At 46.0% G+C, this 144179-nt stretch overlaps 6 protein-coding genes and 2 long non-coding RNA genes across 13 annotated transcripts; 4 read left to right on the top strand and 4 right to left on the bottom strand.

Moving 5' to 3' along the window:
• Positions 1–31215: 31215 nt before the first annotated feature.
• Positions 31216–41109, top strand: LOC127906510 (basic proline-rich protein-like; the record flags this gene model as incomplete). The annotated part of the gene is made up of 4 exons (XM_052458732.1): positions 31216–31247; positions 33000–34534; positions 39425–39738; positions 40999–41109. Coding segments are annotated over 4 exons (1992 nt in total), but the record flags the coding sequence as incomplete, so codon positions are not given.
• Positions 41110–51620: 10511 nt separating this feature from the next.
• On the top strand, positions 51621–72156 carry LOC118375855 (LIM/homeobox protein Lhx5-like). The gene is made up of 5 exons (XM_035762483.2): positions 51621–52296; positions 54779–55002; positions 57019–57296; positions 66093–66258; positions 70582–72156. The coding sequence occupies exons 1-5, from the start codon at positions 52124–52126 to the stop codon at positions 70923–70925; spliced, it is 1185 nt and encodes a 394-aa protein (XP_035618376.1). The 5' UTR covers positions 51621–52123; the 3' UTR covers positions 70926–72156.
• A 5175-nt stretch (positions 72157–77331) lies between these two features.
• On the bottom strand, positions 77332–82231 carry mzt2b (mitotic spindle organizing protein 2B). Of its 2 annotated transcripts, XM_035762480.2 has the most exons (5): positions 82077–82231; positions 81499–81711; positions 81236–81402; positions 80004–80150; positions 77332–78621 (listed from the first exon to the last, which is right to left on the bottom strand). In XM_035762480.2, exons 2-5 carry the CDS (start codon positions 81690–81692, stop codon positions 78464–78466), a joined length of 666 nt encoding a protein of 221 aa, XP_035618373.1. In that variant the 5' UTR covers positions 81693–81711; positions 82077–82231; the 3' UTR covers positions 77332–78463. The 2 variants fall into 2 exon arrangements, with proteins under 2 accessions (XP_035618373.1, XP_035618374.1); XM_035762481.2 differs by lacking the exon at positions 80004–80150.
• Positions 82232–82407: 176 nt separating this feature from the next.
• Positions 82408–89987, top strand: LOC118375853 (E3 ubiquitin-protein ligase TRIM23). Of its 3 annotated transcripts, none has more exons than XM_052458316.1 (11): positions 82408–82632; positions 83611–83773; positions 84148–84269; positions 84754–85032; positions 85511–85693; positions 85984–86199; positions 86410–86544; positions 86623–86776; positions 86855–86965; positions 87616–87740; positions 88137–89987. In XM_052458316.1, the coding sequence occupies exons 1-11, from the start codon at positions 82537–82539 to the stop codon at positions 88314–88316; spliced, it is 1764 nt and encodes a 587-aa protein (XP_052314276.1). In that variant the 5' UTR covers positions 82408–82536; the 3' UTR covers positions 88317–89987. The 3 variants fall into 3 exon arrangements, with proteins under 3 accessions (XP_052314276.1, XP_035618371.1, XP_035618372.1); XM_035762478.2 differs by having other exon boundaries at positions 82411–82632; positions 86647–86776; XM_035762479.2 differs by lacking the exon at positions 83611–83773 and having other exon boundaries at positions 82512–82632.
• A 439-nt stretch (positions 89988–90426) lies between these two features.
• On the bottom strand, positions 90427–94788 carry LOC118375849 (peptidylprolyl isomerase domain and WD repeat-containing protein 1). Its single transcript, XM_035762471.2, has 11 exons — positions 94604–94788; positions 94294–94396; positions 93797–93900; positions 93554–93674; positions 92926–93373; positions 92582–92772; positions 92086–92275; positions 91452–91633; positions 91217–91298; positions 90930–91112; positions 90427–90772 (listed from the first exon to the last, which is right to left on the bottom strand). Exons 1-11 carry the CDS (start codon positions 94734–94736, stop codon positions 90629–90631), a joined length of 1881 nt encoding a protein of 626 aa, XP_035618364.1. The 5' UTR covers positions 94737–94788; the 3' UTR covers positions 90427–90628.
• A 185-nt stretch (positions 94789–94973) lies between these two features.
• On the bottom strand, positions 94974–98422 carry LOC118375850 (protein SREK1IP1-like). Of its 2 annotated transcripts, none has more exons than XM_035762472.1 (5): positions 98380–98422; positions 97738–97782; positions 96236–96394; positions 95605–95677; positions 94974–95500 (listed from the first exon to the last, which is right to left on the bottom strand). In XM_035762472.1, exons 1-5 carry the CDS (start codon positions 98405–98407, stop codon positions 95335–95337), a joined length of 471 nt encoding a protein of 156 aa, XP_035618365.1. In that variant the 5' UTR covers positions 98408–98422; the 3' UTR covers positions 94974–95334. The 2 variants fall into 2 exon arrangements, with proteins under 2 accessions (XP_035618365.1, XP_035618366.1); XM_035762473.2 differs by lacking the exon at positions 98380–98422 and adding an exon at positions 98185–98372.
• Positions 98423–98457: 35 nt separating this feature from the next.
• On the top strand, positions 98458–101444 carry LOC118375852 (uncharacterized). 2 transcript variants are annotated; one of them, XR_004823909.2, is made up of 7 exons: positions 98458–98950; positions 99482–99565; positions 99715–99797; positions 99943–100034; positions 100137–100411; positions 100537–100616; positions 100927–101444. It is a non-coding gene; the product is annotated as an uncharacterized LOC118375852 (long non-coding RNA). The 2 variants fall into 2 exon arrangements; XR_004823908.2 differs by having other exon boundaries at positions 98460–98950; positions 99482–99797.
• A 27166-nt stretch (positions 101445–128610) lies between these two features.
• Positions 128611–134459, bottom strand: LOC127906370 (uncharacterized). The gene is made up of 4 exons (XR_008061064.1): positions 134248–134459; positions 133258–133481; positions 130106–131087; positions 128611–128733 (listed from the first exon to the last, which is right to left on the bottom strand). It is a non-coding gene; the product is annotated as an uncharacterized LOC127906370 (long non-coding RNA).
• Between the last annotated feature and the right edge of the window lie 9720 nt (positions 134460–144179).

Below are 144179 nucleotides of genomic sequence, written 5' to 3'. Positions count from 1 at the left end.
GCTGGCAGTAGCTGCGTTGTTGACACTACACTAATGAAGTCGTTCCGTTGAGTGTAATAATTCTACAGTGCTGCTATTCGGGGGCTAGCTGGCTAGCTAGCAGTGTTGTTTACGTTACGTTGAGTTAAAAGAACGACAATAGCTGGCTAGCTAACCTAGGGAATCGGTCTAGACTACACAATTATCTTTGAAACAAAGACGGCTATGCAGCTAGCCACGATCAAACAAATCAAACCGCTGCACTGCAATGAAACGAAAATGTGAAACCACCTGACCGGGTTGTTGAATTCAAAACAGCAGACGTTGGCTAGCTGTTAGCAGTTAGCTGTTGGCTAGCTAGCAGAGTCTCCTACGTTAAGGACGACAAATAGCTGGCTAGCGAACCTCAGTGAATTAAGATAATCACTCCAAGGCTACACACACTAAACTACACAATTATCTTGGAAACAAAGACAGCTATGTAGCTAGTTAACACTGAACTAATCAAGTCGTACAGTTGAGTGAATAGCACTACAGTGATGCTAATCTGTGTGCGTTAGCTAGCTCCTGGGCGAATAGCAGTGAAGGCTACGTTAGGGCGACGAAATACGATAATTATGCAATTATCTCTGATACAAGGACGGCTATGTAGCTAGCTAAGAAGAATTGCTAAGATTAGACAAATCAACCGTTGTACTATAATGAAATGTAATGAAAAAGTTATAAAAAGTTATACAACCTGCAGAGCGAAGTGCGAATGCGACCGCTCGCTCCAACCGGAACCGGAACTAGTGGAACCGGAACCGGAACTAAAGGCCAGATTTGTGCAATATACGACTGATTGTTGTCCTATGGACAGAGTCTCCCACCTCAGCTGTAGTTCTCTGCAGTTCATCCAGAGTGATCATGGGCCTCTTGGCTGCATCTCTGATCAGTCTTCTCCTTGTATGAGCTGAAAGTTTAGAGGGACGGCCAGGTCTTGGTAGATTTGCAGTGGTCTGATACTCCTTCCATTTCAATATTATCGCTTGCACGGTGCTCCTTGGGATGTTTAAAGCTTGGGAAATCTTTTTGTATCCAAATCCGGCTTTAAACTTCTTCACAACAGTATCTCGGATCTGCTTGGTGTGTTCCTTGTTCTTCATGATGCTCTCTGCGCTTTTAACGGACCTCTGAGACTATCACAGTGCAGGTGCATTTATACGGAGACGTGATTACACACAGGTAGATTGTATTTATCATCATTAGTCATTTAGGTCAACATTGGATCATTCAGAGATCCTCACTGAACTTCTGGAGAGAGTTTGCTGCACTGAAAGTAAAGGGGCTGAATAATTTTGCACGCCCAATTTTTCAGTTTTTGATTTGTTAAAAAAGTTTTAAATATCCAATAAATGTCGTTCCCCTTCATGATTGTGTCCCACTTGATGTTGATTCTTCACAAAAAAATACAGTTTTATATCTTTATGTTTGAAGCCTGAAATGTGGCAAAAGGTCGCAAAGTTCAAGGGGACCGAATACTTTCGCAAGGCACTGTAGAGATGTAGAGGGAAGGAAAGAGAGAGAGAGAGAAAGACAGAGGGAGTGTGAGAGAAAGAGGTAGAGGGAGTGTGAGAGAGAGAGAGACATATGGAGTGTGAGAGAGATAGGTAGAGGGAGTGTTCCGGAGTTCTAAATTGAGCAGCTGCTGAAAAATGAGCTCCTGTATATATTGAGATTTAAATGGTTTTTTAGAGTGAAGTACATCGAAAAATCAAGAGAAAACTGCAAGACTCAATAGAAGACAAAACAAGGAACAAACCAAAAAAGACAGGCTTTTGAAAAATTAACTATTTTTCATAAAATTGTACAGTTATCTTAGCTAGCTGAATTGCTAGCAGAATTGTTTACTTGTTGCTAAGCAGTTGCTAGGGACTCTCCTGGAAGAAGCTAGCTAGCTTACAAAGAATAACAACAAAAAAGATCTAGTTAACAGAAGAAAGGAAGACAAAATAAGGACAAAAGAAGGACAGAAGAAAAAGGAAAAGAAAGAGGACAACAAAGTGAAACAGTCAGCACTTCTATTGCAACTTCGTATTTCGTCGTCCTAACGTAGTCTACACTGCTATCTGCCCAGCAGCTTGCCAGCTAGCAAACGTCCACCGTCTACCGAATAGCAGCACTGTAGAAACTATTACACTCAACTGAACGACTTGATTAGTGTAGTGTTAGCTAGCTACATAGTTGTCTTTGCTGTCTTCGTATCCAAGATAATTGTGTAGTTTAGAGCGTGTAGTCTTAGAGTGATTATCTTAATTTACCGAGGTTAGCTAGCCAGCTATTTGTCGTCCTTAACGTAGGAGACACTGCTAGCTAGCCAACAGCTAGCCAACGTCTACTGAATAGAACTTCCGCACTCAACAACCCGGTCGCATTCCGCTTCGCTCCACAGGTAGTATCACATTTTCATTTCATTTCATTACAGCACAACGGTTTGATTTGTTTGATCGTAGCTAGCTACATAGCTAGCTACATAGCCGTCTGTGTATCAAAGATAATTGTGTAGTCTAGAGCGATTTTCTAGGTTAGCTAGCCAGCTATTGTCGTTCTTTTAACGCAACGTAACGTAATCAACACTGCTAGCTAGCCAGCTAGCCCCGAATAGCAGCACTGTAGAAACTATTACACTCAACGGAACGACTTGATTAGTGTAGTGTCAACAACGCAGCCACTGCCAGCTAGCCTACAAAGTCAACAACGCAGCCACTGCCAGCTAGCCTACTTCAGCAGTACTGTATCATTTTAATCATTTTAGTCAATAAGATTCTTGCTACGTAAGCTTAACTTTCTGAACATTTGAGACGTGTAGTCCACTTGTCATTCCAATCTCCTTGCATTAGCGTAGCCTCTTCTGTAGCCTGTCAACTATGTGTCTGTCTATCCCTGTTCTCTCCTCTCTGCACAGACCATACAAACGCTCCACACCGCGTGGCCGCGGCCACCCTAATCTGGTGGTCCCAGCGCGCACGACCCATGTGGAGTTCCAGGTCTCCGGTAGCCTCTGGAACTGCCGATCTGCGGCCAACAAGGCAGAGTTCATCTCAGCCTATGCCTCCCTCCAGTCCCTCGACTTCTTAGCACTGACGGAAACATGGATCACCACAGATAACACTGCTACTCCTACTGCTCTATCTTCGTCCGTCCACGTGTTCTCGCACACCCCGAGAGCTTCTGGTCAGCGGGGTGGTGGCACCGGGATCCTCATCTCTCCCAAGTGGTCATTCTCTCTTTCTCCCCTTACCCATCTGTCTATCGCCTCCTTTGAATTTCATGCTGTCACAGTTACCAGCCCTTTCAAGCTTAACATTCTTATCATTTATCGCCCTCCAGGTCCCCTCGGAGAGTTCATCAATGAGCTTGATGTCTTGATAAGCTCCTTTCCTGAGGAAGGCTCACCTCTCACAGTTCTGGGTGACTTTAACCTCCCCACGTCTACCTTTGACTCATTCCTCTCTGCCTCCTTCTTTCCACTCCTCTCCTCTTTTGACCTCACCCTCTCACCTTCCCCCCCTACTCACAAGGCAGGCAATACGCTCGACCTCATCTTTACTAGATGCTGTTCTTCCACTAACCTCATTGCAACTCCCCTCCAAGTCTCCGACCACTACCTTGTATCCTTTTCCCTCTCGCTCTCATCCAACACTTCCCACACTGCCCCTACTCGGATGGTATCGCGCCGTCCCAACCTTCGCTCTCTCTCCCCCGCTACTCTCTCCTCTTCCATCCTATCATCTCTTCCCTCTGCTCAAACCTTCTCCAACCTATCTCCTGATTCTGCCTCCTCAACCCTCCTCTCCTCCCTTTCTGCATCCTTTGACTCTCTATGTCCCCTATCTTCCAGGCCGGCTCGGTCCTCCCCTCCCGCTCCGTGGCTCGACGACTCATTGCGAGCTCACAGAACAGGGCTCCGGGCAGCCGAGCGGAAATGGAGGAAAACTCGCCTCCCTGCAGACCTGGCATCCTTTCACTCCCTCCTCTCTACATTTTCCTCCTCTGTCTCTGCTGCTAAAGCCACTTTCTACCACTCTAAATTCCAAGCATCTGCCTCTAACCCTAGGAAGCTCTTTGCCACCTTCTCCTCCCTCCTGAATCCTCCTCCCTCCTGAATCCTCCTCCCCCTCCTCCCTCTCTGCAGATGACTTCGTCAACCATTTTGAAAAGAAGGTCGACGACATCCGATCCTCGTTTGCTAAGTCAAACGACACCGCTGGTTCTGCTCACACTGCCCTACCCTGTGCTCTGACCTCTTTCTCCCCTCTCTCTCCAGATGAAATCTTGCGTCTTGTGACGGCCGGCCGCCCAACAACCTGCCCGCTCGACCCTATCCCCTCCTCTCTTCTCCACACCATTTCCGGAGACCTTCTCCCTTACCTCACCTCGCTCATCAACTCATCCCTGACCGCTGGCTATGTCCCTTCCGTCTTCAAGAGAGCGAGAGTTGCACCCCTTCTGAAAAAACCTACACTCGATCCCTCCGATGTCAACAACTACAGACCAGTATCCCTTCTTTCTTTTCTCTCCAAAACTCTTGAACGTGCCGTCCTTGGCCAGCTCTCCCGCTATCTCTCTCAGAATGACCTTCTTGATCCAAATCAGTCAGGTTTCAAGACTAGTCATTCAACTGAGACTGCTCTTCTCTGTATCACGGAGGCGCTCCGCACTGCTAAAGCTAACTCTCTCTCCTCTGCTCTCATCCTTCTAGACCTATCGGCTGCCTTCGATACTGTGAACCATCAGATCCTCCTCTCCACCCTCTCCGAGTTGGGCATCTCCGGCGCGGCCCAAGCTTGGATTGCGTCCTACCTGACAGGTCGCTCCTACCAGGTGGCGTGGCGAGAATCTGTCTCCTCACCACGCGCTCTCACCACTGGTGTCCCCCAGGGCTCTGTTCTAGGCCCTCTCCTATTCTCGCTATACACCAAGTCACTTGGCTCTGTCATAACCTCACATGGTCTCTCCTATCATTGCTATGCAGACGACACACAATTAATCTTCTCCTTTCCCCCTTCTGATGACCAGGTGGCGAATCGCATCTCTGCATGTCTGGCAGACATATCAGTGTGGATGACGGATCACCACCTCAAGCTGAACCTCGGCAAGACGGAGCTGCTCTTCCTCCCGGGGAAGGACTGCCCGTTCCATGATCTCGCCATCACGGTTGACAACTCCATTGTGTCCTCCTCCCAGAGCGCTAAGAACCTTGGCGTGATCCTGGACAACACCCTGTCGTTCTCAACTAACATCAAGGCGGTGGCCCGTTCCTGTAGGTTCATGCTCTACAACATCCGCAGAGTACGACCCTGCCTCACACAGGAAGCGGCGCAGGTCCTAATCCAGGCACTTGTCATCTCCCGTCTGGATTACTGCAACTCGCTGTTGGCTGGGCTCCCTGCCTGTGCCATTAAACTCCTACAACTCATCCAGAACGCCGCAGCCCGTCTGGTGTTCAACCTTCCCAAGTTCTCTCACGTCACCCCGCTCCTCCTCTCTCTACACTGGCTTCCAGTTGAAGCTCGCATCCGCTACAAGACCATGGTGCTTGCCTACGGAGCTGTGAGGGGAACGGCACCTCAGTACCTCCAGGCTCTGATCAGGCCCTACACCCAAACAAGGGCACTGCGTTCATCCACCTCTGGCCTGCTCGCCTCCCTACCACTGAGGAAGTACAGTTCCCGCTCAGCTCAGTCAAAACTGTTCCCTGCTCTGGCTCCCCAATGGTGGAACACACTCCCTCACGACGCCAGGACAGCGGAGTCAATCACCACCTTCCGGAGACACCTGAAACCCCACCTCTTTAAGGAATACCTAGGATAGGATAAAGTAATCCTTCCCCCCCCCCCCTTAAAAGATTTAGATGCACTATTGTAAAGTGGCTGTTCCACTGGATGTCATAAGGTGAATGCACCAATTTGTAAGTCGCTCTGGATAAGAGAGTCTGCTAAATGACTTAAATGTAAATGTAATGTGTGAGAGAGAGAGGTAGAGGGAGTGTGAGAGAGAGAGGTAGAGGGAAGGAAAGAGAGAGAGGTAGAGGGAGTGTGAGAGAGAGAGAGGTAGAGGGAGTGTGAGAGAGAGAGAGGTAGAGGGAGTGTGAGAGAGAGAGGTGGAGGGAGTGTGAGAGAGAGAGGTAGAGGGAGTGTGAGAGAGAGATAGGTAGAGGGAGTGTGAGAGAGAGAGAGGTAGAGGGGTGGTATTGGGAGAATGGAATCACTTGATTAATCTTCCTCTCTTTCTTCTGCTCAAAGTCTAATCAAAGCGGTGGTGGCGGCTCAGGACTGCAGCTCCACGGGGCCAAATCCTCTTGTTGCTCCGGCGGGAGCATGAAAAGCCAGGAGGGGAGTCTCCTTTTGTCCTCATACAGAACAAGCCTAACGCGCTTTTACAGGGACTAGGAATGGGAGGGCTGTTTTGGTGAGCTGAGAAACAGCCAACAAGAGGTGCGAATGAGATGCCCATTCATCTTCTGAGCTTTACACTAATTCCCCCACCGTCGCCTTTTCTTTCCCTCTCGTCTGCTCCGCCACAAAACAACAAACAGGGATAGAGGAGTGAAAACAGGGGGATCCGGGGGGCTTAGGACCACGTTGTAATCCCTCGCCACTTCTGACCTCTTCATTGAAGGGCTGTGGTGTGCATCTATAGGACCAGTGACCCTCCCACACACACATTTACACGCACACACACACACACACATAATCAGAGACACACACACACACACACACTCCAAGTCCCCTTTAGAAAGCTTATCCCTGGAATTGGTTCTTTGGAGCCGCTCGCGGGTGAAGGGAGGGAGGTGTGCTGAAAAGAGGCAGTCTGTGAGGAGTCTATAAGTAGGGCTCGCTCTGATCCTGTTTCTTTTCTCCCACCATCTTTAGAGGCCATCTCGTTAACACGATCTTCCCTTGCTTTTTTCATCACCCCCTATCCAACTCCAAGACTCCAGACCCCATCTCGCACCAAACTTCAAAGACCCTGGTCCGCCAAAGGAGAAAGTCACCTCTTTCTTTCACTCTCTCCTCTCCAGCTCACTCCTCTTGCCATGGCTTTCTTTCTTTCTCTCCTCTCGTCCTCCTCTCCTCTAAGCAGCTGTGGAGAAATCATTATCTCACTTTCTGGTGCTGCTTTGCATCTACAAAAAAGGGAGGGATGGAGGGAAGAGAAGGAGGGAGGGATGGAGGGAGGGGAGGGAAGGAGGGAGGACAGAGCCCTCTGCCACACACTGCGCTCCTGTTCCCCATCAGATCCAGAGGCCAGGCTCCAAGCTGAACAAAGCATAAAACATCATCTGATACACATGTTAAGCATCTAGAATGTTAAGCATCTAGAATGTTATGCTTCTAGAATGTTATGCATATACAATGTTAAGCATCTACAATGTTATGCTTCTAGAATGTTATGCATATACAATGTTATGCATCTAGAATGTTATGCATATACAATGTTATGCTTTTAGAATGTTAAGCATCTAGAATGTTATGCTTCTAGAATGTTATGCATCAAGAATGTTATGCATCTACAATATTATGCATCTAGAATGTTATGCATCTGGAATGTTATGCATCTACAATGTTATACATCTAGAATGTTATGCATCTACAATGTTATGCATCTAGAATGTTATGCATCTGGAATGTTATACATCTACAATATTATGCATCTAGAATGTTATGCATCTGGAATGTTATGCATCTACAATGTTATACATCTAGAATGTTATGCATCTACAATGTTATGCATCTCGAATGTTATGCATCTAGAATGTTATGCATCTGGAATGTTATACATCTACAATATTATGCATCTATAAAGTTATGCATTTGGAATGTTATGCATATACAATGTTATGCATCTGGAATGTTATGCATCTTGATTATGAAACATCTGGAATGTTATGCATCTAGAATGTTATGTATCTGGATTGTTATGTATCTGGAATGTTATGCATCTGGAATGTAATGCATCTAGAATGTTATTTATCTAGAATTTTATGTATCTGGATTTTTATGCATCTAGAATGTTATGGATCTGGAATGTTATGTATCTGGAATGCTATGCATATACAATGTTAAGCATCTAGAATGTTATGCATCTGGAATGTTATACATCTACAATATTATGCATCTATAAAGTTATGCATCTGGAATGTTATGCATATACAATGTTATGCATCTGGAATGTTATGCTTCTAGAATATTATGCATAAACAATGTTATGCATCTGGTATGTTATGCATCTACAATGTTATCCATCTGGAATGTTATGCATCTAGATTATGAAACATCTGGAATGTTATGCATCTAGATTGTTAAACATCTGGAATGTTATGCATCTAGAATGTTATGCGTCTGGGATGTTATGCATATACAATGTTATGCATCTGGAGTGTTATGCATCTGGAATGTTATGCATCTAGATTGTTATGCGTCTGGGATGTTATGCATATACAATGTTATGCATCTGGAGTGTTATGCATCTAGATTGTTATGCGTCTGGGATGTTATGCATATACAATGTTATGCATCTGGAATGTTATGCATCTAGATTGTTATGCGTCTGGGATGTTATGCATATACAATGTTATGCATCTGGAGTGTTATGCATCTAGATTGTTATGCGTCTGGGATGTTATGCATATACAATGTTATGCATCTGGAATGTTATGCATCTAGATTGTTATGCGTCTGGGATGTTATGTGTATACAATGTTATGCATCTGGAGTGTTATGTATCTGGAATGTTATGCATCTGGAGTGTTATGCATCTAGAATGTTATGCATCTGGAATGTTATGCATCTGGAATGTTATGCATCTGGAATGTTATACATCTAGAATGTTATGCATCTGGTATGTTATGCATCTAGAATGTTATGCATATACAATGTTATGCATCTAGAATGGTATGCATATTTAACATTATGCATATATAATGTTATGCATCTGGAATGTTATGCTTCTAGAATGTTATGCATATACAATGTTATGCATCTAGAATGGTATGCATATGCAACATTATGCATATATAATGTTATGCATCTGGAATGTTCTGCATCTAGAATGTTATGCATCTGGAGTGTTATGTATCTAGAATGTTATGCTTCTAGAATGTTATGCATCTGGAATGTTATGCATCTTGAATGTTATGCATCTGTTATATTATGTATCTGGAATGTTATTTATCTTCAATGTTATGCATATACAATGTTATATATCTGGAATGCGATGCATCTACAATGTTATGCATTTAGAATTTTATGCATGTGGAATGTTATGCATGTAGAATGTTATTCATCTGTTACATTATGTATCTGGAATGTTATTTATCTTCAATGTTATGCATATACAATGTTATATATCTGGAATGCTATGCATCTACAATGTTATGCATTTCAAATTTTATTAATCTGGAATGTTGTGCATGTAGAATGTTATGCATCTACAATGTTATGTATCTAGAATGTTATGCATCTGGAATGTTGTGCATCTAAAATGTTATGCATATACAATGTTTGGCATCTAGAATGTTATGCTTCTAGAATATTATCTATCTACAATGTTATGCATTTCGAATTTTATTAATCTGGAATGTTGTGCTTGTAGAATGTTATTCATATGGATTTTTATGCATCTAGAATGTTATGCATCTGGAATGTTATGCATCTGGAATGTTATGCATCTGGAATGTTATGCATCTGGTATGTTATGCATCTACAATGTGATCCATCTGGAATGTTATGCATCTAGATTATGAAACATCTGGAATGTTATGCATCTAGATTGTTATGCGTCTGGGATGTTATGCACATACAATGTCATGCATCTGGAGTGTTATGCATCTGGAGTGTTATGCATCTGGAGTGTTATGTATCTGGAGTGTTATGCATCTGGAGTGTTATGCATCTGGAATGTTATGCATCTGGAATGTTATGCATCTGGAATGTTATACATCTGGAATGTTATGCATCTGGAATGTTATGCATCTGGAATGTTATGCATCTGGAATGTTATACATCTGGAATGTTATGCATCTAGAATGTTATGCATCTGGAATGTTATACATCTGGAATGTTATGCATCTAGAATGTTAGGCTTCTAGAATGTTATACATATGTAATGTTATGCATCTAGAATGTTATGCGTCTGAGATGTTATGCATATCCAATGTTATGCATCTGGAGTGTTATGTATCTAGAATGTTATGCTTCTAGAATGTTAGGCTTCTAGAATGTTATACATATGTAATGTTATGCATCCAGATTGTTATGCATCTACAATGTTATGTATCTAGAATGTTATGCATCTGGAATGTTGTGCATCCAGATTGTTATGCATCTACAATGTTATGTATCTAGAATGTTATGCATCTGGAATGTTGTGCATCTAAAATGTTATGCATATACAATGTTAGGCATCTAGAATGGTATGCATATGCAACATTATGCATATATAATGTTATGCATCTGGAATGTTCTGCATCTAGAATGTTATGCGTCTGAGATGTTATGCATATCCAATGTTATGCATCTGGAGTGTTATGTATCTAGAATGTTATGCTTCTAGAATGTTAGGCTTCTAGAATGTTATATATATGTAATGTTATGCATCCAGATTGTTATGCATCTACAATGTTATGTATCTAGAATGTTATGCATCTGGAATGTTGTGCATCCAGATTGTTATGCATCTACAATGTTATGTATCTAGAATGTTATGCATCTGGAATGTTGTGCATCTAAAATGTTATGCATATACAATGTTAGGCATCTAGAATCACCTACCTTCTTTTCTACTTCCGGGTTGGAGCGAGCGGTCGCATTCGCACTTCGGTCCGCAGGTAGTATTACTTTTCATTACATTTCATTATAGTACAACGGTTTGATTTGTCTAATCTTAGCAATTTCTTCTTAGCTAGCTACATAGCCGTCTTTGTATCAAAGATAATTGCGTAATTATCGTATTTCGTCGTCCTAACGTAGTCTACTGCCCAGCAGCTAGCCACATAGCTAACGTCCACCGTATAGCAGCACCGTAGAAACTATTACACTCAACTGAACGACTTGATTAGTGTAGTGTTAGCTAGCTACATAGTTGTCTTTGCTGTCTTCGTATCCAAGATAATTGTGTAGTTTAGAGTGTGTAGTGTGTAGCTAGCCAGCTATTTGTCGTCCTTAACGTAGGAGACACTGCTAGCTAGCTAACAGCTAACAGCTAGCCAACGTCTACCGAATTAACTTCCCACTCAACAACCCAGTCGCATTCCGCTTCGCTCCACAGGTTTCATTTCATTTCATTACAGCACAACGGTTTGATTTGCTTGATCGTAGCTAGCTACATAGCTAGCTACATAGCCGTCCTTGTATCAAAGATAATTGTGTAGTCTAGAGCGATTTTCTAGGTTAGCTAGCCAGCTATTGTCATTATTTTAACGCAACGTAACGTAATCAACACTGCTAGCTAGCCAGCTAGCCCCCGAATAGCTGCACTGTAGAAACTATTACACTCAACGGAACGACTTGATTAGTGTAGTGTCAACAACGCAGCCACTGCCAGCTAGCCTACTTCAGCAGTACTGTATCATTTTAATCATTTTAGTCAATAAGATTCTTGCTACGTAAGCTTAAATTTCTGAACATTCGAGACGTGTAGTCCACTTGTCATTCCAATCTCCTTGCATTAGCGTAGCCTCTTCTGTAGCCTGTCAACTATGTGTCTGTCTATCCCTGTTCTCTCCTCTCTGCACAGACCATACAAACGCTCCACACCGCGTGGCCGCGGCCACCCTAATCTGGTGGTCCCAGCGCGCACGACCCACGTGGAGTTCCAGGTCTCCGGTAGCCTCTGGAACTGCCGATCTGCGGCCAACAAGGCAGAGTTCATCTCAGCCTATGCCTCCCTCCAGTCCTCGACTTCTTGGCACTGACGGAAACATGGATCACCACAGATAACACTGCTACTCCTACTGCTCTCTCTTCGTCCGCCCACGTGTTCTCGCACACCCCGAGAGCTTCTGGTCAGCGGGGTGGTGGCACCGGGATCCTCATCTCTCCCAAGTGGTCATTCTCTCTTTCTCCCCTTACCCATCTGTCTATCGCCTCCTTTGAATTCCATGCTGTCACAGTTACCAGCCCTTTCAAGCTTAACATCCTTATCATTTATCGCCCTCCAGGTTCCTCGGAGAGTTCATCAATGAGCTTGATGCCTTGATAAGCTCCTTTCCTGAGGACGGCTCACCTCTCACAGTTCTGGGCGACTTTAACCTCCCCACGTCTACCTTTGACTCATTCCTCTCTGCCTCCTTCTTTCCACTCCTCTCCTCTTTTGACCTCACCCTCTCACCTTCCCCCTACTCACAAGGCAGGCAATACGCTCGACCTCATCTTTACTAGATGCTGTTCTTCCACTAACCTCATTGCAACTCCCCTCCAAGTCTCCGACCACTACCTTGTATCCTTTTCCCTCTCGCTCTCATCCAACACTTCCCACACTGCCCCTACTCGGATGGTATCGCGCCGTCCCAACCTTCGCTCTCTCTCCCCCGCTACTCTCTCCTCTTCCATCCTATCATCTCTTCCCTCTGCTCAAACCTTCTCCAACCTATCTCCTGATTCTGCCTCCTCAACCCTCCTCTCCTCCCTTTCTGCATCCTTTGACTCTCTATGTCCCCTATCTTCCAGGCCGGCTCGGTCCTCCCCTCCCGCTCCGTGGCTCGACGACTCATTGCGAGCTCACAGAACAGGGCTCCGGGCAGCCGAGCGGAAATGGAGGAAAACTCGCCTCCCTGCAGACCTGGCATCCTTTCACTCCCTCCTCTCTACATTTTCCTCCTCTGTCTCTGCTGCTAAAGCCATTTTCTACCACTCTAAATTCCAAGCATCTGCCTCTAACCCAAGGAAGCTCTTTGCCACCTTCTCCTCCCTCCTGAATCCTCCTCCCTCCTGAATCCTCCCCCCCCCCCTCCTCCCTCTCTGCAGATGACTTCGTCAACCACTTTGAAAAGAAGGTCGACGACATCCGATCCTCATTTGCTAAGTCAAACGGCACCGCTGGTTCTGCTCACACTGCCCTACCCTGTGCTCTGACCTCTTTCTCCTCTCTCTCTCCAGATGAAATCTCGCGTCTTGTGACGGCCGGCCGCCCAACAACCTGCCCGCTTGACCCTATCCCCTCCTCTCTTCTCCAGACCATTTCCGGAGACCTTCTCCCTTACCTCACCTCGCTCATCAACTCATCCCTGACCGCTGGCTACGTCCCTTCCGTCTTCAAGAGAGCGAGAGTTGCACCCCTTCTGAAAAAACCTACACTCGATCCCTCCGATGTCAACAACTACAGACCAGTATCCCTTCTTTCTTTTCTCTCCAAAACTCTTGAACGTGCCGTCCTTGGCCAGCTCTACCGCTATCTCTCTCAGAATGACCTTCTTGATCCAAATCAGTCAGGTTTCAAGACTAGTCATTCAACTGAGACTGCTCTTCTCTGCATCACGGAGGCGCTCCGCACTGCTAAAGCTAACTCTCTCTCCTCTGCTCTCATCCTTCTAGACCTATCGGCTGCCTTCGATACTGTGAACCATCAGATCCTCCTCTCCACCCTCTCCGAGTTGGGCATCTCCGGCGCGGCCCACGCTTGGATTGCGTCCTACCTGACAGGTCGCTCCTACCAGGTGGCGTGGCGAGAATCTGTCTCCTCACCACGCGCTCTCACCACTGGTGTCCCCCAGGGCTCTGTTCTAGGCCCTCTCCTATTCTCGCTATACACCAAGTCACTTGGCTCTGTCATAACCTCACATGGTCTCTCCTATCATTGCTATGCAGACGACACACAATTAATCTTCTCCTTTCCCCTTCTGATGAACAGGTGGCGAATCGCATCTCTGCATGTCTGGCAGACATATCAGTGTGGATGACGGATCACCACCTCAAGCTGAACCTCGGCAAGACGGAGCTGCTCTTCCTCCCGGGGAAGGACTGCCCGTTCCATGATCTCGCCATCACGGTTGACAACTCCATTGTGTCCTCCTCCCAGAGCGCTAAGAACCTTGGCGTGATCCTGGACAACACCCTGTCGTTCTCAACTAACATCAAGGCGGTGGCCCGTTCCTGTAGGTTCATGCTCTACAACATCCGCAGAGTACGACCCTGCCTCACACAGGAAGCGGCGCAGGTCCTAATCCAGGCACTTGTCATCTCCCGTCTGGATTACTGCAACTCGCTGTTGGCTGGGCTCCCTGCCTGTGCCATTAAACCCCTACAACTCATTCAGAACGCTGCAGCCCGTCTGGTGTTCAACCTTCCCAAGTTCTCTCACGTCACCCCGCTCCTCCGCTCTCTCCACTGGCTTCCAGTTGAAGCTCGCATCCGCTACAAGACCATGGTGCTTGCCTACGGAGCTGTGAGGGGAACGGCACCTCAGTACCTCCAGGCTCTGATCAGGCCCTACACCCAAACAAGGGCACTGCGTTCATCCACCTCTGGCCTGCTCGCCTCCCTACCACTGAGGAAGTACAGTTCCCGCTCAGCCCAGTCAAAACTGTTCGCTGCTCTGGCCCCCCAATGGTGGAACAAACTCCCTCACGACGCCAGGACAGCGGAGTCAATCACCACCTTCCGGAGACACCTGAAACCCCACCTCTTTAAGGAATACCTAGGATAGGATAAGTAATCCTTCTCCATCCTATCCTCTTCATCCTTACACACGCACACACACACACACACACACACACACACACACACACACACACACACACACACACACACACACACACACACACACACACACACACACACACAATATCTTAATTTTTCATTCATTAGGCAACTGATGGTTCACAATGCAGCCCATGCACGTTCACTTCTCTGTTCAATTCTAAATTCTATTTCAATATTCTATGACGGTACGTAATATATAGTCGTGAGGCGGCGACAGACAGGCTGAGACAGACAGGCTGAGACAGACAGGCGGCGACAGACAGGCGGCGACAGACAGGCTGAGACAGACAGGCGGCGACAGACAGGCGGCGACAGACAGGCGGCGACAGACAGGCTGAGACAGACAGGCTGAGACAGACAGGCGGCGACAGACAGGCTGAGACAGACAGGCTGAGACAGACAGGCTGCGACAGACAGGCGGCGACAGACAGGCGGCGACAGACAGGCTGAGACAGACAGGCGGCGACAGACAGGCGGCGACAGACAGGCTGAGACAGACAGGCGGCGACAGACAGGCTGAGACAGACAGGCGGCGACAGACAGGCGGCGACAGACAGGCGGCGACAGACAGGCTGAGACAGACAGGCTGAGACAGACAGGCGGCGACAGACAGGCGGCGACAGACAGGCTGAGACAGACAGGCTGAGACAGACAGGCTGAGACAGACAGGCGGCGACAGACAGGCTGAGACAGACAGGCGGCGACAGACAGGCTGAGACAGACAGGCTGAGACAGACAGGCGGCGACAGACAGGCTGAGACAGACAGGCTGAGACAGACAGGCTGAGAAAGACAGGCGGCGACAGGCAGGCTGAGACAGACAGGCTGAGACAGACAGGCTGAGACAGACAGGCGGAGACAGACAGGCTGAGACAGACAGGCTGAGACAGACAGGCGGCGACAGACAGGCGGCGACAGACAGGCTGAGACAGACAGGCTGAGACAGACAGGTGGAGACAGACAGGCTGAGACAGACAGGCGGCGACAGACAGGCTGAGACAGACAGGCTGAGACAGACAGGCTGAGAAAGACAGGCGGCGACAGGCAGGCTGAGACAGACAGGCTGAGACAGACAGGCTGAGACAGACAGGCGGAGACAGACAGGCTGAGACAGACAGGCTGAGACAGACAGGCGGCGACAGACAGGCGGCGACAGACAGGCTGAGACAGACAGGCTGAGACAGACAGGCGGAGACAGACAGGCGGAGACAGACAGGCTGAGACAGACAGGCTGAGACAGACAGGCGGCGACAGACAGGCTGAGACAGACAGGCTGAGACATACAGGCTGAGACAGACAGGCTGAGACAGACAGGCGGCGACAGACAGGCTGAGACAGACAGGCTGAGACAGACAGGCTGAGACAGAGCGTGTCTAAAGATGCCATGTGTAATCCTGTAATATGTAGAGAGAGCAGTGAGGAGAACTCACCCCCCTTTCCCGCTCTGCTCCCTCGCCCTCCAGGACCCACAGCCTCTGATGCACAGATAACACCTCCCTGTTATCTCTAAAGAGCAGAGCCGTTTAACACACTCACCCATCACCAACGCACACACACAGAAATACAGAGACACACACATACAGAAACACACACACACACAGAGACGCACACACGCACACACACATCAATGCAGACACTCATCCCAACACACATACACACACACACACACACACACACACACACACACACACACACACAAAATCCACACACACACAGACACGTGGAATGGTAGACACACATGAAAATGTGCCCAACATATACAACACGGCCAAGATTGTGTGTTTAGTCTGGTTCTCCTGTGTGCAGAGGATTAAGACATTTGTCATTATTAGGTCTGGTGGGACTTTTGACTGGTTTTGATTTCATCTTTGATTCAATTCTTGCTTGTATCATGATTTTATCTGGCTTATATGGAATTCTTTATCCCTGTTGATTGTTTGATAATAGCCGTGTTTCTGGTTTTGTGTCCATTGTTAGAAGTCCTATATGTAGATACTGGCTAGTGTTGGTTGTGTCCTGTTCTATATATACTCTTAGAAAAAAGGGTTCCAAAAGGGTTCTTCTGCTGTCCCCATAGGATAACCCTTTTTGGTTCCAGGAAGAACCATTTTTGTTTCTAGGTTGAACCCTCTTTGGAAACAGGGACAACGGAAGATCCCTTTTAGGTTCTATATAACAGCTTATTTTCTCAGAGTGAAGCTGTAATGCTAATCATTCTGCTTGTGTGTTGATTCATTGGCCCTGAATACAGTCCACTAGCTGTACTGTTGATGTTGTTGTGTAGGATGATTATTAGCACCAGATTCTGGCCTGTTGTACTGTAGATCTTGGCCATTGTGTTGATTCTGGTATTGTGTTGATTGTGGCGGCAGCGCTAGCTGCTAGCTGTTATTCTGGCACTGTGTTGAGTGTAGGGGCAGCGCTAGCTGCTCGCTGTTGATTCTGGTATTGTGTTGACTGTGGTGGCAGCACTAGCTGTTGATTCTGGTATTGTGTTGACTGTGGCGTCAGCACAAGCTGTTGATTCTGTGGTTGTTTTAATTCTTCCTCAGCCCTGTATTTGTACTGTTGATTCTGGTACAGTGTGTAGTGTTGACTCTGGTGAATGGCTAGCTAACGCTAGTTGTTGATTCTGCTGTGTACATCTGCTGTCAGGTCTCCCAGCAGCCTTCTGCTAAATGGGTAGTGTCTGGATGGCAAAGGAGGGTTGTTTGTCTGCTTCCAAACATATTGATCTCCTGCAGAAGGGAAAACATTAGCTATGGTGTCTGCCACGGCGAGAAGGGAGGACGGATCCAAGGTGGGTAAATAGCTTTGTCAGATCTGGCGAGGCAAACCTCCAGAGAGAGAGAGAGAGAGAGTGAGAGACAGTGACAGTGACAGTGACAGTGAGTGAGTGAGTGAGTGAGTGAGTGAGTGAGTGAGTGAGTGAGTGAGTGAGTGAGTGAGTGAGAGAGACACCTTCACTATGGTGAATCACCAAAACAATACAGAAATACACTACGGAAAAAGAAGGAACAGCACGTCAGAAATCAGCTCAATGTAATTGAAGAATCCATAGACTCTAACCACTTCTGGGAAAATTGGAAAACACTAAACAAACAACAACACGAAGAATTATGTATCCAAAATGGAGATGTATGGGTAAACCACTTCTCCAATCTTTTTGGCTCTATAACAAAGAATACAGAGCAAAAACATATACATGATCAAATACAGATCTTAGAATCAACTATTAAAGACTACCAGAACCCACTGGATTCTCCAATTACATTGAATGAGTTACAGGACAAAATAAAAACCCTCCAACCCAAAAAGGCCTGTGGTGTTGATGGTATCCTCAATGTAATGATCAAACATACAGACAACAAATTCCAATTGGCTATACTAAAACTCTTTAACATCATCCTAAGCTCTGGCATCTTCCCCAAAATTTGGAACCAAGGACTGATCACCCCAATCCACAAAAGTGGAGACAAATTTGACCCCAATAACTATGCGTCAACAGTAACCTTGGGAAAATCCTCTGCATTATCATTAACAGCAGACTCGTACATTTCCTCAATGAAAACAATGTACTGAGCAAATGTCAAATGGGCTTTTTACCAAATTACCGTACAACAGACCAAGTATTCACCCTGCCCACCCTAATTGACCACCAAACAAACCAAAACAAAGGCAAAGTCTTCTCATGCTTTGTTGATTTCAAAAAACCTTTGACTCAATTTGGCATGAGGGTCTGCTATACAACCTGATGGAAAGTGGTGTTGGGGGTAAAACATACAACATTATAAAATCCATGTAAACAACAAGTGTGCGGTTAAAATTGGCAAAAAACACACACATTTCTTCACACGGGGTCGTGGGGTTAGACAGGGATGCAGCTTAAGCCCCACCCTCTTCAACATATATATCAACGAATTGGCGCCAACCAAGACTTCACAAAATGGGACAAACACCAAATTGAGACTCTGCACGCAGAATTCTGCAAAAATATCCTCCGTGTACAACGTAGGACACCAAATAATGCATGCAGAGCAGAATTAGGCCGATACCCACTAATTATTAAAATCCAGAAAAGAGCCTTTAAATTCTATAACCACCTAAAAGGAAGCAATTCCCAAACCTTCCATAACAAAGCCATCACCTACAGAGAGATGAACCTGGAGAAGAGTCCCCTAAGCAAGCTGGTCCTGGGGATCTGTTCACAAACACAAACACACCCTACAGAGCCCCAGGACAGCAGCACAATTAGACCCAACCAAATCATGAGAAAACAAAAATATAATTACTTGACACATTGGAAAGAATTAACAAAAAACAGAGCAAACTAGAATGCTATTTGGCCCTACACAGAGAGTACACAGCGGCAGAATACCTGACCACTGTGACTGACCCAAAATTAAGGAAAGCTTTGACTATGTACAGACTCAGTGAGCATAGCCTTGCTATTGAGAAAGGCCGCCGTAGGCAGACATGGCTCTCCAGAGAAGACAGGCTATGTGCTCACTGCCCACAAAATGAGGTGGAAACTGAGCTGCACTTCCTAACCTCCTGCCCAATGTATGACCATATTAGAGAGATATATTTCCCTCAGATTACACAGATCCACAAAGAATTCGAAAACAAATCCAATTTTGAAAAACTCCCATATCTACTGGGTGAAATTCCACAGTGTGCCATCACAGCAGCAAGATTTGTGACCTGTTGCCACGAGAAAAGGGCAACCAGTGAAGAACAAACACCATTGTAAATAAAACCCATGCTTTGTTTATTTTATCTTGTGTCCTTTACCATTTGTACATTGTTAAAACACTGTATATATATATATATATAATATGACATTTGTAATGTCTTTATTGTTTTGAAACTTCTGTATGTGTGATGTTTACTGTTAATTTTGACATTATATATTCACTTTATATATTATCTACGTTTCCCATGCCAATAATGCCCTTGAATTTAATTGAATTGACAGAGAGAGAGAGAGAGAGAGAGAGAGAGAGAGAGAGAGAGAGGGAGAGAGAGAGAGAGAGAGAGAGAGGGAGAGAGAGAGAGAGAGAGAGAGAGAGAGAGAGAGAGAGAGAGAGAGAGAGAGAGAGAGAGAGAGAGAGAGAGAGAGAGAGAGAGAGAGAGAATTGATCTCCTGCAGGGCTGACAGGAGAGACACAACCACAGGACTTCTCAGCAGCCTCCTCACTCACTATACTCTGATGTGCTGTGTGTGCGTGTACGCCCACACCAGAAGCCTGTCCCCACTCCACTCGCCTGTGATGTGAACTCAAAGTAACAGAATTTGGACTGCTGTGGGATATGTGTTGGGGGATGTGTGTTGTGGGAAGTTTGTGGGGAAGTTGGTAAAAAAAATGTGTGTTTTTTTTTTTTTAACAGAAGGCCAAATTGCTTCAGTCCTTTCAGTTGGCCAATCACCCATAGCGTTCTTGATTGAAGATGGCCTTGGTTTGTTTTTTCGCATTGTTGATGCTACCGTCTTATGACCGAAAAGAGATTCTGGATATCAGAACAACGATTACACACCTCGAACTGACCAAAACTTTTTTTTCTTTAGTCTAACGCAAAGAATATAATGCTGCTCCCGGGCAAGGCCCAAATCCCTGTCATTCACAGATCAGGGCGCCATGTGAAAATTTGTCGGCGAGTGGGTAACCCACCTCTACCATCCATTCTATTGGCCAAAGTGCAATCACTGGAGAATAAACTGGATGAGCTCCGTTCTCATGATAAGTTGTAGACCACATTATCTACCAAAATAGTTCTCATCTATATTCTTCGTAGCTGTCTATTTACCACCACAAACCAATGCTGGCACTTAGGCCGCACTCAATGAGCTGTACAAGGCCATAAGCAAACAAGAAAATACTCATCCACAAGCGGTGCTCCTAGTGGACAGGGATTTTTATGCAGGCAAACTTAAATTTTACCTGATTTCTATCAGCATGTCACATGTGCAACCAGAGAATAAAAACTATCTACAACCTTAACTCCACCCAGAGATGTGTACAAAGCTCTCCTCCGCCCTCCATTTGGCAAATCTAACCATAACTCTATCCTCCTGATTCATGCTTACTGGAAAAGACTAAAGCAGGAAGTACCAGTGACTCGCTCAATACGGAAGTGGTCAGATGACGCGGATGCTACACTACAGGACTGTTTTGCTATGTATGGTCGTAGTTGAAAACAGCAGGTCTGAGACAAGGTAGCACGTCCGGTGAACAGGTCAGGTTTCCATAGCCGTAGGCTACACTATGGTCACAAGACGCAGGCCTCCTTACTGTCCCTAGAATTTCTAAGTAAACAGCCGGAGGCAGGGCTTTCCCCTATAGAGCTCCATCATAGGTCCTATGATTGCGTGTAGTCTGGCCTAGGAGTGTGAAGGTGAACGCAAAGGCACTAGAGCAACAAACCGCGCTTGCTGTCTCTGCCTGGCCGGTTCCCTTCTCTCCACTGGAATTCTCTGCCTCAAACCCTATTACAGGGGCTGAGTCACTGGCTTACTGATGCTTTTCCATGCCGTCCCTAGGAGGGGTGTGTCACTTGAGTGGGTTGAGTCACTGACGTGATCTTCCTGTCCGGGTTGGCGCCCCCCTTGGGTTTGCCATGTGGGAGATCTTCGTGGGCTAAACTCGGCCTTGTCTCAGGATAGTATGTTGGTGGTCAAGATATCCCTCTAGGGTGTGGGGGCTGTGCTTTGGCAAAGTGGGTGGGGTTATATCCTGCATGTTTGGCCCTGTCCGGGGTATCCTCGGACGGGGCCACAGTGTCTCTCTCTAATTCTCTCTCGCTATCTTTTTTTCTCTCTCGGAGGAAGACCTGAGCACTAGGACCATGCCTCAGGACTACCTGGCCTGATGACTCCCCAGTCCTCCTGGTCGTGCTGCTGCTCCAGTTTCAACTGTTCTGCCTGTGGCTATGGAATCCTGACCTGTTCACCGGATAAGCTACCTTGTCCCAGACCTCCTGTTTTCAACTCTCTAGAGACAACAGTAGTAGAGAGAGCAGTAGAGAAACTCTGAATGATCGGCTATGAAAAGCCAACTGACATTTACTCCTGAGATGCTGACCTGTTGCTCCCTTTACAACCACTGTGATTATTATTATTTGACCCTGCTGGTCATCTATGAACATTTGAACATCTTGGCCATGTTCTGTTATAATCTCCACCCGGCACAGCCAGAAGAGGATTGGCCACCCCTCATAGCCTGGTTCCTCTCTAGGTTTCTTCCTAGGTTTTGGCCTTTCTAGGGAGTTCTTCCTAAGCACCACTCTTCTACACCTGCATTGCTTGCTGTTTGGGGTTTTAGGCTGGGTTTCTGTACATCGCTTTGTGACATCAGCTGATGTAAGAAGGGCTTTATAAATACATTTTATTGATTGATTGATTTTGCTAGCACAGACTGGAATATGTTCCGGGATTGATCCAATGGCAATGAGGAGTATACCACCTCAGGCACCGGCTTCATCAATAAGTGCATCGACAACGTCATCCCCACAGTGATCGTACGTACATCTCCCAACCAGAAACCATTGATTACAGGCAACACCCGCACTGAGCTAAAGGCTAGAGCTGCCGCTTTCAAGGAGTGGGACACTAATCTGGACGCTTATAAGACATCCCTCTATGTCCTTAGATGAACCATCAAACAGGCAAAGCCTCAATACAGGACTAAGATGAAATCCTACTACACCGGCTCTGACGCTACACCGGCTCTGCCGCAGGGCTTGCAAACTATAAAGGACAACAAAGGGAAACGCAGCCGCGAGCTGCCCAGTGACACAAGCCTACCAGATGGGCTAAATGCCTTTTATGCTCACTTTGAGGCAAGCAACACTGAAGCATGCATGAGAGCATCAGCTGTTCCGGACGACTGTGTGATCACGCTCTCCGGAGCAAGACCTTTAAACAGGCCGCAGGGACAGATGAATTACCAAGATGTGTTCTCAAGCATGCGTGGACCAACTAGCAAGTGTATTCACTGACATTTTCAAACTCTTCCTGACCGAGTCTGTAATACCTACATTTTTCAAGCAGACCACCTTAGTCCCTGTGCCCAAGAACGAGAAGGTAACCTGCTAAAATGACTACTGACCCGTAGCACTCATGTCGGTAGCCATGAAGTGCTTTGAAAGGCTAGTCATGGCTCACATTAACACCATGATCACAGAAACTCTTAACCCAATCCATTCGCATACTGCTCCAACAGATAAACAGATGACACAATCTCAATCGCACTCCACACTGCCCTTTCCCACCTGGACAAAAGGAACACCTATGTGAGAACGCTGTTCATAGACTACAGCTCAGGATTCAACACCATAGTGCCCACAAAGCTCATCACCAAGCTAAGGACCCTGGGACTAAACACCTCCCTCTGCAACTGGATCGTGGACTTTCTGACGTGCCGCCCCCAGGTGGTAAGGGTAGGCAACAACACATCTGTCATGCTGATCCTCAACACGGGGCCCCTCAGGAGTGTGTGCTTAGTCCCCTCCTGTACTCCCTGTTCACCAACGACTGTGTGGCCAAACACGACTCCAACACCATCATTAAATTTGCTGACAACACAATGGTGATAGTCCTGATCACCGATAACGATGAGACAGCCTATAGAGAGGTGGTCAGAGACCTGGCAATGTGGTGCCAGGACAAAACCTCTTCCTCAATGTGAGCAAGACAAGAAGATTATCGTGGACTACAGGAAAAGGAGGGCCAAACACGTCCCTATTCACATAGATGGGGCTGTGGTGGAGCGGGTCGAGTGTTGCAAGTTCCTCGGTGTCCATGTCAGCAACAAACTAACATGGTCCAAAGCCTTTCCGCCTCAGGAGACTGAAAAGATTTGGCATGGGTCCCCAGATTCTCAGAATGTTCTGCATTTGCACCATCGAGACAATCTTGACCGGTTGCATCACTGCATGGTATGGCAACTGCTTGTAAGGTGCTATAGAAGGTAGTGCGTACGGCCCAGTACATCACTTGGGCTGAGCTTCCTGCCATCAACGACCTACAGTGAAGCAAAAAAGTATTTGGTCAGCCACCAATTGTGCAAGTTCTCCCAGTTAAAAAGATGAGAGTGGCCTGTAATTTATCATAGGTACACTTCAACTATGACAGACAAAATGAGAAAAAAATCCAGAAAATCACATTGTAGGATTTTTAATTAATTTATTTGCAAATTATGGTGGAAAATAAGTATTTGGTCAATAACAAAAGTTTATCTCAATACTTTGTTATATACCCTTTGTTGGCAATGACAGAGGTCAAACATTTTCTGTAAGTTTTCACAAGGTTTTCACACACTGTTGCTGGTATTTTGGCCCATTCCTCCATGCAGATCTCCTCTAGAGCAGTGATGTTTTGGGGCTGTTGTTGGGCAACACGGACTTTCAACTCCCTCCAAAGATTTTCTATGGAGTTGAGATCTGGAGACTGGCTAGGCCACTCCAGGACCTTGAAATGCTTCTTACGAAGCCACTCCATCGTTGCCCGGGCGGTGTGTTTGGGATCATTGTCATGCTGAAAGACCCAGCCACGTTTCATCTTCAATGCCCTTGCTGATGGAAGGAGGTTTTCACTCAAAATCTCCCACGATACATGGCCCCATTCCTTCTTTCCTTTACACGGATCAGTCGTCCTGGTCCCTTTGCAGAAAAACAGCCCCAAAGCATGATGTTTCCACCCCCATGCTTCACAGTAAGTATGGTGTTCTTTGGATGCAACTCAGCATTCTTTGTCCTCCAAACACGATGAGTTGAATCTTTACCAAAAAGTTATATTTTGGTTTCATCTGACCATATGACATTCTCCCAATCTTCTTCTGGATCATCCAAATGGTCTCTAGCAAACTTCAGACGGGCCTGGACATGTACTGGCTTAAGCAGGGGGACACGTCTGGCACTGCAGGGTTTGAGTCCCAGGCAGCGTAGTGTGTTACTGATGGTAGGCTTTGTTACTTTGGTCCCAGCTCTGTGCAGGTCATTCACTAGGTCCCCCGTGTGGTTCTGGGATTTTTGCTCACCGTTCTTGTGATCATTTTGACCCCACGCGGTGAGATCTTGCATGGAGCCCCAGATCGAGGGAGATTATCAGTGGTGTTGTATGTCTTCCATTTCCTAATAATTGCTCCCACAGTAGATTTCTTCAAACCAAGCTGCTAAACTATTGCAGATTCAGTCTTCCCAGCCTGGTGCAGGTCTACAATTTTGTTTCTGGTGTCCTTTGACAGCTCTTTGGTCTTGGCCATAGTGGAGTTTGGAGTGTGACTGTTTGAGGTTGTGGACAGGTGTCTTTTATACTGATAACAAGTTCAAACAGTTGCCATTAATACAGGTAACGAGTGGAGGACAGAGGAGCCTCTTAAAGAAGAAGTTACAGGTCTGTGAGTGCCAGAAATCTTGTTTGTTTGTAGGTGACCAAATACTTATTTTCCACCATAATTTGCAAATAAATTCATAAAAAATCCTATACAATGTGATTTTCTGGGTTTTTTCCTTCTCATTTTGTCTGTCATAGTTGAAGTGTACCTATGATGAAAATTACAGGCCTCTCTCATCTTTTTAAGTGGGAGAACTTGCACAATTGGTGGCTGACTAAATACTTTTTTTGCCCCACTGTATATACTAGGCGGTGTCAGAGGAAGGCCCAAAAAATTGACAAAGACTCCAGTCACCCAAGTCATAGACTGTTCACTCTTCTACTGCACAGTAAGCGGTACCGGAGCGTCGAGTCTCGGTCCAAAAGGCTCCATAAGAGCTTCTACCCCCGAGCCATAAGACTGCTGAACAATAAAATCAAATGGCCACCTGGACTATTTGCATTGACAACCCCCTCCTCTCTTTGTTTTTTCCACTGCTGCTACTCACAGTTTATTATCTATGCATAGTCACTTTACCCCTACCTACTTGTAAAATTACCTCGACTGACCTGTATCCCCACACATTGACTCGGTACCGGTACCCCCTGTATATAGCCTCATTAATTTTATTGTTCTTTTTTGTGTAATTTTTGCAAATTTGATTTATTTTACTTTAGTTTATTTAGTAAATATTTTCTTAAAACGGCATTGTTGGTTAAGGACTTGTAAGTAAGCATTTCACAGTAAGGTCTACATCTGTTGTATTCGGCGCATGTGACATACAATTTGACATGATTTGAAAATGATCCATTATCCACATTTACATTTTGATGGAGAGGGAGAGAGAGGTAGAGAGTAAGTGAGAGAGACAGAAAAAGAGAGAGCGATATTAGAAGTCACTGCACCCCCCCACACACACACACACAAACAAACACTCCACACAATCACAAACACCCTCACACCACCAGGATATGAATATTGAACAGTAGCCTCTGTCTGCGCAGTGAGCCTGCCAGTCATTGTCAAATAGGACTTAATCTTTTCAATTTCTGGGTGCAAATATTCACACTGGCCGTTGTTTGTCCCTCAGATTAATGAACCTCTCTCCCATAATCCTTGGCTGCTAATTCAAGTGGCCACCAGAACGGTTAGCCAGGGGAGCAGGGGAAGCTGGGGCACATACACAGCCCAGATTATTCACACTGGTTTGGGATTCGGCACCCCACTACTCACACACACATATAGACACACACCCTGCCTCCCGACCCACTCCTTTACCAAGTCTCTCTCTCTCTGGAAGTGTGAGGCTGCTCTGATACTCTGAGGATGGGGTTCCCGAGGTGCATCAGAAACTATTGTGATTAGATTTTGTAATATGATTTTGTGAACACCGGTTAGAAGGTTTTTCAGCTCCGTCGGTGGAGACTACTGTAGGAGGATAATGATCTGGATGAATGTTACAGACAGACCTGATGAAATCATGTCAATCGTGAGAAAGAGACAATCGACCTCTCTCTTTATTTCTCCATCTCCTATCTGTCGCTTTCATTCCCTCTCCCACACCCCCACCCGCAATCACTCACCCACACACACACACAAACCCTCTCACATAAAAACAATATACACTGCTCAAAAAAATAAAGGGAACACTTAAACAACACAATGTAACTCCAAGTCAATCACACTTCTGTGAAATCAAACTGTCCACTTAGGAACCAACACTGGAAGCAACACTGATTGACAATAACTTTCACATGCAGTTTTGCAAATGGAATAGACAACAGGTGAAAATTATAGGCAATTAGCAAGACACCCCCAATAAAGGAGTGGTTCTGCAGGTGGTGACCACAGACCACTTCTCAGTTCCTATGCTTCCTGGCTGATGTTTTGATCACTTTTGAATGCTGGCGGTGCTTTCACTCTAGTGGTAGCATGAGACAGAGTCTACAACCCACAGAAGTGGCTCAGGTAGTGCAGCTCATCCGGATGGAACATCAATGCGAGCTGTGGCAAGAATGTTTGCTGTGTCTGTCAGCGTAGTGTCCAGAGCATGGAGGCGCTACCAGGAGACTGGGAATTTATTTCCTTAACAAGGTAATGTGGGGGAAAAAGCGCTGGATGGAACCAAAGCAACGAAAGTTTTTAAAAAAGAGTCCTCTCTCCCACCTTACCTGCCTACCCATTACTTAACGAACCTTAACGCCACCAGGCACGCTAACCAAACTACAGGGGGTGGTCCACCCAGGTCTTACCTAGTGTGCATAGACAGAGTACATACTAGGGGTATATGTTTGCCCGCGGGCCTCTTGCCTAAACTCTCCCTGGTTGCCTTCCTCTTCCCCCCTGGGAACAAATGAAACAGAATAATTACTAACGTAAAGTGAACCATTTCAATAATCAAAAACACTGAGTCCTATTGGCACACACATACCTCAGAAGTAGCGGCTACAAACTACTTTCAACAAAACCGTCTCTGAGCAACAACCAACACATGACATCCAAGCAGCTCTCTCTACTCAAAGGAACACTGGATTTTCAAGCTGCAGAAGGAGTTGGTAATTGCAGACAGCTATATCTCCTGACGAGAGGGTGGGGTCAAAGCGCCAATCTGCAATGGGGCTGACCAATCAGCTGCTTTGGACTTCAGGAAGCCATTTCCTGAAATACACACATTCAAACACATACAAAGCCATAACACAGAAACTGGGGAAAGTAACACCCACTCCAAAACCTGCAAACCTTCAGTTTGCAATAACAAAAACCAACACGCATCCCCAGATACTACAGTGTCTCCTGACCCCTCCTGTCTCAGCCTCCAGTATTTATGCTGCAGTAGTTTATGTGTCGGGGGCTAGGGTCAGTTTGTTTATCTGGAGTACTTCTCCTGTCCTATTCGGTGTCCTGTGTGAATCTAAGTGTGCGTTCTCTAATTCTCTCCTTCTCTCTTTCTTTCTCTCTCTCGGAGGACCTGAGCCCTAGGACCATGCCCCAGGACTACCTGACATGATGACTCCTTGCTGTCCCCAGTCCACCTGGCCATGCTGCTGCTCCAGTTTCAACTGGCCTGAGCCCTAGGACCATGTCCCAGGACTACCTGACATGAGGACTCCTTGCTGTCCCCAGTCCACCTGGCCATGCTCCTGCTCCAGTTTCAACTGTTCTGCCTTACTATTATTCAACCATGCTGGTCATTTATGAACATTTGAACATCTTGGCCACGTTCTGTTATAATCTCCACCCGGCACAGCCAGAAGAGGACTGGCCACCCCACATATGCTCTCTCTAATTCTCTCTTTCTTTCTCTCTCTCGGAGGACCTGAGCCCTAGGACCGTGCCCCAGGACTACCTGACATGATGGCTCCTTGCTGTCCCCAGTCCACCTGACTGTGCTGCTGCTCCAGTTTCAACTGTTCTGCCTTATTATTATTTGACCATGCTGGTCATTTATGAACATTTGAACATCTTGGTCATGTTCTGTTATAATCTCTACCCGGCACAGCCAGAAGAGGACTGGCCACCCCACATAGCCCGGTTCCTCTCTAGGTTTCTTCCTAGGTTTTGGCCTTTCTAGGGAGTTTTTCCTAGCCACCGTGCTTTTACACCTGCATTGTTTGCTGTTTGGGGTTTTAGGCTGGGTTTCTGTACAGCACTTTGAGATATCAGCTGATGTACGAAGGGCTATATAAATACATTTGATTTGATTTGATTTACTAAACCTGTGATAGAGCGTCGGCAACCACATTCACCGAACCCTTCACATAGTTCATCTGTATATCGTATCCTTGTACAATCAGATCCCACCGCATAAGGAGGCGGTTCTGACTACACATTTGCTTCAAAAACACCAAAGGATTATGGTCCGTGAAGACCAGTAGAGGCAAGGCACTGGAGCCCACATATACCTCAACAAACTGTAAGTCTAGCAATAAAGCCAGCGTCTCTTGTTCAATGGTGGAGTGCCTTGACTGACACGAGTTGAACTTACGGGAGATCTATCCCCTCTTCATTTACCTGCAAGAGAACCGCACCCACCCCCACTATACTAGCGTCTACCTCCAATTTAAAAGGTTTGTCAAAGTTGGGGCGGCAAGCACTGGGACACTACAAAGTTGCGCTTTGGCGGACTCAAAAGCATAGTTACAGTTCTGGGACCACTTAAATGGTACTTTGGGACTAAGCAGAGATCTCTCCTCTCTTCTCCTCTCATGTTCTCTTTGCTTCTTTCTTCTCCTCTCCTCTCCTCTTCTCTTCTCTTCTCTCCTCCCCATACTAATCACCAGGAGAGAGCTCTTTAATTAAAAGCACCTACGATCCCTCGGTCATTCCATTAGCATCACCAGATGGGGGAGGTTGTGTGATGGCTGCTGACTGTTTCTCCAGTCTGATTAATGGAGTAGTTGCGGCCAGAGGTGCGGCCAGAGGTGCGGCACCCCCCGCTCATTAGCTCATTAGTATAGGCCAGTGGCGGGAGGTGATATCCCTCATTAGGGGTCAATAACAGGGGCTGAAACTCTGAGCTTTGCAGGGCGACATCCACTCACACTTTGATGTTCACTCTTTCTCACACCTCTATCTACACCTCCATCTCCACCTCTATTCCCACCTCTATCTCCCCCTCATCTCCCCCTCATCTTTACCTCTATCTCCATCTCCATCTCCACCTCTATTCCCACCTCTATCTCCACCTCTATCTCCACCTCTATCTCCACCTTCATCTCCACCTCTATTCCCACCTCTATCTCCTCCTCATCTCCCCCTCATCTCCATCTCCACCTCTATCTTCACCTCCATCTCCACCTCTATCTCCACCTCTATTCCCACCTCTATTCCCACCTCTATCTCCTCCTCATCTCCCCCTCATCACCTCCAGCTCTACCTCCATCTCACCTCCATCTCTACCTCCATCTCTACCTCCATCTCCACCTCCATCTCTACCTCCATCTCCACCTCCATCTCCATCTCCACCTCCATTTCCACCTCCATTTCCACCTCCATCTCCACCTCCATTTCTACCTTCATCTCCACCTCTATTCCCACCTCTATTCCCACCTCTATCTCCTCCTCATCTCCCCCTCATATCCACCTCTATCTCCACCTCTATCTCTAACTCCATCTCCACATCCATCTCCACCTCCATCACCACCTCTATCTCTTACTCCATCTCCCCACCTATCTCCATTGCCATCTCAATCTCTACCTTCATCTCCACCTCATCTCCACCTCTATCGCTAACCCCACCCCCCACCCACCTCCACCTCATCTCCACCTCTATCTCCACCTCATCTCCACCTCTATCTCCACCTCTATCTCAACCTCATTTCTACCTCCTTCTCCACATCCACCTCCATCTCCACCTCCATCTCTAGCTCAATCTCCATCGCTACCTCATCTCCACCTCCATCTCCACCTCATCTCCACCTCTATCTCAACCTCATCTCTACCTCCTCCTCCATCTCCACCTCCACCTGATCTCCACCTCCATGTCCACCTCTATCTCCACCTCTATTCCCACCTCTATTCCCACCTCTATCTCAACCTCATTTCCACATCCACCTCCATCTCCACCTCCATCTTTACCTCCATCTCCACCTCCATCTCCACCTCCATTTCCACCTCCATTTCTACCTTCATCTCCACCTCTATCTCCACCTCTATTCCCACCTCTATTCCCACCTTTATCTCCTCCTCTATCTCCACCTCTATCTCTAACTCCATCTCCACCTCATCTCCACCTCTATCGCTAACTCCACCCCCCACCCACCTCCACCTCATCTCCACCTTAATCTCCACCTCATCTCCACCTCTATCTCAACCTCATTTATACCTCCTTCTCCACATCCACGTCCATCTCCACCTCCATTTCTACCTCCATCTCCACATCCACCTCCAGCTCTACCTCCATCTCCACCTCCATCTCTACCTCCATCTCCACCTCCATCTCTACCTCCAGCTTCACCTCCAACTCCATCTCCACCTTCATTTCCACCTTCATCTTTATCTCCACCTCCATCTCCACCTCCATTTCTACCTTAATCTCCACATCCACCTTCATCTCCACCTCCATCTCCACGACCATCTCCACCTCCATCTCCATCTCCACATCCATCTCCACGTCCACGTCCATCTCCACCTCCACCTCCAGCTCCACCTCCACCGCAAATCAAATCAAATCAAATTTATTTATATAGCCCTTCGTACATCAGCTGATATCTCAAAGTGCTGTACAGAAACCCAGCCTAAAACCCCAAACAGCAAACAATGCAGGTGTAAAAGCACGGTGGCTAGGAAAAACTCCCTAGAAAGGCCAAAACCTAGGAAGAAACCTAGAGAGGAACCGGGCTATGTGGGGTGGCCAGTCCTCTTCTGGCTGTGCCGGGTAGAGATTATAACAGAACATGACCAAGATGTTCAAATGTTCATAAATGACCAGCATGGTCGAATAATAATAAGGCAGAACAGTTGAAACTGGAGCAGCAGCACAGTCAGGTGGACTGGGGACAGCAAGGAGCCTTCATGTCAGGTAGTCCTGGGGCACGGTCCTAGGGCTCAGGTCAGTTGAAACTGGAGCAGGAGCATGGCCAGGTGGACTGGGGACAGCAAGGAGTCCTCATGTCAGGTAGTCCTGGGACATGGTCCTAGGGCTCAGGTCCTCCGAGAGAGAGAAAGAAAGAGAGAAGGAGAGAATTAGAGAACGCACACTTAGATTCACACAGGACACCGAATAGGACAGGAGAAGTACTCCAGATATAACAAACTGACCCTAGCCCCCGACACATAAACTACTGCAGCATAAATACTGGAGGCTGAGACAGGAGGGGTCAGGAGACACTGTGGCCCCATCCGAGGACACCCCGGACAGGGCCAAACAGGAAGGATATAACCCCACCCACTTTGCCAAAGCACATCCCCCACACCACTAGAGGGATATCTTCAACCACCAACTTACCATCCTGAGACAAGGCCGAGTATAGCCCACAAAGATCTCCGCCACGGTACAACCCAAGGGGGGCAACCCAGACAGGCCGACCACAACAGTGAATCAACCCACCCAGGTGACGCACCCCCCCAGGGACGGCACGAGAGAGCCCCAGCAAGCCAGTGACTCAGCCCCGTAACAGGGTTAGAGGCAGAGAATCCCAGTGGAAAGAGGGGAACCGGCCAGGCAGAGACAGCAAGGGCGGTTCGTTGCTCCAGAGCCTTTCCGTTCACCTTCCCACTCCTGGGCCAGACTACACTCAATCATATGACCCACTGAAGAGATGAGTCTTCAGTAAAGACTTAAAGGTTGAGACCGAGTTTGCGTCTCTGACATGGGTAGGCAGACCGTTCCATAAAAATGGAGCTCTATAGGAGAAAGCCCTGCCTCCAGCTGTTTGCTTAGAAATTCTAGGGACAATTAGGAGGCCTGCGTCTTGTGACCGTAGCGTACGTGTAGGTATGTACGGCAGGACCAAATCAGAGAGGTAGGTAGGAGCAAGCCCATGTAATGCTTTGTAGGTTAGCAGTAAAACCTTGAAATCAGCCCTTGCTTTGACAGGAAGCCAGTGTAGAGAGGCTAGCACTGGAGTAATATGATCAAATTTTTTGGTTCTAGTCAGGATTCTAGCAGCCATATTTAGCACTAACTGAAGTTTATTTAGTGCTTTATCCGGGTAGCCGGAAAATAGAGCATTGCAGTAGTCTAACCTAGAAGTGACAAAAGCATGGATTAATTTTTCTGCATCATTTTTGGACAGAAAGTTTCTGATTTTTGCAATGTTACGTAGATGGAAAAAAGCTGTCCTCGAAATGGTCTTGATATGTTCTTCAAAAGAGAGATCAGGGTCCAGAGTAACGCCGAGGTCCTTCACAGTTTTATTTGAGACGACTGTACAACCATTAAGATTAATTGTCAGATTCAACAGAAGATCTCCTCCACCTCCATCTCCATCTCCATCTCCACCTCCATCTCCACGTCCATCTCCACCTCCATCTCCACGTCCATCTCCACCTCCACCTCCACCTCCATCTCCATCTCCATCTCCACCTCCATCTCCATCTCCACCTCCACCTCCATCTCCATCTCCACCTCCACCTCCACCTACATCTCCATGTCCATCGCCACCTCCATCTAAACGTCCATCTCCACCTCCACCTCCACCTACATCTCCACGTCCACCTCCACCTAAATCTACACGTCCACCTCCACCTCCACCTCCATCTCCATCTCCACCTCCATCTCCACATCCACCTCCATCTCCACATCCACCTCCAGCTCTACCTCCATCTCCACCTCCATCTCTACCTCCATCTCCATCTCCACCTCCATCTCCATGTCCATCTCCACCTCCACCTCCACCTCCACCTCCATCTCCACCTCCACCTCCATCTCCACCTCCACCTCCACCTCCACCTCCATCTCCATATCCACCTCCATCTCCATCTCCACCTCCACCTCCATCTCCACGTCCATCTCCACCTCCACCTCCATCTCCATCTCCACCTCCACCTCCATCTCCACGTCCATCTCCACCTCCACCTCCACCTCCACCTCCATCTCCATATCCATCTCCACCTCCATCTCCATCTCCACCTCCACCTCCACCTCCATCTCCCTCTCCACCTCCACCTCCACCTACATCTCCATGTCCATCGCCACCTCCATCTAAACGTCCATCTCCACCTCCACCTCCACCTACATCTCCACGTCCACCTCCACCTAAATCTCCACGTCCACCTCCACCTCCACCTCCACCTCCATCTCCATCTCCACCTCCATCTCCACATCCACCTCCATCTCCACATCCACCTCCAGCTCTACCTCCATCTCCACCTCCATCTCTACCTCCATCTCCATCTCCACCTCCATCTCCATGTCCATCTCCACCTCCACCTCCATCTCCACCTCCACCTCCACCTCCATCTCCACGTCCATCTCCACCTCCACCTCCACCTCCACCTCCACCTCCATCTCCATATCCACCTCCATCTCCATCTCCACCTCCACCTCCATCTCCACGTCCATCTCCACCTCCACCTCCATCTCCATCTCCACCTCCACCTCCATCTCCACGTCCATCTCCACCTCCACCTCCATCTCCATCTCCACCTCCACCTCCATTTCTACCTCCATCTCCACCTCCCTCTCCACCTCCACCTACATCTCCATGTCCATCCCCACCTCCATCTCCACCTCCATCTCTACCTCCACCTCCACCTACATCTCCACGTCCACCTCCACCTAAATCTCCACCTCCACCTCCACCTCCATCTCCACTTCCACCTCCATTTCTACCTCCATCTCCATGTCCATCTTCACCTCCACCTCCATCTCTACCTCCATCTCCACCTCCTCTTCCACCTCCACCTAAATCTCCACCTCCACCTCCATCTCCATCTCCACCTCCATCTCCACATCCACCTCCATCTCCACTTCCACCTCCATTTCTACCTCCATCTCCATGTCCATCTTCACCTCCACCTCCATCTCTACCTCCATCTCCACCTCCTCTTCCACCTCCACCTACATCTCCATCTCCATTTCTACCTCCACCTCCATCTCATCCACCCTTTCTTTTTATTTTCTTCTAATTTCATCTCACAGCAGGTATTACAGAGGTGGAGAAGATAAAGGATTGTATTTTTATTTACCCAGGTACGTTTTTGAGAACAAGTGATCTTTCACAATAACAACTTGGTTACATACAGAGAGGTGTGGCAGACAAGTTTGTACACCTGTAGGGGATACAGATAAAGAACAGCTTCTATCTCAAGGCCATCAGACTGTTAAATAGTACCCTGCCCTGAACTTATCACTGTTAATTGTTTTTTTAACTAGACAAGTCAGTTAAGAACAAATTCTTATTTACAATGATGGCCTAGGAACAGTGGGTTAACTGCCTTGTTCAGAACAACAGATTTTTACCTTGTCAGCTCAGGGATTTGAAATAGCAACCTTTCAGTTACTGGCCCAACACTTGTTTTGAGAAATGAAGGCTATTCCATGTGAGAAATTGCCAAGAAACTGAAGGTCTTGTACAACGCTGTGTACTACTCCCTTCACATAACAGCGCAAACTGGCTCTAACCAGAATAGAAAGAGTAGTGTGAGGCCCCGATGCAGAACTGAGCAAGAAGGCCAGCATCCCGGAGTCGCCTCTTCGCTTTGGCGTTGAGACTGGATTTTGCTGACAGCCGTGATATATCAGACCGTATACCACGGATATGACAAAAATGTCATTTTTACTGCGCTAATTACGCCGGTAACCAGTTAATAATAGCAATAAGGCACTTCTGGAGTTTGTGATATACGGCCAATATACCACGTCTAAGGGCTGTGCGTTGTGCCTAAGAACAGCCCTTAGCCGTGGTATTCTGGCCATATACCACATATATATATATATATATAAGAGAGAGAGAGAGAGACATGAGAGAGAGAGAGACAGTGAGAGAGACAGAGAGAGACAGAGACAGTGAGAGAGACAGTGAGAGAGAGAGAGAGAGAGAGAGAGAGAGAGAGAGAGAGAGAGAGAGAGAGAGAGAGAGAGAGAGAGAGAGAGAGAGAGAGAGAGAGAGAGACAGTGAGAGAGAGAGAGAGAGAGAGAGAGAGACAGAGAGAGAGAGAGAGAGAGAGAGAGAGAGAGAGATGCTGTATATATTTATATGTACTCTATATATTTATACTCTGGATATTATTCGTTATGATATTTATTTTATTTTTGGGGGGGGATTATATGTGTATTGTTATTGTATAATAATACTAGATAATACTGCACTGTTGGTGCTAGAAACACAAGCATTTCCCCGTACCTAAGATAACATCTGTAAATCTGTGTACACATCCAATAACATTTGATTTGATTTGGTATGTGATCGTCATGGTGGTGATCTGACTTCCTGTGTGCCTGTACCTTTATTCATGTCAATGCGTGTGTGTGTGTGTGTGTGTGTGTGTGTGTGTGTGTGTGTGTGTGTGTGTGTGTGTGTGTGTGTGTGTGTGTGTGTGTGTGTGTGTGTGTGTGTGTGTGTGTGTGTGTGTGTGTGTGTGTGTGTGTGTGTGTGAAAATCAATGTGTGTTCTTATGTGTGTGTATCAGCGTGATGAGATTCCCCCATGCGTGTGTGTTTGCCCTGATCCACCCCCTGACGAGACATCATTCGTTTGTCCCAATGCCTTCAAATTATGGACGCATACATTTATTTAGACTTGTGCAAATATCTCCAGAGAGTGTGTTCATATGTGGGTTGTTTATCAACTACAGTATCTGGTAAAAAGCTTGACTTTTTGCATGTCCAATGTCCACACAAATTGGGCCTTCTAATTTCTGCCTTTTTCATGAAAAATGTAAATACAAATCTAAAAGAACAGAAAGGCCCACTCACTGTTTATGCTCCCGACTAACTCGAGACTCCTAAAGTAGAAAAAAGACAAAGCTGTGGTGTGTCGTGATAAAAGTTCTGATCAAGGCTGGAACACACTCAGTCCATTTGATCTGAAGAAGATCCTTGTGGATTGAAACATTGTCCGTAAAGGCGTTAATAGGGGCCATACACACTGTGTAGGCCTCGGTGTTATTTTCCTCTCTGTTATTTTCATGAAGGCTGGAACTAACTACGGCCAAATAACGAATTTGGAAAGCAAGTTTTTCAGACTTTCATTCAAGCTTTAGAATAGCCTATACTACATTATCCTTTTGTCTACTTGGTATTTCAGACAGCCTATTTCAGCAGGTAACATAATGTGCTCTCTTATTTATATAGATATATTTTATCTACAGTCGTGGCCAAAAGTTTTGAGAATGACAAAAATATTAATTTTCACAAAGTCTGCTACCTCAGTTTGTATGATGACAATTTGCATATACTCCAGAATGTTATGAAGAGTGATCAGATGAAAGTCCCTCTTTGCTATCCACTGCATTTCAGCCCTGCCACAAAGGACCAGCTGACATCATGTCAGTGACTCTCTCGTTAACACAGGTGTGAGTGTTGACGAGGACAAGGCTGGAGATCACTCTGTCATGCTGATTGAGTTCGAATAACAAACTGGAAGTTTCAAAAGGAGGGTGGTGCTTGGAATCATTGTTCTTCCTCTGTTAACCATAGTTACCTGCAAGGAAACACGTGCCATCATCATTGCTTTGCACAAAAGGGCTTCACAGGCAAGGATATTGCTGCCAGTAAGATTGCACCTAAATCAACCATTTATTGGATCATCAAGAACTTCAAGGAGAGCGGTTCAATTGTTGTGAAGAAGGCTTCAGGGCGCCCAAGAAAGTCCAGCAAGCGCTAGGACCGTCTCCTAAAGTTGATTCAGCTGTGGGATCGGGGCACCACCAGTACAGAGCTTGTTCGGGAATGGCAGCAGGCCATGTGCATCTGCTCGCACAGTGAGGTGAAGACTTTTGGAGTCTGGTGTCAAGAAGGGCAGCAAAGAAGCCACTTCTCTCCAGGAAAATCATCAGGGACAGACTGATATTCTGCAAAAGGTAATTGGAATGGACTGCTGAGGACTGGGGTAAAGTCATTTTCTCTGATGAATCCCCTTTCCGATTGTTTGTGGCATCCGGAAAAAAGCTTGTCCGGAGAAGACAAGGTGAGCGCTACCATCAGTCCTGTGTCATGCCAACAGTAAAGCATCCTGAGACCATTCATGTGTGGGGTTGCTTCTCAGCCAATGGAATGGGCTCACTCACAATTTTGCCTAAGAACACAGCCATGAATAAAGAAAGGTACCAACACATCCACCGAGAGCAACTTCTCCCAACCATCCAAGAACAGTTTGGTGACGAACAATGCCTTTTCCAGCATGATAGAGCACCTTGCCATAAGGCAAAAGTGATAACTAAGTGGCTCGGGGAACAAAACATCGATATTTTGGGTCCATGGCCAGGAAACTCCCCAGACCTTAATCCCATTGAGAACTTGTGGTCAATCCTCAAGAGGCGGGTGGACAAACAAAAACCCACAAATTCTGACAAACTCCAAGCATTGATTATGAAAGAATGGGCTGCCATCAGTCAGGATGTGGCCCAGAAGTTAAATGACAGCATGCCAGGGCTGATTGCAGAGGTCTTGAAAAAGAAGGGTCAACACTGCAAATATTGACTCTTTGCATCAACTTCATGTAATTGTCAATAAAAGCCTTTGACACTTATGAAATGCTTGTAATTATACTTAAGTATTCCATAGTAACATCTGACAAAAATACCTAAAGACACTGAAGCAGCAAACTTTGTGAAAACTAATATTTGTGTCATTCTCAAAACTTTTAGCCACGACTGTATGTTGTTTACATTTTTATTCAATATATCTTTATTGTCCCCAAAGGCCAATTCACTTTGCAGCATAATATAAAACATGAAAATGCAGGACATTGTGAAACACTATAGACACAATACATAGCAGGGGATGTGTTACATAGAGACAGTGGAGTGTATACACAATTTCACATTGTATCTTTTAACCTGGCAGGATTTGCGTGTACATCAATGGAGAGAGTGAGTGTATTCAAATAATGGCGCCGGAGGGGATGGCTGACATTTTACGAGCTCCTAACCAACTGTGCTATTTTGTATGTTTTTTCACATTGTTTGTAACTTATTTTGTAAATAAAGTTCCTTCTTTAATGAGTTCCTTCTTTAATGAGTCCGACGCGAAGGATATACTGCTTTCTAGGCTCAAATGCCCATTATTTCTCGTGAGGAAAAGGCAGAGATACAGAGGGAGAAGGTCGGGGTGCCTTGTGAGGATACATTAAAGAATTCTCAAGATATTTCACGCCTGAGGTAGAGTACCTCATGATAAGCTGTAGACCACACTATCTACCAAGAGAGTTCTCATCTATATTATTCGTAGCCGTTTATTTACCACCACAAACCGATGCTGGCACTAAGACCGCTCTCAACGAGCTGTAAGAAAACAAGAAAATGCTCATCCAGAAGCGGCGCTCCGAGTGGCCGGGGACTTTAATGCAGGCAAACTTAAATCTGTTTTACCTCATTTGTACCAGCATGTCACATTTGCAACCAGAGACAAAAAACTCAACACTACCTTTACTCCACACTCAGAGACGCATACAAAGCTCTCCCTCACCCTCCATTTGGAAAATCTGACCATAATTCTATCCTCCTGATTCCTGCTTACAAGCAACATCTAAAGCAAGAAGTACCAGTGACTCGCTCAATATGGAAATGATCAGAATTCTACTCACAGACTGGAATATGTTCTATGATTCATCCAATGGCATTGAGGAGTATACGACCTCAGTCACCAGCCTCATTAATAAGTTAATCGACGACATCGTCGCCACAGTGAGCGTGCGTACAAATCTCAACAAGAAGTCTTGGATTACAGGTCAAATCCACACCAAGCTAAATGCTAAAGCTGCCGCTTTCAAGGAGCGGGACACTAATCCGGACAATGATAGGAAATCCCGCTATGCCCTCAAACAGACCATCAAACATGCAAAGCGTCAATTCTGGACTAAGCTTGAATCCTACCACACAGGCTCTGACGCTTGTTGGATGTGGCCGGGCTTGAAAACTATTACGGACAAGAAAGGGAAACACAGCCACGAACTGCCCAGTAACGCAAGCCCACCAGATGAGCTAAATGCCTTTTATGCTTGCTTCGAGGCTGTAAGGATCGACGCTGGTGACGAGAAGCAGGTACAGGGAGTGAACATTTAATAACCACGGACAGGAACAGAATACGGGCAGCGTCTGGACAGGGGAAACGGAAATTACTATAATGCTGGGGATGAAACAGAGGAAACAGACAGACATAGGGAAGGCATAGGGAAGGCAATGAAAACGTGAAGGAGTCCAGGTAAGTCCAATGAGCGCTGATGCGCATAATGATGGTGACAGGTGTGTGTAATGAAGGGTATCCTGGTGCCCTCGAGCGCCAAATAGGGGGAGGGCGAGCGGAAGCAGGCGTGACAGAGTTAAGCAACACTGAAGCATGCATGAGAGCACCAGCTGTTTTGGACGACTGTGTGATCACGCTCTCCGTAGCAGAAGTGAGCAAACCTTTAAACAGGTCAACATTCACAAGGCAACGGGGCTGATGGATTACCAGGACGTGTAGTTAGAGCATGTTAGAGCACCAACTAGCAAGTGTTTCAACCTCTCCCTGACAAGTCTGTAATACCTACAAGTTCCAAGCAGACCACCATAGTCCCTCTGCCCAAGAACGAGAAGGTAACCTGCCTAAATGACTACAGCCCCGTAGCACTCACATCGGTAGCCATGAAGTGCTTTGAAAAGCTGGTCATGGCTCACATTAACACCATCATCCCGGAAACCCTAGACCTACTCCAACTCACATACCGCCCCAACAGATCAACAGATGACACAATCTCAATCGCCTCCACACTGCCCTTTCCCACCTGGACAAAAGGAACACCTATGTGAGAATGCTGTTCATTGACTACAGCTCAGCATTCAACACCATAGTGCCCACAAAGCTCATCACTAAGCTAAGGACCCAGCTAAGGACCCTGGGACTAAACACCTCCCTCTGCAACTGGATCCTGGACTTCCTGATGTGCCGCCCCCCAGGTGGTAAGGGTAGGCAACAACACATCTGTCACGCTGATCCTCAACACTGGGGCCCCACAGGGGTGCGTGCTTAGTCCCCTCCTGTACTCCCTGTTCACCCACAACTGCGTGGCCAAGCACGACTCCAACACCATCATTAAGTTTGCTGACGACACAACAGTGTTAAGCCTGATCACCGACAACGATGAGACAGCCTATGGGAAGGAGGTCAGAGACCTGGCAGTGTGGGTCGAGAGTTTCAAGTTCCTTGGTGTCCAAATCACCAAAGAACTGTCATGGTCCAAACACACCAAGACAGTCGTGAAGAGGGCACGACAACACCTTTTCCCCCTCAGGAGACTGAAAATATTTGGCATGGGTCCCTAGATCCTCAGAAAATTCTACAGCTGCACCATCGAGAGCATTCTGACCTGTTGCATCTCCGCCTGGTATGGCAACTGCTCAACATCTGACCATAAGCGCTACAGAGGGTCATAGACTGTTCTCTCTGTTACTGCACAGCAAGCGGTACCGGAGCACCAAGTCTAGGTCCAAAAGGCTCCTTAATAACAGATTCTACCCCCAAGCCATAAGACTGCTGAACAATTAATCCAAAGGCCACCTGGACTATTTACATTGACACCCCCTTTGTTTTTACACTGCTGCTACTTGCTGTTTATTATCTATGCATAGTCACTTTACCCTTACCTACATGTACAAATTATATACAGGGGGTACTTGGTACCAGTACCCCCTGTATATAGCCTCGTTAATGTTATGTACTTTTATTGTGTTACTTATTTATTTTTTACTTTTGTTTGTTTAGTTAATGTTTTCTTATCTCTATTAAGGGCTTGTAAGTAAGCATTTCACGGTAAGGTTTGCACCTGTTGTATTCTACATTTGTGTGTAGGTTTATGAAGATGGCAAGTCTGTTGTCCTATACAGTATTTGTGTGTAAATATGTTAAGAAAAGCATGTTTTGTTTTTTATGGTGGGTGGGTGTGTTTATATGTTTTTTTCAATGCTGTCCATATCTACAGAGATAGCATGTTTATGTTTTGTGTACATAATGTTTGACAGTCTATCTACTCTCTCATTCTCTCTCTTTTTATTTATCTCTCTCTCCCTCCCTGCAGAGCTCCAGTGGTGGGTTCAGCAATTCAAAACAAGGCTCAGTGAGGGAGAGATAGTGAAGGAATGAAGAACGAGAGGTAAGGGAATGGAAGGAAAGGGAAGGTAGAGAGAGAGAGAAACAAAGACAGTGAGAGAGAGACAGAGAGAGAGAATTGAATTGAAATTGAATTTAGTGAGAGAGAAAGAGAGAGAGAGAGAGAGAGAGAGAGAGAGAGAGAGAGAGAGAGAGAGAGAGAGAGAGAGAGAGAGAGAGAGAGAGAGAGAGAGAGAGAGAGAGAGAGAGAGAGAGAGACAGCCCCCCAGGCGTGTCCGGGCAGTGATGGCTCCCCTGACAGCCTCCCCAGTAATGGCCTCTCTCTCGCTCTCTCTCTCTGAGTGCTGTGAAATTGCAGGCCTGGTCTGTGCAGCTGAGGACTCGCAGGTGACAAACAGCCTTTTAATTCAGAGCGTGGAGAGGTGGAGGGAGAGGTGGAGAGGTGACGGAGAGGGAGGCCCTAAGGGAGGCCTACCAATCACACATCAATCACACTAACCTCTCCCCTGGGAGCCGCCCTGATGGAAAGGGGACCTGGGGGGCTGGAGAGGTGGGATGGAGGGGAGCAGGGGAGATGTGGGGTGTATGGGGAGGGGGGTTTGGGGGCATGCATATACCTGCCAGAGAGGGAATCTGCCTGGGGTCAGGGGCTGGAGGGATGCTGAGAGGGTGTATGGTGGGGTGCGTGTATGGGGCTGTGTGTATTAGGTGTGTGTGACAGCGTGTGTAGGACCTTTGGGGGTGGAGGGGAGGTGTGTTCCCCCTCAGGTGTCTAGGCTGTCCCTCTGTGAGATATAGGGAGCAGAAGGAAGGGGGAGGGATGGAGAGAGGGAAGGTGCTCTGCTTAGTATTGACCCCCGGGACACAGAGAGACGTCTGAATCAGACCTTCCTTCACCTCCAAGTGTTATTCTCTCTCTACCTCCATCTTCATCTCTCCCTCCCCCGCTTTCTCTCTCTACCTCCATCTTCATCTCTCCCTCCCCCGCTTTCTCTCTCTACCTCCATCTTCATCTCTCCCTCCCCTGCTTTCTCTCTCTACCTCCATCTTCATCTCTCCCTCCCCCGCTTTCTCTCTCCACCTCCATCTTCATCTCTCCCTCCCCTGCTTTCTCTCTCTACCTCCATCTTCATCTCTCCCTCCCCCGCTTTCTCTCTCTACCTCCATCTTCATCTCTCCCTCCCCTGCTTTCTCTCTCTACCTCCATCTTCATCTCTCCCTCCCCCGCTTTCTCTCTCTACCTCCATCTTCATCTCTCCCTCCCCCGCTTTCTCTCTCTACCTCCATCTTCATCTCTCCCTCCCCTGCTTTCTCTCTCTACCTCCATCTTCATCTCTCCCTCCCCCGCTTTCTCTCTCTACCTCCATCTTCATCTCTCCCTCCCCTGCTTTCTCTCTCTACCTCCATCTTCATCTCTCCCTCCCCCGCTTTCTCTCTCTACCTCCATCTTCATCTCTCCCTCCCCTGCTTTCTCTCTCTACCTCCATCTTCATCTCTCCCTCCCCCGCTTTCTCTCTCTACCTCCATCTTCATCTCTCCCTCCCCCGCTTTCTCTCTCTACCTCCATCTTCATCTCTCCCTCCCCCGCTTTCTCTCTCTACCTCCATCTTCATCTCTCCCTCCCCTGCTTTCTTTCTCTACCTCCATCTCCATCTCTCCCTCCCCCGCTTTCTTTCTCTACCTCCATCTCCATTCCTCCCTCCTATTTCTTACACTCCCTATTGCCTACATTTTGAATCAAAAGTTTATTTATCTGCAACAGTCTCAATAGACAAGTCAGCAAGGTAGGAATATTTAATGAAAATGTATGTGGTTACGTTCACCTCTGCTTGGCCCTGTGAATAAAAAGGGTTTTCCATTTGATGATTTGATCAGTGAATGACATTAAACCACAGTAGTTTAACAACACATGCATTCTACTATTCTACCTCAGTTGTAGCTATCAATAAATATTTGAGACAGAATTTCCTCTTGTCTCATGACTCAAATATCTTGCAAGGACATGGTCAGATTGTATGTTTTGTTTATTTGAACTATTTTAGTAAAAACCTAAATCCTGAAGAAAACACTGTGTTGCTGAAACGTTGGTTATTAAGATGTGGGACTTTCTTTTATTTTTATACAACACTGAACAAAAATATAAACGCAACATGTAAATTATTATTATATTATATTATGTAAAGATCACAGAAATGTTCCAAATGCACAAAAAGCTTATTTCTCTCAAATGTTGTGCACAAATTTGTTTACATCCCTGTTAGGGAGAATTTCTCCTTTGCCAAGATAATCCATCCACCTGACAGGTGTGGCATATCAAGAAGAGATTAGAGAAACATGATCATTACACAGGTCCACCTTGTGCTAGGGACAATAAAAAGTCACTAAAATGTGCAGTTTTGTCACACAACACAATGCCACAGATGTCTCAAGATTTGACGGAGCATGAAATTGGCATGCTGACTGCAGGAATGTCCACCAGAGTGGTTGCCAGAGAATCTAAAGTGAATTTCTCTACGATAGGTTGCCTCCAACGTTGTTTCAGAGAATTTGGCAGTACGTCCAATCGGCCTCACAACCACAGAACATGTATAACCACGCCAGCCCAGGACTTCCACACCTGGCTTCTTCACTTGCGAGATCGTATGAGACCAGCCACCTGGACAGCTGATGAAACTGTGGGTTTTGCACTACCAAAGAATTTCTTCACAAACTGTCAGAAACCGTCTCAGGGAAGCTCATCTGCGTGCTCCTGATCCTGACCAGGGTCCTGACATGACTGCAGTTCGGCGTTGTAACTGATTTCAGTGTGCAAATGCTCACCTTTGATGGCCACTGGCACACTGGAGAAGTGTGCTTTTCACGGATATATCCCAATTTCAAATGTACCAGGTAGATGGCAGATGTTGTAAACAGAGTGCCCCATGTTGGCGGTGGCATAAGCTACGGACGATGAAAACAATTGCATTTTATCAATGTCAAGTTCAATGCAGAGAGATACCGTGACGAGATCCTGAGGCCCATTGTCGTGACATTCATCCGCTGCCATCACCTTATGTTTCAGCATGATAATGCACGGACCCATGTCACAAGGATCTGTACACCATGTCTCAGTTCTTCCATGGCCTGCATACTCAGACATGTCACCCATTGAGCTTGTTTGGGTTGCTCTGGATCACCATGTAAGACGTGTGTTCCAGTTCCCGACAATATGCACCAACTTCACACAGCCATTGAAGAGGAGTGGAACAACATTCCACAGGCCATAATCAACAGCCTGATCAACTCTATGCAAAGGAGATGTGTTGTGCTGAATGGGGCAAATGGAGGTCACACCAGATACTGACTGGTTTTCTGATCCACACCCCTACCTTTTTTTAAGGTATCTGTGACCAACAGATGCATATCTGTATTCCCAGTCATGTGAAACCCATAGATTAGGGCCTAATTTATTTATTTCAATTGACTGATTTCCTTATGAACTGTAACTCAGTAAAATCTTTAAAATTGTTGCATGTTGCTTTTATGTTTTTTGTTCAGTGAATATAAACAGTTTAAACACTCATCCTCCTCTCTTCTCTCTCTCTCTCTCTCTCTGTTTACCATCTGTAAATGCTTGTACTGAGCTGCAGGAGGAGGGCTGAAAGAGGAAAGTTAAAGAAGTCAGGAGGAGCAGAGTGTTTCTGAAAGAGATGCCATTTTCCCTCCAGCTCCCACAACACAACAGAACCGAGAAGAGCAGACTCAGACAGACACACAGACACACACACGCACACAGACCGACATACACACACAGACAAACACAGACAAACTGACACACACACGCACACACAGACACACAAATCAAATCAAATCGAATCAAATTGTATTTGTCACATGTGTAAATGCTTACTTAGAAACCCTTAACCAATTTTAAGAAAAATACCTAAAAAGTAAAAGAAATACAAGTAACAAATAACTAAAGAGCAGCAGTAAAATAACAATAGTGAGGCTATATACAGGGAGTATTGGTACAGAGTCAATGTGCAGGGGCACCGGTTAGTCGAGGTAACTGAGACAATATGTACATGTAGGTGGAGTTATTAAAGTGACAGTGCATAGATAATAACAGAGAGTGGCAGCAGCGTAAAAGGGGGGGGGGGGGCAATGCAAATAGTCTGGATAGCCATTTGATTAGATGTTCAGGAGTCTTATGGCTTGGGGTAGAAGCTGTTTAGGAGCCTCTTAGACCTAGACTTGGTGCTCTGGTACCGCTTGCCGTGCAGTGGCAGAGAGAACAGTCTATGACTAGGGTGTCTGGAGTCTTTGACAATTTTTAGGGCCTTCCTCTGACACCGCCTGGTTCGAGGTCCTGAATGGCAGGAAGCTTGGCCCCAGTGATGTACTGGGCTGTAGGCACTACCCTCTGTAGTGCCTTGCTGTCAGAGGCCGAGCAGTTGCCATACCAGGAAGTTATGCAACCTGTCAGGATGCTCTCGATGGTGCAGCTGTAGAACCTTTTGAGGATCTGAGGATCCATGCCAAATCTTTTCAGTCTCCTGAGGGGGAGTAGATTTTGTCATGCCCTCTTCACGACTGTCTTGGTGTGCTTGGACCATGTTAATTTGTTGATGATAATAATAATAATATAATAATAATAATAATAATAATAATAATATAATATATAATAATAAAAAAAATGATGTGGACGGCAAAGAACTTGAAGCTCTCAACCTGCTCCACTACAGCCCAGTCGATGAGAATGGGGGCGTGCTCGGTCCTCCTTTCCTGTAGTCCACAATCATCTCCTTTGTCACACAGACACACACACACAGACACTCACAGACACACACAGACACACAAGACACACTTGCACACACACACAGACACAGACAGACACTCACAGACAAACACAGACACACACAGACAGAGCAGAGCTTGGGTTGTGTGTTGTATATGACCAAGGCCACCGTGGACAAAGGGGACGGCTGCTCAACCCGCCCTGGATGGGAGGCTGCAGCTGGAGGAAGAAAGTCCTTGAAAATGGTGTGTGTGCGTGTGCGTGTGTGTGTGTGTGTGTGTGTGTGTGTGTGCGTGTGCGTGTGCTGTGTGCGCGCGCGTGTGTGTGTGTGTGTGTGTGTGTGTGTGTGTGTGTGTGTGTGTGTGTGTGTGTGTGTGTGTGTGTGTGTGTGTGTGTGTGTGTGTGTGTGTGTGTGTGTGTGTGTGTGTGTGTGTGTGTGTGTGTGTGTGTGTGTGTTCTTCCATTACCACACTTGCTTATGTGCAGTATTTTGCTTGCTGTGCTGTACCATCTTTACTGGAAAGACATTGGTATTAGAGACACATTGTAAAATGTTTCTAGAGCTTTATTCCCATTATGTGGTCCAGTGAGTAGACTGTTAACCAATTCCTCTCTCACATCCAATACTTTTTTGGGGCTTATGACATCCTGCCCAGTTGTATACAATTGTTTTGTAAAGACAAGGTTTATTTTAAACCGAATGTATCATTGAAAGATATTGCATTTGGGCATCAGTGCATCTTCAAGAAATGTTGATGGGAGCATAACCAACAAGTTCTCACAGTCTCACTGCAGAATTATGTTGATGGGAGCATAACCAACAAGTTCTCACAGTCTCACTGCAGAATTATGTTGATGGGAGCATAACCAACAAGTTCTCACAGTCTCACTGCAGAATTATGTTGATGGGAGCATAACCAACAAGTTCTCACAGTCTCACTGCAAAATTATGTTGATGGGAGCATAACCAACAAGTTCTCACAGTCTCACTGCAGAATTATGTTGATGGGAGCATAACCAACAAGTTCTCACAGTCTCACTGCAGAATTATGTTGATGGGAGCATAACCAACAAGTTCTCACAGTCTCACTGCAAAATTATGTTGATGGGAGCATAACCAACAAGTTCTCACAGTCTCACTGCAGAATTATGTTGATGAGAGCATAACCAACAAGTTCTCACAGTCTCACTGCAAAATTATGTTGATGAGAGCATAACCAACAAGTTCTCACAGTCTCACTGCAGAATTATGTTGATGGGAGCATAACCAACAAGTTCTCACAGTCTCACTGCAGAATTATGTTGATGGGAGCATAACCAACAAGTTCTCACAGTCTCACTGCAGAATTATGTTGATGGGAGCATAACCAACAAGTTCTCACAGTCTCACTGCAGAATTATGTTGATGGGAGCACAGTCTCACTGCAGAATTATGTTGATGGGAGCATAACCAACAAGTTCTCACAGTCTCACTGCAAAATTAGACTTCATCCATGTTCTCCAAAAGTCCAATTTCAAAGTGTTTTTGTTGCTCCTGCTACACTATCATTCCATTTTTCCAAACATCAAATTTTGAATTTAATGGTTAAGTTTAGGCACTCATTCCGAGTGGTTAAATTAAGGGTTAAGGTTTGGGATAGGTGTAAAACCAAATATAAAAAACAGTGTCCATTACTCGGATTCAACATACAATCGTCTGAGCCAGAGTCATGGGGTTACGCCCCACAACACCCTAGCAAAACACAAGCCTACATGATGGTAATAGCGCTCACTGTTGTCCCTAGTGCCCGGTTTTGAAAGCATTTCCCAAAGTCCTCAGGACATGCATAGATTCCGACTTCGATGTCAATCTTGAACGACCTGGCTGTGCATGACGCCTCAACAGATACAAATGTTGAAAGCCTCACCCGATTCAGAGTTGTAAGAATTGTTTCTGCTGTTGAACAAGATGTACAACCCATGAATCATCATACCACACCTGGACAATCATAATAGAATAGCATAATAACAGAGCACGCCCGTGTAAATAGTTTACTTCTGTCAATACATTACAACACCTAATCCCTTGTTGATAATCTGCATATTGTCATAAAATAATATCATGCATTCCAACGCGTTTGATTGATGGAGAAAACAAACAACTAATTCATAGATTCATATAGGTGACTATACAGACCTATTCAGAATCAATACTCACTACTTTTACAAATGCTAAACAAGAAATTGGCGGGTTGTCTAGTTTCAGCACCTTGGACACTTCCTCTCTCTCCAGGAGTTCCTAAACCTAGCGCGATAGCTCGGCTAGGTATGGCGCGGGACTATTTGGCTTGCAGAGGAGAGAGATGGAGAGCGACAGAACGGTACGTGGTGGGATAAAGGAGAGAACACAGCTCTCTACACAATAAAATGTGTCCCTATACAATGACCTGTGTGACGCAAACAAGAGGTGAAAGAGAAGCTGTGGCAAGAGCTCTCTTTACTCAATATGTGCTTTTTCCCACGTACAGGGTGATAACGCTTTGTTCGTCCCCAAAATAAATGACATTATCTGAAATCACCGTTTGTATTATTATTTGGATAGGCCTATAGCATACGACTGTCTTCACACACCTTATCATATACATGAATACCTGGTTGGATAAATAGGCAATCATCAAAGGCATAGAGGAAAATATGAGGTAGATATAAACCCATGTTGACTCCTCAACAGTTGGCAGGTTGAACGAGAAATTTAACCCTTTCAGAAGTGTGAATTGAGGTGCCTGTGACGTCTACAATTTGCACCTTATTTGTTTGTTGTTGACAGGGCACTGGAGAGTCGGCCTATAGGTTGGTAACATTCGAACAAAATGTAAAGGAGTTTTTAAACGGAGAGTCAAGAAAACAAGACTCGGTGAGAAAAATAAATAGCAAGCCCCAATAGCTTTGGGATTAAGACCGTGAGCGGGGCCAAGCTTTGCTGCCACTGTCGCCTGCCAAGAGCGGCGGGGGTCCCCTCCGCGGCCCGGGCTCTCCCTTTCTCTCCCAACAAGCTGAACGGCCTCCCCCGACTACAGAAATTACTGCTTTATTATCATGTAGAGTCACCAGTTAATACTAACCAGCACCACGGAAAACATTTCACATTCTACAATCTACAGATGGAGATGGATGGATAATCATGCATGCACGCGCTACAACTTCTCTCTGGCTATCGTGTTGTTTTTGTTGGCTCAATTTTAGGTTAGGTAATAACATGACACTATGCTATGGACCTGCTTTTATCACTGTAATATGCTTTTGGTTGAAAAAATGTACTGATGATGATGATGAGGATGATGGTAGTGGAGATGATAATGATGATGGTAGTGGTGGTGATGTTGAAAAATTGTGAGGATGAGGATGTAATAATAATAATCATCATAATAATAATCATCATCATAATCAACATAGTCATAATAATAATAAAACTCATACAATCTCACACAAATATGATGATGGTCCTTTATTTTGCGTAAAAACATAAATATTGTTAGCTTCTTGCCATAAATCAGACTATTTACACATTCATCTTAAACAACAAGCTACTTTTCATTGAATAATTGTTGAATTGACCTTAATAATTCACAAATTTCTTCAGACGAATTCTTAGACGAGTTATTTATGTACAGCAACAATGTGCGATTCAATTGATATTATTATGAATGCATAAAGTTGCCAATGTTGTTGTAATTGTTAATGTTGTTCTTGTTCTGATTTTAAAAGGTATTTTAAATGAAAATATGCAGTGGGTCAAAATGAACACCCATTGGGCTACTTAACCAACTCATTATACAAAACAATTGCTCAAACTTAGTTTTAAACCAGCCTCGCCTCTCCACTAACAACCATTAGTGTCTGCATGATGTTTGCACTGCCTCGACTAACTTAAATGATGGTCTGGGTAAATATTGAAATTCCCCTCGATTGGTGGCTATACTCTGTTAAAGCGGCGGGCGACCAGGCTCTCCCTATTGATGAGGCCCGCTATCTTAATCCTATGCATTTCCCTGTAAATAGCTTTCTGTATGAGAAAGGGCATGCCTGGGTCCCCCTCCCTTCTCGTTCCCTCCACTCCACACACACACACACACACACACACACACACACACACACACACACACACACACACACACACACACACACACACACACACACACACACACACACACACACACACACACACACACACACACACACACACACACACACGCAAACTGTAAAGAGCCAAATGACAGCCTAATACAGGAAGGGTTTTGTAGCCTTAACTCTTGTTCAGCTACTCCCGTTATTGCATCCCATTCAGGGTCATTTAAGGCGGGTACATGTCATGTAAGACGGCCCCCTCACTTTGTAGGCCGCTTTAAGGTGATGGCTGTAGGCATCAACTCCACTAGGTCATCTTGTCACAGACAGAGGACGAAGAAGAAGTGAAAATAAGAATTAAAATGAAAGATGATCCGCAGGTTTTTGTTCTGTGCCTTGGTGTCATCAGAAGTTTAATTTAGATTAAATTGAAACAATCAAAGCTTTCATTTCGCCTAAATAACATGTCTAATTGGCATAATTGTATCAGAGAAAGATCTTGTTGATTGGTGATATTAGACAAAAAGCATGTTTGGTTTCTTATAAGGCCCAGCCCAGGCAGCGTTCCATGGGGATAGTCCCTAAAATCCATTCACCCCACGAGTTTGATGGGAGCTACAGCAGGAAAATAAAAATGGTAAGATTATAGACCTGTTTATGCCGTTTAGGTCCATTCTGTAACGAGGCAGTAGCAACACGAGAGTGACCATCATTTGCCAATGTCTTCAAAAAAAATCGTGTCCCTCTTAGCAGAATTAAAGTTTATTAGCCTATTTATGCTAGTATGGTTTAAGGTTTAGGTCGACCTGAAGGTAGGCTACCGACCATTATTTAAATGGGTAACCATGACAACCGAGTCCTGATTGGCCACCCAGGCACAGGAATTAAAGGAGAGCGTCACCCAATCTGAATACGGACGTGCCTCGCGCCAGCACAGCCGGGCACAGTGATGCGAAACGTGTCCACGTGAGGTGAGCGAAGGCGAAGAAGTGGAACCTAAAAACAAAAGATGACAGAATAATAAAAGAAAGGGCTATTTACAACAACAGCAAAATAATAACTTTGCTACAGCCCCATGCAACGTATTCTCTACAGCGTGGAAGAACAGGCTTTTCAGGTGACCATTTTTACGCAGCCCGTCAATGAAGAGGAATAGGTGCTTTTTAAATTCACCTTTCTATCTTCTGGATTCTGGATTGTGACAAGTGCCAGGACAGGACAGGGGCGTCCAGAACCAGAAGTACCGAAAAGGAACTTCGGGGAGTGTTCACCTATAGCCTGCCTTTAAACGGTAGGGGATAGGGTCTTCTCACCGCCCACCCACCTGACGGAACATTCGCGTCTGCTTTGTCCCAAACCCCGGAGCCAAGACGTTGCTGCGCAGAGAGCCGTGTGGCCCCAGACCCAGCACCGGAACCCGCGTGGGAAGGTCGGTCCTCGGTGTCCTCCAGACAGGCGGGATGATGGTCCACTGCGCCGGGTGCGACAGGCCCATCCTGGACCGGTTCCTGCTTAACGTGTTGGACCAAGCCTGGCACGCCAAATGCGTCCAGTGCTGCGAGTGCAACTGTAATCTGACAGAGAAGTGCTTCTCCCGGGATGGGAAGCTCTATTGTAAAATTGACTTTTTCAGGTAAGGATTCAGATTGGGGATTCAGGCGTAAAAGCAGGGCTTGCCAAAAACTCAGTAAGGAGAATTATAATCATCCTGCTTCTGAAGATTGTCATTCTGGATTATGTTTTCTTGTTTTTTGTTCGCCAGTGGATTTGTTTAAAATCAAATGCTCAAATTGGATTTCATGTCACAATGCTAAAAATAGCTCTCGTTTTAAGCGTCCCTCATATAATTAACCAGATATTATTATGCAGGCCTACACATTGTTTTGTGGAAATGTATATGGTTTACCAAGGCCTATTTCACAGGATAGATTTCACCTATAAGTGAGATAGCATACATATAAGTTACTTGAAATGTTTAAGAATGTCACTTCAAAATAATACTATTTATAGTCAATAGAAGTAATATTGCAGTCATGGCACATTGGCATCTTGGCATTTAGTGTCACATTGGTTTTGCAACAAAAATCATATAATTATTAGGCCAATAAATTCATCATAGTTATAGGTTCACTTTGAGTACCACAATAATATTTAGCATTTTGAAAGAACCATATAATAATTGCCTAATATGGCCACGTTATCACTCTTTGTCCGCATGACGTGTGTGTTCTTAAAGAAACAAAGTGTGTTTTCTGACAATACGAAGCATTAACTTAGTTAATAATTGTTATTATGACACCAATAATATCACTTGTATTTATAAATTCATATTATGGGAATATTCTGAATATTATGTGGGCTTGAATATTCACACTTCTCTTAAGCCATTCATGCAGACATGACAGTTTAAATCTATTTATAAATCAGCTACATTTTCCTCAAACTCGTACTCTCTGCTTCCACTTTTGTTTGTTCCAATATATTTTAAAACCTCCTCATTAGGCCTACACCATCAGCTCAGTTCTTCAAAGAGTTCCATGTAATTCAGTGATAAGTATAGGACCTTGTTTGTAGCATCATAGCAATTATTTATGTGTCAGCTTTTTCCCGTCTCCCCAAACAAATTGTTTAATGACATGTAAGGCCCAGTGTTTAAGCCTTTGTGACGGCATTGTTGCCCCCAAACGACCTTGACCATCATATTAGCCAGCTCCCATCAAGCAGTGGATTTAAATGGCCCAACCATTAGCCAGGAGAAACAGTAATCACCCTAACGTGGCCATTTGTTGTGTAAGTAGAGCGGTGGCCTGCACTCGCCGCACCGGAGGAGGCTGGCCCGGGCGGTGCGTGTAAAAGGCTACAGTGCAGCGATACTATTGCAAATGGATCGAAAGAGATTCCGTAGACTACATTAGTGTTCAAATAAAGGGGGCTGAACCGCTCGTTCAGTCGTGCCCTCGTGCAACCGCTTCCCCAAATCCAAAACAACAGCCCCCCACTCACACCCTCAAACACACATTATCTCCAATACTCGTATTATAATTGAAATATTTTCAATTCCTGCATTTATTTTCGTCCTGGAGGCGACTCCATATTGATGAGAGAGAGATTACCAAATCAGCATGAGGCGCATGACGAGGTTTCTGGCTCGTGATGAGTTGGATTAGGCCTATTTATTTCACATCCGAGAGAGAAACACAAAATAAGGCTTCCCATTCTCCATCACTTTATGTAGGCCTACATTAGCATACCTTTTCTTCCAATGCAACACAGGCATTTTCAACCATTTACCTTCTCGAGTTATCCCTGGAAATGTTGAGACGTTGAATTATGCTATTGTATTCGTCTGTCTATCTAAATAATACAAGTCTATCCACCAAGGTTTTTGCATGTGAAGAGGGTGAATGTGGATTAACAGAGATTTTCACGGTAAAAACGTCCTATTCGGTTTAATCCTTGGATATCTCCGTGGTCACATTGTGCTGACTGTCACTAATGCGTTAACGTGGGTTTATTAATATAACAGCTCCATAAAAAATGTAAAAATTCATGTTTTTCTATTCAATGTTGAAAATCTGTCTAGCGCACATTGTAGGCTATTTCGTATCAAGTAGGATGTTCGATTTGAACGAAAATTTGTTCGAAATAGGCTACCTTTTCTTCAATTATGTCAAAGATGTAATAGCCTGCTATAAAACAAATATATTAAGTATGTTATTTATTATTTATTAAGGTGATGTTATTGTTACTACTATTGTTATTATTAGGCATATTATTATTATTATTAAAGGCTATCTGTTGTCATTGTTGAAACAGGCCTTTTATCTTGTTATGTACAACCTCTTTACGAGAGATTTAGTTACATTTCGTGGTTGCAATTATAAATTCAGGCTATTCACAAAAACATCTGCATTGCCCACAGTTGCATAATTCACTATAGGCCTATAATTGTCCTTTCTTTATTAAGACTCACGCTGGTTGAACGCCGCCTACTTTATTTCCAGTTAAAACTGTACAATTTCCCGCTCGAATTCAGGATGTTGTTAACTATTTTAGTCTCAGAGTGATTTTACATCAACATGCTTGTTGTCTCTGTCCTCTCGCTTTCTTTTCAGGAGGTTTGGGACGAAGTGCGCAGGATGCCTCCAAGGCATCTCTCCCAGTGATCTGGTGCGCAAGGCGCGCAGCAAGGTGTTCCATCTCAACTGCTTCACGTGCATGGTGTGCAACAAGCAGCTGTCCACGGGCGAGGAACTCTATGTTATCGACGAAAATAAATTTGTTTGTAAAGAAGACTACCTGAGCTCAGGGGCGATCAAGGAAGTCAACTTGAATTCAGGTAATTATTGTTAAAGGCCCAGTGCAGTCAAAAACGTGATTTCCTGTGTCCCACACTATACAGTTGGAATACTATGAACTTGTGAAAAAGATTATAATGCCCATTTAGTGGAAGAGCTGTTTGAAAATTCATTTCAGCCTGTTTTGGTGGGATGGAGTTTTGGACTGCCTGGTGACATCACCAGGTGGTAAATGAGTTAATATACAAATAAGAAAGAGAGTTCTAAACCTCTCTGCCAATAACAGCTATTTCAATCGTCTCCTCCCCACTCAGACCACTCTCAGACATTCCTAACAAAATTATTGCTTGAGAAGAATAGCTAAGAAGCTATTTTTGTTTCTTTTTTTACCATTTTATTTGACAATAATCACAGTAAGATCACTTGTTACCCAGAGATGATTTGATTTTGAGATAAAAACGGCTGCATTTGACCTTTAAGGGTTTCAAAAGTGAGTCTTCTTATATTACTACACGGATACAAACATATCAGTGTTCTGTTGGTCTTGGAAAATGTCTATAGGCCCACTGATGTCTGAAAATAAGGGACCGTTTTTCTTTGTTGATTTACTGATTGTTTCAACGTGGGATCTCACGTTACCATACACTGGTACACATCCAACCAAACCCAAACCATAGACTGCTTATGGTGGGAAATGAAACGACTTGTTGATGATATGAAACTCCACTGCTGCTTGGATGTATTTGTTGGCATCCTGAAATGGGATAGCCTATATCACATATTTACAAATCCCACTGCAAACTAAAATGTATGAATTCGAAAATGTTTATGTTACTCTGCACCTTTAAAAAAAGAAAAGTATCCAGAGGCACAACCTATATAGCCACCGGCCGCGGTAGCCGGGTTGAGTCGACACACCACCGTCAGGAAATTCAGAACCATGGACAGGGTGGGTGTCTGAGCGTCAGCTCTGGCTCTGCGTGATTCGCCTGCGTCCAATCTCACCGCTGTTGAAGTAGTCTTATATATGGATACATATTTTTTATTCTATTCTGTTTGATTCTATTCTCTACTTTCCTATTTTAGCTGCAGTGTCGTATAGCGCCCTAACGTCACATGGTCAAACATGTGTAGGCCTATATGGAGAATTCGTCTGCAAATTACTTCTCCTCTAATTATCTCAAAACAAATATCTCTAAAATGTAATTATTTAAAGACGTTGATATTGATGAGAGATTACGCCGATATGTTGGGTGTTTGGAACCCACATTGATAGGCCTCAATCAACAACAACAACTGTCGGAAAATCGTATTGTGTTCGAGGAGTTGTCAGGCTCCCATCACTGGCACTCGATTTTGGCTTTAGATCAACAAGGTGACGGATAACATGTGTATCATCGAAAGACGTGACATTGATTTTAACCCCTCGTTGCGTGTCTGTTGCTTCAAATATGAACAACATATGACGACTGACATTATTGCTGGCTCAATGGGCCGCATATAGAGCATGTGTAGCCTAGTGTTTGATGATGTTCCCCAACAAAGCATCTCCGCGTCGCTGAATGCATCTGACCATATAGCTAAGGCTTATCAATGCTATAATTTCCTGTTTGATACATTTCTCAAACAGCCATCCCCTCGGACAATGACATGCTGTTATCGCGCGACGCAGCGGGTCCTTGGGGATCCGCTGTATAGGCAGCCTAGCTCCATTTTTTTGTTTCACGTTACATGCATAATTTCTATTTCCATACGTCGATCCGCTTCAGGTCACACGCGGGCACGGTTAAGTTGGTTACACCTGTTTTATTTGTGACTAGATTTAAACGGGTAAATCCAGACATTTAGACTGTTTCATATGGACTTGGTAAAGTGTATTTTTTCATGTAAAAGGCACTCAAAGGGCTTCCATAGGCTATTTGTATTTTGTGAGGCGTCATTGTTCCACGTATTCTGGTTTATTTCTGATTAGACAGACTACATAATTAATCTAGCAGCACACAGAAGGCCTCATGATATCTCCGATTGAGACCTTTCCATTCTCTCTCGTTCCCCAGTGTCATCATGCACAGACAGAAGTTTATCGCCGGACCTCCAGGACCCGATGCAGGACGACACAAAAGAGACGGACAATTCCACATGCTCAGATAAGGACATGAACAATAACGAGAATGAGGAGCAGAGTTCGGGTACGAAGCGGCGAGGTCCGCGAACCACCATCAAAGCCAAGCAGCTGGAAACGCTGAAGGCTGCCTTCGTGGCCACGCCGAAACCCACCCGACACATCCGAGAACAGTTGGCCCAGGAGACGGGACTCAACATGCGGGTTATACAGGTAGAATGGTATTATATACTTCACTTGAGACGATACATGTTTGGTTAATAAAGAGCCTGGTTTTTATTTGGCCAAGTTAGAATTTCTACTCCCATATGTTATAGAATACAATCGAATAGAATGGATGCTCTGGGTGGATCTGTTGATTTCCCAGGTCCAGTGGAAAAAACGTTGTGTTTTTTTCTATTTGTGTTTGATGAGCACCGCTAGGTTTTGATAGACTACTGGTGTTGTAAGCAACGTGGGCCTGTCTGCTGTCTTCGACATTCTTGATGAATTAGAATAGATTGGATTTTAATTTTCCCTGAAATTAGAGCGAGATTTAATTGAAGACATAATTGACAAAGTGAGAGTGAGAAGAAGAAATGTCACAACAGGTTACTATGAGGTTATTATCTAGTCCAGATCCCCATAACTATGTAAAATGAAATAGGCCTACAACTGACCTACCTTTCTATGGAGGGAAAACACATTTGGAATAAAATATGAGAAAAATACCTTTTAATGAAAACGTTGAAAACAAGACACATTCAAATGAAATGCTGATTGACAAATCCATAGGATCGTCATAAGATCAACTCGAGAGTTATTGAACATCCCTCTCCGGGAAATAGGAATGGGGTCTAGAAACCACAATATTAATTCCAGATGTTTATAGCTTTTGTGATATTTTTGTAATATTTAGCTACACTATCATGCGATAAAATAACATAATTGAGATTGCTATTTCTTTAAAATAAGTTTTTAGTAATCACACATTGGCAATTGGCTAGGCTATTTATCTTCTATTGTATATTGACTCCTGTTTGATAGTTTTGGTTCTTTAAAACAACACAGCAATTACGATTTGATTAATATGAATGAAAGATGGAAGACGTATGTTTTTTAATAATATGACAGGAATATTATATTTTCTGTTGATTTCTTATTTATTCTTAAAGAAAGTATAATAACCAGATAGCATGCACTGTCAAAAGTGGGAAAAGAGGCTTTGTATAAAAGACATAGGCAATCCAATATGTACATATTTAAATATGTATCTGTAGCCATAGGCATTTAAATGTTGGAAATATCATGCACTGTTAATGGTTTTAACAGCCAATAATTTAACAACAGTGTCATTACAAAAAAAGCCCACAGCACTGCACAGAAATATTGTGAACAGGTGATGCAGGAAGGTGTTATAGAGGTATAGTAAAACAGTTTATTAACATCCCAACCAAGACAATGGAGACGTTTTAGGGAGCAGTAGTTCAGTTCAGTCAAGGAAGTGAAAATACTCCTTTATTTTCAATAAGGATTTTTCACTTCCTGAATTGACTGAAATAAAAACTGAATTGACCTCTGTTAGGGAGAGCTGATGTGAGATCATGATCACTGTGAGTGAGAGGGACATAACATTACTGTTTACGTCCTGGAAGTGGAAATGTGGAATTTATCATCTCTGCTGCCCAACACACTCAGGTCTCCAGGATTTTAGTCTTAACCTCTATAATTCTCTGCTCTTTGTGACACACATACGCACACACATGAACAAACTCATGCACAGACACACTCTCAAGCACGCACGCACACACGCACGCACGGTCACACACACACACACTCACACACACTCTCTCTCTCGCTCTCTCTCTCTCTCTCTCTCTCTCTCTCTCTCTCTCTCTCTCTCTCTCTCTCTCTCTCTCTCTCTCTCTCTCTCTCTCTCTCTCTCTCTCTCTCTCTCTCTCTCTCTCTCACTGTCAGTGTCTGGGTTCAGACTGTGTTAGGGTGATTAGCACCGTCTCTGCCAGCTGAGATGTGGCTTTTTGTGCGCTTACAGTAATTATCACTGATTTCCCAGATTTACATATCGTACTCCCCCCTCGCTCCTCTCTGTCCTCACTCATTTACTGCCAGACAGTCTCCTCTCTTCTCCTCTCCTCTTAGACCAGGCCATGCGTAGTGTAGTGTAGCACCTTCCCACTTTCATGTCTCCACAACACTGAATCCATCCCTTCATCTCTGATTAGCAACAACATAATGCACTGTGATATATAAAACCAAGATGGTGGCCAGTTTCATGGCCATCATCTCCCCCCTCATTTGCTGTGTAGTAACTGCCGATGCACCCTGAGCAGGGAGCCCTCTGGTGTGTGTGTGTGTGTGTGTGTGTGTGTGTGTGTGTGTGTGTGTGTGTGTGTGTGTGTGTGTGTGTGTGTGTGTGTGTGTGTGTGTGTGTGTGTGTGTGTGTGTGTGTGTGTGTGTGTGTGGTAATCCCTAAGAAATGCTCTCTCAAGGGGAGTGAAAGCATTTCCATAAAAATGTACCCTACAGTAAGACAATTGTTCTCTGTAGGCAGGTGTCGTCTTTGCTGGGAAAAACATGGAGAGGAATGCCTAAGTGGTTTTAGGTGTTTTTGTGTGTGTTTTATTTGTTAATCTCCAACACAGTGGGATTGTGCCTTTGGTGTAGCCTAGCTGGTGTTAACATGCATTATTATTCCGTGCCGATGCAGAGGCACAACAAGAAATGGGTTATGTTTTTAGAATGCGAAGCTCCATATGTTGGACATTTTAAAATTTTTCTAATTCTCCATTGTTCCTGTACAAATACTTTATTTGACTCCATTCATGACTGTTTTCATTCCTCTGCTTCCTAAGTTGTGTTGGGTTGAGGCCTGCTGAGTTGTGTTGTAATAAGGCCTGCTGAGTTGTGTTGGGTTGAGGCCTGCTGAGTTGTGTTGGGTTGAGGCCTGCTGAGTTGTGTTGTTGTAATAAGGCCTGCTGAGTTGTGTTGTAATAAGGCCTGCTGAGTTGTGTTGGGTTGAGGCCTGCTGAGTTGTGTTGTTGTAATAAGGCCTGCTGAGTTGTGTTGTAATAAGGCCTGCTGAGTTGTGTTGTTGAAATAAGGCTTGCTGAGTTGTGTTGTTGTAATAAGGCCTTCTGAGTTGTGTTGTTGTAATAAGGCCTGCTGAGTTGTGTTTTAATAAGGCCTGCTGAGTTGTTGTATTTAGGCCTGCTGAGTTGTGTTGTTGTAATAAGGCCTGCTGAGTTGTGTTGTTGTAATAAGGCCTGCTGAGTTGTGTTGGATTGAGGCCTGCTGAGTTGTGTTGTATTGAGGCCTGCTGAGTTGTGTTGTTGTAATAAGGCCTGCTGAGTTGTGTTGTAATAAGGCCTGCTGAGTTGTGTTGTTGAAATAAGGCCTGCTGAGTTGTGTTGTTGTAATAAGGCCTGCTGAGTTGTGTTGTTGTAATAAGGCCTGCTGAGTTGTGTTTTAATAAGGCCTGCTGAGTTGTTGTATTTAGGCCTGCTGAGTTGTGTTGTTGTAATAAGGCCTGCTGAGTTGTGTTGTTGTAATAAGGCCTGCTGAGTTGTGTTTTAATAAGGCCTGCTGAGTTGTTGTATTTAGGCCTGCTGAGTTGTGTTGTTGTAATAAGGCCTGCTGAGTTTTGTTGTTGTAATAAGGCCTGCTGAGTTGTGTTGTAATAAGGCCTGCTGAGTTGTGTTGTTGTAATGAGTCCTGCTGAGTTGTTGTAATATGGCCTGCTGAGTTGTGTTGTTGTAATAAGGCCTGCTGAGTTGTGTTGTATTGAGGCCTGCTGAGTTGTGTTGTTGTATTGAGGCCTGCTGAGTTGTGTTGTTGTAATAAGGCCTGCTGAGTTGTGTTGGGTTGAGGCCTGCTGAGTTGTGTTGTATTGAGGCCTGCTGAGTTGTGTTGTTGTAATGAGTCCTGCTGAGTTGTGTTGTATTGAGGCCTGCTGAGTTGTGTTGTTGTAATAAGGCCTGCTGAGTTGTGTTGTTGTATTGAGGCCTGCTGAGTTGTGTTTTTGTATTGAGGCCTGCTGAGTTGTGTTTTTGTATTGAGGCCTGCTGAGTTGTGTTTTTGTATTGAGGCCTGCTGAGTTGTGTTGTTGTATTGAGGCCTGCTGAGTTGTGTTGTTGTATTGAAGCCGGTGGAGTTGTGTTGTTGTATTAAGGCCTGCTGAGTTGTGTTTTTGTATTAAGGCCTGCTGAGTTGTGTTGTTGTATTGAGGCCTGCTGAGTTGTGTTGTTGTATTGAGGCCTGCTGAGTTGTGTTGTTGTATTGAGGCCTGCTGAGTTGTGTTTTTGTATTAAGGCCTGCTGAGTTGTGTTGTTGTATTGAGGCCTGCTGAGTTGTGTTGTTGTATTGAGGCCTGCTGAGTTGTGTTTTTGTATTGAGGCCTGCTGAGTTGTGTTTTTGTATTGAGGCCTGCTGAGTTGTGTTTTTGTATTGAGGCCTGCTGAGTTGTGTTTTTGTATTGAGGCCTGCTGAGTTGTGTTTTTGTATTGAGGCCTGCTGAGTTGTGTTTTTGTATTGAGGCCTGCTGAGTTGTGTTGTTGTATTGAGGCCTGCTGAGTTGTGTTTTTGTATTGAGGCCTGCTGAGTTGTGTTTTTGTATTGAGGCCTGCTGAGTTGTGTTGTTGTATTGAGGCCTGCTGAGTTGTGTTTTTGTATTGAGGCCTGCTGAGTTGTGTTGTTGTATTGAGGCCTGCTGAGTTGTGTTGTTGTATTGAAGCCTGCTGAGTTGTGTTGTTGTATTGAGGCCTGCTGAGTTGTGTTTTTGTATTGAGGCCTGCTGAGTTGTGTTGTTGTATTGAGGCCTGCTGAGTTGTGTTGTTGTATTGAGGCCTGCTGAGTTGTGTTGTTGTATTGAGGCCTGCTGAGTTGTGTTGTTGTATTGAGGCCTGCTGAGTTGTGTTGTTGTATTGAGGCCTGCTGAGTTGTGTTGTTGTATTGAGGCCTGCTGAGTTGTGTTGTTGTATTGAGGCCTGCTGAGTTGTGTTTTTGTATTGAGGCCTGCTGAGTTGTGTTTTTGTATTGAGGCCTGCTGAGTTGTGTTGTTGTATTGAGGCCTGCTGAGTTGTGTTTTTGTATTGAGGCCTGCTGAGTTGTGTTGTTGTATTGAGGCCTGCTGAGTTGTGTTTTTGTATTGAGGCCTGCTGAGTTGTGTTGTTGTATTGAGGCCTGCTGAGTTGTGTTGTTGTATTGAAGCCTGCTGAGTTGTGTTGTATTGAGGCCCAGTGAGTTGTGTTGTTGTACCTGCTGAGGCACATGGAGAGAACCTATAGAAAATAGTGTGTGTGTTGTGTTTTTTTGTGTTATTGACTGATTCATTGATTTTATTGGATGATAAAAAAATATACTGACCGCCATATCACTGATTACTAAACAGCTCCAGTGTGATTTCTGGGTGTTGTGGCTGTGTGGCTGTGGCTCTTTAACACCTGCATCCTTGTTGGAACTGAACCTACACTCTGCTTCTCACTCACATCCATATTCCCTAACGAGGAGAGGCTGAACATTTTTCTTTTAGGCACTTTTTAAAATTGTATTTATTTATTTCACCTTATTTAATCAGGTAGGCCAGTTGAGAACAAGTTCTCATTTACAACTGCGACCTGGCCAAGATAAAGCAAAGCAGTGCAACAAAAACAACAACACAGAGTTACACCTGAGATAAACAAACGTACAGTCAATAACACAATAGAAAAATCAGTATACAGTGTGTGCAGATGAAGTAAGGAGGTAAGGCAATAAATAGGCCAATAGTGGTGAAGTAACTACAATTTAGCAATTTACACTGGAGTGATAGATGTGCAGATGAGGATGTGCAAGAGGAAATACTGGTGTGCAAATGAGCAGAAAAACAAAAACAAATATGGGGATGAGATAGGTAGTTGGTTGGTTGGATGGGCTATTTACAGATGGGCTGTGTACAGCTGCAGCGATCGGTAAGCTGCTCTGACAGCTGATGCTTAAAGTTAGTGAGGGAGATATAAGTCTCCAACTTCAGTGATTTTTGCAATTCGTTCCAGTCATTGGCATCGGAGAACTGGAAGTGAAGGCGACCAAAGCAGGTGTTGGATTTGGGGATGACCAGTAAAATATACCTGCTGGAGCGCATGTTACAGGTGGGTGTTGCTCTGGTGACCAGTGAGCTGAGATAAGGCGGAGCTTCACCTAGCAAAGACTTATAGATGACCTCGAGCCAGTGGGTTTGGCGACGAGTATGAAGCGAGGACCAGCCAACGAGAGCTTACAGGTCGCAGTGATGGGTAGTATATGGGGCTTTGGTGACAAAACAGATGGCACTGTGATAGACTGCATCTGATTTGCTGAGTAGAGTGTTTGAGGCTATTTTGTAAATGACATCGCTGAAGTCATGGATCGGTAGGAAAGTCAGTTTTACGAGGGTATGTTTGGCAGCATGAGTGAAGGATGCTTTGGTGCGAAATAGGAAGCCGATTCTAGATTTAATTTTGGATTGGAGATGCTTAATATGACTCTGTAAGGAGAGTTTACAGTCTAACCAGACACCTAGGTATTTATAGTTGTCCACATATTCGAAGTCAGAACCGTCCAAAGTAGTGATGCTAGACGGGTGGGTGCGGGCAGTGATGGGTTAAAGAGCATGCATTTCATTTTACTAGCATTTAAGAGCAGTTGGAGGCCACGGAAGGAGTGTTGGAGAAGACACATTTTCATCTTGTGTCTGGGTTGGACAGTGTCCATGTTTGTTAGTTTACCTCCACCGCCTCCATCCCACTTTGTCCCGATTCCTCCCATTTCTCCAGTAATCTAACTTATATCTAAGTGGAGCCCTTTATTTCTATAGGTGATGTGCCTGAGAAAAGCTATTTTCTGGATCTGAATCTATTTGCTGTGTTGACACTGGTCTCAAGACAGCAAACAAAACAAAAAACGATCATTGCAGAATGTACATAAAATGAGCAATGCTACAGAACTAGAATTCCTGTGTGAGAATAGCAAGCATAGTTAAATAGCACTCCAAGTCTGTGGAAGGGACCATGTACAAATGGACAAAATAACAAACGTCTGAAATTAAGGTGGATTTAATTTGATGGTGATTTTATTTGATGATGATAGGAGTGGGCCTTGTCATTTTAACTTCCTTGTCATTTAACTACCTTGTCATTTTAACTACCTTGTATGTAGTTTTTAATTTGTTTTTAATTCTCTGCAAAGTATGTTGTAACGCTAATGTGAAATGGATTATGAATACATCTGGTGAAGTAATGGACTAGAAATAAAGTTAGATTTGATTCAACTTTGATTACGACATTCTGTGTGCTTGACACGCTTGTCTAAAATGCAGTATAAATCAAGTTTGTTCATTCCGTGAAAATGATCTAAACTCAAAGAAAAATAGTTTAACTTAATTTGATCTGATAACAATCTTTGATCTTTTTCTTGGTCCTAGTTGTGTAACTCTTTCCTCTCCGTCCTCATAGTTGTGATGTCATTTGATAACTCACTGTCTCTTCCTCTTCGTCCTCATAGTTGTGATGTCATTTGATAACTCACTGTCTCTTCCTCTCAGTCCTCATAGTTGTGCTGTCATTTGATAACTCACTGTCTCTTCCTCTCCGTCCTCATAGTTGTGATGTCATTTGATAACTCACTACCTCTTCCACTCCATACTCTAGGTGTGATATCATTTGATAACTCACTACCTCTTCCACTCCATACTCTAGGTGTGATATCATTTTATAACTCACTACCTCTTCCACTCCATACTCTAGGCGTGATGTCATTTGATAACTCACTACCTCTTCCACTCCATGCTCTAGGTGTGATGTAATTTTATAACTCACTACCTCTTCCACTCCATACTCTAGGTGTGATATCATTTGATAACTCACTACCTCTTCCACTCCATACTCTAGGTGTGATGTCATTTTATAACTCACAACCTCTTCCATCTCCATGCTCTAGGTGTGATGTCATTTGATAACTCACTACCTCTTCCACTCCATACTCTAGGTGTGATGTCATTTGATAACTCACTACCTCTTCCACTCCATACTCTAGGTGTGATGTCATTTTATAACTCACTACCTCTTCCACTCCATACTCTAGGTGTGATGTCATTTGATAACTCACTACCTCTTCCACTCCATACTCTAGATGTGATGTCATTTTATAACTCACTACCTCTTCCACTCCATACTCTAGGTGTGATATCATTTGATAACTCACTACCTCTTCCACTCCATACTCTAGGTGTGATGTCATTTTATAACTCACTACCTCTTCCATCTCCATGCTCTAGGTGTGATGTCATTTTATAACTCACTACCTCTTCCACTCCATACTCTAGGTGTGATGTCATTTGATAACTCACTACCTCTTCCACTCCATACTCTAGGTGTCATTTCATTTGATAACTCACTACCTCTTCCACTCCATACTCTAGGTGTGATATCATTTGATAACTCACTACCTCTTCCACTCCATACTCTAGGTGTGATGTCATTTTATAACTCACAACCTCTTCCATCTCCATGCTCTAGGTGTGATGTCATTTGATAACTCACTACCTCTTCCACTCCATACTCTAGGTGTGATGTCATTTGATAACTCACTACCTCTTCCACTCCATACTCTAGGTGTGATGTCATTTTATAACTCACTACCTCTTCCACTCCATACTCTAGGTGTGATGTCATTTTATAACTCACTACCTCTTCCACTCCATACTCTAGGTGTGATATCATTTGATAACTCACTACCTCTTCCACTCCATACTCTAGGTGTGATGTCATTTTATAACTCACTACCTCTTCCATCTCCATGCTCTAGGTGTGATGTCATTTTATAACTCACTACCTCTTCCACTCCATACTCTAGGTGTGATGTCATTTGATAACTCACTACCTCTTCCACTCCATACTCTAGGTGTGATGTCATTTGATAACTCACTACCTCTTCCACTCCATACTCTAGGTGTCATGTCATTTGATAACTCACTACCTCTTCCACTCCATACTCTAGGTGTGGTTCCAGAACCGTCGGTCTAAGGAGCGGAGAATGAAGCAGCTGAGTGCTCTGGGGGCCCGGCGGCACGCCTTCTTCAGAGGGCCCAGGAGGATGAGGTCCATGGGGGGACGACTGGAGGACCCAGACATACTGGGGCCTGGGGCCTACGGATACTACACAGGTAAAATACACTCCCTGTTTGAGTGGTAAAAACAGTCACTGTTCATTGTATTACATCAGATATTACGATTTTGTCGGTTTGGTATGCGCGTTGAGTAAGAATGGTACCACCTGTTGGAAGACAATGCTCATTGTTAGCTTACAAGTGATCCTTGGTGAAGATTTTAGTGATACACAACACACATTACCCCCAACATGGTTTTCGTCAGGAATGCCATTGCCCACCTCTGTGCTGTCCAGCTCTGGCTAAACTGTGGGGTGACAAGTGTGTCGAATGCTCATCAAGTGACCTACTGGAACAATGTAGAGGATTCTGAAATCTAGAAGTGAAAAAGAATGTTAAAAATAAGGCAGAATATTCTGGAATGGGCTGAAGTGAACAACCATATAATGATTAAAAACAAGAGCATGTGTTAGTTAATTGTCAGTACAATGCTGAATTATTAGATTTTTAAATTGTACCTTTATTTAACTAGACGAGTCAGTTAAGAACAAATTCGTATTTAAAATGATAGCCTACCAGGGCACAGTGGGTTAACTGCCTAGTTCAGAACGAGAGAGTTTTTCCCTGTCAGCTCTGGGATTCCATCCAGCAACCTTTCATGTACTGGTCCAATGCTCTAACCACTAAGCTACCTGCCTGCTGAAGAGAGATGTGTCTGAGGAATGAGTCCTATACTGCAGTGGTTCCCAAACTCTTTCACTCAGGCCCCCCTTCCAGCATTGGGGAACATCCTGCGCCCCTCCTGCGCATGAGAGCACCATGTATATTTCTCTGGGCACAAGCACTGTTCATGACACAAACTGTTCACACCCCTCTTCTTGGCGAAGAGAAGATGTTGCAGGTTTAAAACTTCTTTCCTGCAATTCTACAAATCTTGTAATGAGGTGCAGATACATGTTTTCAGTTTTAAAGCAAATGTTCATGCAATTCTATACATTTTGTAATGTCTAATGTGTATTCATGTGACATTTGAGTGACTGAAACATTACAACAACATCTATGGGTTTAAAAAACCTAGCTAAACAACGTTAGCTGCCATGGCTGACATAAATATCTCTCTAAGGTCTGCAATGACATGACAAGAGGAACTGAAATTGCACCTTGTAAAAAGCTGGACTGAGTTCCTTAAAAAATGTAATACAGTGCCTTGCGAAAGTATTCGGCCCCCTTGAACTTTGCGACCTTTTGCCACATTTCAGGCTTCAAACATAAAGATATAAAACTGTATTTTTTGTGAAGAATCAACAACAAGTGGGACACAATCATGAAGTGGAACGAAATTTATTGGATATTTCAAACTTTTTTAACAAATCAAAAACTGAAAAATTGGGCGTGCAAAACTATTCAGCCCCTTTACTTTCAGTGCAGAAAACTCTCTCCAGAAGTTCAGTGAGGATCTCTGAATGATCCAATGTTGACCTAAATGACTAATGATGATAAATACAATCCACCTGTATGTAATCAAGTCTCCGTATAAATGCACCTGCACTGTGATAGTCTCAGAGGTCCGTTAAAAGCGCAGAGAGCATCATGAAGAACAAGGAACACACCAAGCAGATCCGAGATACTGTTGTGAAGAAGTTTAAAGCCGGATTTGGATACAAAAAGATTTCCCAAGCTTTAAACATCCCAAGGAGCACCGTGCAAGCGATAATATTGAAATGGAAGGAGTATCAGACCACTGCAAATCTACCAAGACCTGGCCGTCCCTCTAAACTTTCAGCTCATACAAGGAGAAGACTGATCAGAGATGCAGCCAAGAGGCCCATGATCACTCTGGATGAACTGCAGAGAACTACAGCTGAGGTGGGAGACTCTGTCCATAGGACAACAATCAGTCGTATATTGCACAAATCTGGCCTTTATGGAAGAGTGGCAAGAAGAAACCCATGTCTTAAAGATATCCATAAAAAGTGTTGTTTAAAGTTTGCCACAAGCCACCTGGGAGACACACCAAACATGTGGAAGAAGGTGCTCTGGTCAGATGAAACCAAAATTGAACTTTTTGGCAACAATGCAAAACGTTATGTTTGGCGTAAAAGCAACACACCTCATCACCCTGAACACACCATCCCCACTGTCAAACATGGTGGTGGCAGCATCATGGTTTGGGCCTGCTTTTCTTCAGCGGGGACAGGGAAGATGGTTAAAATTGATGGGAAGATGGATGGAGCCAAATACAGGACCATTCTGGAAGAAAACCTGATGGAGTCTGCAAAAGACCTGAGACTGGGACAGAGATTTGTCTTCCAACAAGACAATGATTCAAAACATAAAGCAAAATCTACAATGGAATGGTTCAAAAATAAACATATCCAGGTGTTAGAATGGCCGAGTCAAAGTCCAGACGTGAATCCAATCGAGAATCTGTGGAAAGAACTGAAAACTGCTGTTCTCAAATGCTTTCCATCCAACCTCACTGAGCTCGAGCTGTTTTGCAAGGAGGAATGGGAAAAAAATTCAGTCTCTCGATGTGCAAAACTGATAGAGACATACCCCAAGCGACTTACAGCTGTAATCGCAGCAAAAGGTGGCGCTACAAAGTATTAACTTAAGGGGGCTGAATCATTTTGCATGCCCAATTTTTCAGTTTTTGATTTGTTAAAAAAGTTTGAAATATCCAATAAATGTCGTTCCACTTCATGATTGTGTCCCACTTGTTGTTGATTCTTCACAAAAAAATACAGTTTTATATCTTTATGTTTGAAGCCTGAAATGTGGCAAAAGGTCGCAAAGTTCAAGGGGGCCGAATACTTTCGCAAGGCACTGTATATAGAGTATATATATAGTATATATAAATATCTATATATATTGTATATAATAATAATAATTGGGGGGAAACCCGCACTCCCCCTGCCGACCTCTCACGCCCCCACAGTTTGGGAACCACTGCTAAACTGGAACAGAGCAGCGTCCGTCCACTGTAATTACAAGGGAACCTTGAAGGATGGAACATGAAGGGAGGGATGGGAGGAAGGGAAGGAGACAAAACCTTTATACCCCTCTCCTAGCTCCCTCCATTCTCAGCATTCCGCTTTTCACGCCCTTTTGTGCCTTGGTGGAGCAGTGGCATCTGTATTAGCAGCACTACTCCCTCCATCCCCCCGGTCTTCTACTGCTGCTGCGTGTGTGTGTGTGTGTGTGTGTGTGTGTGTGTGTGTGTGTGTGTGTGTGTGTGTGTGTGTGTGTGTGTGTGTGTGTGTGTGTGTGTGTGTGTGTGTGTGTGTGTGTGTGTGGGTGCGTGCGTGCGTCCGTCCGTGTGTGTGTGTGTGCGTGCGTCCGTGCGTGTGTGTGTGCGTGCGTGCGTCCGTATGTGTGTGTGTTATTCTAACACCTCTCTCTCTCTCTGCCCCTCCCCCTTTCTTCCCACGGCTGCTCCAGGTTCAGGTTGATTCTCAAGGTCTGACGTAGCTAGCAGGGTTCTGTTTGTGGGACTCAATAATTAGCTTGTTTATTCAGTTTGGAGCAAAAAAACAGGGTCATCATTGCATTGCTAGTGGATTTATTCTTCCCCTCATTATCACAGTTTGTAACATAAGGTGTCTTGCTGATGTCGTAATGTAAAGGAGAAACATTTCTCTGTCTTGTTAGAAACAAAGCATAATGAAATGCTGACTACATTTAACTGATCTTGACATAACGTGTGTGTGTGTGCTAGATTGATGATTTAAGTTGGATTAGGTAGTAAAATCAACATCATATACTACTATACAGTACATTAAACAAGACGTTCATATATTTGATGTGTTTTGGTTAATTATTTGAGCTCCTTCCCTCTGTAATACTGACATAAAGAATACCCACTAAAATATAAAGAGTATGGTGCCTAACTGAAATGTAGAGCGTGTGATTTTAATTTCCTTTTTAAAGTTTAGTCGCTTTGAATAATAAAGTAAGAAAAGTCAACTCACAAAAGGATGAGTGGAAGCACTCAAAATCTTGGAAATATAGGAGATAAAAATACATTTTTTTAAGTGTGTTTTCACTTTAACAGAAAGAGTGAACCAAACCATTCCCTAACCCATTTCGTCCCTTCACCTAGTACCGGGGTGAATTTAAGAAGTTTAGACATGTTTTGCACTTTTACTTTTCAGCTATACCAGTCCCTTCCCCTCCTTGTTATAATGTAACTTAGGCTACTAAATAATGCAATTATTTACTAAATCTTGAATCTTGATGTAGGTCCATTTTTAGAAGGCTGTTAGATTCAATGTCAGTGATTTTGAATGTTGCTATATCAACTGCTTCATCTGTGTGCTGCACAATTAATTTCCTCATTAGATGATTTGTTTTCTAATCAAATCGTCTCTCCCCTTACAGAGTACCAGGGCGACTACTACGGAGGGGGCAACTATGAATTCTTCCCCCACGGCCCTCCCTCCTCTCAGGCTCAGTCTCCAGCAGAATCCCCCTACATCCATGGAGGGGCCATGGAGGGCTCTGTGTCAGCCCACCACCCCTCTGACGACCAGAGGTTCACGGACATGATCTCCCACGCAGATACCCCCAGCCCAGAGCCCGGCCTGCCCAGCTCCCTGCATCCTGTCCCTGGTGAGGCATACGGAGGAGGGCCCAGCCCACCATTCTCCCTGGCTAGTAACTCCAGCTACAGCGCCCCCATGTCCCACCCTGGACAGGAGATGGGAGAGACCACCGTCTGGTAGACTAGAGCCTGGGTCTGGGAAAGGGATGAGGGTTTCGTTGGGGGGAGGGTGAACTTCCCATTTTCGATTCAATCTACACGGGAGATGAATTTGAAGACATTATGAATAAGTAGTTATGAATTAAAAATGGCAATTATGTATTTGTTAATGGGGATTTTTCTATTCACGGATTCACGTATTTTTGAATTGACTTGCTGAATTGATGGAGTTGAAATGGAGTTGTTCCCCCTGACTCTTATCCTTCACGTGAAGGACTGAGGATGGAAGATGGGGTGGCTTTGCTGGACATATCTGAACTTTGTTGTACTATTCGCTGCCCTATTCGGACCCGTTAGTAGAAATACACTCCCACCCACCTCTGTGAAAAATGAACTGGGATTGGATAAAGAAAGACAGCGGTTCCTCTTGCCCCAGTATCACCCCCCCCCACTAAGGACACGTGATATTGCAGAGAGATAAAGAAAGACAGCGGTTCCTCTTGCCCCAGTATCACCCCCCCACTAAGGACACGTGATATTGCAGAGAGATAAAGAAAGACAGCGGTTCCTCTTGCCCCAGTATCACCCCCCCACTAAGGACACGTGATATTGCAGAGAGATAAAGAAAGACAGCGGTTCCTCTTGCCTCAGTATCACCCCCTCACTAAGGACACGTGATATTGCAGAGAGATAAAGAAAGACAGCGGTTCCTCTTGCCCCAGTAACACCCCCCCACTAAGGACACGTGATATTGCAGAGAGATAAAGAAAGACAGCGGTTCCTCTTGCCCCAGTATCACCCCCCCACTAAGGACACGTGATATTGCAGAGAGATAAAGAAAGACAGCGGTTCCTCTTGCCCCAGTATCACCCCCCCACTAAGGACACGTGATATTGCAGAGAGATAAAGAAAGACAGCGGTTCCTCTTGCCCCAGTATCACCCCCCCACTAAGGACACGTGATATTGCAGAGAGATAAAGAAAGACAGCGGTTCCTCTTGCCCCAGTATCACCCCCCCACTAAGAACACGTGATATTGCAGAGAGATAAAGAAAGAATACAAGCCAAAAGGAACGCTTTATGTATTTTATTTTTTGGTTTCAAAACTGTCTTGGTTTTTTATTCTAGCCTACTGTTTCTTAAAGGCACAGTGTTGTAGGTCTAACTGGTCAGTTCCTCTTCTGCATAACAGATGTTTTACTGGTACATCAGTCTCCTATTGTAATATTGCTTCCAATACAATGCTCAAATACAGACAAATACACTTGTTCAGTGTTTTAACTGTTTCTAAGCACAACCACCTTTGATTTTAGCTTCAACACCAACGAGATAAACCCTTCAGGGGCTGTAGTGCAGAGCAGATATCTGCTTGATGACAGAGATGACAATAGTCAGTTTAGTGTGAAGGCAGGAGAGTCATTTGCGGTAGCCAGATAAACATGTTAGATACCAAAGACATTCTCATTGACAACACTCATGTGATCCCTTTTATAGCTTTTGAACAACTCTACTGCAGCTTTCATAAAGGCCCATAGTGACATACATGAATTATTCTGGAATTCTATACAATATACATGCACATACATTCCTCACCATTTTGGCCATCAATTCTAGTGATGTGTTCCTGATAGATGGTCTCACTGTTCTCGTATAGGATCTCTATATGGTTATTCAGAACACACACATGCTTAAGCCGCGCATACACACACACACACACACACACACACACACACACACACACACACACACACACACACACACACACACACACACACACACACACACACACACACACACACACACACACACACACACACACCCCTCTCTAATCAAGGTCCCCTCCACACACATATCCCTCGTGCCCATCCAGGCACCCCTGTCAGTCCCTCTCTTTTCCTCTCCTTCTCCACTTCTCCTGATCTTCCCTTTGTTAGTGTCCCTTTAAAAAAGCATGTTTTAATGGAAATGATTTTCAAAAGAACATTGAAGCCATAATGGAGAACGTCCTTCAGCAGCTGAGGTCTCCTTCTTCAATAGACAGAAAACTAAAGGAGGAGCCAGACAACATCTGTGACTTGCTGCCCGTCTGTCTGCCTGGCAGCCTGGTAACCATCGCCACCTAGTGGTTAGATAAGACAACTAAAGAGAAGGCTTTCCATCAGCCGAGTGTCAAATCAAATCAAATTGTATTTGTCACATGCGCCGAATACAACAGGTACACCTTACAGGGAAATGCTTGCTTACAAGCCCTTACCTAACATTGCAGTTTAAAAAAAATAGAGTTAAGAAAATATTTTCAAAATAAACTAAAGTAAAATGTAAGAAATAAAGAAAGCACTACAATAAAATATCAATAATGAGGCTATATACAGGGGGTACCGGTATTGAGTCAATGTGCGGGGGTACAGGTTAGTCAAGGAGTGTGTGTGATGTGTATGTGACTTAGGACTAGGCTTCAGGGACGAATATTTAGGTATGCAGGGACACACACAGTCACACACAGACAACACACACACACACATCCAAAATGAAGGTGACAAATTAGCTACAAAATGACAAGTACACTGTCTGGGCAAGCGACAAAGAAAATTCCAACTGCATACACAGCATTTGGATTTCAAACAATGTCATGCATACTATCTGTTCCCTATGAGTTATTATTTCTATCCTATTATTGAAATAATAATATCGTTGGTCTCTGTATGGGATCAAAACGAGGAGTACAGTGTCCACATTTATTGAGGTATATCTCCACAATGTAAATGAGAGAGAAAGAGAACGAGAAAGAGTGTGTGTGTGTGTGCGTGTGTGTGTGTGTGTGTGTGTGTGTGTGTGTGTGTGTGTGTGTGTGTGTGTGTGTGTGTGTGTGTGTGTGTGTGTGTGTGTGTGTGTGTGTGTGTGCGTGCATTCGAGAAGCTGAAGGAGAATGGGGGGTATTGTTTCAGTGTAAATAGTACTGATAACAAAACATCTCCTCTTGTACTACATTAGGTCTGGCTTTCTCAAACCTATGTTTGATACAAGGAATGGAGTCCCCCAACCCTTACTCAATGGTAGGAAGAAGACATTTGGGTAAGCAATAATAAAAGCTCAACCTTTTCCTTTATTACTACCACCTAGCCAATCATTTCAGATCAACACTAGTGCCTAGGGGGTAGGGGCTAGGGGGTAGTTTCTTCCACCTGCTCAGGGTAGAATTTGTCCCTAAGGTACAGGTCTTGGATCAGCTTACCCTAACCTGAACCATTACAGGGAAAACAAGAAACTTGACTTAACATCAACATCTAGAGGCTATTCCATCCCTCTCCTAGTGGGGCACCAGCCTTATCCTCCTGCCTCTCTTTCACCCCTTCATCCCCTCCTCCGGCTGCATCCTTCTCTCCGTGGGCCCAGGTGGACTCAGGGTGGCTTAGGTCTGCAGTAATTTTCCCCCCGACTGGTTTTAATGTAAGGGGTAATGCGAGAGGAGACCGGCTCCGCACACACGCAGACGCACACCTCCCCCCTGCGGGAGTCTGGAGCAAGCCGCAGTCTGCACACGCACACACACACACCCCCCCCTGCGGGAGTCTGGAGCAAGCCGCAGTCTGCACACGCACACACACACCACAGCGATGGACGTGGTCCTCACCCACCGCTGGGTCATTACCAGCATCCCTCCGTCCCCTTTATTTATTCCTCCTTCACTCCTGTTTACTCCCCTGAGCTTCTCCTCTCCTCCGCCCAGAACAGAGGCCTGTATCACTCCATCTCTCAGAGAGAGTCAGGGAGAGAAAGAGTGAGAGAGCAAGAGAGAACTAGAGAAGAGAGAGAGAGAGAGAGAGAGAGAGAGAGAGAGAGAGAGAGAGAGAGAGAGAGAGAGAGAGAGAGAGAGAGAGAGAGCAAGAAGAGAAGGAAGCAGCTGATACTATAGGAGCACCAACACAAACAGTGCTGTATATAAACACACACAGGCCGGGGGCTCAGCGATTGACCTGCTGCTGCGTGGCAACAAATACCTCAAATAGTTTTCAACTTCTTTTCACCAAAACATCTCTTGTTTACCATGTGCGCTGTGCTTCCTTGCTGTTGTGGGAGAGAGCAGAGTAGAGGAGGAGCCCTCGTGGAACTGCAAAAAATCACCTGCTTGTTCCCCCCCAACTTTCCATCCCACCCATCCCCATTCTAGTGGAGGCTGGTGGGAGGAGCTACATGAGGACAGGCTCATTGTAATGGCTGGAATGGAATAGATGAGTCAAACATGTGGTTTCCATATGTCTGATGTGTTTGATAACTTTCTAAATATTCCATTCCAGCCATTACAATGAGCCCCTCCTCCTACAGCTCCTCTGCACCAGCCTTTTGTTGGTTCCCAGGCCCTAACCCCCCTCCCTTCATCACATACTGATGGATGTACCCCTATCCTACTCCCCCTCGTTATTGCTGGCTGGGGCGGGGAAATCGTTTCACCCTATGAAGAAGACACATTAAGAGTCTAAGCCTGGTGGGGGGGGGTATTTGATTTGGAATTTTAAGACCCATTTTAGGTATGTTAAAAAAAAATACACCTAAAAAATGATTTGATGAAACATTTAATTTGGCCTTACTGCTATTAGCCCATAGAAACACATTGAATAACAGATTCATACATGGAGCACTAAACTACTTCCATATATACTTCAATGAACCGTTTTAACTGTACCTGCTACCTACAGATGCTGCAACATGGTCTCAGAGCATTTCTTATTATTCTGTACGTTGCATAGATCTGAGACATGCCAAAGAGCCACACAGTGGAGGTGCCATAATACCCATAAAACCTAGCGGTCAAACAAGGAAACGGTTCCAATAGTTTTTCCACAATTAATTTTTCCAATGGGGGATTTTTAGAAACACTTAAAATAAGGTCTGTGTTTCGTTCAGGCTAAGCCTGGCATGGCATTTTCATAACCATGTAAATAAAGTAGACATCATGCAAAACTAGAAATTATAACTTCAGGCGCCGACAGAGATGGCCACCTCGCTTCGCGTTCCTAGGAAACTATGCAGTTTTTAGTTTTTTGGTTATTACTGCATTGTCGGAACTAGGAGCACAAGCATTTCGCTACACTCGCATTAACATCTGCTAACCATGTGTATGTGACAAATACATTTGATTTGGTTTTGAAATTCCTGCAAACTCCTGCACGTCATCTCTAGCTGACACCTTTGATAACAGTTATTGTGGCAATGTAAAACTTGCACAAGACAGTTTGCAGAATGTAGCCGATTTATTAATGTCTACATTTAGCTAACATTAGATAGTTAACCCAGAGATTTTTACCTTTGCCTCAATTCGTCAGTCTGATCCAGATCATCATGGCATTTGTAGTCCTTTATGATAGCCACATTATCAGCTAATTAGTATGTGAATATATTGATAAAAGTCACCTTGTCCTAAAGAGATTTATACAGTTATCAGAAAAGGGCAAGCCTAAACGAAACACAGCCCTTATTTTAAATGTTTCTTAAATCCCATATGGGGTCAAATGTATGGTGGAAAAAAGATTGGAACCATTTCCCTGTTTGATCTCTAGGTTTTATGACTGTATGCGGTGGATTAACACCAGATATCTATATCTCTAGTGTAAACAAACACATTTTTATGGGGATTTTTAATTGTGATAATTAGATTTCCGCAGGTGCGCGGACATCGACTCTAGGGGTCTTACACACACACACTCTCTCTTATGCAAACGTGCACACAAGTGTCCCTGAAACACAAATACGTGTAAACAAACAAACACTACTTCCTTATACACAGACAAAATGTAGATTCAAAGTAATGGTCACTGTAAAGTTGGATAAAAGGCAAATGCTACAGAATGTAGAATATAATTGTCATGTAAAATATGGAATCGTGTTGGCCACACATTGGGCCACAACCTGTGCAATGTTCTGAATGTTTCATCTCATTGAATACATCCGAGAGCTACATAATATGCTTAGTGTGTGTGTGTGTAGGGGGGTTTACATTTTGGATTATATTTTTTAAACCTTTATTTAATTAGGCAAGTCAATTAACAACAAATTCTTATTTACAATGAATGCCTAACCCGGCCAAACCCTAACCGAGATGACACTGGGCCAAATGTGCATCGCCCTATGGGACTTCCAGTCACGGCCGGTTGTGAATCAGCCTAGGATCAAACCAGGGTCTGTAGTGATGCCTCTAGCACTGAGATGCTGTGCCGTAGACCGCACCACTCGGGATTTGGTGTAAGATTGCTGGCAGGCACACCCAATGTGCCTTCAGTTCCCCCTATAGGCCAAAGAAACCAGAGACACATCTCAGTAAATGTTTGAGTCTGTCCCTGAGAGAAGACAATACATTGTCACATCACACCAGCCGTTTAGGGAGAGACCATGTCACCACATACCTTACAGGCCCAACTCATTGAACAGACAATGTTGCACTGGCGAAAAGTCTTTATTGGAGTCAAATAGACGATGAACAGTACACATTTCAAACAGTAATAATCTTTGTCCTGTATACAAGATTCACTGGAGAATGTCAGAAACAGGAACCTGAATAGATATACATAGTGCATATAACATATCTGTTGAGTATTTACAGATAGGGAGAGATAAAGGAAGAGGACAACTTTAGAATATCAGTGGTATGAATATGAAAATGATTGAATTTGAACCAATGCTATACGATGAGGCATTGTCCCAGAGAGGTGACCTGTACAGTGCTTCGTTCTCTCTTCCCAGCTGTAGCATCACAGTAGACCGAACATCACAAAGCCCACCACATTTGACTCACCATCTCCTAGGTACACACATGACACAGTAGACTGTGTTGTGTTGGGTGTCATTATGGTGGACAGAGAAAAGAACACGCAGTAGCTTGTAGAAGTCTTATTTGTATTTTGACAACATTTTGGAACAAGCATGTACAGCATTAACTGCTGCCTCTTCACTCACTTTCTCCTCGTGGGTATCAGGCAGAATACAACAGCAGTCCGTTGTGTTGGACGAGAGAGGCAACAGAATTGGCTGTACTCTAGTAACTCCCGCTAAGCCAAAGGAAATTACAACAAAAGACCCAGTATTGTGTTGGATTTCAGCATGGTAGACAAAGAGGACTTCTATACAAGGTGTCCCCAAAAGTGGTATTTTTTATGGTACTGTACTAAGAACTGTTTCTGTCAACCCTTATCCTCAACCCAACCATGATACGCTAACATATCCCAATGGACTCTGGACCCAAACAGGCACATCTCCCAGCCTTTTGGCAGGTTGAAAATCAGCACTGGTGACTAAGAGGTAAGCATTAGAGGTCACACTGATTCTGACTTTCAGAAACAAGGTTCATCCTCTACTGATCTGACGTGGAAGCATATGAAAGGTGAAAGAAACATGGGACTAGGTTCATACCTTCACTAAAACAACTGTCTTATATTCATTTATCTTAATTCAACCGAGGAGGAGAGGAGATTAATTAGCCGTTAATGTAGATGAAGGAAAGAAGACGAGGAGAGGAAGCAACTTAAGACTTGTGAGGTGCCCCATCAGTCATCCCTCCTTCCTGTGGGGTCTAGTTGGTGGTAGTTGGGGTGACCTGTGAGGAGGAGCTGCTGCTTCCAGAGCTCTTGGTGGTCTTCTGCCCCCTGGTGGCGCTGGGCTGGCGTGGCACCCTCTGGCCGGAACCCTCTCTGCTCTTCTCCCCGTGGCCAGCACCCGTTTTACTACGCACTGCAAAAACAAAGAGAAGGGTGAGAGGGATGGTTTGCAGTGTGTGTGTGTGTGTGTAGCTGTCATGCAAGGCAAAATGGCTGTGTTTGGGGTGGGATAAGAACATGCAGATGAGCATGTTCAGATGAGAGACCAATGAGACACTTATGAGAGCATGACAGACAGTAATGAAGATGGAACACTTTATTCAGTCTAGACTCTTCCTAAATCGCCCTATTGGGAAAATGTCCACCCCCTCAAGCAGGTGTATCAAATTCAAAACCATGCAGTCAAAAACTTTTTGTCAAATATAGCGCTGCAGTCTACATGAGTAGAGAAAACACAAAAACAGCAAGATGAGGTTAACGAACAAACGCACATACACTCATACAGTCCAGTTTATTAGGTACACCTATTTGGTACCGGGTCGGACCCCTCTTTGTCTCCAGAACAGCCAGAATTATTTGGGGCATGGAAATGTTGCTCAATTGATATCAAGGGACCTAACGTATGCCAGGAAAACATTCCCCACACCATTACACCACCGCCACCAGCCTGTACTGTTGACACCAGGCAGGATGGGGCCATGGACTCATGCTGCTTATGCCAAATCCTGACTCTGCCATCAGCATGACGCAACAGGAGCCAGGATACGTCGGTCCAGGCAATGCTTTTCCACTCCTCAATTGTCCAGTGTTGGGGATCACATGCCCACTAGAGTCACTTTTTGTTTTAGCTGATAGGAGTGGAACCCAGTGTGGTCGTCTGCTGCAATAGCTCATCCGTGAAAGGACAGACATGTTTTGTGTTCCAAGATACCGTTCTGCACACCACTGTTGTACTGCTATGTTATTTTCCTGTTTGTGGCCCATCTGTTAACTTGCACAACTCTTGACATTCTCTTTCGACTTTTCATTAACAAGCTGTTTTCACCCACAGGACTGCTGCTGATTGGATGTTTTTTGTTTGTTGCACTATTCTCGGTAAACCCTAGACTGTTGTGTGTGAGATACTTGAAACGGTGTGTCTGGCACTGACGATCATGCCACGCTCAAAGTCGCTGAGGTCACTCGTTTTAGCCATTTAAACTTTCAAACAAACAGTAACTGAATGTCTCGATGCCTGTCTGCCTGCTTTATATAGCAAGCCACGGCCACGTGACTCCCTGTCTGTAGGAGCAACCCATTTTCATGAACAGGGCGGTGTACCTAATACACTGAGTATACCTGAGTCCACACGCACACACACTGCTAAGATCCTACACACTGTACAAGTAAACCCAGTGCACAAGGTGAAGACATTGAAGTACTGGAGCCAGACGGGCAAAAAAACAGAGAGGTTCAAGAGTTTCTGGAGAGAGATGGAGGAATAGAGGGAAGAAAATGAGTGAGTGAAAAGGGGACCTTGAGAGTGAGGAGAAGAGGTGTCGTAGACCATCTTAGAGTTGACCCTGGTGGGCCTGGGGCCAGCAGAGGAGGAGGTGGAGGAGGAGGCGGGGGGAGGTGCAGGGGGCTTAAAGCTTTTAGTGCCAGACACAACAGAGTCCTCTTCTTCAGCAGCGAGATAGATACGCACATAGAGTGTTTGTGCATACACACCACAGGTACACAGAAACACACATAGAGAAGAATTGGAGAGGAGTTAGAGTGCAAACTGAAATATACAGGTAACATTGTAAAGTTAGTGTTTGACTGGAGGCCAATGTATCCTATTCTCTTCTCCATTCATTTATATTCAGCTGGCTGGCCAAGGCCACAGTGGAGTGAAGTGGAGAAGACAATAGCAGCAATGTGTTAGTTAGTGGGGGGAATAGGAGACATTGGAAGATTAGGTGTAGAGACTCTGGGGAAGTGAAAGGGGGAAATATCCTGTCTGAGCAGGATACAAGGGTTTAAGCAGAAGGCTGCAAAGCAACAGAAAGATATTTATATTTTCTATTCCACCTAAATAATAAAAACAATAATTATCTGTCCTTACCCGACAGAAAGACATACAGGTCCAGTTATGCTACGGTAGAGTCTCCCGTGGCTCTAGAGTCTCCCGTGGCTCTCCTTCCAAATCTTGTTGACTAAACTAGCGGAAGTCTGGAGAACTTTAGTATTGGTTTTTGCATTACAATGGGAGCGCTGGCATTCAACGCTCACATTTGATTGGCTTTGAGTAGAAATTACATTTCCCTTCAGGAGAGGTATTTCATTGTGTCTCGCTTTTCCTACCTCGTCAGACAACATTTTAGTAAGCTATACAACGTTAGTTTTGAATCTAGGTTGCAAGTCTGAACATTTTTCAGAAACAACTTCTGTTTGGAGCACCATCCACGCTAAATATTTAATTGGTTTGATAAGTGGAAAACGTAACACTAGTTTCTACACTAGTTTCTACCACATTCCACCCTTTTTTTTTATCATCTTCATAAAGGGAAATTCCCAAGGATTTCTAACATAACTTCTGAGGCTATAGAAACATTAACGCTCTTCCCTGTCTGTCCCTACCCGAGAGACATGTACTGTTATGTAGAGGAAACAATGAGCTATAGTCTGTCTGGGCTACCAATGAGAAAGCAGTATTGTTTTGCGGAACAGAAAACCACAACCCCTCTTTAGCTCTCTCACCACCTGATCCAGACCCTACTGACCTCTGGGTTCTGTGGGGGCTGTGGTGGTAGTGGTGGTGTTGGGGTAGGAGGCAGTGGAGGAGTCTCCCATGGAGGTGTCAGCTATCCTCTGGCCAGCACACATGGCCTTCAGGGTCTGGAACACAGCCAGTGGAGCTACGTTCATCTTCAACAGGTCCACAATGATCCTACAGGAGAGGACAAGGATTAAACTAAGAATACAGTGTACACTCTCTCTCTCTCTCGACAAGTTAGACTATTGAGATGCCTCCTCTCAGACCTACTTGAAGACCTCCTGGTCCATGGCGATGCCTGCGGCCTGCGTCAACTCAAATAGCTCACTCTCCTCGGCGTTGAGGATCTTCTTCTTCTTCATGGCATACTTGGTGACATTGCCGCTGACCGTCACGCCCATGGCAGGGGAGTCTGGGGCCGTGGGGAGGGGCCCGGGGGCGGACTGCTGCTGAGAGTGAGACATGACGGGTCACTTCAGTCACCTGGGGGCCAAGAGAGAGGGAGGAGATCAGTATGAAGGCATCTCATTAGCAATTCAATCAACAACAACAAAAATGTCATGCATTTTCTCCATTGTTTACATTTTTTTGATGAGTCCACTCATTGGTGGTATGCACGTCTCTAGTACCATACAACATTTCAATGTAATTTTAGCAACTTCGTCAGCTAGCTAGCAATCTATATTTGTTTGGCAAGAATTGTGAATGTGGCTACGAAACGTAGCTAACGTCGCTATCGAACTAACTTAGCCCTATACGGCGCCGTGCATCCACTCGTGGGAATGCGCGGCGTCCGCTTGCCAATACCTCAACTCTGATAACATTATTGCACATGAAAAGCGTCTTACCTCAGCACTAAGTGGGGGTAGAGGTTATTGAATTAGTTTGGTACTTATTTAGGGGGAATGATCAGGCTGTTTGCCCTGACGGTTGTCATTCGTGTTTGTTCAAAACATAGGCGCGGAATAATTACGTCACAGTTATACAAAAAAGGAAAGTGTTGCAGAAAAACGCAAGAGGGCGTTAAAATCTAAAAACCTCAGAACCAACGCGAACAGCTAACGGACTCTTCCATGTCCATATAAGGGGTCATGGATAGTCGCCAGTTTCATTGTAGCTTACATTTTTTGTATATATATATATATCTGAAACGTATTTTCTAATTATTATCGATCCAACACAAAATAAGCACCAAAGTTACATTTTATAGTTCTATTTTGTCAAATTAAATTTGTGGCCTACAGATATTCGGCATATGCATTTTCGAATCCACACTAACTGTGTAAATGGTTTAGTCCTAGGTCTAGGATGGCCGCTGCTGTGGGTGTAAACAAGCAGGGGACCGCAGCAACGATGGATGTCTGTGTTCGGCACGTCAGGGGGGCCACAAGCAGCACCGTGAAGGTTGGTTGAATACTTGCACGTCTAAATAAGAATATAAACAACGTTTGAAGGCGATACGCCGTTTGCTCAAATTACCGACCAGGGCGCTCGGATCGGGGGAACTCTCAATTCTGCGGCCGGGCCGTAAACCCATTGCCGATCGGCCTGAATTTTTGTGTGTGTCTGCGTAGACAATAGACATGCAATCCACAAGATTACAGACAGAATCACCATCTGGGTTAAGTGCCATGATCACAGCTTTTTGTATCAACCATGCAACTGCATCAGCTAACTCCACCTCTCATTAGCAGCATAGCATGCTAACGTTATCGCGCTAATCCGCTGGCTGATACCTTTTTATTTATTTTTATTTTACCTTTATTTTACTAGGCAAGATCAGTTAAGAACAAATTCTTATTTTCAATGACGGCCTAGGAACAGTGGGTTAACTGCCTGTTCAGGGGCAGAACGACAGATGTGTACCTTGTCAGCTCAGGGGTTTGAACTTGCAACCTTCCGGTTACTAGTACAACGCACTAGGCTATGCTGCCGCCCCAGTCTACACAGTCTAACATTTGTTAACTTGCTACTTCTTTGTGTAGAACATTGTGTACCATCTGAAAAGTCACTAGCTGTGTCAGGAATCACCCTCAAAACAAATTTAACACCTTCATAAAGTTGTGCGGTTTTGCATGACAACTTCAATGAAATGGAGATTTCGCAGGCAGGCTAGTGTTGTCGCACTAGCTAGCTACGCACTTTAATAACAAACCACCATGTGTAGTTAGCTGTGTGACTTTTCGTCAACACTACACTAACCAAATGAGTTCCATGAGAATCCAGATGAATTTGCCTACAGGAAACATGACACAGACACCATCTCAGTCCATGCAGAAATAAGTCCATTTTGAATTGATATGCAATGACAAGGGGTCCATCTAAGTAAACTCAACCTACGTGTGTGGTTGACGCGACCTGTATGTGTGTTGTTGTCCCCAGGTGTTGGAGTGTGGGGTGTGTGAAGATGTCTTCTCTCTCCAAGGGGACAAGGTCCCCCGGCTGCTGCTCTGTGGTCACACAGTCTGTCATGACTGTCTGACCCGGCTACCCCTGCATGGTAGAGCCATCCGCTGCCCTTTCGACAGACAGGTCACAGAGCTGGGTGAGTTCCGTAGGATTTAGTTTCTATACAGGCCTTTTGTGTTCCTGTGTCAGTGAGCGTGATGTAACATCCATCACAATATAAGGTCTAACATCTCACTGGGGCGGCAGGGTAGCCTAGTGGTTAGAGCGATAGACTAGTAACCGGAAGGTTGCAAGTTCAAATCCCCGAGCTGACAAGGTACAAATCTGCCGTTCTGCCCCTGAACAGGCAGTTAACCCACTAGGCCGTCATTGAAAATAAGAATTTGTTCTTAACTGACTAGTTAAATAAAGGTCAAAAAACAACAAACAAAAAAAACGTGTTTACTTGTCCATCGCCTCTGGGAAATGTGTGAATGATTTGATTCATTTTTTATTGACTGTGTCTCCCAGGGGACTCTGGTGTGTGGGGTCTGAAGAAGAACTTTGCCCTGCTGGAGCTTCTGGAGAGGCTGCAGAATGGAGCGTCCAGCCAGTTGAGCATGGCAGAAGATGCCCTAACAGGCATGGGAGAGGTAGGCAGTAGTTATCCCCACCCTGGGTTCCCATCTTGAGGTAGGCAGTAGTTACCCCCACCCTGGGTTCCCATCTTGAGGTAGGCAGTAGTTACCCCCACCCTGGGTTCCCATCTTGAGGTAGGCAGTAGTTACCCCCACCCTGGGTTCCCATCTTGAGGTAGGCAGTAGTTACCCCCACCCTGGGTTCCCATCTTGAGGTAGGCAGTAGTTACCCCCACCCTGGGTTCCCATCTTGAGGTAGGCAGTAGTTACCCCCACCCTGGGTTCCCATCTTGAGGTAGGCAGTAGTTACCCCCACCCTGGGTTCCTATCTTTCATCTGCAATTATCTGAAAACACAGAAAGGATAGGTTAAAGCTACGCTATGGGAATTGGCTTTGATCTGCCTAGTTCTTTAACATGCATCCATCTAATTCTCAAGGACACTTACTTAATGACAACGACACATGAAATGTAACACTATCGTATGTTCTCCCCTCCAGTCAATAATCCGCTGTGACGAGGACGAGAGCCACACGGCGTCTATGTACTGCACGGTGTGTGCCACCCACCTGTGTGCCGACTGCTCCCAGCTCACCCACTCCACCCGCACCCTGGCCAAGCACCGGCAGGTACCCCTGGCAGACAAGCCCCACGAGAAGACACTATGCCCGCAGCACCAGGTCCACGCCATCGAGTTCGTCTGTCAGGAGGAGCTCTGCCAGCCTGGGCCGCTCATGTGCTGCGTGTGCAAAGAGTACGGCAAGCACCAGGGACACAAGGTACGGAAGGCGGAGGAGGACGAGTCAGCTGGGAGTAGCCTCACTGGTTGCTGTATTTATTTATTTATTGACTGACTGATAGGTCAATCACTGAAGCAACGTTTCTAGCAGCACTAGAGACAACAAGCAAATCGGAATAGCTAAATGAATGGTCACTTGTCGTTGTACTGGTTGGTAGTTCAGCTGGTGTGATTTAGAGCTGTGACGATCCCAGTATCGCAATATTTTGTCCATGGCAAAAATAGAAAGCAGACCAAACTCGTTGGTCCTTTAAAAACCTGTTGGATGTCAAATATTGTGTGCTATATTGTAGCTAAATAAATAAACGTGACTCTGGATGACAACATAATATTTGTTTGTTTTCAACATTAGGGCTGTTTTCATAAAGAAGTTGAATACGCTTCGTGTTTTGTTTCCTTGCCACGATACTAATGAGGATTGTGTTAATTTCTCCTTGCTGATTGCTTCCTTCCTGTAGCATGCGGTTCTGGAGGCAGAAGCCAATCAGATCCGTGCGTCTATCCTGGACATGGCCCACTGTATCCGGACGTTCACAGAGGAGGTGTCGGAGTATTCCAGGAAGCTGGTTGGGATCGTACAGCAGATTGAGGGAGGAGAACGGATAGTGGAGGATGGCATCGGCATGGCACACACCGAGCATGTAAGAACAGCTGGCTGTGGATAACAACTTTTTGCATACAAAACAACAGATTAACTTTAGATTTCAAAGTGGATAGATAGGCTATTCAAATGTAATTGAGGTATAATCGTTATAAAGCAGTTACTGTGTTTGCAAATTACGGTAGCTACATCTCAAAGTCCTGGGAAACATCATTGTATTTCCTTCCAAAAAGTCATAACATTGCTTATGGTTTATTATAGTGTATATTTCATGATGCGGTGTGTAATCTGTGTATTCCTGATGGACTGTCGTCTGTGTGTATTCCCCAGGTCCCAGGCACGGCAGAGAGCGCGCGGTCCTGCGTACGGGCCTACTTCGCCGACCTCCACGAGACGCTGTGCAGACAGGAGGAGATGGCGCTCAGTGTAGTGGACGCACATGTCAGGGAAAGGCTCATTTGGCTCCGGCAACAGCAGGAAGACATGACCATCCTACTGTCCCAGGTCTCCACAGCCTGCCTGCACTGCGAGAAGACACTGCAGCAGGTAGGAGCCAAATGGGCCACTGGTGGGGATAACATCTCTAGAGCACACTGTAGGAATGTCATTTCTGCTTGCACTGGATGGTACCCTCTTTTTCAATAAGAACCACTAAGGTCTTCCTAAGGACTTTTGTATGGTCTGAAATCAGATAGGACATTTACAAATGTGATTTTCCTAAGTCCTGACTGATGTCTTCCCTGTCTCTCTCTGTAGGATGACTGCAGAGTGGTCCTGGCCAAGCAGGAGATCAACAGACTGTTGGAGACTCTGCAGAAACAGCAGCAGCAGTTCACTGAGCTGGCCGACCACATCCAGCTAGACGCCGGTATCCCCGTCACCTTCACCAAGGTACAGCACTCTGCTCTACTCTGTAGGACTACAGAACGTCATACACTCCATTGAAAAACAATTAGTAACTTCATTTAGACTACATTGTTTTCTCTGTTCCAGGACAACCGGGTCCACATCGGCCCTAAGATGGAGATCCGGGTGGTGACCCTGGGACTGGATAGTGCAGGGAAAACCACCATCCTCTTCAAGCTGAAACAGGACGAGTTTATGCAGCCCATCCCTACCATAGGTAAACCCACAACAGTGTCAGTCATTAAAATGTACATGAATTGAATAGCCATGAGCCACTCCTCCTTGTCATCTGTAGGTTTTAATGTGGAGACAGTGGAGTATAAGAATCTCAAGTTCACCATCTGGGACGTTGGTGGGAAACATAAGCTACGGCCTCTATGGAAGCACTATTACCTGAACACACAAGGTATCTGTTTACCTCTTTCTGCCATATTACCTGCTTCCCTAACATGTACTGTATACTAAACATTAGGAACACCTTCCTACTATTGAGTTGCCCTCAGAACTCAGAACAGCCTCAATTCGTCAGGGCATGGACTCTACAAGGTGTCAACTGTTCCACAGGGATGCTGGCCCAGGTTGACTACGATGCTTCCCACAGTTGTTTCAAGTTGGCTGGGTGTCCTTTGGGTAACAGACAATTGATACACATGGGAAACCGTTGAGTGTGAAAAACCCAGCAGCGTTGCGGTTCTTACCACATTCAAAGGCACTTCCATTTTTTTTGTCTTGCCCATTCACCCTCTGAATGACACATACAAACAATCCATGTCTCAATTCTCTCAAGGCTTAAAACTCCTTCTTTAACATGTCTCCTCCCCTTCATCTACACTGATTGAAGTGGATTTAACAGGTGACATCAATAAGGGATCATAGCTTTCACCTGGATTCACCTGGTCAGTCTCTCATGGAAAGAGCAGGTGTTCCTAATGTTTTGTACACTCATTGTATATCTAACTATGACAAATGTACAGATTTTGAAAAGAGAATTGTAAAGTGTTATCAGGATGATTTGGGTGAAGAGACTTATTTTTTCTCTCTCCTTTCGCTCTTCAGCGGTGGTGTTTGTGATTGACAGCTGTCACAGGGATAGGCTGATGGAGGCCCACAGTGAACTGGCCAAACTTCTGACAGAGAAGGAGCTGAGAGACGCCCTGCTGCTCATCTTCGCCAACAAACAGGTACGCACACACACAACCCCTTGGTCCAAGAAACAGGTATACACACGCACATTGATGTGTCTGAGACTACTAGGTAAAAAATCTGTCTGAGCAAGGCACTTTTATTTTTACACCTTTATTTAACTAGGCAAGTCAGTTAAGAACAAATTCTTATTTTCAATGATGGCCTAGGAACAGTGGGCTAACTGCCTTGTTCAGGGGCAGAATGACAGATTTGTACCTTGTCAGCTCGGGGATTCGATCTTGCAACCTTTTGGTTACCAGTCCTAATGATTACACTAGGCTACCTGCTGCCCCTAACTGCTCCTGTAAGTAGCTCTGGATAAGCGTGTCTGTTAAATTACTCAAATGTTGATTGGCTGACGTGACCATTGACTTGTTTATCCCTTCCTGCAGGATGTCCCTGGGGCTGTGTCGGTGGAGGAGATGACGGAGCTGCTGAGTCTCCATAAGCTGTGCTGTGGGAGGAGCTGGCACATCCAGGGATGTGACGCCCGCAGTGGCATGGGGCTCCACGAGGGCCTGGACTGGCTGTCCCGACAGCTGGTGGCTGCAGGTGTACTGGACGTGGCCTAGACCTCCCCTTGCTGCAGGTGTACTGGACGTGGCCTAGACCTCCCCTTGCTGCAGGTGTACTGGACGTGGCCTAGACCTCCCCTTGCTGCAGGTGTACTGGACGTGGCCTAGACCTCCCCTTGCTGCAGGGGTACTGGACGTGGCCTAGACCTCCCCTTGCTGCAGGTGTACTGGACGTGGCCTAGACCTCCCCTTGCTGCAGGTGTACTGGACGTGGCCTAGACCTCCCCTTGCTGCAGGTGTACTGGACGTGGCCTAGACCTCCCCTTGCTGCAGGTGTACTGGACGTGGCCTAGACCTCCCCTGATGACTGACTTCTGTTACCAAGTAAAACCCCTTACCATAGATCCCAGAACGATCTTCTTAAACCATCCACACCCTAAAGACATGTCCACCATAGACCTGCACCAGTCACATCTACCTAAACCTTTTACCTGATGATTGGCTTATGGTAGACCCAGTCCAACCCATACCCTAAAGACCAGTCCTACCAAAGTCTCATCCCATACCTTTCAGTTCTACCCTACATCCCATACCTTTCACCCCATACTAAGGCCCTAGCCCTACATTTCACCCCATACCAAGGCCCTAGCCCTACATTTCACCCCATACCAAGGCCCTAGCCCTACATCCCATACCTTTCACCCCATACTAAGGCCCTAGCCCTACATTTCACCCCATACTAAGGCCCTAGTCTTTCACCCCATACCAAGGCCCTAGTCTAAGGCCTTAGCCCTACATCCTATAGCCGTTCTACCCTTCTCACCCCTAACCTGCAGATAAGCTTCTTACCCACAGCCAGTGAATCCATCATTAGTCGTAATGCTTTGTACTCTGGTCTATCCTGGGTATGCTAACAGGGCCAGGTTATAGGGATTCCCTCAAGCTTACTAAACTAACCTGCTTATAAGACTACACATTCCCATATTGCCTCAATGCAGATCAGATGAGATTCAGTTCATGGCGAAACTCCATGTTGTAGATTTTCTTCATTGGTACCAATGCACTTGACTTGTGATGATTTCATGTAGTAATGCAGCATCAGGTCTTGAAATGACACCGGTAGTGGGCTGAGTTCAGCTATTATTGACATTGGTTAAATAGTGCAGTTGAGTGAAAAAGCTATTTATGTTGGGTGGGTGGGTAGGGGATATTGTAGTAGCTGTGGTGGGAAATATCTAAAGTGTTATATGAAATCTTTCTCCCACCTGTTTTGTGGAGTGTCTTGCATGCACTTTTCTGCAGCTTCAGTACATCTGGGTTGTGCTCATGAGGATGCAACGATTGACTCATGTTGCAGATGTATAGACTAGACATGATTCCTTCATCTAATTGACAGAGGATGATCTACACACTATATTTCTGAAACTTCCAGAATGTTGTGCCCTACAGTGTGCTACTGGCTTCTTTTGAAACCAGGACCCCTGGTTTGAATTTTTTCATCACAACCTGTGATGGTCTTCTGTTTTATCCCATCTGTCTGGAGTGCTGATTGTTACATTCTACATTAATGTTACCCACATGTAGATGTGAAACTTAGTCGAAACATTAACCAAACACCTTTCAACTCCTGTTATTGTATGGAGGAACCATCCTTTGGTTTGAATTCACTTTCCTCATTGCTATGTAATGTTACAAATTCTATGTAGAAATAAAATGCATGTGTGAAGAGCCCTCTGTTAAAGCATCTCAGATTCTGACAGGAGTTTTTGAAACATTTAGAAGCACATTGCACATCCACATGTTACTCGTGGATTTGATCATGGCTTTTGTAAATCGCGATTAAATAAACTGTCCGGATGTTGCTTTTTTAAAAATGTTACCTTAACTAGGCAAGTCAGTTAAGAACAAATTGTTATTTACAATGGACGGCCAAACCCGGGATGACGCTGGGCCAATTGTGCGCCACCCTATGGGACTCCCAATCACATCCTGATGTGATAGCCTGGATTCGAACCAGGGACCGTAGTGAAGCCTCTTGCACTGAGATGCTGCGCCACTCGGGAGCTTATATGGTCCAACCCATTTAGTTATTATCCAGCTGCAACTTTTCTAAAATTATTCTATATGTTGGCAGTAACATGGACATTTCTATCTGAACGTTCTGTAATGAATGTTAACAAGACACTGGTTTATTCAAAAGTACAGCTCTGTTGACAAACATGTTACTAAGCAACCAACAAATTCTTAATTTCTCACATCCAAGAAAGAAAAATGCAACAGGTGGCAAGATGCATTCTTCAATAATCCAACACTTTACTTTAAAAACGGAACGTAATAGTACACAACATATTGGTGAGATGGAAACATGATTACTTGATGGTGATGTTAATGATGCTGATGTCTTCGTAAGGCTTGTCTGTTTTAGGGTTGACTTTGAGGTTGGAGATCCGCTGAACCACCTCCATTCCTTTGGCACTCCTTCCAAACACGGTGTGTTTGTTGTCTAGCCAGGGCTGTAAAGATAAGTAGGGAGAGATGTTCACTTAGGTTTATTTGAACATCTTTCTACATAATGCAGAAATGTACAATACTTGACAAAACGGGGATAAAAACATTACTTCAACTGAAGGAATGCAGAGAAAGATCACACTTCAGAGAGTGAAGAGTTACCGTGGGCACGACGGTGATGAAGAACTGTGATCCGTTGGTGCCGGGGCCTCCGTTGGCCATACTGAGTGTGTAGGGCCGGTCGTGTCTCAGCGTGGCATGGAACTCATCCTCAAACTCCCCTCCCCAGATACTCTCCCCTCCCATGCCCGTCCCTGTAGGGTCCCCTGTCTGGATCATGAAGCCCTGGGTGGAGAGGAAAGAGAACAGTCAAAACATAGTCCGTCACATCTTGTGATTCAGTTCCTACTACAAAGTCAAAACAATGAGCAGTGATTAAAATGTCCTACCTTGATGACGCGGTGGAATATGTGGCCATTGAAATAACCATTCCTGCTGTGAACACAGAAGTTCTCCACTGTTTTGGGACACCTGAGATACATAAAGTAGTCTATAAACATAAGTAAAATTGTCCAATAAAATATATCATAATTGCAAAACTGTATAGGTTCTGAGGAAAGTTAACAGACAACCCATGGCATTGCAAATGGAAAGTAAGCCCTCAAACAACAGAGGGTGACCTACTCGACAGGGAACAGTTTGATGTGGATGTCTCCCATGGTGGTGTGGATGATAGCGCTATCTGACACCCTCTTGGGCCCCTCTGCCTGGGTAGCAGCCATCACCTCCTCCTTAGACGGCTTCTCGTTGAACACGTCTCTGTCCGACTCTGCACTTTTAGTGTCCTCCGGCTCCCTCTTGGAGAACTACCAAGACAAAAGAAGGAATAGTGACAAAAATCCTAAGGAAATTATGTAATGCGGGTGAAAATATGGCAAAGAATGGCCTTATTGCCGTGGCCAAGGGCTGTGTGGTATATGGCTGGTATAAGGGCTGTACTTATGCACACCGCATCGCAGAGTGCCTGGACACAGCCCTTGGCCGTGGTATATTGGCCATATACCACAAAACCCACGAGGAGCCGTATTGCTATTATAAACTGGTTACCAACGTAATTAGAGCAGTAAAAATAAATGTTTTGTCATACCCGTGGTATACGGTCTGATATACCACAGCTTTCAACCAATCAGCATTCAGGGCTTGAAACCACCCAGTTTATAATAAATAAATAGCAGCACTGCAAGGGAGCAACAGTAATATACCATTTCTCTTTTGGACGGGCTACAATTGCCCTGCAGGGACAAATAAAGTTGATTACCATGTAGAAGCGGTTCTTCTTGAAAGCAGTACAGAAGATGGTGGGGTCTGGCATTGTGCTCTGCAGGGCCGGGTTGTCTGATGCCTTCATCTCGATGGTGGGAGCTGTATTGCATGCCTTGGCAACCCCCTGGAACAGGCTCAGCTTCACCACACGAATGTTCTCTAGCTTCCCCAGGATACGTACACACCTGAACACACATGGGTGGGAAATAAAAACATGTTAGAATAATGCTCTCGTCACTTTCACAAGACAAAGGGGTTTCATGAAAACATTGTTGGGGCAAGGGTTAGAGACAGTCCACATCCCTGGCCCTGGAGAGCAACAGTGTGTGCAAAATGTTGTTTCCATCCAGCCTTAAAACATCTGATTCAACTAATTAACGTATCATCAAGAGCTTGATAAGTTGAATGAGTGTTTTTTTTGGTGCAAAAAGCCTGCTCTGTTTTTAGAGGATATTACTGTCTTAAATCCATTTTGACCATTTAAATGCTACCTGTTGGTCTCCACATTGATGACCTTGATGCCCAGCATGGTTCCGTAGAGGACAAAGTGACCCGTCTCATCAAAGATGATGTTGGTCAGCCTGATGCCATCCACTTTCTCCAGTTCCCTCTCCACCGCCATCCTCCGACCAAACTCCATGTCTGGCAGCTGTTGCTTCATTTGCTGCAGCTCTGTGAACTTCTACAGGATCAGGTCAGAGATGGGCCATGATGAGAGAAATGTGCACAGTTCAGACAAATGCACTGGGGAAATGTGGGAAACAGTGATAAATTATAACAAGATGTAGCACAGTTTATTAATAGCAATAAACTGTGCTACAGTTTGGAAACTTACCGATAACGACTCATCAAACACCCTCATCAGTTTTCCCGTCAGGAAGCGGAAGATCCTGACTTTCCTGTCGGTTGCGATTGTAGCCATCTTCTTCCCGTCGTGGGAGAAGGCCAGGCTGGTGGGGTAGGTTTTGTTTTTGGCAAACTCATAAAGGTCTGTGTCAGTCTTATACTGCCAGTCCACGTGCCTGGGGAATTTGAACTCGCTGGGGAGGCCGGTCCAATACTCCAGCATCCCAGCCTTGTCTGCGGAGACGATAACCCTGTACCTAGGGTTGAGGCGGATCTGGGACAGCGGAGAGGAGTGCATCTTGTCGAAGGTGTGGAGCTTCTCGTTGCTTCCTCGTCCATCATAGACAAAGATCTTCCCAGTGGATTTCTCGGAGCAGGCCACGCAGCAGATGGCATCGCCTGGGTTGTAGATCCACTCACACTGGCCAGGGTGGAAACTACACAGCACACAGAGCAGAGGAATGGCAGATCAACTAGGAATAAAATATGTGCCGTAGCTCTATAACTCGTATGGTGTTTTTGAAGCGGGAGTAGGGATATCTTTTGGCTTTAAGAAAACAAGCTAAATTGCTAAACGTTTCACCTTTAAAAACAATAAGCAAAAGATGCAAACTCACCCCAGCTTCAGCATGTTGATCATGTCAAAGTTGACCACATCAAAGACTTTCATGGCCTGGTCGTCCCCAACAGAACAGAATAGAGCTCCATCAGCACTGACAGAAATACACTCTATAACTCCTGTAACACATAGAACAAGAATAACAGTGAATTATAGCCTTGAAATTACATTTCAGTCAATCTAAAGCCCAGTCTGAGGTTACATAAAGATACATGTTATTTCATAGAGGCATTATTCGTACCAAGATGACTGCGGAAGTGTTTGACAAACTCTACCCCCTCATCTTCTTTCTTTTTCCAGAACTTCACATGGCCGTCCTGACTGGCTGTGATGATGAAATCTGTCCTGGAAATGAAAATAATAGAAGAGTTTATGAGGCAGACTGATCACCATTGGTGTGTGTGTAACATTTGGCATCCAGGAAAACACAAATCAATGTACCAGGAAGTAAACAAATCAGCAAGTGAAAGTGTCTCATGCGGGACCAAGACAGAACCACAGCCGCAAGTAAAAATTGGCAATATCGTAAATATAAATGAAAACCCTAATGCAGGGTTAAGCATAAGGTTACCAGTGTAGTTAAGGTTAGGTTCAAAATCCGATGTTAAGAAGATCAATTGTAGACATAGGCAGGGTTTATGACTTTGTGGCTGTGGTAACTAGTGATGATCGAAAAAGAACCATATACCTGTAGCTAGAAAACTGCAATAGCTAGTTATCGAACGTTACAATACTTACTTGGAACAGACAATGTGCGTTATAACATCCCTATGCATGTAGCTCCTCTCGTACATGGCTGCCGATGGCAAATTGTCCAAATACACACGTTCATACTCCAGCACTGTACGAAAACAAAACCACTATTGTTAGAAGCAATCACAATGAGAGCAACACGATTTCAGCTTTGTTCTGGGAAATTGTTTTGAGCGCTAGGCACTCTGGCTAGCTTAATAGCGAGGAGCGCAGAAGTTAGCACACATCCAGCAATGCAACATAGCTCGCTAGCTCAAGTTGCTTTATCTCGCTGGTTAGCTTTTCCATCATAAACCTTTTCTCTTCTTGGTCTGTGTCGCCTCGCTTGGCATGGGTCCAACCCATTCCTCCTCTTCTCCAGCTTCTCCATCATCCTGATTATCGTCTAGTTTTCGTTTCAGATCTGCGTTCTCTGTGGTGGCCGCCATATTTGCCGAATTCACTGTTTTCCCCTCGGTTTCCGTATCCGTTCACCGCGGGCTTGGAGAACAACTCAATAGCTTAATACCGCTCCCTGCAGTACAGACGTGGAATTAAAGTGCATGGCTCTGCATCTAACCTTTCTTTCATCTGCCTTTTCCATTCTGATAATTTACTTGAAAGATCAACACTTGGAAAATAAAAAAGTTCAAACGGTTTGCTAATAAATCAGATAATCTACAAGCTTTCTATGTATAGAATAACTTTAATAACAAATTCCATCAATAACAACAAAAATACTTTCAACATTCACCAAAGTCAAACAAGTAACAGTAAATGTGGGTCCATTGTTTCATTTGTAGCAGAGGCTATATTGACCAGACCTTGAATCTGTGAAACGCGAGGGCCAGATACACTCAGTGTCTGCACCTATTACTTTCCATAGGACATAAATCATAGAACAAAATGTCAAATTAAAGTTTTAAAAAACTCTATAATATTTTATGGTAAAGTGTGTCTAAATACATTTCCATGTCTTAGTTTGATTCCTCTGTTAAATGACAGGTGCAAATACTCAGCAAATCTGTCCCTAAATGTTCCATCTTCTCAATCAGTGTCAGAGGACCTGCTGGAGCTGTCAGATGAGGAAGAATCATGTTTCTTCTTCTGCTTCTTCTTGTGACGTTCCTTCTTTTCCTTCTTGCCCTTTTTCTTGTGGCTTTTGTGTTTCTTTCTCTTCTTGCTCTCTTCTTCGTCACTTGATGAAAAGGACCTGCAAAAAATGACAACTTCCACAGTTATTAAACATACAACACCACTAATAATAGGCATAATTATTTATCACAGATACTGGAATTAGAAGACAATGTGACGTACCTCTTCCTTTCAGACTTTCTGTCTTTACTTTTCCTCCTCTTGTGTTTAATTTTCCTGGTGTCCTCCTGGGAACCTACAGCAATCAGGACAAATACACAAAACCATTTAGACAACAACAAAAAAAACACTTGGATAAAAGTGAGCGCAACACAGGTGATGAAGCCAAGACTAGGTCATATAACTGTGTATGTTATAACAGAGTAATACAGCAGTGCTAAGTCTTATAACATAACTATTGTTCTGTTGTTTGTGGAACAAACTTCAAAATGTTCTTAAATGTGATGTTTTGGTGCCTCTAAGACAATTCAGAAAGCTGATTGAGGACCTTATTACTGATGAATGTGATGTTTTGTTGCCTCTAGGTCCATTCAGAAAGCTGATTGAGGACCTTATTACTGATGAATGTGATGTTTTGGTGCCTCTAAGACAATTCAGAAAGCTGATTGAGGACCTTATTACTGATGAATGTGTTTTTTTTTATGGCCGTGTTTTTCTTTCTGCTTGCATTTTGATGTGTGTATTTTCTGTAATTCAGGGCTTATCTGCAAAAGAGACCGTGGTCTCAGTACTGAGAAAATAAAGGTTAAATAAATAAAAATATTTTAAAAATGGTCTGTTGTACTGTATTGACCTTTTGAGTCTTTTCCTCCCCGGCCCAGCTTGTCGTTAGGCAGATCCTCCTGCTCGTCCTCCGTACTCTCTTCGCTGCTTGTACTGCTCACGTCCAGGACAATGTCTTTCCGGGGGTCCACACGCACAAAGTTACGGCACTCGAACGTCAGGTGGCCCGCTGATGAAATGACAAGGGTAGAGAAGAGAGTAATGAAGGGAAGTACTTTAGAGAGCAGCTGTATCTAGCACAGTATGATTATGACAAACAACATCTCCACTTCGCTGATCCTCAACACTGGGGCCCCACAAGGGTGCGTGCTCAGCCCCCGCCTGTACTCCCTGCTCCCCATGACTGCGGGGCCATGCACGCCTCCAACTCAATAATCAAGTTTGCAGACGACACAACAGTAGTGGGCTTGATTACCAACAACGACGAGACAGCCTACAGGGAGGAGGTGAGGACACTCAGAGTGTGGTGTCAGGAAAACAACCTCTCACTCAAGGTCAACAAAACAAAGGAGATGATCGTGGACTTCAGGAAACAGCAGAGGGAACACCCCCCTATCCACATCGATGAGACAGCAGTGGAGAAGGTGGAAAGTTTTAAGTTCCTTGGCGTACACATCACAGACAAACTGAAATCGTCCACCCACACAGACAGCGTGGTGAAGGCGCAGTAGCGCCTCTTCAAATTTGGCTTGTCACATAAAACCCTAAAACTTTTACAGATGCACAATTGAGAGCATCCTGTTAAGCTGTATCACCGCCTGGTACGGCAACTGCACCACCCACAACAGAAAGGCTCTCCAGAGGGTGGTGCGGTCTGCACAACGCATCACCGGGGGCAAACTACCTGCCTTCCTGGACACCTACAGCACCCGATGTTACAGGAAGGCCAAAAGGATCATCAAGGACAACAACCTACCAAGCCACTGCCTGTTCATCCCGCTACCATCCAGAAGGCGAGGTCAGAACAAGTGCATCAAAGCTGAGACCGCAAGACTGAAAAACAGCTTCTATCTCAAGGCCATCAGACTGTCCATCACTAACACAAAGAGACTGCTGCCTACATACAGACTTGAAATCATTGGCCACTTTAATAAATGGATCACTCGTCACTTTAATAATGCCACTTTAATAATCTTTACGTATATTGCATTACTCATCTCATATGTATATACTGTATTTTATACCATCTATTGCATCTTGCCTATGCCGCTCGGTCATCGCTCATCCATAAATTTATATATTCTTATTCCATCCCTTTACTTAGATTTGTGTGTATAAGGTAGTCGTCGTGGAATTGTTAGATTAGATAACTTGTTAGACATTACTGCACTGTCGGAACTAGAACACATGCATTTCGCTTCACTCGCAATAACATCTGCTAACCATGTGTATGTGAACAATAAAATGTGATTTGACACACTCAGGGGTCAGGAAAGACCATGTTGTAACTGTATTCACAAGGCTTGAATATGTAGAGTTAGAGACATGATATAAGCAATAAAGATTACTTACGATAACCACATTTCTTACACCCAGCTCTGATGTCCTTATTGGGACCTGCAAATTAAGTGAGAAATCAAATAATTTAGAAATGTAACAACTTCTTGCTTTGTTGGTGTGTAGCAAAAACGTAGGCCTGTAACGTTATATTCCACGCCTAAAATAATTTGATTCCTTCTATGATTCACATTGAGACTAGCTATAACATAACACAACTACTATCAAATGAATAGGGAAGCTAAACTGCCATACACAAACTATTATCGAAATAACTTTAGCTAGTTATCTAAACATTGAGCACAATCATGCTAGCTAATCAGAGGTGCAAGGCTAGCTAACCTAGCAGTCCATAAATTCCATTAAAAAAAGGCAACTATTCGATAGTTAGGCTATAGCTAGCTAACTCCAATTGGCATTCTAATATGACATCCGATTAGTTTTAAGTTGGATCAAACATACCAGATGCAGCCATTATCACACGTTATTGACAAAACCTTGTTGCGTTCATAAACTTCAAACCATAAAGTTCCCAGTGGGTCCTCTACAAAATAGCTCCGGTAGAAAATATCAACGGGTTTGTTCTCTGTAACGTCTTTGGTAAAACCGCATTTTGAGCGGATTTCACTCACTACTTGAGAAATAATTCCAATTTACTAGTATTTGTGACTCTCTTCTTTTTCATATATCTTTCATAATGAGGGGTTTCTTGATATAAATATGCACGCCTCCTTCAAGCTAATTTATGTTCTGTGCGATGTTTTAGTGGGATTGTTTACAATGTAACACACAATGTAACACACGGATGAATATGAAAATAATGATTCATCTATATTTTAACAGATTTGTGTAATTACGTAATTTTCCTACAAATATGTAATAATAGTTCGTTACTATTTGAAAAATATCACCCTCGAACTAATATTAGGGAAAAACGCTTCCAAGCATTGACTTGGCAAATATCCTTCACCCCCATTGACTCGAGGTAAATAAAGCGCCCATGATTAAACAACATGGTGGTTGACAGTAATCTGGGTTAGCAAGAAATGTAGACATTCATCTCTACATCTTTGCAAACCACTTAGTGCTGAATTCTCGGGGGAAAAAAGTAAATTAGCTATCTATTCTACTGCTGAAAAAACAACGGATTTCCGGTTTCTAGTTGTTCGTTGATCTCAACGACAGAATGAGCAACATCTACATTCAAGAGCCTCCATCAAATGGAAAGGTGAGCGCGAGCATTTGTTCCCCTGGTGACACTTATTAATATCTCACTGTCACTACAATGCTTGCGTGATAAAGTGATCATTCAGAACAAATGATTTTTGTCTAGAAACCCGACATTGAATTGCATTGAATCGTACGTTGAGCAGAAATGAGCGTTTGTAATCAGGAAAGTTGACTCTTACGATCTCTACAAGCCAGATTGTTAAATACCCGTTGTCTGTGCAGTTCGGACTTTTGGCGGTGGGGATTTGAGACAATATATCACAGGAAGGTATAATTACATCAAATGTTCAAAGCGCTGGTAGTACGTTCAGATTTATATCACCTGAATTATATGCACAATATAAAATGCACGAGATGCATGCGTACTTGCCTAGCTCGTGCACCTGTTTACACCTGTTCTGCTAGAAATCTGAACCAGCACTTTGAAAAGTTGATGTAATTATACTTTCCTGTGATTTGTCTTACATCCCTACCAAAAGCACCAACTGTATGGACAACAGGTAAACTAAGTTCAAATATCATTCCATAGAGTGGTGCCAGAGTTCATTGTCCAAGGAGGAGATCCCACAGGCACCTGGAGGGTGGAGAGTCCATCTATGGACGGCAGTTCAAGGTTAACCTTCACTGTTTCATCACCTCATTATCTCGGATCATGTTCAATCCCCCCAAAAGATAAGACTAGACATAAACAGAATTCTTCTACTTGGAACCTTTGCCAACTCTCCCATACTACTGCTACTAATGATAACATGGCCAACGCAGGGCCCCATGACAACGACAGCCAGTTCTTCTTCACCCTTGGCCAGGCAGATGAGCTCAACAACAAACACACCATCTTTGGAAAGGTAAAACGCCTAAAGAAGATCCATGCATGTTGTAAATCTTTTAGTATGCAGCATTTGTAATCTGAGCCAACTCCGTTGTAATTGCAGCAAACAGATTCTAGAAGCCATCTTTTCCTGTAAATGAATCTTCCTTTCCTCAATACAGGTGATACAGTGTACAACATGCTCAGGTTAGCAGAAGTGGAATGTGATCAGGAGGAAAGACATTTAAATCCACACAAGTTACGAACCACTGAGGTATGGGTTGGGTTTACATCACACTATAGTATTTTAGCAGTACTTTGACCATTCATTTGTTCCAATTCCACCAGACTTTGTTTCCTTAAATCTTCTCTGCAGGTGTTACATTCTCCCTTCGATGACATCATTCCACGTGAAACAAAAAAATCCCAAAAGGATAAAGACAAAAAATAAGGCAAGAAATCTGTCCAAAGCAACAGTGTTTAATTTACTATTATACACACTTTCTCTGCTCCTCACTCTCAATCTGTTGCTGACTTGGAAGCGTGGCACTGTAGTTATGAACAGTCACCCATACTTGTTTTGTCAGGAACTTTAGTCTGTTGTCATTCGGAGAGGAAGCTGAGGAGGAGATGGTAACTCAAGTCAGCCAGGTAATTATAACATGACCTGTGTTATTCTTATTCTGCACTTCAAATCAAGCTCGCCATCTTATGTATTGTGTCACCCATTCTTTGTCTGTCAGATATATACACACACCTTGTTTCTTTTCATCCAGACACTGAAGGGGAAAAGCAAAAGCAGTCATGACCTGCTGAAGGATGTTCCACTGCTTAGCTCTGTCCCCACAGTCAACAAGTCAGTACACTAAGATGTAGTACAGACACCATGTTCTGCTGCCTCAACTTATCTTGTTTTGACAATGAATTAAATTAATGAGTTAATATATTATTTATTTGAATCTATTTGTCTTGTTATTGAAGGAGAAAAGCCAAGGTGCAGCTGGAGAAGCAGCAGAGTTATGCTCTTATTCCTTCATGTTATCTGCTCAATCAAGACCAAATGCATCACATTATAATGCATCCCATTCAACTTGTTGGAAAACACATTTTCTCTGAGTGTTCTCCATTCTTTCTCTCATCTCTCTCTCACATTCTCTTGTGTTCAGGGAGAGGATGATGAGGCTGCGGATGGTGATGAAAAGGAGTATGACTCTGAGAGGCAGGAAATGAGGGAGAGGATCTCTAAGAAGATGGAGGAGAAGAAGAGTACAGACCCCAGTGAGGAGGACAGAGGGAAGAGGACCAACTGCAGGTTGATTACACAAAAATGATATACCATCCACAGCATAGCCTAAATGCCTTTTACACACCTATTTTTAATTTGAGGAATGTTTTCTCACATGTTACGCTATAATAGCATTGTTTACGTTGCTTGTTCATCAGTGTTCAGAGTTTATGCCACTTTTTATTAAAGGCCCAATGCAGCTGTTTTTATATTATTATCAAATAATTTCTGGATAACAGTTAAGTACCTTACTAGCTAGGTTTCCATCCAATTGTCGACAGATTTTTATGCATAAAAACAATATTTTCCCACCAGAGATGTGTTTCTGTCAAATTGACTTGTTGCAGATTAAAGGTGATGATATAGTGCACATAAAAATACCTTTTGCGGTTAAATTTCCATTTACCCATTCTATTGCATTTTCAACTCTACTGATGGGTTTTCTCAAAATATGCTGTGTTATATAGTGAGTATGCCCACTCTGGTATTGGCATGTAAACTCTAGCCAACAGCTCACAAATACTCTACCTGTATAGCCTGCATGGGATTATTATGGACAAAGGAGCAAGATTATTTTTATTTGTCAAACGACAGCCAAGGATCGATCATCATGTCACCCGAATGAGACCCTCAATATTTCTTGGAAAGGTGTATCAAGCTCATCACCTTGCACTTTCACCACCCTGTGACGTTCATTACTGACTTTCCTGAGTCGTGGTGGGAGGACCACACATGTCATTGCGTGACTCCAAGTTTACTTCGATTTTATCAATATTTGCGCATAAAAGCGCTTCAACTGACATTCTTGCATATTAATTTTACAGACGCAAAAAGATCCCACCTTGTCTAGCGTGTTTTGTCGACATTTGGAAAGTTTACCGAAACATTTTCTGTTTCTATTAGGCCTGTCGTATGTACTTTTATTTGTAAAACACAAAATGTCCCTTCACCACCCTCTTCTGAGGACAAATTTATTTGAGCTTTTGCTCGACATGCAATTTGCTCGTATTAAAAGGTTGTATGGAAACCTGGTTTGTGTAATAGATTTCCATTAAAATGGGCTAAAATGTTTTTTTTAGCAAAGAACTATTTCTCAGGCAAGAATTTTGCTAGGACTGTCTGAGAGTTTTCTGTGGGAAAAGGAAAATGGAAAACTAGCTGTCATGGGCAAAAGTTTTGAACTTTTTATTATTGGTCAGCAACAAGAAATAACACTGATCACATTTTTTTCACACTTTTCCAGTGTTAGTTTCATCAGCTCTTACACAATATGACACTGAATTTTGAGTGCATTGGGCCTTTAACTGCTACATTTCTTATAAGAGACCTGACTAGGTATCCAACAAGTGGCGCTATTGTACAAGAGAAAGTAATGTCAAATCAGTGGTACAGAGGCAGTTGTAATTCTGTAGACTAGCCAGGCTGAGGTGCTGTTGTACTGCGTAGACCTATGGCGTAGACATGGGAGCCCAGCCTGACAGGTTGGTTCAGTTCACAAGGAAATCAGCCATGAAAGACAGATCATTTCATTTGATCTTTTTTAACAAAAATAGGTGTTCTTCAAAGGAATCTTGTGATAAATGTTATGATGCGGTATTACTGAACACACATAAATAGATTGAATAGAACTAATAATATACTTGAATGGGGAACCCTGTTCTATTCATTCTATGACTGAAAATACCAGCAGTCCTCTTCATAGAAATACAACAGTGTAGTTCAGCAGCTTTGCAGTAATGGCATTGGGCATCATTAATCCGATGGACAGGCTGTACTGTAGGCTGCATGCCGACACTGATAACTCAACAATGACTCCTCACTCTCCACATTTAACATTTTAACTTATGCAGGGCAACTCAGGGCTCAGACACTCCAGTGGCGTTTGCTGGCCGAGAGTACTGAGCACCTCTGAACAGAGTGCGTCTGTCATTTTGCCAACTGAGTGCGCACCAATTTTTAAATCGAGAATCTGTCAAACATGTCGGCTGTAAGACGTCTACAGCAGGTGATCCCTAAAACGCTGTGCTGAACGATCGGCAGACAATCTCTAGATCCACATTTGGTGTGATGTGTGCGAGCCTTTACAGTTAGCTACACTACTGTAGCTAAGTCCAAGGTAATTACAATGACAAACACCATATCTGATTTATTGAACACTATCTGTTGTAAAAGTACACACTAACATTTTAAATACAGTGACCTTTTGGTGACCTTGAATGAATGAATCAGAGGGTTGGTGGTACTGATGCTAGGGTGTTGATGAGGACTAGTGACACCCTGTCAGCCAAGCAGAACCCCCACCTCCCCTGCTGTTGCTGCTAACACATACACCTCGGGCCACTGGCCCCACATCAATGAACCCGGCCTGTCCACTGCAGCTAGTTCCTGCTAGGTGAAAGAGAAATGCTGGCACCCACACTACATGACTTACCCTGCTGTAGTAGAGAGGATGGGGGGCACGAGACCGAGGGAAGGGAGGGAGAGTCGGGTAGAGAACCGTTGTGACAGTTTTTGTAACCTAGATTGAAAAGATGCATCACAGGCCTCGAGTCCATTGTCCAAAATCAGTTGCTGAGAGAATCCTGTAATCCGTGTCGTAATCTCACAATACCACTGTGCAGATTTCCATACAACAGCAGCTTTATCAGAAACTCTGTTATCTAGCGGCGAGTTGTTTTGCCTCTTAACCCCAATGGGATAAGGATTCGGCCCCGCCAGTCAGCTGTACGTGTGACTGACAGGTAGGCCAACCCTAACAGACTAGAGTATATTAAACACAAGTGTAGATTGTTTGACTGTAGACCTGTACCCCAGCACTGTGGTTTGTGTTGGCACAGAATCAAAGAGGAGGCTGGTCGGTACAGTAAAGTGTTGGCCTGGGACAAAGGGGCAATTGTTGTAGAGCAGATCTCCTCTCCTGTCTCTCTCGCTCTGAGATATTGTTTTAGACCACAAAGGTGTATTTCATTGTTTGGTCCACCGAGTTATTCCTTTATGCTCAATTGCAGGGGATTAAACTGAAGGACAGGTGTGTGTATGGTGTGAAAATTAGGAATCTCGCTGAAAAACAAAAATATATTTCACATCTACACAAAATGTCTTTACCGTATTGCCAGGCAATTGTTTCCCATAGTTGCCAAGTGACCAGACAACATTTCATTTACCTCAAGTGACGTAATCAGTCTGAGGTGTGTGCTATTTTCACAAGAGAGGCCATCATAATACAGTTTATATTTACTATGACCAGATTGAAATTGAAGAGGGAACCCTAATTTGGTCCTGTACGTTACAGGAGAGATGAATAAACCTCTCTAGATATACTCACACTGCTGGTGGGGTGCAAACAGTATTTAATGTGAACTTAAAAAGCCTTTATCAAACTTACAACACAGGTATATACTTATCACATCATTATCCATTATTTGTGCTATATGGCCAATATACCACGGCTAAGGGCTGTATCCAGGCACTCCACAATGCGTTCTGCATAAGAACAGCCCTTAGCCGTGGTATATTGGCCATATACCACACCCCCTCGTGCCTTTATTGTTTAATTGTATATCAACCTCAAGATACAGCTATATACAGTACATTTGGAAAACATCGACCACTTGATATTTTGTTACATTACAGCATTATTCTAAAATCTATTAAATATTTTAGCTTTTATTTATTTATTTATTACTCATAATACTGCATAATGACAAAGCAAAAACAGGTTTTTGGAAGTTTTTGCAGATGTATTACAAATAAAAAATGGAAATATCACATAAGTATTCAGATCCTGTACTCAGTACTTTGTTGAAGCACCTTTGGCAGCGATTACAGCCTCGTTTTCTTGGGTATGACTCTACAAGCTGAAAATAGCTGTGCAGCAATGCTCCCCATCCAACTGGACAGAGCTATAGAGGATCCGCAGAGAAGAATGGGAGAAACTCACCAAATACATGTGTGCCAAGCTTGTAGAGTCATACCCAAGAAGACTGGAGGCTGTAATCACTGTCAAAGGTGCTTCAACAAAATACTGAGTGCAGGGTCTGAATACTTATGTAAATGTGATATCATTTTTTTCTAAACCTGTTTTTGCTTTGTCATTATGGGGTATTGTATGTGTGTGTATGTGTATATATTGATGAGTGGAAAAACAATTTAATACATTTTAGAATAAGACTATAAAGTAACAAAATGTGGAAAAAGTAAAGGGGTCTGAATACTTTCCAAATGCTCTGTACCTCAATCCCACTCACCTCCACAGCATTCACCAGAGAGAGATCTGAGCTCAACACCTCATCACCATTCCTATTGATTAAGTCAGGTCTCAGTCTGTATGAAGTGCCTGGGGCCTCTGCAGTAGTTTGTTAAAAAAAAAAAAACTATTGAAGTGAATCCTAAAAGCAGGGCATGTGGTAGCCGCCACTTTTGCTAAACCCGACGGGGCATGACTGGGGAAGCAGAACGCTTCCATATGGGTCTATGTACACTATGTTGCTAACGAATAACCATGACCAGTCTTTTCCAATCTTAGTCATGGTTTAACTGAAACATTTCTTGGTTAGGGGGTTTAAGGTGCATAGCCTGTTGAGCCAGTCCAGGGGGTGGTTTATCTCGTGTGGTGGTCAACGTATTGATCACATCTTTACTAATGCTGCAGAAATTTGCTTTAAAGTAGTATCCAAATCATCGTATGTAGTGATCACAGTATAATAGACATGTCTAGGAAAACCAAAGTTCCAAAGGCTGGGCCTAATATACTGTATAAGAGCTCATTCAATAAGTTTTGTAGTGATTCATATGTTGATGATGTAAAGAATATTTGCTGGTCTGTGGTGTGTAATGCGGAGCAACCAGACGCTGGTGCTCTGTGGTGTGTAATGAGGAGCAACCAGAATCTGCTGGTCTGTGGTGTGTAATGCGGAGCAACCAGACTCTGCTGGTCTGTGGTGTGTAATGAGGCGCAACCAGACGCTGCTGGTCTGTGGTGTGTAATGAGGAGCAACCAAACGCTGCTGGTCTGTGGTGTGTAATGAGGAGCAACCAGACGCTGCTGGTCTGTGGTGTGTAATGAGGAGCAACCAGACGCTGCTGGTCTGTGGTGTGTAATGAGGAGCAACCAGACGCTGCTGGTCTGTGGTGTGTAATGAGGAGCAACCAGACGCTGCTGGTCTGTGGTGTGTAATGAGGAGCAACCAGACGCTGCTGGTCTGTGGTGTGTAATGCGGAGCAACCAAAACGCTGCTGGTCTGTGGTGTGTAACGAGGAGCAACCAGACGCTGCTGGTCTGTGGTGTGTAATGCGGAGCAACCAGACGCTGCTGGTCTGTGGTGTGTAATGCGGAGCAACCAGACGCTGCTGGTCTGTGGTGTGTAATGCGGAGCAACCAGACGCTGCTGGTCTGTGGTGTGTAACGAGGAGCAACCAGACGCTGCTGGTCTGTGGTGTGTAACGAGGAGCAACCAGACACTGCTGGTCTGTGGTGTGTAACGAGGAGCAACCAGACGCTGCTGGTCTGTGGTGTGTAATGAGGAGCAACCAGACGCTGCTGGTCTGTGGTGTGTAACGAGGAGCAACCAGACGCTGCTGGTCTGTGGTGTGTAATGAGGAGCAACCAGACGCTGCTGGTCTGTGGTGTGTAATGAGGAGCAACCAGACGCTGCACTTGACACATTTATGAAATTGCTTATTCCAGTTACAAAAAAGGACACACCCATTTAAGAAAATGACTGTAAAAACAGTTAAATTGATGAGGAATTGAAAAATGTTATGGTTGAGAGCGATGAGGCAAAAGGTATGGCAAATAAGTCTGTCAGCACAACCGATTGGCAAACATACTGCAAATTAAGAAATCATGTGACTAAACTAAATAAAAATAAACTATAGTATGAAACAAAGATAAAGAATGATGGTAAAAGGCTTTGGGCATCTTAAATGACTTTTTTTGGGGGGGGAAGCCAACTCGTCTCCATCGTTCATTGAATCCGATGGCTCATTCATCATAAAGCCCACTGATATTGCCAACTACTTCAATGACTTTTTCATTGGCAAGATAAGAAAGCTTAGGGATGACATGCCAGCAAACAAACGCTAACACTACACATCCAAGTATATAGAACCAAATTATGAAAAACAAGCATTGTACTTTGAATTCCGTAAAGTCAGTGTGGAAGAGTTTATTGTTGTCTATCAACAATGACAAACCACCGGGGTCAGAAAACATGGATGTTAAATTACTGATGATAATAGTGGACAATATTGCCACTCCTATTTACCATATCTTCAAATTAAGCCTACTAGAAAGTGTGTGACCTCAGGCCTGGAGGGAAGCAAAAGTCATTCAACTACCTAAGAATAGTAAAGCCCCATTTACTGGCTCAAATAGCCGACCAATCAGCCTGTTACCAACCCTTAGTAAACTTCTGATAAAAAATGTGTTCGACCAGATACAATGCTATTTCACAGTAAACAAATTGACTACGGACTTTCAGCATGCTTATAGGGAAGGACATTCAACAAGCACAGCACCTACGCAAATGACTGATGATTGGCTGAGAGAAATTAATGATAAAATTATTGTGGGGGCTGTTAAACTTCAGTGAAGCTTTTGACATTATCGATCATAGTCTGCTGCTGGAAAAACATATGTGTTATGGCTTTACACCCCCTGTTATATTATGGATAAAGAGTTACTGGTCTAACAGAACACAGAGGGTGTTGTTTAATGGAAGCCTCTCCAACATAATCCAGGTAGAATCACGAATTCCCCAGGTTAGCTGTTTAGGCCCCTTAATTTAAAAAACAAACATTTTTACTAATGACATGCCACTGACTGAGTAAAAAAATATATATATTTTTAAATTTATTTCACCTTTTATTTAACCAGGTAAGATAGTTGAGAACAAGTTCTCAAGTACAACTGTGACCTGGCAAAGCAGTGCGACACAAACAACAACACAGAGTTACACATGGAATAAACAAGCGTACCGCCAATAACACAATAGAAAAAAACGAAGTCTATATAAAGTGTGTACAAATGGCGTGAGGTGGTAAGGCAATAATTAGGCCATAGTAGAGAAGTAATTACAATTTAGCAGATTAACACTAGTGATAGATGAGCAGATGATGTGCAAGTAGTGATACTGGTGTGCAAAATAGCAGCAAAGTAAATAAAAACAATATGGGGATGAGGTAGGTAGATTAGGTGGACTATGTACAGCAGCAGCGATCGGTTAGCCGCTCAGATAGCTGATGTTTAATGTTAGTGAGGGAATTGTAAGTCTCCAGCTTCAGTGATTTTTGCAATTCGTTCCAGTCATTGGCAGCAGAGAACTGGAAGGAAAGGCAACAAAAGGAGGTGTTGGCTTTGGGGATGACCAGTGAAATATACCTGCTGGAGCGTGTGCTACGGGTGGGTGTTGTTATCGTGACCAGTGAGATATACCTGCTGGAGCACGTGCTACGGGTGGGTGTTGTTATCGTGACCAGTGAGATATACCTGCTGGAGCGCGTGCTACGGGTGGGTGTTGTTATCATGACCAGTGAGATATACCTGCTGGAGCGAGTGCTACTGGTGGGTGTTGTTATCGTGACCAGTGAGATATACCTGCTGGAGCGCGTGCTACGGGTGGGTGTTGTTATCGTGACCAGTGAGATATACCTGCTGGAACACGTGCTACTGGTGGGTGTTGTTATCGTGACCAGTGAGATATACCTGCTGGAGCACGTGCTACTGGTGGGTGTTGTTATCGTGACCAGTGAGATATACCTGCTGGAGCGCGTGCTACGGGTGGGTGTTGTTGTCGTGACCAGTGAGATATACCTGCTGGAGCACGTGCTACTGGTGGGTGTTGTTATCGTGACCAGTGAGATATACCTGCTGGAGCACGTGTTACGGGTGGGTGTTGTTATCGTGACCAGTGAGATATACCTGCTGGAGCACGTGCTACGGGTGGGTGTTGTTATCGTGACCAGTGAGATATACCTGCTGGAGCACGTGCTACGGGTGGGTGTTGTTATCGTGACCAGTGAGATATACCTGCTGGAGCGAGTGCTACGGGTGGGTGTTGTTATCGTGACCAGTGAGATATACCTGCTGGAGCGAGTGCTACTGGTGGGTGTTGTTATCGTGACCAGTGAGATATACCTGCTGGAGCGCGTGCTACGGGTGGGTGTTGTTATCGTGACCAGTGAGATATACCTGCTGGAGCGAGTGCTACTGGTGGGTGTTGTTATCGTGACCAGTGAGATATACCTGCTGGAGCGCGTGCTACGGGTGGGTGTTGTTATCGTGACCAGTGAGATATACCTGCTGGAGCACGTGCTACTGGTGGGTGTTGTTATCGTGACCAGTGAGATATACCTGCTGGAGCACGTGCTACTGGTGGGTGTTGTTATCGTGACCAGTGAGATATACCTGCTGGAGCGCGTGCTACGGGTGGGTGTTGTTATCGTGACCAGTGAGATATACCTGCTGGAGCACGTGCTACTGGTGGGTGTTGTTATCGTGACCAGTGAGATATACCTGCTGGAGCACGTGCTACGGGTGGGTGTTGTTATCGTGACCAGTGAGATATACCTGCTGGAGCGAGTGCTACTGGTGGGTGTTGTTATCGTGACCAGTGAGATATACCTGCTGGAGCGCGTGCTGTTATGGTGACCAGTGAGATATACCTGCTGGAGCGCGTGCTACTGGTGGGTGTTGTTATCGTGACCAGTGAGATATACCTGCTGGAGCACGTGCTACAGGTGGGTGTTGTTATCGTGACCAGTGAGATATACCTGCTGGGGCACGTGCTACAGGTGGGTGTTGTTATCGTGACCAGTGAGATATACCTGCTGGAGCGCGTGCTACGGGTGGGTGTTGTTATCGTGACCAGTGAGATATACCTGCTGGAGCGCGTGCTACGGGTGGGTGTTGTTATCGTGACCAGTGAGATATACCTGCTGGAGCACGTGCTACTGGTGGGTGTTGTTATCGTGACCAGTGAGATATACCTGCTGGAGCGCGTGCTACGGGTGGGTGTTGTTATCGTGACCAGTGAGATATACCTGCTGGAGCACGTGCTACGGGTGGGTGTTGTTATCGTGACCAGTGAGATATATTATTATTATTATATACCTGCTGGAGCACGTGCTACTAGTGGGTGTTGTTATGGTGACCAGTGAGATATACCTGCTGGAGCGCGTGCTACGGGTGGGTGTTTGTTATCGTGACCAGTGAGATATACCTGCTGGAGCACGTGCTACGGGTGGGTGTTGTTATCGTGACCAGTGAGATATACCTGCTGGAGCACGTGCTACTGGTGGGTGTTGTTATTGTGACCAGTGAGATATACCTGCTGGAGCGAGTGCTACTGGTGGGTGTTGTTATCGTGACCAGTGAGATATACCTGCTGGAGCGCGTGCTACGGGTGGGTGTTGTTATCGTGACCAGTGAGATATACCTGCTGGAGCGAGTGCTACTGGTGGGTGTTGTTATCGTGACCAGTGAGATATACCTGCTGGAGCGCGTGCTACGGGTGGGTGTTGTTATCGTGACCAGTGAGATATACCTGCTGGAGCACGTGCTACTGGTGGGTGTTGTTATCGTGACCAGTGAGATATACCTGCTGGAGCACGTGCTACTGGTGGGTGTTGTTATCGTGACCAGTGAGATATACCTGCTGGAGCGCGTGCTACGGGTGGGTGTTGTTATCGTGACCAGTGAGATATACCTGCTGGAGCACGTGCTACTGGTGGGTGTTGTTATCGTGACCAGTGAGATATACCTGCTGGAGCACGTGCTACGGGTGGGTGTTGTTATCGTGACCAGTGAGATATACCTGCTGGAGCGAGTGCTACTGGTGGGTGTTGTTATCGTGACCAGTGAGATATACCTGCTGGAGCGCGTGCTACGGGTGGGTGTTGTTATCGTGACCAGTGAGATATACCTGCTGGAGCGAGTGCTACTGGTGGGTGTTGTTATCGTGACCAGTGAGATATACCTGCTGGAGCGCGTGCTGTTATGGTGACCAGTGAGATATACCTGCTGGAGCGCGTGCTACTGGTGGGTGTTGTTATCGTGACCAGTGAGATATACCTGCTGGAGCACGTGCTACAGGTGGGTGTTGTTATCATGACCAGTGAGATATACCTGCTGGGGCACGTGCTACAGGTGGGTGTTGTTATCGTGACCAGTGAGATATACCTGCTGGAGCGCGTGCTACGGGTGGGTGTTGTTATCGTGACCAGTGAGATATACCTGCTGGAGCGCGTGCTACGGGTGGGTGTTGTTATCGTGACCAGTGAGATATACCTGCTGGAGCACGTGCTACTGGTGGGTGTTGTTATCGTGACCAGTGAGATATACCTGCTGGAGCGCGTGCTACGGGTGGGTGTTGTTATCGTGACCAGTGAGATATACCTGCTGGAGCACGTGCTACGGGTGGGTGTTGTTATCGTGACCAGTGAGATATTCCTGCTGGAGCACGTGCTACTAGTGGGTGTTGTTATGGTGACCAGTGAGATATACCTGCTGGAGCGCGTGCTACGGGTGGGTGTTTGTTATCGTGACCAGTGAGATATACCTGCTGGAGCACGTGCTACGGGTGGGTGTTGTTATCGTGACCAGTGAGATATACCTGCTGGAGCGAGTGCTACTGGTGGGTGTTGTTATCGTGACCAGTGAGATATACCTGCTGGAGCGCGTGCTGTTATGGTGACCAGTGAGATATACCTGCTGGAGCGCGTGCTACTGGTGGGTGTTGTTATCGTGACCAGTGAGATATACCTGCTGGAGCACGTGCTACAGGTGGGTGTTGTTATCATGACCAGTGAGATATACCTGCTGGGGCACGTGCTACAGGTGGGTGTTGTTATCGTGACCAGTGAGATATACCTGCTGGAGCGCGTGCTACGGGTGGGTGTTGTTATCGTGACCAGTGAGATATACCTGCTGGAGCGCGTGCTACGGGTGGGTGTTGTTATCGTGACCAGTGAGATATACCTGCTGGAGCACGTGCTACTGGTGGGTGTTGTTATCGTGACCAGTGAGATATACCTGCTGGAGCGCGTGCTACGGGTGGGTGTTGTTATCGTGACCAGTGAGATATACCTGCTGGAGCACGTGCTACGGGTGGGTGTTGTTATCGTGACCAGTGAGATATTCCTGCTGGAGCACGTGCTACTAGTGGGTGTTGTTATGGTGACCAGTGAGATATACCTGCTGGAGCGCGTGCTACGGGTGGGTGTTTGTTATCGTGACCAGTGAGATATACCTGCTGGAGCACGTGCTACGGGTGGGTGTTGTTATCGTGACCAGTGAGATATACCTGCTGGAGCACGTGCTACTGGTGGGTGTTGTTATCGTGCCCAGTGAGATATACCTGCTGGAGCACGTGCTACGGGTGGGTGTTGTTATCGCGACCAGTGAGATATACCTGCTGGAGCGCGTGCTACTGGTGGGTGTTGTTATCGTGACCTGTGAGATATACCTGCTGGAGCACGTGCTACGGGTGGGTGTTGTTATCGTGACCAGTGAGATAGACCTGCTGGAGCGCGTGCTACTGGTGGGTGTTGTTATCGTGACCAGTGAGATATACCTGCTGGAGCGCGTGCTGTTATGGTGACCAGTGAGATATACCTGCTAGAGCACGTGCTACTGGTGGGTGTTGTTATCGTGACCAGTGAGATATACCTGCTGGAGCGCGTGCTACGGGTGGGTGTTGTTATCGTGACCAGTGAGATATACCTGCTGGAGCACGTGCTACTAGTGGGTGTTGTTATCGTGACCAGTGAGATATACCTGCTGGAGCACGTGCTACTGGTGGGTGTTGTTATCGTGACCAGTGAGATATACCTGCTGGAGCGCGTGCTACGGGTTGGTGTTGTTATCGTGACCAGTGAGATATACCTGCTGGAGCACGTGCTACGAGTGGGTGTTGTTATCGTGACCAGTGAGATATACCTGCTGGAGCACGTGCTACTGGTGGGTGTTGTTATCGTGACCAGTGAGATATACCTGCTGGAGCGCGTGCTACGGGTGGGTGTTGTTATCGTGACCAGTGAGATATACCTGCTGGAGCACGTGCTACTAGTGGGTGTTGTTATGGTGACCAGTGAGATATACCTGCTGGAGCACGTGCTACTGGTGGGTGTTGTTATCGTGACCAGTGAGATATACCTGCTGGAGCACGTGCTACTGGTGGGTGTTGTTATCGTGACCAGTGAGATATACCTGCTGGAGCACGTGCTACTGGTGGGTGTTGTTATCGTGACCAGTGAGATATACCTGCTGGAGCGCGTGCTACGGGTGGGTGTTGTTATCGTGACCAGTGAGATATACCTGCTGGAGCACGTGCTACTGGTGGGTGTTGTTATCGTGACCAGTGAGATATACCTGCTGGAGCACGTGCTACGGGTGGGTGTTGTTATCGTGACCAGTGAGATATACCTGCTGGAGCGAGTGCTACTGGTGGGTGTTGTTATCGTGACCAGTGAGATATACCTGCTGGAGCACGTGCTACGGGTGGGTGTTGTTATCGTGACCAGTGAGATATACCTGCTGGAGCGAGTGCTACTGGTGGGTGTTGTTATCGTGACCAGTGAGATATACCTGCTGGAGCGCGTGCTACGGGTGGGTGTTGTTATCGTGACCAGTGAGATATACCTGCTGGAGCGCGTGCTGTTATGGTGACCAGTGAGATATACCTGCTGGAGCGCGTGCTACTGGTGGGTGTTGTTATCGTGACCAGTGAGATATACCTGCTGGAGCACGTGCTACTGGTGGGTGTTGTTATCGTGACCAGTGAGATATACCTGCTGGAGCACGTGCTACGGGTGGGTGTTGTTATCGTGACCAGTGAGATATACCTGCTGGAGCGAGTGCTACTGGTGGGTGTTGTTATCGTGACCAGTGAGATATACCTGCTGGAGCGCGTGCTACGGGTGGGTGTTGTTATCGTGACCAGTGAGATATACCTGCTGGAGCGAGTGCTACTGGTGGGTGTTGTTATCGTGACCAGTGAGATATACCTGCTGGAGCGCGTGCTGTTATGGTGACCAGTGAGATATACCTGCTGGAGCGCGTGCTACTGGTGGGTGTTGTTATCGTGACCAGTGAGATATACCTGCTGGAGCACGTGCTACAGGTGGGTGTTGTTATCGTGACCAGTGAGATATACCTGCTGGGGCACGTGCTACAGGTGGGTGTTGTTATCGTGACCAGTGAGATATACCTGCTGGAGCGCGTGCTACGGGTTGGTGTTGTTATCGTGACCAGTGAGATATACCTGCTGGAGCACGTGCTACGAGTGGGTGTTGTTATCGTGACCAGTGAGATATACCTGCTGGAGCACGTGCTACTGGTGGGTGTTGTTATCGTGACCAGTGAGATATACCTGCTGGAGCGCGTGCTACGGGTGGGTGTTGTTATCGTGACCAGTGAGATATACCTGCTGGAGCGCGTGCTACGGGTGGGTGTTGTTATCGTGACCAGTGAGATATACCTGCTGGAGCACGTGCTACTGGTGGGTGTTGTTATCGTGACCAGTGAGATATACCTGCTGGAGCACGTGCTACTGGTGGGTGTTGTTATCGTGACCAGTGAGATATACCTGCTGGAGCGCGTGCTACGGGTGGGTGTTGTTATCGTGACCAGTGAGATATACCTGCTGGAGCACGTGCTACTGGTGGGTGTTGTTATCGTGACCAGTGAGATATACCTGCTGGAGCACGTGCTACGGGTGGGTGTTGTTATCGTGACCAGTGAGATATACCTGCTGGAGCGAGTGCTACTGGTGGGTGTTGTTATCGTGACCAGTGAGATATACCTGCTGGAGCGCGTGCTACGGGTGGGTGTTGTTATCGTGACCAGTGAGATATGCCTGCTGGAGCGAGTGCTACTGGTGGGTGTTGTTATCGTGACCAGTGAGATATACCTGCTGGAGCGCGTGCTGTTATGGTGACCAGTGAGATATACCTGCTGGAGCGCGTGCTACTGGTGGGTGTTGTTATCGTGACCAGTGAGATATACCTGCTGGAGCACGTGCTACTGGTGGGTGTTGTTATCGTGACCAGTGAGATATACCTGCTGGAGCACGTGCTACGGGTGGGTGTTGTTATCGTGACCAGTGAGATATACCTGCTGGAGCGAGTGCTACTGGTGGGTGTTGTTATCGTGACCAGTGAGATATACCTGCTGGAGCGCGTGCTACGGGTGGGTGTTGTTATCGTGACCAGTGAGATATACCTGCTGGAGCGAGTGCTACTGGTGGGTGTTGTTATCGTGACCAGTGAGATATACCTGCTGGAGCGCGTGCTGTTATGGTGACCAGTGAGATATACCTGCTGGAGCGCGTGCTACTGGTGGGTGTTGTTATCGTGACCAGTGAGATATACCTGCTGGAGCACGTGCTACAGGTGGGTGTTGTTATCGTGACCAGTGAGATATACCTGCTGGGGCACGTGCTACAGGTGGGTGTTGTTATCGTGACCAGTGAGATATACCTGCTGGAGCGCGTGCTACGGGTGGGTGTTGTTATCGTGACCAGTGAGATATACCTGCTGGAGCGCGTGCTACGGGTGGGTGTTGTTATCGTGACCAGTGAGATATACCTGCTGGAGCACGTGCTACTGGTGGGTGTTGTTATCGTGACCAGTGAGATATACCTGCTGGAGCACGTGCTACTGGTGGGTGTTGTTATCGTGACAAGTGAGATATACCTGCTGGAGCACGTGCTATGGGTGGGTGTTGTTATCGTGACCAGTGAGATATACCTGCTGAATCACGTGCTACTGGTGGGTGTTGTTATCGTGACCAGTGAGATATACCTGCTGGAGCACGTGCTACTGGTGGGTGTTGTTATCGTGACCAGTGAGATATACCTGCTGGAGCACGTGCTACTAGTAGGTGGGTGTTGTTATCGTGACCAGTGAGATATACCTGCTGGAGCGCGTGCTACGGGTGGGTGTTGTTATCGTGACCAGTGAGATATACCTGCTGGAGCGCGTGCTACGGGTGGGTGTTGTTATCGTGACCAGTGAGATATACCTGCTGGAGCGCGTGCTACGGGTGGGTGTTGTTATCGTGACCAGTGAGATATACCTGCTGGAGCACGTTGTGACGGCCCTGAATTTTTCTGAACCGTCTCAGTGCAGCTCCTTCCAATAGGGCGCTTTCCCTTTAATTCCCAATTAAATAGCCAGCATCAGCTGCACGAAAGTGGGGTTGTGATGGAGACGTGCATGAGGATGTGTTCAACCCTCAGTTCCGAAGCTTCTCTATTCCGTTTGTTTTGTTGCCGTTAAACGTGTGTTTTGTAGCCTAAGAGAGTTTACCCAGGATCGGATCCACTCATCGCGTCCCTGGACTACACCTCTCCGTTCTTCGTGGCCTTTCTCCTGCGGGAGATCTATTGGCGGATTGGATTGTCTGACTGACCGACTGACTACCACCTTTTTGTATACGGTATTTCATTTGTTTGGATGTGATGTATACTGTGATTTGTGTAGTTAGTGGTAGTTGAGGACTTAATTAAGAGTTGATCCGCTTTAAGGTTCTGTGGTAAAGTAATTGTTATATTAATTGTATGTTTAATACTGGGTTTACGCTACACGGAATGAACGGACAAACATCGCGTGACAAAAGTCACTTGAGTTCACTGAACTCCTTTACCGGGCAGGACTCTTTTAGGCCCGAGGTACAGGACATTTCTGGAGGAACCAGAACTCATTGTGATATTATTATATGTGTGTGTGTAATCATTGTTGTTGCTAATACAACCCACGCAACAGAATATACTTGTTTTTGAAGTTCTTTTCAATGTTTTAAGGGTTTATGAAAAGTTTATTTCCATCCTGACTTTTACATAAGTCCTTTGTATTGGTGTAGACTTGACGGACCAGATGGGACTCATTCCCACCCAAACTAAAAGGAGAAACCAATGTTTTCTCTGGTAGGCACAACCTACCTGGCACCCCTATAAATAATAACCTCAAGTCAAAACCGTTACATAAAAAAATGGCACCCCAGATGGGACAGCTCAACATTGAGAACTAACCAAAGCAAATATTTTGTGTGGAATTAAAACAATGGATTCACCCCAAGATAATGTGCTCATCCATGTCATACCTGTCAATGGGAATACACAGGGCCATTCTGACCATCAAGCTGACAATACAAATCATAATGTGAATGGAGATAATGGAGTTGATTTGGGCCAGAGCCCTGGGAATCTGAATGCTCGGCCTGAGCCACAGGCCACAGGAGGTCTAACCAGTTACTCACTTATTGACATGGATCTGTGTGGAAGTACTGAGCTAGTCCTCCCTCTGACACCCAACCTTCCTCCATTGTCTGGTTTATCTCCAGAGGTTGTAGTCTTACAACTTCAAGGTGACATCCTTGATATTCGTCGGACTCAACAACATCTCCAAACTCTTATCCACCATAAATTCAAATGTCTGAGGGAAGAGCAACAACAGAGTGCCATGGAATTCAGAAACTCACTGAGCACTCTAACCCACACGCTGAAAGAGCTCAGTGAGAGTGGAAGACGGAAATGACTGGTGCCATGGACAGGCAGTTTGACTACCAACGAAACCAACTCACTGCCACTCTCCAATGGCGCCTGCAACATCACCACACTGAGGTCCTCAAGGATGTTAATTCTGTTTTTTCTCCCATGGTTAACACTGTAGACCACTTGCAGACAGAACTCTCTAATTGTGGTAAAATGTTGGATGACGTGTCTGTGGACATGGCCTCCATTAGGCACAACTCCTTACACAGAGTTTCCCTGGTGTCCACTTCAGTTCAGACCACTGAGGGCCAAGCTGGCACCTCTGAATGTCCAAGACCGTATCAAGTAAACCCTTCCAGAAACCACAAATCACAACAGGCCAACACACCTAACTCTCTTCGCAGGAATGACCATCCTTCTCTGGGTGCTTTAACCAGAGCTGAAACCCCAAGAGTCACTGCCTACGCCCCCATCGACATCCCCTTCCTTTCAGTTAATACCGCACCAATCGGAAGCTAAAAAGTTACATGATTGGGGTTCAAATGTGGCAGTCTTCTCTGCCATTGCTCCGGTACCACTAACCCTTGATAATCCTTCTGATGATCTCCTTTTACAGGCTGTGAGAAGAGCTCAGCTGGAACAGCCAGAGGAGTTAAGGCTGTTGGAGCAGCTGCAGAATAATGCTGATGTATGTACTTCAAAGCTAGGACGCACCGGGCTCCTGAAGCACAAAATATTCCTTACACAGGAAATGCCGATCAAGCAAAAGCCATATCGTTTGTCCCCAGCGAAGCTAATCATCCAAAAGGGACTCATAAATGATATGTTAACCCAAGATATAATAGAACGTTCCTCCTCTCCCTGGGCTGCTCCTGTTGTCCTCATCCCAAAAAAGACTGGTGGTCTTAGATTTTGTGTGGACTATAGGAAGACCAACAATGTTTCCCAGACTGATGCCTATCCTCTTCCCACCATCCATGAGATCCTGGAGTCATTGTCTGGCGCTGTTGTGTTCACTACCCTTGATCTCAATAGTGGTTATTGGCAGGTTGAGATGGACCAGGAAAGCAAGGACAAGACTGCGTTTGTCTGTGTCGAGGGATTGTTTTCCTTTAAGGTGATGCCCTTTGGATTAAAGAATGCCCCTGCCACTTTCCAAAGACTCATGGAGATTGCGTTAGGTGAGCTCAAAGGGAAGATCTGTTTCGTCTACCTGGACGATATAATTATCTACTCTCAGAACAGAGAAAGACACTTTCAAGATCTTCAAGCAGTGTTGGACAAGCTAAGAGAAGCTGGTCTGACCTTAAATATGAAGAAGAGCAACTTCTGCCAAACCTCCCTGAAGTTCCTTGGCCATATTGTGTCTTTCGACGGCATTCATGTGGATCCTGAAAAGACAAAGGCTGTACAAGACTTCCCTGTGCCAACCACACTCAAGGCCCTTCAACGGTTCCTTGGTATGGCTGGATGGTACCATCGGTTTGTGTCGAACTTCTCCCAGGTGGCAGAACCCCTCAACGCGATGAAGCGAAAAGGAGCTAAATTCCAATGGACGGCAGAGTGCCAGACTTCCTTTGAAACCCTGAAACGACATCTCGTCACACCTCCCATTTTAGGTCATCCCAACTTTGATTGCCCTTTTGTTGTTTACACTGATGCAAGTGATGTTGGACTTGGTGCTGTCCTAGTCCAACAGACTGGACTTGGCACTGAAGAAGTGCTAGCGTTCGCCAGTCGGACATTGAATGGAGCAGAACGGAACTACTCCACAACAGAGCAAGAGTGCCTTGCAGTGGTCTGGGCTTTGGAAAAGTGGAGGTACTACTTGGAGGGAAGACACTTCACTGTGGTCACTGACCATTCCTCCCTTGTGTGGGTGTTCAAGACCAACAAACCAAGCACCAGACTCATAAGATGGGCTCTACGGTTGCAAGAGTTCACATTTGCAGTGGAATACAGGAAAGGAAAATACAACACTGTTCCAGATGCCTTGTCCAGAGCTCCTACTTGTGATAACGGTGGCCCTGATCTTACATGTGCTACTGTCCTGTCAAGCAGTCGAGACTCGCCCAAAACGGACTTTCCCATCTCTGATGAGGCCATATGGAAAGCTCAACAGGATGATCCAGAAGTACAGGCTTTGTACCAGACTATCCTGGAAGATGGAGAAAAGATGGTCAATCCTACCACAAAGCTGACCATCATTGAAGATAAAGTCTACCGAGTCGTACAACTACCTCACAGAACACTCTACCAAATGTACATACCGGACACTCTACGCCTACAACTGCTTCAACATTTCCATGAAGACCCATTAGCTGGTCATTTGGGCAGGTTCAAAACCTACAAGCGGTTGCAAGCGTTACTCTACTGGCCACATCTGAGCATGGATGTGAAGTCACACATCCGAAATTGTCAGGTTTGTCAAATGTACAAACCAGAAGGTAGAAAGCCTGCTGGCAAGTTGCAGCAAACGGTGGTTACCCGACCTTGGGAAATGTTAGGAGTGGATTTGATGGGTCCATTTCCTAGAAGCTCCAATCAGAATGTGTACATACTTGTTTTTGTTGATTACTATTCAAAGTGGGTGGAACTCTTTTCCCTGCGTCAGGCCACAGCAAGGACCGTCTCTAACATCCTTACGAAAGAGATCCTGACTCGCTGGGAGTGCCTGATTACATCCTGTCTGATCGAGGTTCCCAATTTGTCTCTGATCTCTTTGAGGAGACCTGCCAAAGATGGAACCTGAGGCAGAAGTTGACCACGGCCTATCACCCACAGACCAATCTCACTGAGAGAGTAAATCGAACCTTGAAGACAATGATTGCTTCCTATGTAGGGACCCAGCACAAACACTGGGACAAGCACCTTCACGAGTTTCGATTTGCCCTGAATTCTGCTGTGCAAGAGTCCACTGGAGTCACACCTGCAGAGCTGAACCTAAGTCGTCCTCTCCGAGGACCCTTGGATATGGTGCTACAGCCCCAGCAGCTTACTCCAGACGCTGCTTGCTATGACCAGGTAGGCCATCTCCATGACTTGAGAGCTCTTGTCTCAAAAAACATGATCCAGGCTCGACTCAAGCAGAAGAGAAATTATGATAAGAACAGACGAGACATGCAGTTCCAGCTTCGTGATCGGGTGTGGCTTCGCTCTCATCCTTACTCGAAAGCTGAACAATTCTTCTCGGCCAAGCTCGCTCCTAAATGGCAAGGACCATATAGGATTGTGGAGCAGATGGGCCCTTTGAACTACAGAGTGGTGAAAGAGGACACAGGTGAAGATATGCGCATCGTCCATGTCTCACGCCTTAAGGCCTGTTACCCCTCGGCTGAGGAATTGGAGGCGATTGAGCGCCGCAAGGTCCTGGATATCTTTGAAGAGGATAGTGAGGATACTTTTCTCGGATTCCCAGACCCAGAAGTCTCGCACCTTAAGGCCTGTGACTCCTCAGCTGAGGAGCGTGAGCTCCAAAAAGTAATGAATATTTTTGTAGAGGAAAGTGATGAGGAGACCTTTCTCGGTTTCCCCGACCAAGATGTGCCTTCCAGGGCAATGGTCGGCTTTTTCCAGGGGAGGGGTGTGTGACGGCCCTGAATTTTTTTCTGAACCGTCTCAGTGCAGCTCCTTCCAATAGGGCGCTTTCCCTTTAATTCCCAATTAAATAGCCAGCATCAGCTGCACGAAAGTGGGGTTGTGATGGAGACGTGCATGAGGATGTGTTCAACCCTCAGTTCCGAAGCTTCTCTATTCCGTTTGTTTTGTTGCCGTTAAACGTGTGTTTTGTAGCCTAAGAGAGTTTACCCAGGATCGGATCCACTCATCGCGTCCCTGGACTACACCTCTCCGTTCTTCGTGGCCTTTCTCCTGCGGGAGATCTATTGGCGGATTGGATTGTCTGACTGACCGACTGACTACCACCTTTTTGTATACGGTATTTCATTTGTTTGGATGTGATGTATACTGTGATTTGTGTAGTTAGTGGTAGTTGAGGACTTAATTAAGAGTTGATCCGCTTTAAGGTTCTGTGGTAAAGTAATTGTTATATTAATTGTATGTTTAATACTGGGTTTACGCTACACGGAATGAACGGACAAACATCGCGTGACAAAAGTCACTTGAGTTCACTGAACTCCTTTACCGGGCAGGACTCTTTTTAGGCCCGAGGTACAGGACATTTCTGGAGGAACCAGAACTCATTGTGATATTATTATATGTGTGTGTGTAATCATTGTTGTTGCTAATACAACCCACGCAACAGAATATACTTGTTTTTGAAGTTCTTTTCAATGTTTTAAGGGTTTATGAAAAGTTTATTTCCATCCTGACTTTTACATAAGTCCTTTGTATTGGTGTAGACTTGACGGACCAGATGGGACTCATTCCCACCCAAACTAAAAGGAGAAACCAATGTTTTCTCTGGTAGGCACAACCTACCTGGCACCCCTATAAATAATAACCTCAAGTCAAAACCGTTACAACGTGCTACTAGTAGGTGGGTGTTGTTATCGTGACCAGTGAGATATACCTGCTGGAGCACGTGCTACTGGTGGGTGTTGTTATCGTGACCAGTGAGATATACCTGCTGGAGCACGTGCTACGGGTGGGTGTTGTTATCGTGACCAGTGAGATTTACCTGCTGGAGCACGTGCTACTGGTGGGTGTTGTTATCGTGACCAGTGAGATATACCTGCTGGAGCACGTGCTACTAGTAGGTGGGTGTTGTTATCGTGACCAGTGAGATATACCTGCTGGAGCGCGTGCTACGCGTGGGTGTTGTTATCGTGACCAGTGAGATATACCTGCTGGAGCACGTGCTACTGGTGGGTGCTGTTATTGTGACCAGTGAGATATACCTGCTGGAGCTCGTTCTATGGGTGGGTGTTGTTATCGTGACCAGTGAGATATACCTGCTGGAGCACGTGCTACTGGTGGGTGTTGTTATTGTGACCAGTGAGATATACCTGCTGGAGCGCGTGCTACTGGTGGGTGTTGTTATCGTGACCAGTGAGATATACCTGCTGGAGCGCGTGCTACTGGTGGGTGTTGTTATCGTGACCTGTGAGATATACCTGCTGGAGCACGTGCTACGGGTGGGTGTTGTTATCGTGACCAGTGAGATAGACCTGCTGGAGCGCGTGCTATTGGTGGGTGTTGTTATCGTGACCAGTGAGATATACCTGCTGGAGCGCGTGCTGTTATGGTGACCAGTGAGATATACCTGCTGGAGCGCGTGCTACGGGTGGGTGTTGTTATCGTGACCAGTGAGATATACCTGCTGGAGCACATGCTACGGGTGGGTGCTGTTATCGTGACCAGTGAGATATACCTGCTGGAGCGCGTGCTACGGGTGGGTGTTGTTATCGTGACCAGTGAGATATACCTGCTGGAGCACATGCTACTGGTGGGTGTTGTTATCGTGACAAGTGAGATATACCTGCTGGAGCGCGTGCTATGGGTGGGTGTTGTTATCGTGACCAGTGAGATATACCTGCTGGAGCACGTGCTACTGGTGGGTGTTGTTATCGTGACCAGTGAGATACACCTGCTGGAGCACGTGCTACGGGTGGGTGTTGTTATCGTGACCAGTGAGATATACCTGCTGGAGCACGTGCTACGGATGGGTGCTGTTATCGTGACCAGTGAGCTATACCTGCTGGAGCGCGTGCTACGGGTGGGTGTTGTTATCGTGACCAGTGAGATATACCTGCTGGAGCACGTGCTACTAGTAGGTGGGTGTTGTTATCGTGACCAGTGAGATATACCTGCTGGAGCGCGTGCTACGGTTGGGTGTTTGTTATCGTGACCAGTGAGATATACCTGCTGGAGCTCGTGCTACTGGTGGGTGTTGTTATCGTGACCAGTGAGATATACCTGCTGGAGCACGTGCTACTGGTGGGTGTTGTTATCGTGACCAGTGAGATATACCTGCTGGAGCACGTGCTACTAGTAGGTGGGTGTTGTTATCGTGACCAGTGAGATATACCTGCTGGAGCGCGTGCTACGGGTGGGTGTTGTTATCGTGACCAGTGAGATATACCTGCTGGAGCACGTGCTACTGGTGGGTGTTGTTAATGTGACCAGTGAGATATACCTGCTGGAGCACGTGTTACGGGTGGGTGTTGTTATCGTGACCAGTGAGATATACCTGCTGGAGCGCGTGCTACGGGTGGGTGTTGTTATCGTGACCAGTGAGATATACCTGCTGGAGCACGTGCTACTAGTAGGTGGGTGTTGTTATCGTGACCAGTGAGATATACCTGCTGGAGCACGTGCTACTGGTGGGTGTTGTTATCGTGACCAGTGAGATATACCTGCTGGAGCACGTGCTACTAGTAGGTGGGTGTTGTTATCGTGACCAGTGAGATATACCTGCTGGAGCGCGTGCTATGCGTGGGTGTTGTTAATGTGACCAGTGAGATATACCTGCTGGAGCACGTGTTACGGGTCGGTGTTGTTATCGTGACCAGTGAGATATACCTGCTGGAGCACGTGCTACTGGTGGGTGTTGTTATCGTGACCAGTGAGATATACCTGCTGGAGCACGTGCTACGGGTGGGTGTTGTTATCGTGACCAGTGAGATATACCTGCTGGAGCGCGTGCTACGGGTGGGTGTTGTTATCGTGACCAGTGAGATATACCTGCTGGAGCACGTGCTACTAGTGGGTGTTGTTATGGTGACCAGTGAGATATACCTGCTGGAGCGCGTGCTACGGGTGGGTGTTTGTTATCGTGACCAGTGAGATATACCTGCTGGAGCGCGTGCTACGGGTGGGTGTTGTTATCGTGACCAGTGAGATATACCTGCTGGAGCGAGTGCTACTGGTGGGTGTTGTTATCGTGACCAGTGAGATATACCTGCTGGAGCGCGTGCTGTTATGGTGACCAGTGAGATATACCTGCTGGAGCGCGTGCTACTGGTGGGTGTTGTTATCGTGACCAGTGAGATATACCTGCTGGAGCACGTGCTACAGGTGGGTGTTGTTATCGTGACCAGTGAGATATACCTGCTGGGGCACGTGCTACAGGTGGGTGTTGTTATCGTGACCAGTGAGATATACCTGCTGGAGCGCGTGCTACGGGTGGGTGTTGTTATCGTGACCAGTGAGATATACCTGCTGGAGCGCGTGCTACGGGTGGGTGTTGTTATCGTGACCAGTGAGATATACCTGCTGGAGCACGTGCTACTGGTGGGTGTTGTTATCGTGACCAGTGAGATATACCTGCTGGAGCACGTGCTACTGGTGGGTGTTGTTATCGTGACAAGTGAGATATACCTGCTGGAGCACGTGCTATGGGTGGGTGTTGTTATCGTGACCAGTGAGATATACCTGCTGAATCACGTGCTACTGGTGGGTGTTGTTATCGTGACCAGTGAGATATACCTGCTGGAGCACGTGCTACTGGTGGGTGTTGTTATCGTGACCAGTGAGATATACCTGCTGGAGCACGTGCTACTAGTAGGTGGGTGTTGTTATCGTGACCAGTGAGATATACCTGCTGGAGCGCGTGCTACGGGTGGGTGTTGTTATCGTGACCAGTGAGATATACCTGCTGGAGCGCGTGCTACGGGTGGGTGTTGTTATCGTGACCAGTGAGATATACCTGCTGGAGCGCGTGCTACGGGTGGGTGTTGTTATCGTGACCAGTGAGATATACCTGCTGGAGCACGTGCTACTAGTAGGTGGGTGTTGTTATCGTGACCAGTGAGATATACCTGCTGGAGCACGTGCTACTGGTGGGTGTTGTTATCGTGACCAGTGAGATATACCTGCTGGAGCACGTGCTACGGGTGGGTGTTGTTATCGTGACCAGTGAGATTTACCTGCTGGAGCACGTGCTACTGGTGGGTGTTGTTATCGTGACCAGTGAGATATACCTGCTGGAGCACGTGCTACTAGTAGGTGGGTGTTGTTATCGTGACCAGTGAGATATACCTGCTGGAGCGCGTGCTACGCGTGGGTGTTGTTATCGTGACCAGTGAGATATACCTGCTGGAGCACGTGCTACTGGTGGGTGCTGTTATTGTGACCAGTGAGATATACCTGCTGGAGCTCGTTCTATGGGTGGGTGTTGTTATCGTGACCAGTGAGATATACCTGCTGGAGCACGTGCTACTGGTGGGTGTTGTTATTGTGACCAGTGAGATATACCTGCTGGAGCGCGTGCTACTGGTGGGTGTTGTTATCGTGACCAGTGAGATATACCTGCTGGAGCGCGTGCTACTGGTGGGTGTTGTTATCGTGACCTGTGAGATATACCTGCTGGAGCACGTGCTACGGGTGGGTGTTGTTATCGTGACCAGTGAGATAGACCTGCTGGAGCGCGTGCTATTGGTGGGTGTTGTTATCGTGACCAGTGAGATATACCTGCTGGAGCGCGTGCTGTTATGGTGACCAGTGAGATATACCTGCTGGAGCGCGTGCTACGGGTGGGTGTTGTTATCGTGACCAGTGAGATATACCTGCTGGAGCACATGCTACGGGTGGGTGCTGTTATCGTGACCAGTGAGATATACCTGCTGGAGCGCGTGCTACGGGTGGGTGTTGTTATCGTGACCAGTGAGATATACCTGCTGGAGCACATGCTACTGGTGGGTGTTGTTATCGTGACAAGTGAGATATACCTGCTGGAGCGCGTGCTATGGGTGGGTGTTGTTATCGTGACCAGTGAGATATACCTGCTGGAGCACGTGCTACTGGTGGGTGTTGTTATCGTGACCAGTGAGATACACCTGCTGGAGCACGTGCTACGGGTGGGTGTTGTTATCGTGACCAGTGAGATATACCTGCTGGAGCACGTGCTACGGATGGGTGCTGTTATCGTGACCAGTGAGCTATACCTGCTGGAGCGCGTGCTACGGGTGGGTGTTGTTATCGTGACCAGTGAGATATACCTGCTGGAGCACGTGCTACTAGTAGGTGGGTGTTGTTATCGTGACCAGTGAGATATACCTGCTGGAGCGCGTGCTACGGTTGGGTGTTTGTTATCGTGACCAGTGAGATATACCTGCTGGAGCTCGTGCTACTGGTGGGTGTTGTTATCGTGACCAGTGAGATATACCTGCTGGAGCACGTGCTACTGGTGGGTGTTGTTATCGTGACCAGTGAGATATACCTGCTGGAGCACGTGCTACTAGTAGGTGGGTGTTGTTATCGTGACCAGTGAGATATACCTGCTGGAGCGCGTGCTACGGGTGGGTGTTGTTATCGTGACCAGTGAGATATACCTGCTGGAGCACGTGCTACTGGTGGGTGTTGTTAATGTGACCAGTGAGATATACCTGCTGGAGCACGTGTTACGGGTGGGTGTTGTTATCGTGACCAGTGAGATATACCTGCTGGAGCGCGTGCTACGGGTGGGTGTTGTTATCGTGACCAGTGAGATATACCTGCTGGAGCACGTGCTACTAGTAGGTGGGTGTTGTTATCGTGACCAGTGAGATATACCTGCTGGAGCACGTGCTACTGGTGGGTGTTGTTATCATGACCAGTGAGATATACCTGCTGGAGCACGTGCTACGGGTGGGTGTTGTTATCGTGACCAGTGAGATATACCTGCTGGAGCGCGTGCTACACGGTGGGTGTTGTTATCGTGACCAGTGAGATATACCTGCTGGAGCACGTGCTACTGGTGGGTGTTGTTATCGTGACCAGTGAGATATACCTGCTGGAGCACGTGCTACTAGTAGGTGGGTGTTGTTATCGTGACCAGTGAGATATACCTGCTGGAGCGCGTGCTATGCGTGGGTGTTGTTAATGTGACCAGTGAGATATACCTGCTGGAGCACGTGTTACGGGTCGGTGTTGTTATCGTGACCAGTGAGATATACCTGCTGGAGCACGTGCTACTGGTGGGTGTTGTTATCGTGACCAGTAAGATATACCTGCTGGAGCACGTGCTACGGGTGGGTGTTGTTATCGTGACCAGTGAGATATACCTGCTGGAGCGCGTGCTACGGGTGGGTGTTGTTATCGTGACCAGTGAGATATACCTGCTGGAGCACGTGCTACTAGTGGGTGTTGTTATGGTGACCAGTGAGATATACCTGCTGGAGCGCGTGCTACGGGTGGGTGTTTGTTATCGTGACCAGTGAGATATACCTGCTGGAGCACGTGCTACTGGTGGGTGTTGTTATCGTGACCAGTGAGATATACCTGCTGGAGCGCCTGCTACGGGTGGGTGTTGTTATCGTGACCAGTGAGATATACCTGCTGGAGCACGTGCTACTGGTGGGTGTTGTTATCGTGACCAGTGAGACATACCTGCTGAAGCACGTGCTACTGGTGGGTTTTGTTATCGTGACCAGTGAGATATACCTGCTGGAGCACGTGCTACTGGTGGGTGTTGTTATCGTGACCAGTGAGACATACCTGCTGAATCACGTGCTACTGGTGGGTGTTGTTATCGTGACCAGTGAGATATACCTGCTGGAGCACGTGCTACTGGTGGGTGTTGTTATCGTGACCAGTGAGATATACCTGCTGGAGCACGTGCTACTAGTAGGTGGGTGTTGTTATCGTGACCAGTGAGATATACCTGCTGGAGCGCGTGCTACGGGTGGGTGTTGTTATCGTGACCAGTGAGATATACCTGCTGGAGCGCGTGCTACGGGTGGGTGTTGTTATCGTGACCAGTGAGATATACCTGCTGGAGCGCGTGCTACGGGTGGGTGTTGTTATCGTGACCAGTGAGATATACCTGCTGGAGCACGTGCTACTAGTAGGTGGGTGTTGTTATCGTGACCAGTGAGATATACCTGCTGGAGCACGTGCTACTGGTGGGTGTTGTTATCGTGACCAGTGAGATATACCTGCTGGAGCACGTGCTACGGGTGGGTGTTGTTATCGTGACCAGTGAGATTTACCTGCTGGAGCACGTGCTACTGGTGGGTGCTGTTATCGTGACCAGTGAGATATACCTGCTGGAGCGCGTGCTACGGGTGGGTGTTGTTATCGTGACCAGTGAGATATACCTGCTGGAGCACATGCTACTGGTGGGTGTTGTTATCGTGACAAGTGAGATATACCTGCTGGAGCGCGTGCTATGGGTGGGTGTTGTTATCGTGACCAGTGAGATATACCTGCTGGAGCACGTGCTACGGGTGGGTGTTGTTATCGTGACCAGTGAGATATACCTGCTGGAGCACGTGCTACTAGTGGGTGTTGTTATGGTGACCAGTGAGATATACCTGCTGGAGCACGTGCTACTGGTGGGTGTTGTTAATGTGACCAGTGAGATATACCTGCTGGAGCACGTGTTACGGGTGGGTGTTGTTATCGTGACCAGTGAGATATACCTGCTGGAGCGCGTGCTACGGGTGGGTGTTGTTATCGTGACCAGTGAGATATACCTGCTGGAGCACGTGCTACTAGTAGGTGGGTGTTGTTATCGTGACCAGTGAGATATACCTGCTGGAGCACGTGCTACTGGTGGGTGTTGTTATCATGACCAGTGAGATATACCTGCTGGAGCACGTGCTACGGGTGGGTGTTGTTATCGTGACCAGTGAGATATACCTGCTGGAGCGCGTGCTACACGGTGGGTGTTGTTATCGTGACCAGTGAGATATACCTGCTGGAGCACGTGCTACTGGTGGGTGTTGTTATCGTGACCAGTGAGATATACCTGCTGGAGCACGTGCTACTAGTAGGTGGGTGTTGTTATCATGACCAGTGAGATATACCTGCTGGAGCACATGCTACTGGTGGGTGTTGTTATCGTGACAAGTGAGATATACCTGCTGGAGCGCGTGCTATGGGTGGGTGTTGTTATCGTGACCAGTGAGATATACCTGCTGGAGCACGTGCTACGGGTGGGTGTTGTTATCGTGACCAGTGAGATATACCTGCTGGAGCACGTGCTACTAGTGGGTGTTGTTATGGTGACCAGTGAGATATACCTGCTGGAGCGCGTGCTACGGTTGGGTGTTTGTTATCGTGACCAGTGAGATATACCTGCTGGAGCTCGTGCTACTGGTGGGTGTTGTTATCGTGACCAGTGAGATATACCTGCTGGAGCACGTGCTACTAGTAGGTGGGTGTTGTTATCGTGACCAGTGAGATATACCTGCTGGAGCGCGTGCTACGGGTGGGTGTTGTTATCGTGACCAGTGAGATATACCTGCTGGAGCACGTGCTACTGGTGGGTGTTGTTAATGTGACCAGTGAGATATACCTGCTGGAGCACGTGTTACGGGTGGGTGTTGTTATCGTGACCAGTGAGATATACCTGCTGGAGCGCGTGCTACGGGTGGGTGTTGTTATCGTGACCAGTGAGATATACCTGCTGGAGCACGTGCTACTAGTAGGTGGGTGTTGTTATTGTGACCAGTGAGATATACCTGCTGGAGCACGTGCTACTGGTGGGTGTTGTTATCATGACCAGTGAGATATACCTGCTGGAGCACGTGCTACGGGTGGGTGTTGTTATCGTGACCAGTGAGATATACCTGCTGGAGCACGTGCTACTAGTAGGTGGGTGTTGTTATCGTGACCAGTGAGATATACCTGCTGGAGCGCGTGCTACGGGTGGGTGTTGTTATGGTGACCAGTGAGATATACCTGCTGGAGCGCGTGCTACGGTTGGGTGTTTGTTATCGTGACCAGTGAGATATACCTGCTGGAGCTCGTGCTACTGGTGGGTGTCGTTATCGTGACCAGTGAGATATACCTGCTGGAGCGCGTGCTACGGGTGGGTGTTGTTATCGTGACCAGTGAGATATACCTGCTGGAGCACGTGCTACTGGTGGGTGCTGTTAATGTGACCAGTGAGATATACCTGCTGGAGCACGTGTTACGGGTGGGTGTTGTTATCGTGACCAGTGAGATATACCTGCTGGAGCACGTGCTACGGGTGGGTGCTGTTATCGTGACCAGTGAGCTATACCTGCTGGAGCGCGTGCTACTAGTGGGTGTTGTTATGGTGACCAGTGAGATATACCTGCTGGAGCGCGTGCTACGGTTGGGTGTTTGTTATCGTGACCAGTGAGATATACCTGCTGGAGCTCGTGCTACTGGTGGGTGTTGTTATCGTGACCAGTGAGATATACCTGCTGGAGCACGTGCTACTGGTGGGTGTTGTTATCGTGACCAGTGAGATATACCTGCTGGAGCACGTGCTACTAGTAGGTGGGTGTTGTTATCGTGACCAGTGAGATATACCTGCTGGAGCGCGTGCTACGGGTGGGTGTTGTTATCGTGACCAGTGAGATATACCTGCTGGAGCACGTGCTACTGGTGGGTGTTGTTATCGTGACCAGTGAGATATACCTGCTGGAGCACGTGTTACGGGTGGGTGTTGTTATCGTGACCAGTGAGATATACCTGCTGGAGCACGTGCTACTGGTGGGTGTTGTTATCGTGACCAGTGAGATATACCTGCTGGAGCACGTGCTACTAGTAGGTGGGTGTTGTTATCGTGACCAGTGAGATATACCTGCTGGAGCGCGTGCTACGGGTGGGTGTTGTTATCGTGACCAGTGAGATATACCTGCTGGAGCGCGTGCTATGGGTGGGTGTTGTTATCGTGACCAGTGAGATATACCTGCTGGAGCACGTGCTACTGGTGGGTGTTGTTATCGTGACCAGTGAGATATACCTGCTGGAGCGCGTGCTACTGGTGGGTGTTGTTATCGTGACCTGTGAGATATACCTGCTGGAGCACGTGCTACGGGTGGGTGTTGTTATCGTGACCAGTGAGATAGACCTGCTGGAGCGCGTGCTACTGGTGGGTGTTGTTATCGTGACCAGTGAGATATACCTGCTGGAGCGCGTGCTGTTATGGTGACCAGTGAGATATACCTGCTGGAGCGCGTGCTACGGGTGGGTGTTGTTATCGTGACCAGTGAGATATACCTGCTGGAGCACATGCTACGGGTGGGTGCTGTTATCGTGACCAGTGAGATATACCTGCTGGAGCGCGTGCTACGGGTGGGTGTTGTTATCGTGACCAGTGAGATATACCTGCTGGAGCACGTGCTACTGGTGGGTGTTGTTATCGTGACCAGTGAGATACACCTGCTGGAGCACGTGCTACGGGTGGGTGTTGTTATCGTGACCAGTGAGATATACCTGCTGGAGCACGTGCTACTAGTGGGTGTTGTTATGGTGACCAGTGAGATATACCTGCTGGAGCGCGTGCTACGGTTGGGTGTTTGTTATCGTGACCAGTGAGATATACCTGCTGGAGCTCGTGCTACTGGTGGGTGTTGTTATCGTGACCAGTGAGATATACCTGCTGGAGCACGTGCTACTGGTGGGTGTTGTTATCGTGACCAGTGAGATATACCTGCTGGAGCACGTGCTACTAGTAGGTGGGTGTTGTTATCGTGACCAGTGAGATATACCTGCTGGAGCGCGTGCTACGGGTGGGTGTTGTTATCGTGACCAGTGAGATATACCTGCTGGAGCACGTGCGACTGGTGGGTGTTGTTAATGTGACCAGTGAGATATACCTGCTGGAGCACGTGTTACGGGTGGGTGTTGTTATCGTGACCAGTGAGATATACCTGCTGGAGCGCGTGCTACGGGTGGGTGTTGTTATCGTGACCAGTGAGATATACCTGCTGGAGCACGTGCTACTAGTAGGTGGGTGTTGTTATTGTGACCAGTGAGATATACCTGCTGGAGCACGTGCTACTGGTGGGTGTTGTTATCATGACCAGTGAGATATACCTGCTGGAGCACGTGCTACGGGTGGGTGGGTGTTGTTATCGTGACCAGTGAGATATACCTGCTGGAGCACGTGCTACTGGTGGGTGTTGTTATCGTGACCAGTGAGATATACCTGCTGGAGCACGTGCTACTAGTAGGTGGATGTTGTTATCGTGACCAGTGAGATATACCTGCTGGAGCGCGTGCTACGGGTGGGTGTTGTTATCGTGACCAGTGAGATATACCTGCTGGAGCACGTGCTACTAGTGGGTGTTGTTATGGTGACCAGTGAGATATACCTGCTGGAGCGCGTGCTACGGTTGGGTGTTTGTTATCGTGACCAGTGAGATATACCTGCTGGAGCTCGTGCTACTGGTGGGTGTTGTTATCGTGACCAGTGAGATATACCTGCTGGAGCGCGTGCTACGGGTGGGTGTTGTTATCGTGACCAGTGAGATATACCTGCTGGAGCACGTGCTACTGGTGGGTGCTGTTAATGTGACCAGTGAGATATACCTGCTGGAGCACGTGTTACGGGTGGGTGTTGTTATCGTGACCAGTGAGATATACCTGCTGGAGCACGTGCTACGGGTGGGTGCTGTTATCGTGACCAGTGAGCTATACCTGCTGGAGCGCGTGCTACGGGTGGGTGTTGTTATCGTGACCAGTGAGATATACCTGCTGGAGCACGTGCTACTAGTGGGTGTTGTTATGGTGACCAGTGAGATATACCTGCTGGAGCGCGTGCTACGTTTGGGTGTTTGTTATCGTGACCAGTGAGATATACCTGCTGGAGCTCGTGCTACTGGTGGGTGTTGTTATCGTGACCAGTGAGATATACCTGCTGGAGCACGTGCTACTGGTGGGTGTTGTTATCGTGACCAGTGAGATATACCTGCTGGAGCACGTGCTACTAGTAGGTGGGTGTTGTTATCGTGACCAGTGAGATATACCTGCTGGAGCGCGTGCTACGGTTGGGTGTTGTTATCGTGACCAGTGAGATATACCTGCTGGAGCACGTGCTACTGGTGGGTGTTGTTATCGTGACCAGTGAGATATACCTGCTGGAGCACGTGTTACGGGTGGGTGTTGTTATCGTGACCAGTGAGATATACCTGCTGGAGCACGTGCTACTAGTAGGTGGGTGTTGTTATTGTGACCAGTGAGATATACCTGCTGGAGCACGTGCTACTGGTGGGTGTTGTTATCATGACCAGTGAGATATACCTGCTGGAGCACGTGCTACGGGTGGGTGGGTGTTGTTATCGTGACCAGTGAGATATACCTGCTGAATCACGTGCTACTGGTGGGTGTTGTTATCGTGACCAGTGAGATATACCTGCTGGAGCACGTGCTACTAGTAGGTGGGTGTTGTTATCGTGACCAGTGAGATATACCTGCTGGAGCGCGTGCTACGGGTGGGTGTTGTTATCGTGACCAGTGAGATATACCTGCTGGAGCACGTGCTACTAGTAGGTGGGTGTTGTTATGGTGACCAGTGAGATATACCTGCTGGAGCGCGTGCTACGGTTGGGTGTTTGTTATCGTGACCAGTGAGATATACCTGCTGGAGCTCGTGCTACTGGTGGGTGTTGTTATCGTGACCAGTGAGATATACCTGCTGGAGCGCGTGCTACGGGTGGGTGTTGTTATCGTGACCAGTGAGATATACCTGCTGGAGCACGTGCTACTGGTGGGTGCTGTTAATGTGACCAGTGAGATATACCTGCTGGAGCACGTGTTACGGGTGGGTGTTGTTATCGTGACCAGTGAGATATACCTGCTGGAGCACGTGCTACGGGTGGGTGCTGTTATCGTGACCAGTGAGCTATACCTGCTGGAGCGCGTGCTACGGGTGGGTGTTGTTATCGTGACCAGTGAGATATACCTGCTGGAGCACGTGCTACTAGTGGGTGTTGTTATGGTGACCAGTGAGATATACCTGCTGGAGCGCGTGCTACGTTTGGGTGTTTGTTATCGTGACCAGTGAGATATACCTGCTGGAGCTCGTGCTACTGGTGGGTGTTGTTATCGTGACCAGTGAGATATACCTGCTGGAGCACGTGCTACTGGTGGGTGTTGTTATCGTGACCAGTGAGATATACCTGCTGGAGCACGTGCTACTAGTAGGTGGGTGTTGTTATCGTGACCAGTGAGATATACCTGCTGGAGCGCGTGCTACGGTTGGGTGTTGTTATCGTGACCAGTGAGATATACCTGCTGGAGCACGTGCTACTGGTGGGTGTTGTTATCGTGACCAGTGAGATATACCTGCTGGAGCACGTGTTACGGGTGGGTGTTGTTATCGTGACCAGTGAGATATACCTGCTGGAGCACGTGCTACTGGTGGGTGTTGTTATCGTGACCAGTGAGATATACCTGCTGGAGCACGTGCTACTAGTAGGTGGGTGTTGTTATCGTGACCAGTGAGATATACCTGCTGGAGCGCGTGCTACGGGTGGGTGTTGTTATCGTGACCAGTGAGATATACCTGCTGGAGCGCGTGCTATGGGTGGGTGTTGTTATCGTGACCAGTGAGATATACCTGCTGGAGCACGTGTTACGGGTGGGTGTTGTTATCGTGACCAGTGAGATATACCTGCTGGAGCACGTGCTACTGGTGGGTGTTGTTATCGTGACCAGTGAGATATACCTGCTGGAGCACGTGCTACTAGTAGGTGGGTGTTGTTATCGTGACCAGTGAGATATACCTGCTGGAGCGCGTGCTATGGGTGGGTGTTGTTAATGTGACCAGTGAGATATACCTGCTGGAGCACGTGTTACGGGTGGGTGTTGTTATCGTGACCAGTGAGATATACCTGCTGGAGCGCGTGCTACGGGTGGGTGTTGTTATCGTGACCAGTGAGATATACCTGCTGGAGCACGTGCTACTAGTGGGTGTTGTTATGGTGACCAGTGAGATATACCTGCTGGAGCGCGTGCTACGGGTGGGTGTTTGTTATCGTGACCAGTGAGATATACCTGCTGGAGCACGTGCTACTGGTGGGTGTTGTTATCGTGACCAGTGAGATATACCTGCTGGAGCGCCTGCTACGGGTGGGTGTTGTTATCGTGACCAGTGAGATATACCTGCTGGAGCACGTGCTACTGGTGGGTGTTGTTATCGTGACCAGTGAGATATACCTGCTGGAGCACGTGCTACGGGTGGGTGTTGTTATCGTGACCAGTGAGATATACCTGCTGGAGCACGTGCTACTGGTGGGTGTTGTTATCGTGACCAGTGAGATATACCTGCTGGAGCGCGTGCTACGGGTGGGTGTTGTTATCGTGACCAGTGAGATATACCTGCTGGAGCACGTGCTACGGGTGGGTGTTGTTATCGTGACCAGTGAGATATACCTGCTGGAGCACGTGCTACTGGTGGGTGTTGTTATCGTGACCAGTGAGATATACCTGCTGGAGCGCGTGCTACGGGTGGGTGTTGTTATCGTGACCAGTGAGATATACCTGCTGGAGCACGTGCTACTGGTGGGTGTTGTTAATGTGACCAGTGAGATATACCTGCTGGAGCACGTGTTACGGGTGGGTGTTGTTATCGTGACCAGTGAGATATACCTGCTGGAGCGCGTGCTACGGGTGGGTGTTGTTATCGTGACCAGTGAGATATACCTGCTGGAGCACGTGCTACTGGTGGGTGTTGTTATCGTGACCAGTGAGATATACCTGCTGGAGCACGTGCTACGGGTGGGTGTTGTTATCGTGACCAGTGAGATATACCTGCTGGAGCACGTGCTACTGGTGGGTGTTTTTATCGTGACCAGTGAGATATACCTGCTGGAGCACGTGCTACTAGTAGGTGGGTGTTGTTATCGTGACCAGTGAGATATACCTGCTGGAGCGTGTGCTACGGGTGGGTGTTGTTATCGTGACCAGTGAGATATACCTGCTGGAGCACGTGCTACTGGTGGGTGCTGTTAATGTGACCAGTGAGATATACCTGCTGGAGCACGTGCTACTAGTAGGTGGGTGTTGTTATCGTGACCAGTGAGATATACCTGCTGGAGCACGTGCTACTGGTGGGTGTTGTTAATGTGACCAGTGAGATATACCTGCTGGAGCACGTGTTACGGGTGGGTGTTGTTATCGTGACCAGTGAGATATACCTGCTGGAGCGCGTGCTACGGGTGGGTGTTGTTATCGTGACCAGTGAGATATACCTGCTGGAGCACGTGCTACTGGTGGGTGTTGTTATCGTGACCAGTGAGATATACCTGCTGGAGCACGTGCTACGGGTGGGTGTTGTTATCATGACCAGTGAGATATACCTGCTGGAGCACGTGCTACTGGTGGGTGTTTTTATCGTGACCAGTGAGATATACCTGCTGGAGCACGTGCTACTAGTAGGTGGGTGTTGTTATCGTGACCAGTGAGATATACCTGCTGGAGCGCGTGCTACGGGTGGGTGTTGTTATCGTGACCAGTGAGATATACCTGCTGGAGCACGTGCTACTGGTGGGTGCTGTTAATGTGACCAGTGAGATATACCTGCTGGAGCACGTGCTACTAGTAGGTGGGTGTTGTTATCGTGACCAGTGAGATATACCTGCTGGAGCACGTGCTACGGGTGGGTGTTGTTATCGTGACCAGTGAGATATACCTGCTGGAGCACGTGCTACTGGTGGGTGTTTTTATCGTGACCAGTGAGATATACCTGCTGGAGCACGTGCTACGGGTGGGTGTTGTTATCGTGACCAGTGAGATATACCTGCTGGAGCACGTGCTACTGGTGGGTGCTGTTAATGTGACCAGTGAGATATACCTGCTGGAGCACGTGCTACTAGTAGGTGGGTGTTGTTATCGTGACCAGTGAGATATACCTGCTGGAGCACGTGCTACTGGTGGGTGTTGTTATCGTGACCAGTGAGATATACCTGCTGGAGCACGTGCTACTAGTAGGTGGGTGTTGTTATCGTGACCAGTGAGATATACCTGCTGGAGCGCGTGCTACGGGTGGGTGTTGTTATCGTGACCAGTGAGATATACCTGCTGGAGCACGTGCTACTGGTGGGTGTTGTTATCGTGACCAGTGAGATATACCTGCTGGAGCACGTGCTACGGGTGGGTGTTGTTATCGTGACCAGTGAGATATACCTGCTGGAGCACGTGCTACTGGTGGGTGTTGTTATCGTGACCAGTGAGACATACCTGCTGAAGCACGTGCTACTGGTGGGTGTTGTTATCGTGACCAGTGAGATATACCTGCTGGAGCACGTGCTACTGGTGGGTGTTGTTATCGTGACCAGTGAGATATACCTGCTGGAGCACGTGCTACGGGTGGGTGTTGTTATCGTGACCAGTGAGATATACCTGCTGGAGCACGTGCTACTGGTGGGTGTTGTTATCGTGACCAGTGAGATATACCTGCTGGAGCGCGTGCTACGGGTGGGTGTTGTTATCGTGACCAGTGAGATATACCTGCTGGAGCACGTGCTACTGGTGGGTGTTGTTAATGTGACCAGTGAGATATACCTGCTGGAGCACGTGTTACGGGTGGGTGTTGTTATCGTGACCAGTGAGATATACCTGCTGGAGCGCGTGCTACGGGTGGGTGTTGTTATCGTGACCAGTGAGATATACCTGCTGGAGCACGTGCTACTGGTGGGTGTTGTTATCGTGACCAGTGAGATATACCTGCTGGAGCACGTGCTACGGGTGGGTGTTGTTATCGTGACCAGTGAGATATACCTGCTGGAGCACGTGCTACTGGTGGGTGTTTTTATCGTGACCAGTGAGATATACCTGCTGGAGCACGTGCTACTAGTAGGTGGGTGTTGTTATCGTGACCAGTGAGATATACCTGCTGGAGCGCGTGCTACGGGTGGGTGTTGTTATCGTGACCAGTGAGATATACCTGCTGGAGCACGTGCTACTGGTGGGTGCTGTTAATGTGACCAGTGAGATATACCTGCTGGAGCACGTGCTACTAGTAGGTGGGTGTTGTTATCGTGACCAGTGAGATATACCTGCTGGAGCACGTGCTACTGGTGGGTGTTGTTATCGTGACCAGTGAGATATACCTGCTGGAGCACGTGCTACTAGTAGGTGGGTGTTGTTATCGTGACCAGTGAGATATACCTGCTGGAGCGCGTGCTACGGGTGGGTGTTGTTATCGTGACCAGTGAGATATACCTGCTGGAGCACGTGCTACTAGTGGGTGTTGTTATGGTGACCAGTGAGATATACCTGCTGGAGCATGTGCTACTGGTGGGTGTTGTTATCGTGACCAGTGAGATATACCTGCTGGAGCGCCTGCTACGGGTGGGTGTTGTTATCGTGACCAGTGAGATATACCTGCTGGAGCACGTGCTACTGGTGGGTGTTGTTATCGTGACCAGTGAGATATACCTGCTGGAGCACGTGCTACGGGTGGGTGTTGTTATCGTGACCAGTGAGATATACCTGCTGGAGCACGTGCTACTGGTGGGTGTTGTTATCATGACCAGTGAGACATACCTGCTGAAGCACGTGCTACTGGTGGGTGTTGTTATCGTGACCAGTGAGATATACCTGCTGGAGCACGTGCTACTGGTGGGTGTTGTTATCGTGACCAGTGAGATATACCTGCTGGAGCGCGTGCTACGGGTGGGTGTTGTTATCGTGACCAGTGAGATATACCTGCTGGAGCACGTGCTACTGGTGGGTGTTGTTAATGTGACCAGTGAGATATACCTGCTGGAGCACGTGTTACGGGTGGGTGTTGTTATCGTGACCAGTGAGATATACCTGCTGGAGCACGTGCTACTAGTGGGTGTTGTTATCGTGACCAGTGAGATATACCTGCTGGAGCACGTGCTACTGGTGGGTGTTGTTATCGTGACCAGTGAGATATACCTGCTGGAGCACGTGCTACGGGTGGGTGTTGTTATCGTGACCAGTGAGATATACCTGCTGGAGCACGTGCTACTGGTGGGTGTTTTTATCGTGACCAGTGAGATATACCTGCTGGAGCACGTGCTACTAGTAGGTGGGTGTTGTTATCGTGACCAGTGAGATATACCTGCTGGAGCGCGTGCTACAGGTGGGTTTTGTTATCGTGACCAGTGAGATATACCTGCTAGAGCACGTGCTACTGGTGGGTGCTGTTAATGTGACCAGTGAGATATACCTGCTGGAGCACGTGCTACTAGTAGGTGGGTGTTGTTATCGTGACCAGTGAGATATACCTGCTGGAGCACGTGCTACTGGTGGGTGTTGTTATCGTGACCAGTGAGATATACCTGCTGGAGCACGTGCTACTAGTAGGTGGGTGTTGTTATCGTGACCAGTGAGATAATAATAATAAATAATAATATACCTGCTGGAGCGCGTGCTACGGGTGGGTGTTGTTATGGTGACCAGTGAGATATACCTGCTGGAGCACGTGCTACTGGTGGGTGTTGTTATCGTGACCAGTGAGATATACCTGCTGGAGCGCCTGCTACGGGTGGGTGTTGTTATCGTGACCAGTGAGATATACCTGCTGGAGCACGTGCTACTGGTGGGTGTTGTTATCGTGACCAGTGAGATATACCTGCTGGAGCACGTGCTACGGGTGGGTGTTGTTATCGTGACCAGTGAGATATACCTGCTGGAGCACGTGCTACTGGTGGGTGTTGTTATCGTGACCAGTGAGACATACCTGCTGAAGCACGTGCTACTGGTGGGTGTTGTTATCGTGACCAGTGAGATATACCTGCTGGAGCACGTGCTACTGGTGGGTGTTGTTATCGTGACCAGTGAGATATACCTGCTGGAGCACGTGCTACTAGTAGGTGGGTGTTGTTATCGTGACCAGTGAGATATACCTGCTGGAGCGCGTGCTATGGGTGGGTGTTGTTATCGTGACCAGTGAGATATACCTGCTGGAGCACGTGCTACTGGTGGGTGCTGTTAATGTGACCAGTGAGATATACCTGCTGGAGCACGTGCTACTAGTAGGTGGGTGTTGTTATCGTGACCAGTGAGATATACCTGCTGGAGCGCGTGCTACTAGTGGGTGTTGTTATGGTGACCAGTGAGATATACCTGCTGGAGCGCGTGCTACGGGTGGGTGTTTGTTATCGTGACCAGTGAGATATACCTGCTGGAGCACGTGCTACTGGTGGGTGTTGTTATCGTGACCAGTGAGATATACCTGCTGGAGCACGTGCTACTGGTGGGTGTTGTTATCGTGACCAGTGAGATACACCTGCTGGAGCACGTGCTACGGGTGGGTGTTGTTATCGTGACCAGTGAGATATACCTGCTGGAGCATGTGCTACTGGTGGATGTTGTTATCGGGTGATTGTGGAGGCCAGGTCATCTGATGCAGCGCTCCATCACTCTTCTTCTTGGTCAAATAGCCCTTACACAGTCTGTATATGTGTTGGGTCATTGTCCTGTTGAAAAACAAGTGATAGTCCCACTAAGCGCAAACCAGATGGGATGGCGTCTCGCTGCAGAATGCTGTGGTAGCCATGCTGATGAAGTGTACCTTGAATTCTAAATAAATCACAGATGGTGTCACCAGCTTATTTGAGCTGTTCTTGCCATAATATGGACTTGGTCTTTTACCAACTCTGGCTATCTTCTGTAAACCACCCCTACCTTTTCACAACACAACTGATTGTCTCAATCGCATTAAGAAGGAAACAAATTCCACAAATTAACTTTTAACAAGGCACACCTGTTAGCTGACAAGGTAAAAATCTGTCGTTCTGCCCCTGAGTAAGCCAGTCAACCCACTGTTCCGAGGACGTCATTGAAAATAAGAATTTGTACTTAACTGACTTGCCTAGTTAAATAAAGGTTTTTAAAAAAATGAAATGCATTCCAGGTGACAACCTCATGAAGCTGGTTGAGAGAATGCCAAGATTGTACACAACTGTCATCAAGGCAAAGAGGGGCTACTTTGAAGAATCTCGGATATATTTGTTTCACACTTTTTGGGTTACTACATAATTCCATTATTGTTAGTGTTATTAGTGTTATTTCATACTTTTGATGTCTTCACTATTATTCTATAACGTAGAAAATAGTCAAAATAAAGAAAAACCCTGTTATGAGCAGGTGTGTCCAAACTTTTGACTGGTATTATTTATTTATACATACATACATACATACATGCATACATACACAGTTGAAGTCGGAAGTTTACATACACTTAGGTTGGAGTCATTAAAACTCGTTTTTCAACCACTCCACAAATTTCTTGCTAACAAACTATAGTTTTAGCAAGTTGGTTAGGACATCTACTTTGTGCATGACACAAGTAATTTTTTCAACAATTATTTACAGACAGATGATTTCACTTATAATTCACCACAATTCCAGTGGTTCAGAAGTTTACATACAGTTTACATACACTAAGTTGACTGTGCCTTTAAACAGCTTGGAAAATTACAGAAAAGGATGTAATGGATTTAGAAGCTTCTGATAGGCTAATTGATGTGATTTGAGTCAATTGGAGGTGTACCTGTGGATGTATTTCAAGGCCAACTTTTAAACTCTGTGCCTCGTTGCTTGACATCATGGGGAAATCAGCCAAGACCTCAGAAAATAAATTGTGGACCTCCACAAGTCTGGTTCATCCTTGAGAGAAATTTCCAAACACTTGAAGGTACCACGTTCATCTGTACAAACAATAGTATGCAAGTATAAACACCATGGGACCACGCAGCCCTCATACCGCTCAGGAAGGAGACGTGTTCTGCCTCCTAGAGGTGTACCTAATTCAGTGCGAAAAGTGAAAATCAATACCGGAACAGCAGCAAAGGACCTTGTGAAGATGCTGGAGGAAACCGGTACAAAAGTATCTATATCCACAGTAAAGCGAGTCCTATATCGACATAACCTGAAAGGCCGCTCAGCATTGTCTGGCTTTTTTATGGTGGTTTGTTCCAAAACCACCATAAAAAAGCCAGACTACGGTTTGGGACAAAGATCGTACTTTTTTTGGAGAAATGTCCTCTGGTCTGATGAAACAAAAATAGAACTGTTTGGCCATAATGACCAAATCAAATCAAATCAAATCAAATTTTATTTGTCACATACACATGGTTAGGAGATGTTAATGCGAGTGTAGCGAAATGCTTGTGCTTCTAGTTCCGACAATGCAGTGATAACCAACAAGTAATCTAACTAACAATTCCAAAACTACTGTCTTATACACAGTGTAAGGGGATAAGGAATATGTACATAAGGATATATGAATGAGTGATGGTACCGAGCAGCATACAGTAGATGGTATCGAGTACAGTATATACATATGAGATGAGTGTGTAGACAAAGTAAACAAAGTGACATAGTTAAAGTGGCTAGTGATACATGTATTACATAAGGATGCAGTCGATGATGTAGAGTACAGTATATACGTATGCATATGAGATGAATAATGTAGGGTAAGTAACATTATATAAGGTAGCATTGTTTAAAGTGGCTAGTGATATATTTACATCATTTCCCATCAATTCCCATTATTAAAGTGGCTGGAGTTGGGTCAGTGTCAATGACAGTGTGTTGGCAGCAGCCACTCAATGTTAGTGGTGGCTGTTTAACAGTCTGATGGCCTTGAGATAGAAGCTGTTTTTCAGTCTCTCGGTCCCAGCTTTGATGCACCTGTACTGACCTCGCCTTCTGGATGATAGCGGGGTGAACAGGCAGTGGTTCGGGTGGTTGATGTCCTTGATGATCTTTATGGCCTTCCTGTAACATCGGGTGGTGTAGGTGTCCTGGAGGGCAGGTAGTTTGCCCCCGGTGATGCGTTGTGCAGTCCTCACTACCCTCTGGAGAGCCTTACGGTTGAGGGCGGAGCAGTTGCCGTACCAGGCGGTGATACAGCCCGCCAGGATGCTCTCGATTGTGCATCTGTAGAAGTTTGTGAGTGCTTTTGGTGACAAGCCAAATTTCTTCAGCCTCCTGAGGTTGAAGAGGCGCTGCTGCGCCTTCTTCACGACGCTGTCAGTGTGAGTGGACCAATTCAGTTTGTCTGTGATGTGTATGCCGAGGAACTTAAAACTTGCTACCCTCTCCACTACTGTTCCATCGATGTGGATAGGGGGTGTTCCCTCTGCTGTTTCCTGAAGTCCACAATCATCTCCTTAGTTTTGTTGACGTTGAGTGTGAGGTTATTTTCCTGACACCACACTCCGAGGGCCCTCACCTCCTCCCTGTAGGCCGTCTCGTCGTTGTTGGTAATCAAGCCTACCACTGTTGTGTCGTCCACAAACTTGATGATTGAGTTGGAGGCGTGCGTGGCCACGCAGTCGTGGGTGAACAGGGAGTACAGGAGAGGGCTCAGAACGCACCCTTGTGGGGCCCCGTGTTGAGGATCAGCGGGGAGGAGATGTTGTTGCCTACCCTCACCACCTGGGGGCGGCCCGTCAGGAAGTCCAGTACCCAGTTGCACAGGGCGGGGTCGAGACCCAGGGTCTCGAGCTTGATGACGAGCTTGGAGGGTACTATGGTGTTGAATGCCGAGCTGTAGTCGATGAACAGCATTCTCACATAGGTATTCCTCTTGTCCAGGTGGGTTAGAGCAGTGTGCAGTGTGGTTGAGATTGCATCGTCTGTGGACCTATTTGGGCGGTAAGCAAATTGGAGTGGGTCTAGGGTGTCAGGTAGGGTGGAGGTGATATGGTCCTTGACTAGTCTCTCAAAGCACTTCATGATGACGGAAGTGAGTGCTACGGGGCGGTAGTCGTTTAGCTCAGTTACCTTAGCTTTCTTGGGAACAGGAACAATGGTGGCCCTCTTGAAGCATGTGGGAACAGCAGACTGGTATAGGGATTGATTGAATATGTCCGTAAACACACCGGCCAGCTGGTCTGCGCATGCTCTGAGGGCGCGGCTGGGGATGCCGTCTGGGCCTGCAGCCTTGCGAGGGTTAACACGTTTAAATGTCTTACTCACCTCGGCTGCAGTGAAGGAGAGACCGCATGTTTTCGTTGCAGGCCGTGTCAGTGGCACTGTATTGTCCTCAAAGCGGGCAAAAAAGATATTTAGT

The sequence above is a fragment of the Oncorhynchus keta genome, chromosome 12 (assembly GCF_023373465.1).
Source record: "Oncorhynchus keta strain PuntledgeMale-10-30-2019 chromosome 12, Oket_V2, whole genome shotgun sequence".
NCBI classification, from domain to species: domain Eukaryota; kingdom Metazoa; phylum Chordata; class Actinopteri; order Salmoniformes; family Salmonidae; genus Oncorhynchus; species Oncorhynchus keta.
This window is presented reverse-complemented; position numbering and strand designations above follow the sequence as displayed.

Bases quoted from the DNA above. Each gene is read 5' to 3' on its own strand.
- LOC118375855 (XM_035762483.2), top strand. From the start codon at position 52,124: ATGATGGTCCACTGCGCCGGGTGCGACAGGCCCATCCTGGACCGGTTC. The intron at 55,003-57,018 runs GTAATTATTGTT...CTCGTTCCCCAG, and splicing joins GGAAGTCAACTTGAATTCAG to TGTCATCATGCACAGACAGA. The intron at 57,297-66,092 runs GTAGAATGGTAT...TCCATACTCTAG, and splicing joins TCAACATGCGGGTTATACAG to GTGTGGTTCCAGAACCGTCG.
- mzt2b (XM_035762480.2), bottom strand. From the start codon at position 81,692: ATGTCTCACTCTCAGCAGCAGTCCGCCCCCGGGCCCCTCCCCACGGCC. The intron at 80,151-81,235 runs GTCAGTAGGGTC...TCGCTGCTGAAG, and splicing joins AGCCCCCACAGAACCCAGAG to AAGAGGACTCTGTTGTGTCT. The intron at 78,622-80,003 runs GTCCCCTTTTCA...TTGTTTTTGCAG, and splicing joins CTCTTCTCCTCACTCTCAAG to TGCGTAGTAAAACGGGTGCT.
- LOC118375853 (XM_052458316.1), top strand. From the start codon at position 82,537: ATGGCCGCTGCTGTGGGTGTAAACAAGCAGGGGACCGCAGCAACGATG. The intron at 83,774-84,147 runs GTGAGTTCCGTA...TGTGTCTCCCAG, and splicing joins CAGACAGGTCACAGAGCTGG to GGGACTCTGGTGTGTGGGGT. The intron at 85,033-85,510 runs GTACGGAAGGCG...TCCTTCCTGTAG, and splicing joins GCAAGCACCAGGGACACAAG to CATGCGGTTCTGGAGGCAGA.
- LOC118375849 (XM_035762471.2), bottom strand. From the start codon at position 94,736: ATGGCGGCCACCACAGAGAACGCAGATCTGAAACGAAAACTAGACGAT. The intron at 93,901-94,293 runs GTAAGTATTGTA...TTTCATTTCCAG, and splicing joins ACGCACATTGTCTGTTCCAA to GACAGATTTCATCATCACAG. The intron at 91,634-92,085 runs GTAATCAACTTT...TTGTCTTGGTAG, and splicing joins AGAAGAACCGCTTCTACATG to TTCTCCAAGAGGGAGCCGGA.
- LOC118375850 (XM_035762472.1), bottom strand. From the start codon at position 98,407: ATGAAAAAGAAGAGAGTCACAAATACTA. The intron at 96,395-97,737 runs GTAAGTAATCTT...TCATTTCATCAG, and splicing joins GTGTAAGAAATGTGGTTATC to CGGGCCACCTGACGTTCGAG. The intron at 95,678-96,235 runs GTCAATACAGTA...TGATTGCTGTAG, and splicing joins GGGAGGAAAAGACTCAAAAG to GTTCCCAGGAGGACACCAGG.